General features: G+C 34.3%; 3 protein-coding genes across 5 annotated transcripts; 2 read left to right on the top strand and 1 right to left on the bottom strand.

The window, feature by feature from the left end:
• Positions 1 to 9168: 9168 nt before the first annotated feature.
• LOC146994197 (uncharacterized) lies at positions 9169 to 16771 on the bottom strand. The gene is made up of 3 exons (XM_085826466.1): positions 16691 to 16771; positions 9580 to 9871; positions 9169 to 9458 (listed from the first exon to the last, which is right to left on the bottom strand). Exons 1-3 carry the CDS (start codon positions 16769 to 16771, stop codon positions 9169 to 9171), a joined length of 663 nt encoding a protein of 220 aa, XP_085682592.1.
• A 12208-nt stretch (positions 16772 to 28979) lies between these two features.
• LOC118193650 (oncostatin-M-specific receptor subunit beta-like) lies at positions 28980 to 102078 on the top strand. 3 transcript variants are annotated; one of them, XM_085826464.1, is made up of 8 exons: positions 28980 to 29076; positions 71661 to 71785; positions 77310 to 77564; positions 82114 to 82280; positions 87768 to 87924; positions 92613 to 92725; positions 92829 to 93048; positions 101623 to 102078. In XM_085826464.1, exons 2-8 carry the CDS (start codon positions 71695 to 71697, stop codon positions 101823 to 101825), a joined length of 1206 nt encoding a protein of 401 aa, XP_085682590.1. In that variant the 5' UTR covers positions 28980 to 29076; positions 71661 to 71694; the 3' UTR covers positions 101826 to 102078. The 3 variants fall into 3 exon arrangements, with proteins under 3 accessions (XP_085682590.1, XP_035220658.2, XP_085682591.1); XM_035364767.2 differs by lacking the exon at positions 28980 to 29076 and adding an exon at positions 70836 to 70959; XM_085826465.1 differs by lacking the exons at positions 28980 to 29076; positions 71661 to 71785 and adding an exon at positions 77092 to 77202.
• A 13643-nt stretch (positions 102079 to 115721) lies between these two features.
• On the top strand, positions 115722 to 137890 carry LOC118193652 (uncharacterized). The gene is made up of 8 exons (XM_035364770.2): positions 115722 to 115860; positions 116528 to 116686; positions 125769 to 126041; positions 127903 to 128051; positions 132088 to 132244; positions 133713 to 133840; positions 133932 to 134154; positions 136983 to 137890. The coding sequence occupies exons 2-8, from the start codon at positions 116593 to 116595 to the stop codon at positions 137387 to 137389; spliced, it is 1431 nt and encodes a 476-aa protein (XP_035220661.2). The 5' UTR covers positions 115722 to 115860; positions 116528 to 116592; the 3' UTR covers positions 137390 to 137890.
• Positions 137891 to 144179: the final 6289 nt, after the last annotated feature.

The raw sequence follows: 144179 nt of genomic DNA, 5'->3' as shown, positions 1-144179 counted from the left end.
AATTTTTTAAAATGGGGAAAACAACTGAAATACCTCAAAAATATAAAAATTCCAAGATGGTTAGGTGTGATGAAGGAATCCAATTTAAGTATCCATACTTTTGTCGATGCCAGCAAGACAGCTTATGCGGCATGCATTTTCTTAAGAAGTGAATCCAGTATGGCTTCAGTGACTGTTCAATTACTTCAAGCCAAATCACGAATAACTCCAACGAAGACTATTACTATACCACGACTTGAACTACCATAGGTGCTAGGCTGTTTAGTTCTGTGAAGCAAGCTCTAAAACTTCCCAACATCAAGACATACTTTTGGACAGATTCTTCCACAGTTCTTGTGTGGATAACTCGTCGAGAACAGTGGTCGGTATTCGTTACAAACAGAATAAGTGAAATTAGAAAATTGACAATTTCGGAAGATTGGTTCCATATTTCAACTGACCAGAATCCAGCAGACATTTTGTCAAGAGGTTGTGGACCTAGGCAACTTCAGAAACGCAAGTGGTGGCAAGGGCCAGCCTGTTTGAAGAATCCGAAGGAGCAGTGGCCAAAGTCAGCTGTAAATATTAACGAAAAAGAAGTAGAGATAGAGAAACGAAAGTCAGTCATCTCTGCTAGTAACACAGAACTAGAGTCAATTCCATTACAGTTAGCCAGAAGATTCTCTAGATTTTCAAAGATGATTAGGGTTATGGCTTGGATACTGCGTTTTCAACCAAAGGCCAAGGACTTAAGAAAATGTAAGGAACTTCAAAATGAAGAATTGTTAAATGCACAAAGGACTGTTTTCCGTGTAATACAAAAGGAATGTTACTCCAATGAAGAAACACGAAAAAATTTGAAATGTCTTCTAATATTTGAAGATGAAGAAGGAATTTTACGATTGAAGTCCAGATTGATAAATGAGGAAGAATCGAAAGATTTTATTTCTCCAATAATTCTACCATCGAAACACCTGGCAGTGAGAAGATTTATAGCCCATGAACATATTGCTAACAAGCCTGCTGGGACATTAACTCTACTTACTGTTTTACGGGAAAGATTTTGGATAGTGAAAGGGAAAAGAACTGTCCGGAGTGTTATCAAAGAATGCTTAACATGTAAAAGGCAAAAGGTAAAACATCTTGAGGTACCTTTTCCGCCTCTTCCAAAAGACCGAACAGAAGTAGCAGCAGTTTTTCAAGTATCAGGTGTAGATATAGCTGGACCTCTGTTGACTTAATCTAAACAAAAGGTGTGGATAGTACTTTTTACTTGCGCCGTATTTAGAGCTGTCCAACTTGAGCTGATACCTTCACTGAGTACCAATGACTTCATAAAAGCTATGCGTAGTTTTATAGCCAGAAGAGGACGAATTTCTGTGATGTATTCAGACAATGGTACTAATTTTACAGGACTAAATAATGCTCTGAAACAATTAGATTGGACTACAATTGAAAGTGAATTTAGAGTCAACGAAATTCGTTGGAAGTTTAACCCACCCTCCTCTCCATGGTGGGGAGGCTTCTGGGAACGCTTGACTGGGATTTTGAAAGATCTTTTGAGAAAAAATCTTGGACGCTCCTGTTTGTCTTACGAGAAATTGCAGACTCTCGTCTGTGAAAGCGAATCTATCATGAACAGTAGACCGTTAACTTACATATCCGAGGAACAAGATCTGAAGACCTTGACCCCTCAATGTTTCTTCAGGACATTCCATTAAATGATGTTCCTGATTTGGATCAAATTGAAAAGACTAATATTGTTTTGAGATGGAGACATATTCAAAAGGTTCGTGAAAATCTAAAACGAAGGTTTAAAAGGGAGTATCTGGGTTTCCTTCGTTCTTCAGTTAACAAAAGAGAAGATAAAATAAATGTAGGTGACATAGTGTTAATTGGTACAGATGATAAAAAAAAGGCTCCATTGGCTGCTAGGGAGAGTACTGGAACTCTTTCCAGGAAAAGATGGAATCATCAGACTTGTGAAACTGCGAACTGAAAAGGGAAACATATTAAGACCAATCCAACGACTGTATCCTTTGGAATTGACCCCAAATTACGAGCAAGTCGTATCGGAAACTCAGAAGGTTCCGGAAGTGGTAGCTGAAAATCCTGAGCTTAATACTGACTCTAATGAAACTGTTCGCGTGTCTCGCTCAGGACGAAAAATAAAACCAGTTAAAAGACTGGATTTATAAACTTCTAAGCAAACTTTTGAACTTTCTGTGTTTGAACTCTAAAATATTGATTTCTATTTGCATTCTAATATTTTGAAATATTTCTATTATTATTATGTACGTTATTGTTATTTCAAAATTGTATGTATGTATTATCATTATATTACTGTTTTGAGTTTGTATCCCCAAACTCAAGGTGGGGAGAATGTCGCGCCACTATCGAACTCCATGAGAGGTAAGTTTCTCTGTTACGGAATGGCAACGAGAGAGATTGTTGTTCTAAAGATGGATGATCGAACTGCGTTGTAACGATCATTTTTGAGGATGTTGCGTACTGTAAAATGAACTTATTACACTGTGCTAAATAGTATTAAAATGCTATATATTAAAATATCTTTCATCTGATCTAAATTTTAACAAACCGCTCATTATTTTCTCTTAAACTCACAATGTTCACGACACCCGAATCATTACAAGCAGATGCAGGGAAAGAGTTTACCAATAAACAAGTTCAAAATTTTTTGAAAAAGAGAAACGTTCGCTTTTTCACGACGCATAATACAACCAAAGCTTCTGTCGTAGAACGATTTAATCGAACTCTAAAAACAAAAATGTGGAAATACTTTACCGAAATGAATACACGAAAGTACATTGATGTGATTGATAAACTGATATCCAGTTATAACCATACATGGCATCGCAGTATTAAGACAGAACCTGTATCCGTTACATTACAAAATCAAGAAAAAATTTGGAAAACGCTGTATGGTCAGCAACCAGTACAAAACCCTATTTCTTCAGATTTAGAGATTGGAGATACGGTACGCATCATCCGAGAAAAAATGCTCTTTGAGAAAGGATACGAACAAAACTGGACACGAGAAATTTTTACAATCTATAAAATTATTTGACGGATCCCTGTTGTCTATAAACTGAAAGATCTAGCAGGAGAAGTTATACAAGAAACTTTTTACAAACGAGAACTTCAAAAGGTTTCGGACTCTAGTTATTATCTCGTAGAAAAAGTTTTAAAAAAGAGGAAACGTCGCGGGAAACCAGAATATTTTGTGAAATTTCAGGGGTATCCCGAAAGCTTCAATGCTTGGGTGGTTGATGTGAGAAGGGTATAAAAGGCCCGTACATTCTGCTTATCTGTCATTTGAACGAAACATGTCTTTCTTTATCACACTGATCAGTGACAGCTCCATGCGTTTTTTTTTTCAGACAACAAAATATCACAATTTACCACTCAGCTTCCTACTCCGATGGAGTTAAATAGTCAGTGGGAGTTATCTCTTGTGGACTTTATTTACCCTCATACATGGTATAACGTCCGAAAAGACAATAATTTATTTGTATTTGATTTGGGTGATGGAAAACTGGAAGGTCGAAAAGTGCCTCCAGGATGTTATGAAACGATACCAAATTTATTAAAAGGCATGAAAATACCTTCCCATAAAAATAAGATTGAATTCAGTTATCATCATGTCACGAAAAAAGTGACCATTAAGATAGAAGAAAACTGCAGTCATTCTTCACGAAGGATTAGCTGAGCTTCTAGGGTTCGAGCTGGGTGTTTACAAAGGATTGGAACAAAGTCCTTTTGTGGCCGATCCCAAAGTATCTTTTCCTGTCATGTATGTGTATTGCGATCTCGTAGAGCCTCAAATTGTGGGAGATGTACAAGCTCCGTTGTTAAAAATTGCCACTGTAGAAGGAAATGACGGAGACATCATAAATGTTCATTACCCCTAGCACTTTTACATGCCAGTTATCCGTCAAAATTTTCAGACTATACATATTGATATAAGACTTCACTCTGGAGATTTAGTACTATTCGAAAGAGGCAAAGTATTTCTTGTGTTGCATTTTCGTCTGAGACAAATTCTTTAAAAGAAGCCTTCATCTTCAAATTGATTTCATTCTGATTGTGTAGGCAAGATTAGAAGCATGAAATATGCGGGTGCCTTATACGTGTTGCACGAAAAGGTTTGAAGATTATTATTTAGCTCAAACTGGAAATGGATTACCTTACTATCCAGGAACCATTTTACAGAAAGGTTATGGTATTGGTGGATTTTTTGCAAAGCTGTTTCGCAGTGCTATGCCTTTTTTGATGAGTGGAGCCAAAACAGTTGGAAAAGAAGCTTTTCGGACTGGAACACAAATTGCAAACGATGTATTGTCGGGAGAAAATTTTAAAGTCTCCCTCAAAACCAGATCTAAAGAAGCTGGCAAAAAATTAGCGAGGAAAGCAGTTCAGAAAGCAGACGAGATGATTGGTCACGGAAGGTTTAAAAGGAAGCGCAAAACCCCCAAACACTTCATTTCGTCTAAAGCCAGGAAGGTGCAACGATGTGATATTTTTGACTCGTAATGGCTTTTCTGTTAAAAGATTCTCCAGAATGTGCAAAATCCGAATTGGATTTATTTTCGTTACCACCCACACAAACAGTTATCGAAAAAGGTCAGTGGGTTGAATTTCATCCATTAGCCAATGTATCGGAAGGAAGTCCTGTCGAGTTCAATGTTTCTGGACGTGGAGACGACTGCCTAGACTTATCACAGACACAACTCTACGTCAAAGTGAAAATTTTAAAAAATGATGGCAAGCCAATCACTGCTAAAAGTAAAGTGCGACCTGTCAATCTCTTTTTACATTCTATGTTTTCTCAAGTGGATATTAGCTTAAATGAAAGACTCGTTTTCACCAGTAATAACACGTATCCTTACAGAGCAATGATAGAAAAATTACTGAATCGTGGTTTTGATACGAAAACGTCTCAACTGTCATCAGAATTGTTTTTCAAAAATACAGCAGGGCGTATGAATGTTTTTGATACTCAAGACACTCAGCCGAATGAAGGATTCAACCAATGAGCAGAATTGTTTAAACTGAGTGCCTCGGTCGATATGATTGGCCGATTGCACTTGGATATGTTTCATCAGGAAAGACTTTTGCTGAATATGGTGGATATGAAAATTATACTCATACGCAGCAAACCAGAATTTTGTTTATTGGGTGAAGGTGAATTTAAAGTTTTACTCGAACAAGCTTCATTGTTTGTAAGAAAAGTGAGAGTCAGTCCGGGTGTTGTGCTAGGAAATGCGAAAAGCCTAGAAAAATCGACAGCCAAATATCCCATTAAAAGAGTGCTCTGCAAAGCATATTCCATCCCAAAGGGAAATATGAGTTTTATTCAAGACAATATTTTCATAGGTCAAATGCCTAATCGTATTGTGGTGGCATGCGTCGATAATGATGCCTTTAACGGAAACTATAAAAAGTCTCCTTTTGAATTCAAAGCATTATAATATGAACTTTATCGGCGTTTATGTAGACGGTCAACCGGTACCTCATAATCCTCTTCAGCCTAATTTTGACAAAAATCATTTCATACGAGCTTATCATAATTTATTTATGAATGCAGACGACAGAGGACTTTACCTTTCAAGATCAGAATTTTCAAAAGGATATTCCTTATTTCGCTTCGACGTGTCACCTGACCTTTGTGATGGCTCTCATTTAAATCTAGTTCGACACAGCAACTTAAGATTAGAAATAAAATTTGGGACTCCCTTACAACAAACTGTTTCATTATTAGTGTACGCTGAATTTGAAAATTTGATAGAAATCAATAAAGCTCGAAATATTCTATACGACTTTGGAAACTGATGAATTCATCACAGATTCATCAAATCTTATCTCGAGATCCTATTTCATTGAGATATTATTCGGGTGTTTTTCCTTGTGACAAAATACCTGTGATTCAAAGTTTTCCCTGTGCACTGGTGCTCAATACTTATAAACATGATGAAAAAGGAACTCATTGGTTAGCTGTCTACATTGCAGACAAACAGACTTTTTTGACTCTTATGAATTTTTTGGAATTTTGGAATTTATGGAAAATTTTTCAATTTAGGAATTTTTTGACTCTTATGGACTCCCGCCTGAAGTATATGGAAAAGATATCACATCCTTTGTCAAGAAATATCGTCATGTTTGCTGGAACAAGATATCGCTTCAGAGTTTAACTTCTAATGTATGTGGACATTATTGTATTTATTTTATTATTAAACGATATCAAGGACTTTGTATGGAACTCATTGTATCACCCTTAGTTGGAAAGAATCACGACTTCAATTTGTCAAAAAAAAAAAAAAAAAAAAAAAAAAAGATATAGTGTAAGCATGATTTTTTAGATAAGGGTTGGAGAAATAAGGGCATTTTTGGGGTATAAAAGGTCTCTCCATACATAGTGAGAGCACAGTTTGTAAAAAAAATCACGAACACGAACATGGAACGAAAAACGATTGTTGCTGTATTTTCAGTCGTGTGGATATTTTCAAGTATGGGTATCTTACTTTGGACTCATCTGCAATGGACATCTAAACAAGATTTCAACTGTCTTCAAAATAAAACTACACTTGAAATGTATAAAATATATCAAAAGATTGATTCAATAGGATTTATCAAATGCCACGAATTTTTATTTAAATCACGCACATTGCGGAGAAACGATTTGTGAGTGCGTTCAAAACTCTTTACATGTTTTCAAAAATCACTGTTTTGAATTTACAAAAAATATTGTAGATTCAAGGAGCGAATGTCTTCTGTTTGCCAATATCCTAAAAGGCTGCTTAGAGATTTTCTGTAAAGTATAAAAGTCAATGTTTTTAAAGTTCCTCTCATTTCCAAAAATGGAACTACCCAAGTTCGTACATCCTTCTACTTGTCTTCTGAGCGCACCGACCGGTTCGGGTAAAACGGTTTTTGTGAAGAAATTGATACATCATAAAATGTTCCATCCCATGCCGACCAATATTATTTATTGCTACGGAAGTTATCAACCTCTTTTTAATTCCACGAAAAACGTAAATTTTGAAGAAGGATTACCATCTAATCTTCAGACTCTCCAAAATGCTTTAATTATCATAGAAGATTTAATGTCTGAATTAGCTAGTGATACTCGCTTAAGCAAACTTTTTACAAAAGGAAGTCATCACCGAAACCTTTCCGTCGTTTTATAACGCAAAATCTTTTTCACCAAGGTAAGGAGATGAGAAATATTCATTTAAATTCCCATTACCTTGTCCTATACAAAAATCCTAGAGATAAAAGTCAAGTTATGCATTTAGCTAGACAAATGTTCCCCGGAAAAGTAACGGCCTTTCAAGAAATTTTTCAGGATGCTACTTCAACTCCATTCAGCTACTTGCTGATTGATTTACGACCTGAAACAAGTGAAACGCTCCACCTTCGTACAGGCATCTTTCCTGGGAATAAATACTATGTCTACAAGCCCCGTTAGTTCATTTCAGTTTGAGACGTCGAATGGCTAACATGTCTTCTCCCATCGTGATCGATTTCGAAGGTTTTCAGTGGATGCCTCATTGTTACATTGTTAAAGAATTAGCTTTTTACTCCGTACATGAAGGATATCACAGTTGTTGGTCATTTTTACCCCCTCAACCTTGGAAAACATTTTCACGATCTCAGCAAAAGTGTTTTGTTTGGGTCACAAGAAATCGTCATCACATGATTTGGAATGAGGGCGTTTTACCTTATACTCCGTATTAGCAGTATTTGTCATCTAGTCACTCTGTCATATACGTGAAAGGATTAGAAAAGAAATTATTTTTAGAAAATTTATTATGTAGAGACATCATAAATCTAGACTGTCCTAAGATAGAGAATTTAAAAAAGAAACGTTCTTTAACATGTTCGATTCATGCAAAAGGATTTAATTGCTGTTCTTTAACCAAAGCGGCTGCATTTGCTACCTATATAAAAGAAAGTGTGCAAGAAAAAGAGCTCATTTGTCATCAGCATGTCTCATCTGAAGGATGTGGATTATCTAAAACTGTTAGGAAAAAGTCGAATAAAAGCAGCTGTACTGAAAAAGTGTCCGAATCATTTCATTAAATCAGTCTGTGAGTGTGTTTTAAATCTTCGAAAAAGAAACGTACCCATCACGAAACGCGTCAAAAATCGACTCGCCCCTTTTAAAAGAACGTTGAGTAAATTAGCGGACAAAAAAGTACCTCTTTTTAAGAAAAGACGTCTTTTGGTTCAAAAAGGTGACGATTTTCTATCTTTCCTGATTCCTGCAGCAGTCAGTATCTTATCCTCTCTTCTCCATGGAACACAGTAAGAAATTCGCTCTGGTACCCCTGGATCGTATGCACCAGTTTGAAGATGAACATTTGAGTGATTTAGATATCCAAATTCAAAACATCTTGAAAAAGAAAATGGACGATGAAGAAAAATCCAAATTGTACTTCCAGGTTCTGCAAAAGTATGTTAGGTTTCCTCATGTGAATGCGTCTGAAAAACAACCGCCTGAACAATTTTCTGAGACAGATGTAGAAAAGGAAATTATGCAAACTGTTCCTGTGAAACAGAAAAGAACGGCACTGAAAATAATAGATTTTCTAAAAGAACATCAGATTTCCTGGACGCAGAATAAAGGACTGATTCTGGACGGACATGTGTTTTCTGGGTCCAACATTGTTCAACTGATAAACTTTCTGTTGAGAAATAGAACTGAAAGACCTACTGCCTTTGAACAGTTTAAAAATGTACTCAATGTGAATAATTTTCCTCAAGACTTTGTGAAAAACAAACATTTAATGAATGTAGAAACTATGTATGCTAGACCTAAAAGAAAATCCTCATCTAAACTATGGCTGAAATTGTAATGAAATGTTCATAATAAAAGTTAATTTCTGATTATTTGTGTTATGTTTTTCTTAGATAAAGTTAATATATAAAATCATTTCTCCTGATTAAACTAATATATACATAATCATAACCATTATTTTCTAAAAAATATTTAAAAAAAACTTACCTTTTATGAAATTCTTTTCAAAAAAAGAACACTATAATTTTCAAACTTCTGTTTATTTTTTTCTAAATAAGTTTTTACACGCAAATGCATGATATTGTGCATATGATCCTTTTACATACAAACTTTTTTGTACATACCATACATTTTTACAAAAGTCGTTTTCAAAAGCCAAATGGTAAGGTGGTAAAGTCTGATTGAATCACTCTTTTGTCCAACACAACTTTGTACATTTTTGTTTCGGGTTTATTCACAACTTTTCTTCTTTTTGGTTCTCGGGTGATTTTGGAGGGGTTGTGCAGAGCTATGACATCCTTTTGGTCCAGACTACATACCAGACTTTTGATGGCTTCAAAATTTAAGAGCGGGGAATTTCGGAAGTTCAAAGAAAATCCTCTGACTTTGCAACAAGTTTTCCCAGTAGCCGTCTGGTACGCATAGTTTTTCGGACCTCCTGAAAAAAAAAAAAAATAATAATAATAATAAAACATGGTGAGAAAAAGACATAACAGAAAAATATGCATTAAACATTTTTTTTGGTACATATTAAATAAGGAACTTTTTAAAGTCCTTACCTGACACGAAGGTTTTGATGATATCTCCATCCAATTCGTCTGTAAATTCCCCTAAGAAGTTACCCAAGGGAGGATCATTGCGACCGTTGGTAGCGTAGATGATGGAGTCTGTGTCATGATACAGGACGTCTCGACCCAGCTTCTCCATTTCACTGTACAGCTTGAGGCGAGCCCAAGCTGTCGTAAACGTCGCTAGAAAAATGTTGGTTGAGGCATCCTGCGGCACAAACTCCTTGGCAGACTCCCATTGTATTGCAGCCACCTCAGGCGTGGGCAGAAAGACATCTTTGATCTGAAAAGAATAGAAGACCCTACTAAAAATGCACCATAGAAACCAGTAAAACTTTTTATGGTTGACTTTTACTGGTTTCTGTTGGTCTCTGTGGGTTTTTTTTACTGGTTTCAAAATGACCCATAGAAACCAGTAAAACTTTCTACTGGTACCTATAGAATTTTTGATGGTCTCTATTGACTTTTACTGGTTTCTATTGATCTCTGTGGGTTTTTCTTACTGGTATCAATTGACACCCATACAACCAACATTCAATGGCAGAACTTTGTACTGGTTTGTATAGGTTTATATTGACTTTTACTGGTTTTCTTACTGGTATCAATATAATAATAAATCTTTTGTTGGTTTATATGGGTTTGTGCTATTTTTTTATCTGACGTTAATATACTTCTTGTAAACAATAAAATTAACAGAATGAAAATATGATCTCTTTAAGATCACCAGAGTAACCTGGAAACGCAGGTGGTCGTTTTAGAGAGGGTTTTTACTAAATATGCTTATTTATTTGATTTAAATTTTTTTTCGGAAACAATAACAGTAATCATATACACCACACACAACGAGGTCTCTCCAAGGCGACCAGCCGCAAATAAGAATTCATCTTTGTAAGTGGTCGCCTTAGAGAGGTGATGCTCAATACCAATAGATACTCACGTTCTCAGATATACGTTTATCTTTTAGAGGTGGTCGTCTTAGGGAGATTGCATCTACGGAATGAATCTCTCTAAGGCGACCAGACACACTTGCAGAATTTTCTTTGTGAATGGTCGCTTTACAGAAGGAATATTTAATACCAAAGTATACTTATGTTTTCAGAAATACTGGTTTCTTTCAGAGGCGGTCGTCTTAGGGAGGTGGTTTTTGCTACGAGTTGGTTCTCTGAATACACACACATAAGCACTTACATTTCTGATATTACAAATAAACACCGATATCAACCAACATCTCTTTAACGCGAACAAGTTCATTCACAATCGCAAATTTTTTCTCCCTGTTAACCCTGACGTGAAAAAAAAAAAATTCCCCCTCCCTCCCCCACTCTCAGAAGTTTCCCAAACAAGCAATATGGCGCCGCTCTAGTTATTGTTGTGTGATGGTGGTGTTATTTTCTTCGTAGTTGAAGTAATGCAGTATATTATTTACTAGGATTTACTGTATTACAAATTTTACTATGTTTTACTGTTTAGAAATTAGTAATAAATAATAAAATACCAGCACTGACTATGAATATACCACTAAAGCCATGCACGTGTAATCGTGTCTAATGTTTGAGAGAACGTTGCTGATAACTGACTAGTTGTGAAATGGAGTTTCTGAGCGTGAAATTGATTTTCCATCTTTACTTTTGTCCTGAAAAACAATGTGCTTAAAGACTGAAAAGTGATAATTTCAGGCTTGATAATTTTTTTCAGTGTGCAGATGCAGAAATGTAGTTTTTGCATTCTACTGAAACTGTATTTTGGAAAATTTATTTTTTTGATTACAGTTTAGAAATACTTTTTTAAAGCTTGTTCATGTAGATGCTTTATCATTTGAATATTATGTACTAATAAATTTGAGCATACCTTACTTAAAAATGATCTTGCATGATTCAATTTTGAATATTTCGACTAATGTGATGTGGCCGAGCAAAAAGAATGTTTTTTTTTTTTTATGTTTTAAAAAATGTACTAATTATATTTCGCGAGCAAAAAAGGTAAGTTTTATTAATGAAATAAACTTTGAAGTATTTAATGTGTTTATTACTTATTGAATGGGGTAGACAAGACATACAAGCTTAAGGAATCTTTATTCCACTACTAAAATTATGTGAAAATTTAGATGATCATAGTAGCTTACATTGTTTTTCCTTTTTGGTCTATTTTTCTGAACTAGTATGATACTAGAACCACATTTTTACATTAAATATTTTGTGCTATTTTGTTAAAACACATATAATCATTTTTATGCATACTTTAATTTTCATTATTATTAGTTTGATGAAGAAAATTTCAAATGTGTTTTTCATAAATTGCTTTTGAAATAGAAATAGATTTGTGAATAAGATTTATGTAATATTAAATGTACTAGCCTTGGGAGTATAAAAAGTGAATTATTTATTTGAAAAAATTACATTAAGTTGAAACCTCATGTAGTGGTTATTTTCTTAAATGACCACCTCTGATAATGACACATTTGTCAGGACAATAATTAAATAACAGGACTTAAAAATCATTCATAGTTTTGTCAGGCTACAGGAAACTGGCATTATCTCGAATTGTGGAGTTATTGTTTTAGGAACGTTTTGCTGTATAATCAATTGACTTCGGTGTAGTAATTTTTACGTGGGTATGAATTTTGCAGAAGTAATTGAAAGTTTTTACGAGACATTTAAAACCAAAGCTCTTCGGATCATGAGTCATAAGGGCACTGTTATAGCATTGCTTTCAAATATAGTTAGAGTAATATTTAAACATTATTTTCGGAAGCACTTCCACAGGGAATCCGGTTGTTCTCTGCGGATGAAAACCCATATAAATAAATCTTCTGTACAGCCTTATACAAATGCAGTTAAAATTACTGTCATTACAATTAAGCGAATATAGCCACATTTGTTTACAAAAAGTTATTATTGCTAAATACTGCACTATATCAATTTCATTTAGCATTGTAATTTCAGAAAATGCTCGGCATGAGGTATTTTTATATTATATAATCTACTGTCAAAAACAATAGCTACCTTTTCAGTACTTTAAATTTTACTATTGAGAATTTTTATGGTTCAAAATAATATTTCTATGCATTATTTCAAGTATTCTTTCTACAATAGAAATCTAAATAACTTGCACGTAAAACACTGACTCAAATTTATTCCAATGATGCATCGCTTTAATTAAATTTATGTTCCTTTGAGATGATATATGAAAAACCTTGTGTAATAATAAATTATTAATAAATATAGGTAAATGGTATTTTTATGTATTTCGGGTAAAGTGCAGAATCGCCCACTTATTTATTTGGCACTTTGTACAAAAGTAAAAGGAATTGGATTTTTGTCAATTTGCTTTTGACTTTTTAAGCGAAAATAGGTTGATGTGTACATGAATAAAGTCAAAGGAGTGCACAATGGCATTTTTGTGCAATTCTGAGATGTTTTTTAAGTGAAAATAGGTCGATGTGTACATGGATACCGAGTATGTGCAATTCTTAAAAACACGCCAAGCAGTGGGCGATTCTACACTTTCCCCATTTTTCTATAGGAATTTAGTTGCATTAAATTAGTTATTTAGTATAATTACGTGTATATGAGTATATTCATACTTATTCACATAGATGGAATTTTTACAGTACAAAAGTTGATCTTTTTTACATCAAGAACTACATATACTATAAATACCCATTATGTTATAGATTTTATTTATATAAAATCTGTGGAAGATTATATAGCACTAAAAGTGAGATACGGAATAAAACATTATACACTATGAGATATTTTCTTAATTCCCGAACTGTGTGTTGAGAATTGGTATTTGTTGAAACTTGTAAATTTTTTTAAATTCATTTTGTTACAATATAATTTATTGTATTTTGGGTACTATTAAGTTCATTATATGTTATCTTCATGTTTCATTTATCTTTTGAGAGATACAGGTAACATTCAAAGTATTGTAATAAGGGATCGACACAGTGTTTGTATATTATTATTTTTTCACTACATTATATTCTTGGATTCATCCTTTCTTTCACGCAAAACATCTATGTGTATGCATGTCATAATAAGCTGCAGGGTGTTACTATCATTGGTAAGCGAGCTTTAAGGGGATAGCAAGTATGCTAAATTTGAACTCTATGTTAAGTTTCTAATTTGCAAGTCCCGTATTCTTTTTGCTTGCTTGTTAATAATGTTTCTCTTCCTGAAAATTTGGGTTTCTTCTAGTTTTGTTTTTTAATTTGGTTTAGTGCATTGTAGGTAACTTAAAATTTAAGCAGATGCTAGAAAGTACCATCCTTTGGCAATACATTTCTCATTAGGTATCAAATTGTTAAACAAGCTGATGTGATTAAATACAAATGTTTAATTTCCCAATTAAAGAACTGAAATACAAATATATGCAGTGAGGTATAGTACTATATGTATATATTTATAATGAAATCAATAATATATATAGAGTCAAAGTAATGATTCGCAACCATCAAATGAAATGATATTATATATATATATATATGTAATAGATTCTGTAGTCGAATACAAGCAGCTGAATCCGTAATGAACAGCAAGAATTTTGATGGCTTAGAGATGTTGAAACTCCAATCCACAATGAATAAGAAATTTGGCAGTCGAGGTAGATTTAATTCAACTTTTCTTTCAGCAAATATGTTGCAGCCACAAACAAGTTGGCACATTATTTATGCCTATTCCAAAAATTAACATTTTTGATAAATGTGTACAGTCAAAAGTCATTAATCCGGACTCGTCAGGACTTCGGCGATTCCGGATTATCGATTTTTCCAGATTATAGATCGTCAGTTTAAATCTCGTAAGATGGCATGCACAAATTCTAAAATTAAAAATATGAAACCGTATTTTAGGAAATAAAGAACAATTATGATCTAAAGGGTATCAAAATTTACAAAAAAAAAGAAGCTTAATATTTATTTGTTTACTTTATTAAACATTTCTTTCAATGTAAGTTGTTTCGTTTTATGTGATAATACTTTCTCTTTAATTCTATAAACAGACATAACTTCTTGTTCAGTTAAAAAGCTCCGCTGTTCAAGTCCCGTAATTGCTGTGCCGAGAATACCGACTAACTTGTCAATCGAAATTTTTTCGTTTTCACTAACCTCTCTGTCACCTTCTTCATGTCTTTATCCATTTTTTGCAGCAATTCCACTTTTTGTTTGACGGACATCGAGACATACTTTCGTTTTGTAGATCCTTTGGGAGCTCCAGAATCGGAAATTGACATAATCGAAAGTTCAAGTTTACTTTTATAAAATTGCTCTTACAGTCTGCAAAAAATAATAAGCTGCATCCAATTCGAAGATTAAGGAATAATGCAAGCATCAACATTTACTGAAATAGATAATTGTATAATTTTAGTTTATACCGTCCGTTATACATTAAACGCGCACGCGAAAACGTATTCAGCACTTGCGCACACACATATGCGCGTGCGCGTAAAGGTCTTACGCGCACACGTAAACGCCTATGCACATGTGTCAATGCGGCGCATGCGCAGAAAATTTTTAGCTTTGAGGTCCGGATTATGGGTGTCCGAATTAACGACTTTTGACTGTAGTAAGAAACAAGGAGCAAACAGACTGCAATCCAGCTAATACAAAGCGTAAAAAGCAAATGTGTTATGTTAAGGGTGAAATCTTAATTCAGACCGAGTTAATTTTGGTTCTCGATGCATTTTTACTCGTCTTTGATAGTTAATACTGCTGTAAAATTATTGGCTTTTTGGCTTTAATTATTGGCTTTAAAAAAATTGGCTGTTTGAGTTTTAGTTTCTTTTACAACATCAAATTATGTAAGAGTCATATGACATGAATTAATCTCGAAATGATGCAGTGCAGAAAGAAACTATTTTTAGAATAGAGAAGGAAAATTAATTTTACGCTGCTAATTTAATCTTTTGCATATTCCTTATTTTTCTTACATATATACATGTACATATATCATTCGATGGTTGTGAATCATGACTTTGGTTATTATCTTTCTATTCATTTTATTTTCAAAACTATATGAAGGTAGTTTAAAATTTTGTAAAGAGAATTTATACAAATATTTTGTAATATGTTTATAGATATTGACGTGCATTAAGAAGGACGGGCTCGTAGGCTTCTAGATATTTTAAAATTTTTATTTATTCGCATTGAGTTTTATTTAAAATTACTTTACATGCTTTCTCCGCAATTTAGTTCTGTACATTTCATCAGTGCTAATTATGTACTTCTGCTGGTTTATGTTTTTATGGAAATTTGATTTACAGTTCTATTTTTGTGTATTGTTTTTTATAGGGATTCTGTATATGGATACCCGTTCTATGCACGATTCTATGTATGGATACTCCACTATGGTATAATGCTATTGGTTCTGTTTATGGGTTTTGTGCAGCGATTTTTCCAAGAGGTACCTTTATTGGTCTGTGGATTTTTGTGTAGTGGTTTTTACAGGATTTGGCATATGGGTGCCTGTATAGGTGTACATGCTTTTGTTTACTGGTTTTTACAAAGCATTACCCTACGGAATATCCATTTTTTTTTAAGGAAATTTGGCCAATGGATATGCATATAAAGTTTTGATTTTTGGCTATGGGTTTTTACTGGGATTTTGTTTATAGTGCCTACAGTTCTACAGAGATTTGGCCTACTCGTAACCGTACAGTCGTACGGGTTTCTGTTTACAGGTTTTTTACGGGTATTTCGCCTACAGGTACCTATACAGCCGTGCAGGTTTCTTTCTATGGGTTTTTACGGGTATACGGCCTATGGGTACCTGTACAAACGTACGGGTTTCTTTTTATGGGTTTTTACGGGAATTTGGCCTACGGGTACCCGTACAAACGTACGGGTTTCTTTCTATGGGTTTTTACGGGGATTTGGCCTACGGGTACCCGTATAGTTGTACGGGTTTCTGTCTGTGGGTTTTTACGGGGATTTGGCCTACGGGTACCCACAGAGCTGTACGGGTACCCGTAGGCCAATTCCCCGTAAAAAATTTTATGGGTTTCTACGGGGCATTTTTAGCAGGGGAGTCATGAGTTGACAGCTCAAAATGCATGAATAATAGGTCGAAGTTTATAGATGAATAAAATTGATCAGAAAACTTACTTTTTTGGTAGGATCAGCCATCATCTTATTAAAGTACGGCACCGTATGTACATAAGTAAGCTGTCCTTTGTTTATGTTCATACCCCATCTGAAAAAAAAATCCAACATAAATCATAACGAATTAAAAAAAATAAAAATGTTTACAAAAAATTCAAGTACAAAAGAAATCATCTTACCTGCCCCAGAAACTGTTTAGGGCCAACTTGGTAACACCCAGGGTTCTTGGAAATCTTTCCTGCGTCCAAATTGACGCCCTCCCTTTCTTCATACTGGTGAATATACTTCAGTCTTGCTTCTTCCGTCACACACTCTAAAGGCCATCCGCTACTTTCCTGTTTGATCTTCAGAAAGAGATCAATGTAGGAACGGAACAGGGAAGTAGACGATTCTTTGAAATGATGCACTTCGTAAATCTAGGAAATAAAGAATAAATTTCATTTATGACAAAAGATTTTAAATAAATTTGGGTTAAGACAAACAATTTAAATAATCTTTGAATACTTACATGTGTGACACGGTAACCTTTCTTTATCGCCAGTTTGACTTCTTCCGATACCAACGTTCCGAGAAGAGCTCTTTTGTCGTCTGTGTGGGTACAGGAAGACTGACACTGTAGAAGGGCGCAAATCCGACACAGGGGGATCATCAGTTTCTTTCGGCACCGGTATGGAAGAACTGGAAGATATAGGTTCTGAGGAGGAATGACACGGCATTGAATGATGCCAAAGTAGTGTTTTAGATCCCCGAAGCTTTCTGTGATGATTTCCGGATATCCCACGGGGTAGACGCAATATTTGTTCACCTGTGAAATAAAACAAAAAGTCAGAAAAACACATCACAAAAAACATACATAAAAATCAGAAAAACACATCATCCATGAAAAGGTTTTAAAATAATAAAAAAGTACGAACCCATAGATAGAGAGATGTGAAATCCACATATTTAGCGTCTCCCTCGTGTAACAATTTGAGGGCATTGGTCCGTCCTCTGAAAAATTACTCGCGAGGATTGAGCCGGTCCTTCAAATGGTGTTGATCCAGGAAAGCTTGGAGGTTTGGATTTTCTTTCTTCTGTCGTTGAAACTCATGCTCCCACATTTCTATGACATGGAAACCCTGGGCTCGAAGTTTTCGTGTGGCCTCTTTTGTCTTTTCTCTTAACGTTGCCATGGAAACTCCTTTTAAGGAGTGTATGACATCCCCGTCATAGCACGAGCTACATCCATGGAAGAAACAACCCTAAAATAATACAAATACCTTAATAGTGTTCAATGTGTAAATTAAACATTAAAAGTGTAAAATCATTCAAAAGAATCACATAGAAAAAGAATGGTTATATTTTCTTACCTGAAACTGATAGACGGTTTGAATTGCTTGGCAGAAACCGTCTACCGAGATTCCCGCGATTCTGTGCTTTCCGGAACCGTTCAACGCATGTTGAATGGCAATGCCTTCCGAAGCAGCAACAAAGTCCAACCACCGGATCGAATCAGGGCTGTAATTCGGGGAGTTCACATATCCGTGTGTGGGTACTATGGCAATCGGTTGGGCTGAATGTGGATACTCCGATACGTTGCCATACACGCTGACGCAATGGTCACGTATCTAAAAAAAAGAGAACAGCTTCATGAGCATGATTATTCCATAAGAACATAGCTGTAAACATGATCATTATTGTATAAAAGAAATTAGAAAGTAACTTACTGGAATGGATCCACACCCGCCACATCCAAAAACTGGGCTCGAAATTCCAGACAACAGCGACGAAGAATGTCCACGTCCGATCTATTAAAAGGAAAAGTGTTAAAATACGAAATATATAAAAAATACGAATAAAACAAAATATTAAATAAATAAGAATAAAGGAGGGAAAAAATATACCTGCAATAGCCCAGCATCTCTGCTTGAAAATTGAACACATCCCCCTTATGTTCTTCGTGCCAGGATAGAAATGCTTTTCGGGCTGAAGTGCTCATAGTATCCGGGCTGTAATAGTGGGTCTCCGGTAGCGTTCCGTCATAACTCTGGTTTTCTCGCGAGTTGAAAAGATGCGGGAAGTATCCTTTCTTCAACTTGGTGAGACTGAAGCATCCCGGCAGTTTGGCCAACGCCATTGGCAAAAAATGTAACGAGTCTATGACCCGAATGTTCAGACTAGCATGTCTTAAACACATAATCATAGACCCGTTAGGGATCACTTCTGGCGCTGTACCTTGCTCCAGGAGACTGGCTATCACGAACTGCCCATCAAACCTGTAAGTAAATAAAAAAAATATGAATAATATTGAAAAAATAGTCATGAAAACTAAATCATGCAAACTATGGTGTTTTTAACTTACCCTTTCATGTTATGAGCCACGGCAGTGAAGCCCTTGTGCTGTGCTGTAAACAGCCAGGCACAGAAATCTTGACATGCCGTGTATCCCGGAAACACATTTTCTGTGCCGTCGGCATACTGAGCCACCGCGAAATTTACGAGGTGTTCCCCCGAAGATTGGTCCGTTTCAAAGTCAAAGAAGATCAGCTTATCCTCGGACTTCTTCGGAGCAACACGACGCAAATAGCAACGGTGCTCAGCAGTTTTGAAAAAATTATATGATAAATAACTTTGTTCATTAAGATATATTTTCAAAACACTTACTCTATCGCAAAGTGAAAACTCTTGATTCCCAGTGACGGCTTTATGTGCTTCGAAGCAGGCGTCGAAGCGTGGCCTTCGAGAAACAAGGCCCTACAGCTCAGTGACGTTGAGCGTGTGACGTCATTCCAGAGAGTGCATCCCTTCTTTGGGTGAAGAGTGCACCCCTTCGTGGGGTGAGGACAACGCTGGGTCAAAGGTTGTCAGTCGCCATTGCTTCGAAAGAAGAGGTTGAACTGAAATTCTTGACCTAAAATCTTGAGATATTAACTGCATTCCGGATTTTTTCTGCAACTGGATATATTAAATTTGAGGTTTTTGGCAATTTGTGAGTGGTTCCAGAAACAACATAATGCCTTACATGTGCTCAGTGCCGCGATGTAACGGCAATTACAAATCTGGACCTAAAGTGCACATTTTCGCTTTTCCTAATGATGCCGATCTGAAAGAAAAGTGGATCCGTGCGATAAAGCGAAAGGACTTCATTCCAACTAAAAATAGCAGGGTGAGCTTTTATTCTTATGATTTCATTGATATTCAAAGAAAAATTAAGTAAATTAAATATTTAATATGTTTAATATGTTTTTAAACCCAAAATCATTTCAAATGAAAAACTAGTGTTAAATATAATAGTAAACAATAGCTAGTGTAAAATATAAAAGTATACAATAAATCATTGCCAATGTAAATAAGCAGTATAATAAGCTTTTGTTTCTTGCAATTTGTCTTAAAGTGAATTCTATAATTTTTTTAATAAATGCATGTTGCTTCATAAATTGCATGTGAATATTTTAATGGGTAATTAAGTTCATAATACTATAGTATTATTTAATGTATAATAAATTTTACTTCATATACTGCAGATTAAATAATCAGTAGAAAATTCAGTGCTTAATATAAAGCAATAATCGGGAAAATATACAAAATCTGGAACTTAAAATAGCATTTGTAATATCTATTTTATCTCGACTTTCATTTTAAAACCACTTGTCATTGTAAGTTTTAGAGATATGAAAGTAATAATGCTTTTCATTTAAAAATTCAAATTCGTGTGCTTATAAATATTTTAAGGGAACACATTACCCTTTCAACTCTTTTTTTTTGTCACATGTTCAAGTTTATTACGAAAATTGTAATTAACATTATATCTAAAAAAGATTATAAAAAAACTTGGAAAAAAATATCGTTAAACCAGTTGTTTATAAAACATAGAACTATTTTTAAAAAAATTTCATTTTTATAAATTTGTTATTACGTTTTTTATATTAATATTTTTGCTTTAAATAGCGTTTTTTTGTGTATTCCTTGAAAATGTAAACAAAACTGTGCTTGGAATACTCTATGCTTCTGTTACAAGATTTAATGAAACATTTTGTTGTCATGATTAGAAGAAAATAGAAAAAAAGGAAATCTTATTAATTTAAATAATTTTTCAAAAATAACTATTGAAGGTGCAGTTTTGAGATTTTCCATATGTATTTTAAAAAGTTACAGTTTAGCCTATAAAAAAATTCGATAGTTTGACGATATTGTTTAGTACTGTGTCCCCTTAAAGAGCTGTTTGAATGAAATGATATTAGAATTCACTGTATAATGACGTGTTTAAAAAGAATTCTTCTTAAATGTGTTTCACTTGTTTCATTTTCGGGATATGTAGGTATGCGAGCTCCATTTTCAGCCAGCTGACATCATACGTGAGGCAAGGGCTTTCGATGAAAAAACTGGGAAAGATATATCAGTATGCTTGAAGGTTCCGAGATTAGTAAAAGGTGCAGTGCCATCGATTATGATTAATTGCCCATCATATTTCACTACTTCGAAAGCAATCCGTAAAGATCCTGTGACAAAAAAGATAGAGCTAGAAAATAAAAATCTTGCTGCCGCTATTCAAAGAAGCATGAAGGAAAAGCAAAAATATGATGAAGACAGAGAACTACTAAGTTTGAACGATTTATGCAATAAGAAAAATATGCTACAGCTTTCGGATTTCTGGAAATTTTTGAATATTGAAGATTATGTCTTGATTTTTAATATTCAAGATGAACCTGTACCTCAAATACGATATTCCATAAAGATCAATCATGAAATGTTGGTACAAGCATTTTCTAATAATGCTTCTTTGAAAAGTATTGGTAAATTAAAATTTCCCATGAAAATTACTAACATAAATATGCTAAATGAAGTCTTAAGTGAAATTAAACATGCTAGCTGTAATGAAGATGAAGTCATAAGATTAAAACTCCTTGCTGCATTAAATACACTCTCTGATATTAACTGCATTGATAATGAAAAAGAAAATGTTATTAAATTTATAATTGAACAAATCTCAATTCTTCTCCAAACTTCGAAAAGGTATAATCCAGATATACTAATTTTTGCCTCTATATGTTTCTATATATCACCTCAGTTGTACAAATTTTTGAGACAAAGTGGATACATTTTACTTCCACATCCAAATACCATTCGTAATATTAATTTAAAGCACAATGTTGATCCTAAACAAGAACAAATGGATTGTAATTTCTTATTGTACACAAAACAGAAATTTCGATTTTTAAATGAAAGTGATAAAAAGGTAGTTTTACTAATAGATGAAATTCATGTAAAATCTTATTTTGATTATAAAGGGGGTAATTTAACGGGAATGGCTTATAACAATTCAGGAGCTGCTTCAAGTGTGCATGCATTCATGATTTCAAGTATATTATCATCATATAAAGATATTGTTCACATGCTTCCAGTGCATACATTAACTGCAAGTGCTCTGCATTCATTTATAGAACAGGTTATCATAGGACTCGAGAGGATAGGTTTTTTTGTCATAGGAATCTTTACAGATAATAATGCAATAAACAGCAAAGCTGTATCTTTATTTTCTAGCTCTAAAAAAATACAAATAGTTTATCCTCATCCTGTTGATAAAAAAAGACCATTATTTTTTCTGATAGATTCAGTGCATATCATTAAATGTGTCCGAAACAATTGGATTGCACAAAAAAATGCTGAAAAGTGTATGTACTGTCCGAAATTTAAGCATGACGATAAATCATCTAAAATCTTGTCAGCTTCGTTTTATGCTCTAAAGGATCTGCATTCTCTTGAAATGCACAGTCTTCTCAAGTATGGCCATAATTTATCTCTAAAAGCATTAACGCCAACTACTTTTGAAAAGCAAAATGTAAAGCTTGTTCTTCAGGTTTTCAGTAACTTTGTTGTCAAAGCGTTATTAGAAACCCATAATAAAGAAAAAATAAAACACGCAGAAGATACAGCGGAGTATATCGAGATATTTTCCACATGGTTTAGCATCATGAACGTCAAATGTCCATACAAAGGCCAGCGCTTGAACGACAAATTTAAAACACCCCTCACGAACAGTGAGAGTGATGACAAATACATATTCTTAAATAAATTTTTGAATTGGCTAGATGATTGGAAGCTAATGAAGAATGACACAGGGACATTAACCAAGGAAACTCATCAAGCAGTAGCTTTGACAACGTATGCAATGATCGAAATCACTTCATATTGCATTTCCGAACTCGGACTGAAATATATTCTTCCTGGGAAGTTCCAAACAGACAATCTTGAAGCTAGATTTAGTCAGTATAGACAATATGCTGGTGGACAATATCACGTATCTACTCGCCAAATATTTGAGATTGAAAATAAAATTCGACTTATGTCTTTGATGAAAATAAAGTTAAAAAGTAAAAAACTTGGAATTGTAGAAATTGATGATTTAAGTCTTGCAGAAAATTTTATAGAACACGAAAAAAATGATAACGAAATGTCTTTAAATATATTTATATCTAAGATTAAGACACAATAACACGCCGAATAAATACTGATTCAGAAGTCAAACAACAAAAATCAGCGTTAATTCACAAAATTTTCACAGGACTAGTTTCGATGGTTTTACCGAACCATCATCTTCAGCTGCAAAACCGCAAATGAACAAGATAGGAAATAATGTTTAGATAAGATAAGAAAGCCTGGACAAGAATAAGCAAGTGGCGCCATCTGTTGGCGAAACCAGAACTAAAACATAATTTCTCTAAAAGCCGAAGGCAAATTTGGATTGGAATTAGGATCGTTAACTAGAACAGAAAGATTTTTATGAATGTGAAATGCCTCTAGAAAATCCAGTTCTCCAATGGAAGATGTTTTTTGAATAATTTTGGCAGCAGAAAAATTGAAAGTGTGATTTTCGGACCAACAATGTTGAGCAACAGAAGACTTCTGTGTTTCCTTTTTAACATATGCCTCATGTTCTTTGACGCGAAATTTTAAGGCTCTCTTAGTTTGGCAAATGTAAATTAAACCGCACTGGCAAGGAATCCTATAAATACCCCAGGAATTCATATCCGTAATGGGGTCCTTGAGTATAGATGTTGGAATTTTATTGATGGGAGAGTAAACAACCGGAAAGTTAAATTTCTGCAAAATATGTGCAACTTTATAGCTAATTGATGGAAAGAAGGGAATGACAACAGAATTTTTATAATCTCCTAAAATAAGAGTGTGGCTTTTAGTGTGTTGATTTGAGAATTTTTTAACTGCTTGATTAATAATGTTAGGTGGAAAGCCCCTGTCAATAGCTATTGCTTTTAAATAATTTAGTTCTTCATCAAGGGCTAGTTTGGAGGAGCAAACTTGAAGAGCACGGAAAACATAGGAATAAAATGAAGCTAACTTTTGTTTAGTCGGATGACATGATTTAAAGTGTGGTGGAAGGCAAACCGATGAAGGTTTACGGTAAACTGTAGTACTGAAGTTGGATGTGTTACGTGTGACCAGAATGTCGAGAAACGGGAGAGAATTGCAAGTCTCAAGTTCAAAAGTGAACTGAATAGCAGGATCAATAGAATTCATTGTTGAAAGAACTCTATTTAAATCATCTTTATTACCTTCAAACAGGGTAAAAGTATCGTCTACGTAGCGGAACCATGCCGGGATGTTTAAAGTTTCAAACAATTTTGATTCATAATAATGCATGTAGATATCAGCCAGGATGGAACTGAGGGGGCTTCCCATGCCTAATCCCTCAGATTGCTTGTAATATTTATTTTGGAAAACAAAATGTGTTTGTTTCAAACAGAGTTGAGTGAGAGAAATTAGCTCATCAATTTCGATGCAAGAGAAATGAAATTCGCGAAGTCTGGTTTCTAGACATCTTAATGCACCCTCCACTGGGACATTGGTGAATAATGATTTTACATCAAATGAAACCATGAGTAAATTACGAGGAGAAATGTTTTTAACCTTTTTTACAAACTCTATTGAATTTTTTATGGTGTAAATGTTATTGTCTAATAGAGTGGAAAATCTAGAAACTAAATATTTAGCTAATGGATACGAGGCAGTACCTAAATTTGATACAATAGGGCGGAAAGGAATACCATTTTTATGAATTTTGGGAAGAGCATATAATCTGGCACAATTCGCAACAGATGGGATAAGCGAATGTTTTAAGTTGCTTGAAATGATTTGCGAAGATTTGATCGCAGTTTTTATTTTGGATAAGTCCGAAGGTGAAGGATCTTTAGGGATCGGATTATATGGTCCTTCGTTTAAGAGTTTAGTGACACCATCGATGTAAGTGTTCTTATCCATGACGACTATCTGGCCACCTTTGTCGGCCTTTGAAATGACAATATCCGGGTTAGAATGAATCTCGCGCATTGTAGCTCTTTCTCTCGCAGTTAGATTTGGTTTTAAAGGTTTATTATTGAATTTCACATTATGAGCGGTAAGATGCCTAATCATTTCTTTCTGTGAATCTGAAACTTTACTGAACTTGAAAGCTTTTTCGATAGGAGCCAAAATCTTTGGAATCGAGGGTTTACAGGTTTGTGAGAAGTTAAAATTATAGTAGTAGAGAAGTAAAGTTTCAGATTCACAGAAAGAAATGATTACGCATCTTATCGCTCATAATGTGAAATTCAATAATAAACCTTTGAAACCAAATCTAACTGCGAGAGAAAGAGCTACAATGCGCGAGATTCATTCTAACCCGGATATTGTCATTTCAAAGGCCGACAAAGGTGGCCAGATAGTCGTCGTGGATAAGAACACTTACATCGATGGTGTCACTAAACTCTTAAACGAAGGACCATATAATCCGATCCCTAAAGATCCTTCACCTTCGGACTTATCCAAAATAAAAACTGCGATCAAATCTTCGCAAATCATTTCAAGCAACTTAAAACATTCGCTTATCCCATCTGTTGCGAATTGTGCCAGATTATATGCTGTTCCCAAAATTCATAAAAATGGTATTCCTTTCCGCCCTATTGTATCAAATTTAGGTACTGCCTCGTATCCATTAGCTAAATATTTAGTTTCTAGATTTTCCACTCTATTAGACAATAACATTTACACCATAAAAAATTCAATAGAGTTTGTAAAAAAGGTTAAAAACATTTCTCCTCGTAATTTACTCATGGTTTCATTTGATGTAAAATCATTATTCACCAATGTCCCAATGGAGGGTGCATTAAGATGTCTAGAAACCAGACTTCGCGAATTTCATTTCTCTTGCATCGAAATTGATGAGCTAATTTCTCTCACTCAACTCTGTTTGAAACAAACACATTTTGTTTTCCAAAATAAATATTACAAGCAATCTGAGGGATTAGCCATGGGAAGCCCCCTCAGTCCCATCCTGGCTGATATCTACATGCATTATTATGAATCAAAATTGTTTGAAACTTTAAACTTCCCGGCATGGTTCCGCTACGTAGACGATACTTTTACCCTGTTTGAAGGTAATAAAGATGATTTAAATAGAGTTCTTTCAACAATGAATTCTATTGATCCTGCTATTCAGTTCACTTTTGAACTTGAGACTTGCAATTCTCTCCCTCTTTCTCGACATTCTGGTCACACGTAACACATCCAACTTCAGTACTACAGTTTACCGTAAACCTTCATCGGTTTGCCTTCCACCACACTTTAAATCATGTCATCCGACTAAACAAAAGTTAGCTTCATTTTATTCCTATGTTTTCCGTGCTCTTCAAGTTTGCTCCTCCAAACTAGCCCTTGATGAAGAACTAAATTATTTAAAAGCAATAGCTATTGACAGGGGCTTTCCACCCAACATTATTAATCAAGCAGTTAAAAAATTCTCAACTCAACACACTAAAAGCCACACTCTTATTTTAGGAGATTATAAAAATTCTGTTGTCATTCCCTTCTTTCCATCAATTAGCTATAAAGTTGCACATATTTTGCAGAAATTTAACTTTCGGGTTGTTTACTCTCCCATCAATAAAATTCCAACATCTATACTCAAGGACCCCATTCCGGATATGAATTCCTAGGGTATTTATAGGATTCCTTGCCAGTGCGGTTTAATTTACATTTGCCAAACTAAGAGAGCCTTAAAATTTCGCGTCAAAGAACATGAGGCATATGTTAAAAAGGAAACACAGAAGTCTTCTGTTGCTCAACATTGTTGGTCCGAAAATCACACTTTCAATTTTTCTGCTGCCAAAATTATTCAAAAAACATCTTCCATTGGAGAACTGGATTTTCTAGAGGCATTTAACATTCATAAAAATCTTTCTGTTCTAGTTAACGATCCTAATTCCAATCCAAATTTGCCTTCGGCTTTTAGAGAAATTATGTTTTAGTTCTGGTTTCGCCAACAGATGGCGCCACTTGCTTATTCTTGTCCAGGCTTTCTTATCTTATCTAAACATTATTTCCTATCTTGTTCATTTGCGGTTTTGCAGCTGAAGATGATGGTTCGGTAAAACCATCGAAACTAGTCCTGTGAAAATTTTGGGAATTAACGCTGATTTTTGTTGTTTGACTTCTGAATCAATATTTATATCTGATGAAGACATAGCAGCAGCTGAAAGTTATTTGCCTGTGTCCGTATATTTAGGAGGATACTGTGTTAGGAGTGTTCTTAAAAAATTACAATGCTCATTTTGTGAAGACTACCTTTCTTTAAAAAAAGAATTAGCATTTGATGAAAGTTTCAGTTTTTGCAAAATGTTAGACCGTTGTAAACTCTTTTATCCGTCAAAGTATGTAGTAAATGTTGTTTTCTATAATTATATCATAATTCAAAAACTGTGTTCAGATTTCGAAAATGAATTTTGGAAAGTTCAAGATCAACGGAAAGCAGCATTTAATGTAACATCAGAATATCTAATGAAGGAACAGTTTTTAGAAAAACAAGATTGTTGTGAAAATGGGCATATGTTTGAAAAAGCTCTAAAAATGATAATTTGGTCATCAACAAATGCAATGCTCAATAACTATTGTAAGAAAAGAAATGATTTATTGCAACAACAGTCCGTTAAAAAAAAGATGACAAAAATTCAAGATAACGAGCCACTAACAAAAAAAAGAAAACTTCACACTTTAGCGCAATGATAAATTTTGGAAGAGCTATAAAATATATGGTGTTTCAAATAGATGCAACAGAATAAATAATTAAAAAGATAATATATACTGGGGGGGGATGAAGTGCTTGTGCAAGGGACGTCCGGTATCCTATACTGTCATTGCACTTTCCCTGATATGATATAGGCTCTACCACGTGTACTTCGGTAACGAGATGTGGGAACCTCGGCTAACTACCTTGCAAATTCAAAATGTAATTTATAATTCTGTAGTGTGTCCGTTTTAAAAAAGTTATATCAAAACTCGCACATAGTTACAGGCACAACTTTCAATCTAGAGAGCTCGAAAATTAATTATTATTTTCATAAATTTTAATGTGGATATATCAAGATTTTGCTAAAGAGTAATTCAGATAATAGTAAGAATTCATATCTTAATCAAAATATTATTTAATAAAAACAGCCGACAAAACTAAAGTAATTTTCTGTGAAAGTTTAAAATAGATTTTTGGTTTTGATTCTATAAGAATTCTATTTGATTCTATTCTATAAGAATATTGCTCACTGTAAGTTCAATAATTATTTTTATGAACAGGATTTTTTCAGTAACACCATTTTAAAATAATGCTGGCATTAAAAATTATCATAAAAAATTACATTTTAAATTATTTATACCAATAAATAAATGATGAACTATGCCTTTTTTAATATTTAGTTTATTGTAAAAGACCTTTTTTACACTAGATTTTGTTTTAAAAAAATAAATGTAATAACCGAAAATGCTCGTTCTTTTATCTTATCGCCATACTGAACAAAATTATGTACTACTTAGAAAAGGCTGTAAAGAAAAATCGGGTTCTTGTAAAATGCTCTTTTTATTCATAGTTTTCATTTTTATCTATAAATGAAAAATAATGTGCAGTATTTTCATTTCGAAAGCATAACATTTTTGCGTTATAGCGTTTAAGTGTTGAAAAGTTTATCCAAACTATAGAAAGTAAAATGGGATTGAAATAAATAATTATTTATCACCCAGGTAAAAATTTTTATCAAGCGTTAAGAAAAATAAGCTCAGATACCTGAAGTCTTAAAGCATGATATTTAATAAATGCTAAGATAGTATAACTTATTTAATAATTTCCTGTTTACTTTACATCGGAATAACATAAAATTAGCTTTTACTAATAAATAAGCGCGCTGTGGAATCGCTCGCTTTCAGTGGAGAAGAAAGGTTTCTTCGCACTCCATACGGTGACGTCACGAGAGAGCTGGACGGCCTTGTTTCTCGAAGGCCACGATTTGAGGCAGTTCAGAGACAGAAGAGCTTCATGAAAAAGACGCCAACGCCACTGGATCAAAATGGATACGACCAGCTCGACCGGGCGGGTAAGTAACTTTTTCACAAAATTAATAACATTGCAAATGCTCTTGATGTTCCTATTTTCCACCTTCCCTCGACCAGAGAAGAATTCTTAAATATATTGGAGAGCGAGCGCTTAGCCAAGATGGCTGCCGCTCAATCCACAGAAGATCCTCGCAAGCAAGAGGCATCTATTCCCACGCACGAGGTGCGGAGGAAACCGGTCCAGTCTACGTCATCGTGGAAGCGAAAGACGCAGACAATAGACTCTGACTGGTTTGTCACCCCTGCGGCTCGAAAGCAAGGGAAGGCGCCTATTGTGGATCTTACTAAAGACGATTTGGCAAACAACAGTAAAGATGTTGTAATATCTTGTTATTTAATAAATAAGTATAATTATTTTTGAAGTGGCAACGCCATATTTGTATCAAACCGTTACTCAGCAACGAGAGATATTGTGATATTGTTAAATAAAGATTAGGATTCTGAAGATTTTACAGCTAGGAGTAGGATGAAAATTTTGCCACTTAAGAATTGTATAAAATTTGTCTATCACCGAGAACTAGAAATAAAATTTATGTTCTACTAAGAAGACTGTCTGTTTTGTAAATTACTGCAAAATACATTACAATCATAATAAATTGGAGGTTCCACCGAGATACTGGAAATTAGGAGTGCAATTATCAATTTTGATGGTGCTGGTCTCCTAATCCCAGAAATTTGCTGAATTTTTTTGAACAAGTTTGCTAATACCAATTGCCGAGTTTGTTTATTTCAAGGATAAATGGGTGTAAGAAGTCTGCCGTTTTAAAGCAAGATTTGAAGCGGATCATTCAAAGATTATCTTCTGTGCTTCTGTAACTTGCGTCTGAGCAAAAACTGTCAAAAATAGGATACTGCTGATCTCTGAAGATAAGATTAACTTTTGGTTTTCTTAAAAAGGCTTTTATTGAATTTTAATACTTTGTTTCAGAATTATAGTTTATCGTGTAAGATTTTGTTTAAAATAACTAACGCTAAAAATATTCAGCTTAAATTTATAATTGGTATTTGTGGTAAAGAAGTATTTTGAAACTATTATTTATGCTTTACTTTTATTTGTATTGAATTTTATGTTGATAATTGATATGTGGAAGCCATCCCGGCGTTTATAAAAAAAAAATAATAATAATAAAAAAAAAAAAAAAAGAACTGCTAGCTGAATTTTGAATTTGTTGCCAAGCAGGCGCGTGGAAAATAAGTAGCAACGTCAAATTGACGTAGTGTGATTTGATTATACTGCAGAATTGGCAAAAGTTTTTTTCTTAGTTCTCGCCATCCAGGCGTGTGATAGATAGTAACGTCATCCGTCATCCCGACGTATTACAGATTGTATATTCTAAAAGTTGTATTGCCAAACTGGCAAAAATTGTTTTTGTTATAGCCAACCAGGCGTGGAGATAGATAGTAAAATCGTCAAACTGACGTTGGTAAAATTCCATTGTATTGCCTAACTGGCAAAGGTGTTTATATAGTTAGAGCTAACGAGGCTTGTGAATAGTGAGTTAAAACGTCAACCCGACGTAGTATTAAATTATTTTATGCCAACCTGGCAAAGTTGTGTAAATAATTCTCTCCAATTGGTTAGTGTGAATTTCGTATTCGAGAAATTAAATCTCGCCAGAAATTATATATTTTTAACACAAGTACGAGCTTTTAGATTGAATTTCAAAACGAAGCCTATTAAAAGTAATTTGTGTCAACATGTCATTCTTAGCTAGGAGTAAAAAACAGGATTTAAAAGTACTAGCAGAAGAGTTAGGTTTAACCGTGAAACCTGAATTTAAGATTGCTCAGTTGCATAAACTGATTACTGAAAGTCCCGATTATGATGAGGAGTTTACTCGAGAACTACTGGCTGCAATTAGAGAAGAAAGGGAACGAAAAGAAGAATACGAAAGAGAAGAAAGAGAAAGAGAAAAGGAACTCGAAAGAGAAAGAAGAGAAGAAAGAGAAAAGGAACGCGAAAGGGAAGAAAGAGAAAAAGAACACGAAAGAGAAAGAAGAGAAGAACGCGAAAGCGAAGAAAGAGAAAAGGAACGCGAAAGCGAAGAAAGAGAAAGGGAACGCGAAAGAGAAGAAAGAGAAAAGGAACGCGAAAGAGAAGAAAGAGAAAGGGAACGCGAAAGAGAAGAAAGAAAAGAAGAGCTTGAAAGAGAAGAGCGAATTAGAGCCTTTGAGCTACAGAAACTTCAGCTGGAAGCAATGGCTGCCACAGCACAGCCGGCAGAAACTACGCAGTTACCTGAGCAGCCTTTAAAAATCAGAATTCACGATGTCATGCCACGTTTCAACCCTAAAGAAGATGAAATAAGTTTATTCCTGGTGTTATTTGAGCGTCAAGCTAAAATAATGAATATACCTGCTGAAAATCAAGTGACTCAACTTATTTCATTACTGCCTCCTGACATTGTTCAGCTTATTGCTAGAGAACCAGAAGAGGACGCGAAAAAGTATGAATATGTAAAAACTTTACTGTTACAACGATTTAAATTGACTGCGAAAAATTTCGACAACTATTTAATAAACACCAAAAATCTACTGAAAGTACTTGGTATGATTTCTACTATGAATTAAAAAATTATTTAGAAGGATGGCTTAACGGATTGAACATTAAAACTTTTGAACAGCTAAAAGATCTCATGCAGGTTGATCAAATAAAAAAGCATACTTCTCCTGATTTCAAAGAACATTTTATGGATCAATGGACAACCATCATTTCACCTACTGAAATGGTTAAGAAAATTGAAGATTTTGAAGATGTGAGAAAAACAATAAAACCGAAATTTTCTACCAATCAGACTGAGAAATTTAACAAAGGATCATTTAAACCGCGTTATGATAATTTTGTGAAAAAAAAATAGAGCATCCGCCTCATTTTAAGCATTCTGATAAATGGGACGATTCAAAATACCAGAAAGATCACCGACAAAGAAGTCAATTTCAAAACAAGAACCAAGAAAATTTATATGACAAAAGGTATCGACCACGTTGTTTCGAGTGTGGATCATACGAACATTTTAAGCCTCAGTGTCCTCGCTTAAAACCAAATGAAAAGGTAAATTGCGTATCTTCGAATGATGATTTGTTAGAGACATATACAATTAACGGTTTAGTTAATGGGCATGAAATGCCTATTCTTCGAGACACAGGAGCCACTGTTGATGTTATTTCTCGGAAATACATTGATAACGCAAAAATGACTGGAGAACATGTCTGGGTACAATATCTTTTAAATGACCATTTAGTGTGTCTACCGTTAGCGGAAGTGGAAATTAATTGCGAACTTGGTCATATAAAGACAAAGGCAGCTGTTGTTACAAATGATCCAGGCAGATATGTATTGGGTAACAAAACTGCCCAATTGTCCAAAAGTAAATCATTCTTAAATTTAGAAAAAATAAATGCAGTTTTGACACGATCTCAAGTAAAAAGATCTCATGAAGATGATCGAAGCAGAGAAATTGAAATGGGGAAACTAGAAGAACTGAAGTTTATTGAAACTAACGAAGATATTTTACCTCAAGCTGATGAGGAAGACAAGGAACTTAAGAAGGTGATTAATGTTAATTCAAAGGAATTAATTGAATCTCAGCATCAACGCAGAGATCTAGCGTCATTGCTTAACGAAGCTAAAAATGAAAATTCCAGCAAGACAAATGATTTCAAAGTAAAAGAAAATGGATTGTTGGTGAAAAGGAAAATAAATTGGACAGAAGAATGCACAAAAGCATTTGAGGAGCTAAAGGATGAGATCATTTGAGTTTATTTTGCAAACTGATGCGTCAAACTCTGGTATGGGTGTCATTTTATCTCAAAAAGATGAACGAGACAATGAACATCCAGTATTATACCTCAGTAAGAAGTTTACAGAAACTGAAAAAAAGTACTGTACCACAGAAAAGGAATGCGCCGCCATAATATTTGCTGTAAAGAAACTTCAATGTTATTTAGACGGGCATACTAAATTCCTCATCATGACCGATCATAATCCCTTAGTTTGGCTCAAAAATAATGTGAGTCTAAATCCACGACTTATGAGATGGGCACTAGTACTACAACCCTACAATTACACGATCATTCATCGAAGTGGTAAAAACCATAAAAATGTAGACGCATTAAGTCGTACTCCCTGGCCTGATTAAATAATTTGTTTCTCTATGTAGATAAAAAAATATTTTGTTCCTTCCTCTCTTCCTCAGTGTATCTTATTATGTTATATCTTGTATTTAAATTCTGTATTGTGCTAATATTGTTGTTTTGAGAAGGAAAAAAAACCGTAAACTTTAATTTATAAAAATATAAATTAAAGTTTATCTGGAGGGGGGAGAGGTTGTAATATCTTGTTATTTAATAAATAAGTATAATTATTTTTGAAGTGGCAACGCCATATTTGTATCAAACCGTTACTCAGCAACGAGAGATATTGTGATATTGTTAAATAAAGATTAGGATTCTGAAGATTTTACAGCTAGGAGTAGGATGAAAATTTTGCCACTTAAGAATTGTATAAAATTTGTCTATCACCGAGAACTAGAAATAAAATTTATGTTCTACTAAGAAGATTGTCTGTTTTGTAAATTACTGCAAAATACATTACAATGTAAATGCTACTATTCAAAATTCAAAATTATCAGGCAATTCAAAAGATGCTACTCCTAAAAAGGAGAGGATTGTGAATAAATATGAGCGAATTAGAAATTCAATTATCAATGATGATAAAAATGAAGTTGAAAAGAGTAATGAGAGCGTCACTGAGGGAGTTAATTCCGAGCAGGCACGGAACGTATCCCCCCCCACCGCATCCTGAGATTCCGGCAATTCATCTCAAAAGCAGCAAGAACTGGAAGACACAAGTGTCTTTCATGAGAGAAATTGCCCCTAATTTACGGAGCATCCTGCCTGGACCCTATCTCAAAATTTTTGTACAAACAGAGCTGGAGTTCAGGGAGGTCACCCGCTGGATGAAGCAAGCCGGCATCCAGTTCAAAACTTTCGATCTCAAGCAGGACCGGCCAGTCAAAATTGTTATCAGAGGCCTCCCTGTTGAAACAGACGTCGGGGACATCAAAGAGGAAGTTGAGGCCATGGGATTTAAAGTGCATCGCATCGTTCGGCTTACTCAGCCTGGCTCCAGACATCCAATGCCACTTGTTTATTTACAAGTCATCCCACACCTCTTTCTCGATCATCTGTTTGCCGTCACTGACATGTGAGGCACAGAGATCAGCATTGAGCGTTACCGCTGCGGCAAGGGCCCTACTCAGTGCTTTCGGTGCCAGGGCTTTATCCATTCTTCGGAACTCTGCACACTTCCAACCCGTTGTGTCAGGTGCTTTGGACCCCTTTGGGCACGAGAGTGTACCAAAGGATTAGATGTACCTGCCACTTGCTGCAACTGCGGTGGAGATCATCCTGCATCATACAAATCTTGTCCCCGCTACCCAGGTAACAAACGGGCTCGTGGCAAAAATTCCACACCTAAGACTAGGGCAGCTGCACAGACAGCCCCCCCCGCAGGGTTCTTCTAAGCCCACAGCAACCGCTGAGACAAGACGTCACATGCCTGCTCCCCCAAGCAACGTCAGTTCACCATCTTATGCACAGATGGTGAAGAACACCACCGAGCACGGATTCAAATCCACGAATCCAAGACTGCCGGCTGCAGAATGTTCAGCAGTGTCAGCCACAACAGAGTGTAGCAATGATTCCGACGATGTCTTTTCATCTACACTAAAATGCTTAATTGAAATATCCCGCGACCCAGCGGTAGACAAGCATATTCTGCTCCTTGCCTTCAAAAAAGCAATGCCTAAACTCAGGCAAGCAGATGCTTTAATGAGGGCATTTTATATTTATGAAAGCTATGTTGAGCTTTCAACTTAATTCGGCATTTTTAGACCCATGTCTTCTGTTTTTCAGTGATGAACCTCTATTAACGGCCTAAAATTCAATTTTATTAATAACAGTTCAAACACCACCAGAGAACTGACCATTTGCACGTGGAATGCCAATGGATTGACATCTAAAATTCACGAAGTTCGTGATTTTGTAGTAGAGCACGATATTGACGTGTTTTTAGTCCAAGAGACTCACCTTACCCCAGGGAATACTCCCAAAATTGGGAATTATGACATTTACTGTACTGACAGGGTGTCACAGGGCAGAAATCCCAGTGGTGGCACTTGTATCTATGTGAAGCGTTCGTTAAAGGACCACATGATACCGTCCCCAGATTAAAATTTTTTTGGAAGCGAAAATTATCAAAATTTTCCTTCAAAATTCCTCCCCGCTGACAATAGTCTCAGCTTATTTGCCTCCACAGTCAGCAGCACGTGGAAGGCCAGCTTTTCCTGTGAGTGATTTTGATAAACTTTTGAATGTTTCAAATCACCTAATTATTGCTGGTGATCTAAATTCACTCCATACCGCATGGTTTTGTTCAAATATTAACAGGTATGATATTAGCCTAAATTCATGGTGCCAGAGTAACCATGCTCAGATCATAGCTCCTACCCTCCCGACTTTTTACCTTGTAAGAGGGTCCCCTGCAGTTTTTGATCTGGCTGCCTTTTATAATATATTTTTTCGGCATGAGATAAAAGTGATTCAGGAATTGGACTCTGATCACTACCCCGTTTTGATAACCCTAGATAATCAAAATCGATACTCAAAATTAGAGGAGCAAGTCTCAACAAATTGGGACGACTTTAGATTTATTTTGGAAAAAACTTCACTCCCTCCCATCAAAATTTCCAGCAATTCGGACTTTGACAGGCATATCAAAAGTTTGGAGTCTTTACTGAAAGAAGCGAGAGCTGCGGCTTCAAAACCACGTAAACACCCAGGTTCTAGGCTCCCACCTGAGACTAAATTCAAAATTAAGCAGCGGAACTACTTGTGAAGAATTTGGCAAAGGACACGAGATCCCAATATCCGTGCCCAGTTTCGCAAGCTACAGAATGAGATAAGGACCGAAACCCGCTTAATAAAACAAGCGGAGTGGAAAACATACATTGAGTCCGTAACGACTGAAGACAAATCGATTTGGCCCGCAGCCGCCCGATTACACAAACATAAAGAACTTATTCCGCCCCTTCAAACGGCCGATGGCGCACAGATGGCCTACACTGACTCAGAAAAGGCTGATGTCATAGCTGACAGCCTTGAAACTCAATTCACACCAAATCACGACTCCTACTGTAACCGCCCGGTTACACAGGGGCGCATACAAGCACGGGTTAAAGATTTTTTAACACAATCTATCACAACTGAACTCAGACCAACGGACCCTACTGAAGTTATGGTTTTCATAGATAAATTGAAACCTAACAAGGCACCCGGCATAGATTCTATTTCGAATCGCATGATCAAAAACTTCCCCCCCCCCAATGTTTATCGTTTGGATCACGGTACTTATAAATTTAATGCTCAGGAGAAGCTATTTTCCCGACTGTTGGAAAATTGCAGCAGTCGTCCCCATTCCAAAACCGGGACAAAATTTAAACTTACCCGTCAATTACAGACCCATAAGTCTGTTATCCTCTCTCTCAAAGATCTATGAATTTGTCTTACTTAATCGCCTGAATGAATTCTGTCGGGATCAAAATTTATTAATCCCGGAACAATTCGGCTTCAGACCTAAACACTCCACGGTACACCAATTACTCCGTGTTGTGGAATTCATTCATGAAGGCTTTCGTAAGCGAGAGAAAACTGGTATTGTCTATTTGGACGTGGCCAAAGCCTTTGACAGGACTTGGCATGACGGGATTATTTACAAGTTCATGCGGCTTGGTTTATCGGCTCATCTCATTAAAATTATTAACTCGTACTTGACCGGACGCAGTTTCCGCGTGCGAGTTAACCACGAATTCTCCTCTCCCCGCCCAATCTATGCTGGGGTGGCTCAAGGAAGTCTCCTCGCCCCCGCAATCTTTAACCTTTATGTAAATGATATTTTTTTGATATCACGCTACACATGCGGAAAAACCACGAAAGCGCCCATGCAGCCAGCCCGTTCGTTGGATTCGAACCTCGGACCGAACTACCAGTGTTAAGCGACTTTACCGCTCGGCCACTGGTGGGCTCAAGGTGTAAGGGAAACCTGTTTACATTTTTACTTGTCAAGACCGATAACATTTCCTGTTCATTCTTCGACATTCATTTTATTACTATTCATTATTATCATATAAAATTATTATATTAGAGATGATTATCTGATCTTAATGCTATAAGAATCCAGCTAAATTATAAGTTACACTAAAATTTTATCTGTACACTGCACATTTTTTTTTTTTTTTTTTTTTTTTTTTTTTTTTTTAAGGGGGTAGTGCATACTTCCTTCTTTCTATAATATATTTATTGCTACGCATGCATAGTATATAGTATAGCTTATATGCATGCATAGTAGAGTCCATACTTTAAAAAGCAAAGAGACTTATAAAATGTATCATTTAGTTATCAGTTATTTCATAGCATTCTAGTATTCGAAACACCATTAATTTAACTAATGGCATTCGAAATGAACATTATTTTAACTCCACATAAAGTAAAATTCTATGCATTAAAGTATCCTTCAAAATATTTTCAGTTGGAGGACGAATTCAAAGTTTGTTTTCCGTTCAAATATAAATTATCGTAATAGGACAAATCAAGAAGGTTAGAATACATTGATATGCGCTTAGTATGCCGAATGTGCTGAACTCTTCTTTTTTTTTGTGTGCTTTCTAAGCTAAATGTGCTTTACTGTTGAAATCCTCTCTCTGAGCTGTGTCTAAATGCGCTTCGCTGTTTTTAAGAAATCCTTTTATTGTATTACATAATAATGTTACTACGATATTGCTAAAATAATGGCAATAAATTGAAAAAAAAAAAATCTGAAATGTTTCAGATTTTAAATTACGTCTAAAGGGGCGTTTTTTAACATTTTGTGTGTTACCTTTCTTTATTAAATATCATGTTCCTCGCACTTAAACCATAAGATCCAGTGCAACAGCAATATCGCAAAATAGTTTTAAAACGAGCATATCTTTAGAATTTCCGATACAGAGACTCACGCGCTGGAGATAAAAATGTTTTTTCTGCACAACGTTGCCATTGCTCGCTTTGAAATCCTTGAGTTTGTTAATCAAAAATTCGTCAAAGTTTTAAAAAATAGGAAATCGATCATAAAACAAATTTCAAATTTCAAATTTGGTTTTCCACGTGCTCATATTCGTTGAAGGATTACGTTATTCAAAATTCGATGACTCTATGTACCGTTTTATCACAATACGAGAAATATAGATACATTTATGCAGATTTTTCATTATTTAATTTCTTCAAATATAATGCAGGACTCTAACATTCTGTGGCAACAGTTTGAAAAGTGAACCGACATTTATGAGTCCGACGCAAAATGCCAAAACGAAACTAATAGTCCTTCGGGATTCAAATCCCTTTGGACTAAAAAAAAAAACAGTAGCATTAAAGTAAAACATTTTTGTTTTCCCTTCTGTCTCATTAAAAAATAAATAAATAAATAAATAAATCTCTACCTTTAACTCTGGTGAATCTTGAATACTTTGATTCTGAAGCTTAAATGATATAATAAATGCCTTTTAAACTCAGGTTTCCAAACCGTTTTTTTATCGAGTCAGTGATGCAAAAAAATCATTATAAATGTTTCACTAGGTGTTAACACTTTATTCCCTATAAAGGACAGACGAATACAATTTGCCTGTGCAGATAGAAAACTCAGGAAAGTGCACATACATTTTTCAGTCAGCGGTGTATTATCCAAATTTAAAAGTAAATAACGGCATTTGCTAAATCCTACGCTATTTAACTCGCAACATTTGAATGTTATTTCTAAAAAGTAAGGCAAATTAAATACATTACATATTAGATATTTACAAAGACTTATGCATGATGGAGCATGATCATGATGGAGATACTCCTTTGCACATGTTTGGGATGGGATACAATCAGATCCGTCTTCCTGTGTTACTTTTTACTGACCACATTACATATTAGATATTTACAAAGACTTATGCATGATGGAGCATGATCATGATGGAGCATGATGGAGATACTCCTTTGCACATGTTTGGGATGGGATACAATCAGATCCGTCTTCCTGTGTTACTTTTTACTGACCACATTACATATTAGATATTTACAAAGACTTATGCATGATGGAGCATGATCATGATGGAGCATGATGGAGATACTCCTTTGCACATGTTTGGGATGGGATACAATCAGATCCGTCTTCCTGTGTTACTTTTTACTGACCACATTACATATTAGATATTTACAAAGACTTATGCATGATGGAGCATGATCATGATGGAGCATGATGGAGATACTCCTTTGCACATGTTTGGGATGGGATACAATCAGATCCGTCTTCCTGTGTTACTTTTTACTGACCACATTACATATTAGATATTTACAAAGACTTATGCATGATGGAGCATGATCATGATGGAGCATGATGGAGATACTCCTTTGCACATGTTTGGGATGGGATACAATCAGATCCGTCTTCCTGTGTTACTTTTTACTGACCACGCCTTTTACATTAGATGTTACTAAAAGCTAGCGTTGGAGGAGCTTCAGTCATATATGTTATTAAATGAGCATATTTTCAAGTATTTCTTATAATACTGTGCTTAAAATTTCACAAAATCTGTGTTTTTAAGAGCAGTATTCCGCAAAACGGAGTTAATAACAGCAGACTTTAGTTCCACCCATAGACCTTATAAGAGATAGACTATCCCAGTGAGCGGGGCGCACGTCACTGACATGTCGGCAAGAAAGAGTAGGGACGATCTGGTTTATTTTAACACTGAAACCTATGGCGTTTTTATCACATAACTCTTTTTAATTATTAAATGTGATGCGTTGTATAGTGATGAGATTATGAAAGCCACAGTTTTTTTCCAAATAGGATTTAATATATCTCATTAAAGCATTTTTTACTGCATTTCGCGCATTTTTTTCACGCGTAATTCTTGTACAAACATCTTTACTCTGGTAAATCGGTAAAAACTCTAAGCACAAAATTTATGAACTTAATTTTGCGAAAAAAATAAAGTAAAATTAAAATTGATAGTACGTGATACTTTGAAACAAATAAGGTAAAATTAAACAAGATATGATAAGTTTTTAAAAAATTTAATGAACATTTTCAGGCAGTGATTTTCCAAACTAAAATAACATTATGTAACGATCATATTTATTTGATTATAATTAAATTATTAACATTAAAATGGATTACTTATTTTAATAATTCACAAATTTCGGAGCCTAAAATTTTCTGAGCGCAATGAAGGGAAAGAAAAAAGATAAAATAAAATCTAGAAGCACTCAGATTTTATATTGCGCCCAAAAGGAACTTTTTTTTAAAGTTTTGTGTGTTACCTATATTTATTGAATATCATGTTCTTCCGCCGTAAACCACATACATTTGAAAACAGCATATCTTTAGAATTTCCGCACTGGAGATAAAACTGTTATTTTCGGTACAGTGCACGCTCTGAACTCGTTGAGTTTGTTATTCAAAAATTCGTTAACGTTTTACAAAATATGAAATAAATTAAAAAAAAAATTCGAAATTCGGCCGTCCAGATGCCCATGTTCGGGTGGAGTATTACATTATTCAAAATTTGATGGCTCTAGAAACTGTCGATTTTGTCACAGTGCGAGAAACATATATGTATTCATGCAGATTCTTCATTATTTAATTTCTTTGCATATAATACAGGACGATAATATTTGGTAACAACAATTTGAAAGGAGACACGGACATTTATAGTAAAACAGCGCAAAATGCCGCCTCGAAATTAACAGCCTTTCTAGGCTACCGCCGCTTTGGGCTAATAAATTAAATTAACAGTGAAAAAAATCTTATGCAGAACTAAAAATAAATTTAAAAAAATAATCACTATAATATACAAGCAAAATTAATTGTTACGGCTAAATAAAATTTTAATATTAGAATTAAATGTATAAAAATTTTTAAGGAGTCAAATGTGTCTATTACTATGATGAATTATGAAATATAATTGAAATAAAATTCCTTTATAGAAATTCTCCTATAATACTCATCTACAATTTTAAAAAACAGTACAATTTAGAATTTTAAACAAAACTTTCAAAAATTCGTTTTAAAATATTTTAGTATATCTTACTTATTTGCACCAATAAAAAGCATAAAAACTGTAAGAGAAAATTGCCTGTTCGAAATTTTCTATTAGTTCAGATTTAAAATATTATTTTCTAAAAGAAGTAGTTATAAATTTCCTTATAGCATAGGAAAAGCTAAAAAAATGTCCAGCTCTGAAAGCATGCAATAGCTTTATAATTATTTGGAACGTTAATTATGCTTGATAAAGATGCTAAATTTTTAAAACTCAATCTCAATTTCAAAAATAAAAATATGTAGAAATACTAATTTGTGAAATAAAGCGCTACAACCAGCTTTTTCTTGAGAATTATACACGCTGCAATAGGCAACCAATGTTAAATTTCAGCAAGTCGTCGCTACTCCTCCGGATGTGATCAATGTGACAGGCGACAACGCCTCAGACGAGGGAGAAAACCCGTTTGGGTTGGTCTATTTCTTATAAGTGCCATGATTGTGCTTCATCTACTCATGAACCTTTTACAAGCGTCTAGCCCCTCAGACGCTAGTTTCCTCCTGGTTCCTCCCTGAACATCTGCGCAGGTTACTGCGCATGTCGTCATTTTCCTGAAGGCGCCTTGTATTTACTATTATTTACTCTGCTCTTTAACTGCTGTGGTAGCGTGTGATCGCTGATACAGTTCTCTTTTTTTTTATTTTGCTTTGATTATTATATCTTCTGCACAAAATCAAGAAAAACTGCCCATTTCAGGGCCAAATACTTCTGTTTCCTCAGAAGGTGTTTTTGATTCTAAATTGAATCAAAATCAGGAAGGAATAACCGTGTGCGATAATTCCAATTGTGGTATGCCTGATAATTCTGATTGTGTTGCGAGTGATATTGTTCATTGTGCAAATGATTTTAGTATAGCTGAGAGTAATTTTGTTTGCTGTGATTTCTTAAAACTTTCAACTATAGATACAATTTGAAACGCCGTGCATATAAATTTCATTACAATAATACTACATTAATTGAGTCTCTGAAAACTAAGTTCTAATAGTATGGTTGATTGTGCAAATAATTTTAGTGTGGCTGAGAATAATTTTGTATGCTCTGATTGCTTAAAAACGTACCAAAATAAATGCAGTTTGAAACGCCATACCAACACATTACACTCTAATAATACTACATTATTTATTCTTTAAAAAGTGGTCGATCACCAAGCTACAAATGTGAGGACTGCTATCTGAAATTTAGTGACCTAAAAAATTGGAAATATCATCAAAATAAAATTCATACTTCTAACAGGTAATTATGTGTGTCCTGTATGTTATGCTAATTTTGAAAAGCGAGAAATAATATTTCATTTCAATAATGTTCATGATATTGATTTGAATCATACTGAGCTGGAATTTAATTCATTTGATGATTTTTTGGCATAGAAGGCAGAAATTGAAAATAATACGAAATCAAAATTTCTTATGGAGTAAGCATATTTAATATACATGGTGTAATGCCACTGTTCAGGAAATTTTATATCAGAAAGTAAAGGTTTGCGTCACTTAAAAATCCTTGATAGCAATAAAATAAATGCATATTCCCCAGCTGAATTAAAAGTAACAGAACATACAGATGGCAAATGTGTAGTGTCATATCAGAAAAATAGGGCCCACCAGCGGCCGAGCGGTAAAGTCGCTGAACACTGGTAGTTCGGTCCGAGGTTCGAATCCCGCAAACGGACTGGCTGCATGGGCGTTTTCGTGATTTTCCCCATGTGTAACGTGTATACAAACTAGTTTCCCTTAGAAAGTGCGGTAAAATCCTAGTATACGGTGCAGCCTTGGCGCGACTTTGAAAATTATCGCCAACACCAAAAATGATCCAAAGAACGTCTATATATATATACTATATACATAGTATATACTATGTTTAACTGTATATTTTCTTTGAATGACCCGTTAAGTACTCATCGTATATGTCCCGTTTTTACTGCTCATCATAAAGTCACCAAAAGTAGTCAAATCCCGTGTGCACCGGATACTAAGATTAAACCGAAAGTGCTCCACGAAGGCATCCCTCCCCTTAGACAGATAGCCCTCAAGGCTTTGCCATAATCTCACACACACACACATATCAGAAAATACATATTGGGCATTGGAATGATTTAGGTCACTTATTTTTAACAACAGATGAAATAAAAAATATTGCATCAAACATAGCAGCAAAAATTTCTCTGGATAATATTTTAGATGAAATTAGAAATTCTCTATGAGATGCTGGGCTTGAGAAGGTTCATTTACTTACAAAACAAGATTTACATAACATCAAAAAAATCTTTCAATTTGTCTTCTAATTCTGTTAAACATGAAAATGATTAGGTTTGTGTAGATACGTGGGTACCTGAAATGCAAAATTCTGAACATCCATGCATTTCATTTTATAAAACCCAGGGATCAACATAGCATGAGTGAATATTGTACACAATATTCATTTCTAAAAGGAAATGATTTTGTTTTGATAATGATGACAGAAGCACAAAGAGAGATACTGAAAAAATTTAGTTCTGGCTTGTATATGTATTGATGGTACACATGGGGTGAATGCATACAGATTTGAACTCGTAACTTTACTTACAATAGATGATTTGTGCCAAGGATTCCCGTGTGCATTTTTAATTTCTAATCCATGTGATCAGCCAGTGCTATCATTTTTTTTTTCACGTATTAAAGAAAATGTTGGGAAAATAGAACCACAAATATTTATGTCTGAAATGGTTTTACTAAACGTCTTTTTTGTGCATGGCATATTGATAGAGCCTGGACAAACAATTTTAAAAAAAGAAAATCAATGGTGTTGAAAAACAGGCAAAAACATATAAAATTATTAGATCTCTCTTAGAAGAACAAGACATTCATACTTTTCATCCACTGACAGAAGCAGCAATAAAATTACTTAAAGAAGATCCTGACACTATTGAATTTGTAAATTACTTTGAAACATATTATTTACAAAATACATCTAGCTGGGCATACTGTTATAGACTTCACAGTGGTGTTAACACAAACATGCACGTCGAATGAATTCACCAAACATTAAAATATATTTATCTTCATGGAAAAAATGTTAAGAGATTGGATAACACCATACATGGTATTATGAGATTTGTAAGAGATAAAATGATTAACTGCTTAATTACAGCAAATAAAGTTAAATTAACAAGTAAGATTTGGGTTTTAAGAATCAGACATAAAATAAATGAAACACTATGTTTATAAGTAATAGTGAATGAGAATGGGTGGTCTCTTTCATCAACACATACAGAAATATACACTATACATAAAAGTAACAAAACTTGTACATGTCACATACAGTGCACTGTGTGTAATCTATGCATTCAATGATATATATGCAGCTGTATTGATTCATCAGTTTGTAAAGACATTAGGTATTTTTTTTTAAAGCAGGCAAGATGAAAAATATGCAACGCCTTCACCGGGAATCAAACCGCTAACCTCTGGATACATATCACACCATGCAGGCATGCCAAGAAGGTGGGAGAAATACTTTACCTAATCGCCAAATCCTGGGTGGGGAGAACAATCATCTAACACCCTTTTAGTTCGGGCACCACTGTACAGACATTAGAATTTTACATTGGAACCAAGAGGGATTGAAAAATTAGCAATGCCTTCACCGGGAATCGAACCACGGACCTCTGGAATATGCGCCCAGTGTGCAGACCACCACACCAAGAAGGCGGGAGAAATACCTTATAAGTTAGGTGGAGTATGTGCAAACACACTAGAAATACTGCTACTTATTAAATACATTACTTACATCAGCACACTAGAAATACTGCTACTTATACTACAACTACAATACATAATGAATTATCCACTTATTATAGATGATGAAAATGAATTTTGAATTAAGTAGCCGAAAAAAAAAATCACAGACCCTCTCACTGTGTATGGTGTCTCTCTTCATGAGTCATAAATTCAAAGATCGTTTCGTTTCAGGAGTCAAGGTTGGGAGAGCATTAGAATTTCAAAGCAAAACTTCAAGAACGTAGAAATAACATTTATTAACGATAAACTTATATTACTTATATTACTTCCGCCTATAGCGGCCATGAAACATAATCAAGCATCAAATAAATATGACATGCGTCATTCTTTATGTTCAAGCGTCAAGTGGAATATTTTTCATCGGCGCGCATCAAGAGCGCCACCTATCTACCAAAAAGACGGAACATACTCCGCCCCGATGAACATTGGTTCATTACAACGTTATTATAAAAATCTTCAATTTTAGATTCAAAAAAGTTTTCCAAAGTTCAACAGTATATCATATAAAATAAAAATGTATAATGACAAATTTAAATTGAATAACAACATTAAATTTAGCACAAATTTTACAAATAAAACATACTTACAATCTCTAGAAGGAAAACAAAATAATGAAACAGCTAAATTACCATAATCCACAATTGTGGTCCATTCTCTGAATCTGAAACATAATTGAATTAGTAATAATAATAAAGACACAAATTATGAATATACAATTAATGTTTTTTTTTAGAGTCTTATTCACTCAATGGTAAGCGGGAAAGTTTATGTATAGGACGCTTCATTTCGCCCAATAAAGTTTTTAGTTTCACAACACGAACTTTTCCATCAGCACCAGGATATAGTTCAATTACTCGTCCAAGTCGCCACTTTAATGGAGGCAAATTTTCGTCCTTTATCAAGACTAAGTCATTGAGGGCTAAATTTGGTTTATCCCTCAACCATTTGGTACGCCCTTGTAATTGTGAAAGATAATCTCTAGACCAACGTTTCCAAAAGCTCTGGAAAATTTGCTGTGTCAATTTCCATCTTTCAGCAGGTGTTAGCTTATTATTTGTAAGATCAGGTTCAGGAATTGCGGTTAATGTAGTCCCAATTAGGAAATGTCCAGGTGTTAAAGGATTAAAATCTTCAGGATCAGATGAGATGGAAACTATTGGCCTTGAATTCAAACACGCCTCGATCTGTGTAATTAAGGTGTGAAATTCTTCGTATGTCAGAACCTGGGTCCCAATAGTCCGCTTTAAGTGAATCTTCATTTGTTTCACTCCAGCCTCACAAAGGCCTCCAAAGTGAGGGGCAGCAGGAGGATTGAAGATCCATTGAATATTTTCACCGCTCAGGTAGTTTTGAAATGCTTCGTCAGAGAAAAGTGTAGCTTTGTATCTTCTTAATTCTCGATCAGCCCCAACAAAGTTGGTTCCTCTATCGGAAAAGATTTTCTTGGGTTTTCCTCTGCGTGACACAAATCTTTTCAGAGATGCTAGGAATGCTTCAGTTGTTAGATCACTGACTACTTCTAGGTGAATGGCCTTTGTGGTGAAGCATATGTAAAGGCAAACGTAACATTTATATCTCGTTCCTCCTCTTCCTTTCCTAGCTTTAATTAAAAAGGGGCCTGCAAAATCTAGTCCTGTATTCGAGAACGTTCTATCCGGCAATACGCGAGAAGCAGGTAGGTCATTATCTGACTGGATGTGCTTGTTCGATTTTTAAAACATTTTATACATTTCCAAATTATTTTCCTTACAATTTCTCGGCCATTAACGATCCAATATTTCTGTCGCGGAGCAGATAATGTTAATGTGGCTCCTCCGTGAAGGTTCACTTCGTGAAAGTGTTTGACTATCAATTCAGTAACTTGGTGACTTTTGGGAAGAATGATTGGATACTTTGTGTTTTCTGAAAGATTCGAGTTACAGAGTCTACCACCGACTCTAAGGATTTCTTCTCTATCAAGAAAAGGATTTAATTTCAGGATTTTACTGCTGAGATTCAATTTCTTCCCTGCTTTCAAAAGTCTAATTTCTTCTCTAAATTCGGAATTTTGCATGATTTTAAAAATCAGATTGCTTGCCTTATCCAATTCTTGAACTGTTAAAAAACCCTTGAGTTTTAAAGATGTAGGTTTAATATTGTGGCAGAATCTTAAACACCATGCAGTTACGCGTTTCAATTTTTTCCAGGATGAAAACCTGGATATCAATTCAAATTCAACCTCTTGGCTAATAACAGAATATACAGTAGTTTGACGCTGTTCTACCTGTACCTCTTCTACCATAGGCTCAATCAAAGGATCAAAAGATGATGAAGGTACATTTTTCTCTTTTAACCACACTGGTCCATTGAACCAAAGTTTATTTTCCACTAGATCAGAAGCTCTTAATCCACGTGAAACTATGTCAGCCGGATTGTCATTTCCCTTACAGTATTTCCATTGCGAAGGTGATACAACATCTTGTATTTCACGTACACGATTAGCAACAAAGGGTTTCCATTTATCAGCGGTACTCCTGATCCAGTGAAGAACGATTTTAGAGTCACTAAAACAAAATACATTATCTTCTTGGATATTAAATAATTTCCTTAAATATTTAACTATTCTTGCGGCAATAATGGCTCCCGTAAGTTCTAAACGAGGCAAGGTTAATTTTTTAAGTGGGGATACACGGCTGTTTGAAAGAACAAAAGACGTACAGCAAGAATCAGGATCACGAAAATATGCAACAGCTCCATATCCCTTGAGGCTGGCGTCACAAAAGACAAAAAGCTCTATTTTATCGAAATTTACACATTCATAATTTAATATGTATTTTCTAGGAATACACAAGTTGAGAATAACTTCAATTTCAAAGTACCAAGTTTTAAATTTTTCACTCAAATAACTGGGCAAAATTGTGTCCCAATCAATACCCAATTCCCATAACTCTTGTAATAAGAATTTTATTCTGATAACAAAGGGTGCAATGAATCCAACTCGGTCATAAATTTTTGCCACAATTTGTAATACCTTTCGCTTCGTAACGTGTTTTCAGTCAACTGGTTGTAAAAGTTCTTGTACATCTAATTTCAATGTGTCCTCCTCCAAATCCCAAATTATTCCCAGCACCTTTAACGTTTTCTTATCCAAATTATCTTCCTTATTAATTAAACCAATATCTTGCCAATGATTTTTTAAAGATACGGAATTTGATTCAAATTTTCTTAAGTTCATACCAGCGTCTTGAAGAATTTTAACTGCATCAGTTGATAATGAGAAAACTTCTTCAACGGAGTCTGCTCCATGGATAAGGTCATCAACATATAAGGACTTATTTAACATGTCAACAGCTTTGCTATATTTCTTTTCATAACCTTTAATATGATGTTTGATAGTGGCGGACAAAATAAAGGGACTTGTTGTCATTCCAAACGGCACTGGGCACATTCGGAAAACCTTAAAGCCTAAACTATTGTCACCATTGTCGTAAGAATGATCAAACCACAAGAACCTTAAAAAATTTCTATCTTCACTATCAATTTGAATTTGGTCTTCTCTATGTCTGCACAAAATGCAACTTTATGTACGCGAAATTTTAAAATTATATCCAACAAGTTAGGATTTAAATTAGGGCCTGATATCAAACATTCATTTAACGATTTAGCTCCTTCAGACTTAGAAGAGGCATCATAAACTATTCTTATTCTTGTTGTTACTTTTTCTTCACGTATAACGGGCCTATGAGGCATATAATAACAGTTAGGTTCATTTTCAACAAACTTACATTGTTCAACAATCCCCCTTTCAACTTGTTCTCTAATTATATTATCATATTCATTATATAGGAAATCATTTCCCTTTAATTTATGCTTTAGTCCTAGAAATCGTTGTTTAGCAACGAAAAAATTATCAGCGAGTTGTGATTTATTGTCCTTCCAAAAGAGTTTTGTTTCGTACCTGCTGTTATTAAATTTTAAACTGTCGTTAAAATGCTTAATAGTATCCAAATCAGTTTCCGAAAATGTTTTGTTTTCATTTTCAATTCCTATCGAATCCAATTTCCAAAATGACTGCAAATCAAATGTGTTTCCTTCAACGGCAGATAAAAACAACGCATTAATTCGAGTATTATTATTTTTTACTTTACCCATCACTGTGTATCCAAATATGGTCGGTACTATAAACAAACCATCATTTATCATTGAATTACTTCCTGTTTGTATATACCAGAAATGCTCCGCGCCAAGCAGAATATTTATGTTCTCATTAACGGGACTTGTATCCGAAAGTTCCAAACCTTTTTTAATCATAAATTCTTTAATGTTTTGACATGTTGATGGCGCCTGGAATTCTATTGATGATATTAATTCTATCCCTATAGCTTCTACAACAAGGCAGCGATCATCGTTTTTATTTTTTATTTTTAGACTATATACATCAAATTCTTGCGAGTTACCGCGCTGATTTCCAAACGAATAAATTGTTAGAAATTCTTTTCTAATGACTTGCAATTCCAAATCGCGCGCTAACTTGTGTGTGATGAAGTTTCGTTCACTACCTGAATCAATTAATAATCTTACGATTCTCGATTTATTTTTGCTTTGAGCAATAACAGAACATGTCTGTAAAAGCACACTATTTTCAGGTTTTAGAGTGTTACAGTGGGAAGTAGATACTAAAGTTTTATTTTGCGTATCTGCGGAGTTAACATCTTCCATTTCTTTCGATTTCAAACAGCAGAAAAGTTTATTATGATTTTTGTCGTTACAATTTTCGCATGGTTGTATTTTTGAATGACAAAACGACCGCAAATGTGATCTCAGAAAGCATCTGTAACAGCGACCTTCATGTTTCAATTTCTTTCGTTTTTGTTCGTCGGAAAATTTCAAACATCCGGCAGATGTATGTTCGTTTGATTTGCAGAATATGCAAAACATTTTTACCGATGTGTTAAAAGCAGAAGCTTGTGATTTGACTTTATAATTTTTGAACCCTTGTTTAGGATTAACCCCTGTGTATTTATTACCTTTTGTGCTATTAATCAAAATACTTGCTTCTCGGCATTCAGTTTCTATTTTAATGAACTCTATTAATTCACTTACTTCTATATTTTGGTTAGATGTTCTTTTTCTATGGAATTCAAGAGCTAAATCTTCAGGTAACAATTTAAGAATTATTGGGTTCAATAACTGTCCGTATGAACCGCTAGTAACATCTAAACTACTTAAATTTCTAACACAGATTTGTAACTGATCATAGAGCTTTCTTAACCCAAAAACATTTGAAGAACTTTTAACTGGTTCTAACTGCAACAACATCTGCATGAATTTTGATATAATAACATCTTTACGACCAAACCTCTCTTCTAAACTTTTAATACATAGATCATAATTTTCTTCAGATAAAGCATAACCAGAAACACAATTATATGCTGAACCAGATAATAAACTTTTCAAATATGTAAACTTATCTATTTTAGATAAACTTGGATTAGAATGAATAGCATTATCATACGAATTAAAGAATTCGAGCCATTTACTGGGATTACCAGCAAATTTTTCAATATTTAATTTAGGTAACTTTACTGAAGCACTACTTGTAACAACATTATTACCATTCAGAGTACTACTAATACCATTACTAGTTGCAATTATACTTCTTTCAACAACTTCATTACTGTTAATTTTCTTTACTTTACTAACAATCTTAGCTTTAAACGTTATAATTTTTTCATCATACTCTTCACATACAAGTAGTTCGTTATCATATTCTTTTTCATCAATTATGAGAGCATCGATTTTTGAGTCAAGAGTTTTAAGTTTCTCATGGTATTCAATTAACAATTCATATGATGAATTTAGATCTTCTACATGTTCTTTACTTAATGCTTCCGATAATAATTTCTCAAGTTTATTTAGAAGTGTAGTAACTTTACTACGTACAATAGCACGTTTCTTTTTCTTTTTTGCTAAATCATCCATTATGTTTCGTTTTCAAAGATCGATACCAAGAACAAATAAATCAAATTTCTTACCTTTCAAAAGGTAATTCCCCTTGTCGCGGGTCTCAGACACCAGAAAATATGTTGGTGTCTCTCTTCATGAGTCATAAATTCAAAGATCGTTTCGTTTCAGGAGTCAAGGTTGGGAGAGCATTAGAATTTCAAAGCAAAACTTCAAGAACATAGAAATAACATTTATTAACGATAAACTTATATTACTTCCGCCTATAGCGGCCATGAAACATAATCAAGCATCAAATAAATATGACATACGTCATTCTTTATGTTCAAGCGTCAAGTGGAATATTTTTCATCGGCGCGCATCAAGAGCGCCACCTATCTACCAAAAAGACGGAACACACTGGAACACACAGAGTCGTAGCTAGGGTTTTCAGCGCCTAGGGACAACTGAAGATTTCGCGCCCCCTACTGCTCGCCAAGGATGGAAAAGATTTAATTTTAAAATGTCGTAACATCAGTTTGGCGGCCCTTGGATTCTGCGCCCGAGAACAGATGCCCCCCTTGCTCCCCTCTAGCTATGCTCCTGGGAACACAGAAAGAATGAACTAAAATAAACATGTTTAGAATTAGTAGATTCATTAAAATCTGACAAACAATGTGATGTGTTAAACAAGATTCTAAAGTCAGCACCACTACAACTAGAAGCGGCTGATATGTTAAATGCACAAGAAATGCATTTCCCAAGTGCTAATAAAGATATTCCACCTAATAAAAATATAATACTCAAAAGATTCTCAAATACAAAACGAAAAGGGAACTGACAAAAACTTCACAGATAATAATACAATTCTAAAAATTATTTTGGATCACAAAAATTTTACACATAATAGCACAGAAGAAACTTAACATATCTAGTGAAAAATATATATTTTAACAATAGTCATTAGTACCTATTCACAATTCCTTTTGTCCATTTTTATCATCTAAAACATCTTCTTTCAACTGCCTGTAAGTATTTTATATGTGTCAGATGATATTTTTTTTCTTAATTATATAATATATCTCTCATTGTCAGAACTTCTCTTTAATAATAAGATAATTCCCACTCTGATCCTTAAAATGATCAGAAACAGATGTAGAAGTTCAGAACAGGGTTTTAAACCTTTATCTCAGGTCCTCGTGATAGGCTGGTGTATTCTGTGATTAATGAGTAAGTCTATTTTCCTCCTTGCATTACTGTCTTCCTTCCCCCCCCCAAGTCCAACAGTACCAAATATTGTCCATACAATCAATCATTCATTGACTTTTATACTGTTCAGTCAATAGATTATTACCAAATGTTGATAAATATATTTTGGTGAAACTGAGTCAATCCCAAATTTGAACAGTAAGCAATATTTTCTATTATTTAATATTTGTCAAGTTTTTTATTTTCTGATTATTCAACCCCATGTACATTCACATGTTGTGCACTGGCCATTTTATTATGTGTAGAATTGTTTAAAACTAACTGAACATTGTAACAATCTCATCACAGTTTTGTGAATTGCCACATGCTGCTACATTTTTATTTTGGGGTTTTAATTATTAATAACATTAAATGGTAGAAACCTTAATTTTTTTTAATGCTAACTAGCTTTACATACCTGGTAAAGGTACCTGGTATTCCTGTACCTTGAATAAGGCTTACTTGTACATTATGTAAACTTGTATTTTATGCCAATCAGTCCCCCTCCCCACACATGTTGATGTCAGCATTTATCCGTATTCCTTACATTTTACAGCAATAATTCATAAGTTTGTCTTATAGGTATCTGAGATATGAAGGAATATGTAAAGAACACGTTCCCCCCTTCGGGGCCGAATTTTGAAAACATTTGAAATTGGTTTTTAGGTATTTATATTCCATACATTTTAACTCTTTCGCATCGAAGTCGCCCCAAGCGCCCGAGCATTCAGACATCGGCTGGAAGCCCGAATAATTTCCTACCCAGTGCTTTCCCCCATCACGTTACTGCATTACTCATTGCTTTCAGGTGTTGTTAAATCACATGTCAATCATTCTTTTGAAGCTACTAAAAGTAGCTTCCTTGTTTTCTTTGTTCCTTCCTTTCCTTTGTTTACTGTCAGTGTTTAGCTTTTGATGCCCGAAGTTGCAATCCCGTCCCAAGGGGGAACTTCACGCAGTGTCAAAGCGTCGAAGAAAGAAGTTCTCGCTTAACTTAAGTAAGGCTATTGTTAGCACTGTAGTATTCAACTTGTCATGGGGGAAGGAAAAGCATTCCAGGAGAAATTCTTAGATACGGGCGTTTTCGATGTTTGGGGAATTGAGATTTTGCCCTCTCTCGATGCGAAAGAGTTAAAGCAAGAATTTTATGTACATCTGTTTCTTCCTTATATGAAAAAACATAAAAACACGTTTTGCCCGCAGAATCTTAAAAATCGCTTCTTAAATAACATCTTCGGTACAAAAGGAATAAGCTCCTAAGTTTTGATATCTCTAATAGCTTTGGGCGATGATCTGTAGGTGAATAAATCAGGAATTCTTCCTTTATGTATAGATTTATAATAAAACATCTAAACAAATAAATATGTATACCAATTAACCCGCGGGAAGGCGCGTGGGGTGTATCATACCCCAACCCTACATAAAAGTGGAATATTCCTAACTTGTGAAACTGAAATTCTGTGCTGCTTTCAGTAGCTGAGTTTCTAGTTGTAGTTGACTTTCAGAACCGCTTTTTCTTTGCCTGTGTGTTTCAGAAAAAGATTTATCGGTATTTTGTTGGAACTGGGGTATGTCACAACCCACGCGCCTGTCCGTGTAAGTGTTTTTCTGACTGAATATTTAGTTCAGAAATTTATTTCTAGAGTGTAACAGTAAATATTTCTACTCGCAAGTGATTTTAAAGTACTTGACATTAAATTCTTAAAAATTTCTAACTGCATTATGGTAAAAAGAATGAGTCCCTATGAACTGGAGATGCAACGCATGCGAGATTTATTAGAAATATTTGAAAGCGATGAAGATTGCATTTCGGAAACTGAAGATGAAACTAAGAATATTTTCTACAATGTTTTGGTTTCGAAAAAGATAAAACATTAATTCCTGATGTTCCTAAAAAAGGAAAAACTGTTCTTATGCTTTATATAACTATCATTATAACATTATAACATTATATAACGATCATACTATAGATAATACTATTGGAGAAAATAAAACGTTAGGAATTATATGTTTTAATAATATGACTAAAGGAGCAGTGGATATAGGGGATGAAATGTCAGCCAATTATTCAATTGCCAGAATAACGAGAAAGTGGCCAATGGTAATTTTCTTTTCTGCACTGAATGTTGCTGTAATAAATGCTTCAATTATATTACATTCAACTGCTAATCCACCGACAAGAAACAGAAGTCTGTTTTTGAAGGACTTAGCATTACAATTAATGAAAAAAAAGTATTGAACAAAGATCAGAGATTAATACTTTTCCAAGAAATTGACGTACTGCATGCAAAACAAAAGCAGAAGTTTCGATAAAGAATTAAAACGAATACATGAAATTAGAAACATTTAAGTATGAAAGATGTGTTAAATTTTTTGCCCTCGCGCCAAGGACAGAAGAACGTGAATGCAATGTTTAAAATGTGAAAACATTCTGTGCCAAGAACACATGAATGAATTTCGTTCAAAGTGTGAAGAACTAAAAAAAGCATGGTGTATTAGAGATGCAATGAAACTTAGAGGCATGATGTTTATTATTTTCATTTATCTTAATTTTAACTCTAAGATTATTTCGGAAATTAATTTTTTTGAAACCCAATTATTATTCACTTATTTATAATACACGAGAACAAAAAAAAAAAAAAAAAAAAAAAAAAAAAAAAATAGTTTTAAAACTAAATAATACTATTTTTATTGTATTTTAAATATTGGGGTATGTGATACCCCACGCGGCCGTTCTAGTAATGTTTCTTGGTGCGCCTTCCGCCGGGTTAAAAGGAAAACTATTTCAGATAAACTAATAAAAGAGATTAATTTACACTCAGTAATGCGCACCAAGTTTTCAACGTTTTAAACGCGTGTCGTTTTAAAAAAAATGGCTTTGACCACTCCAAGCTTTTTGGAGTAAACACGCTGCGCGTGAATCTTCACAAATGATCAGGGACGAATCAGGAGGAAACTAGCATCTGAGGGGCTAGACGCTTGTGCCTCGTGCCAGTAGCGTGGTTGCAGTGGTCCGAGATGGAAGCTCTTATTCCTTTTCCTGTCGCCTGCGAGGTTGGGTCAGTGATAAAGTTCTTGAATGCAAGTACTGCGCCAATTGAAATTAATTGTCAGGTCTATGGGACAAACATCATGAGTAAAGCAGATGATGCATCGTTGGTGTTGGCAGTTTTCAGAAGGTCGTCAAAGTGCTCATAATGAAGAGTGCAGTGGCAGACAATCCCTCATCAATGATGATCTTGTTGAGCTTGTGCTGCAGCTTGTGATGGAGAACCGTCGCTTCACGATTACGAAGCTGAGCAGCCATTTTCTGCAGATATCACAATCCTTGTTGCAAGAGATTGTCACTAAGCACCTGCTGTTAAAAAAATTGTGTGTCAGGTGGGTGCCGAAAAACCCGACACCTGAACACAAAATTGAACGCTTAGGAGCAGCACTGACATTTCTGTAACGGTATCACGATGACAACGACACGTTCCTCGATGGGATCGTCACGGGCAATCAGACTTGGATTCTGCACTTCACCGCAGAAAACAAGCAGCAGTCAATGCATTGGCAGCATAGTGGATCTCCAGTTGGGACGAAATTCAAACAGACGCTATTGGTACGCAAAGTGATGTGCACAGTGTTCTGGGACAAGAAGGGCATTCTGCTCATTGAGTTCCTTCCACGTGGTGAACCAGTAAACGCTTACCGTTACTGTGAAACACTGTGGAAATTGTGATGCGCCATTTGAAACAAGAGGCATGGAATGCTTACTGCAGGTTTTGTGCTCCTGCATGACAATGCTCGTCCACATACGGCTCAACGCACAGCAGCGGTTTTGACGGAATATCTGAATAAAGTGTTACCTTTACAGAAAAAGTAACACTTTATTCAGATATATATATATTGAAATAAACTACAAACAATAAATAACAGTGACTAAATATTATATAAACAAAACAGCCGCTGATTCATAATTAGCCATTTAAAGATTTTTTAATTCCATGTGCCTGGGCAAATATTTCCTCCATAATATCTTTAAATTTTGCTTTTCTATGTTCATCAATAGTAATGACTTCAAATTAGCTTGCTTCATTGCACTCCTTAATCTACTTTTTCAATTTTTTATTTTGAAAAAGTTATTTCACATTCATCGTTATAGATAGGGCGAGTACAAACGTATAAGCAAAAAAGACATTGGCATACACAATACTACATAAATTATATTTCAAGAGTAATTTATATGCACACAAGAAATTGCATTTAGCTTTGGATGAGTGGATGAATGCTCATGAATAGATAGAGCTTTTTCTCTTTCTGACTCAATATTAGATTCAGAATAATGATTTTCAGTTGAATTTCTTATTATTTCACATTTAATTACTAGGTCCTGATATTCATCCTTAAGAATTTTAACCAGCTGTTACACCTGCATAATGACCTAATAATATAGAAAAATAGTCGAAAGTGTTCGGCGACAATGTCTTCGAAATGTTTTGGGGATCGAGAAGTGATATGTCTTCATACAACTTCCTATGCCCTTTAAACCTACTATTCATCGATTAAATGACGTTATCCAATATAAAAATAAAGACAATAACTTGTTTGATAGAGCAATTTAAATTATAGTCGGCCGATTCTTCATCGTCTAATTGTTTCACTTTTGGTATCTTCTAACAGGTAGCTCTTCTTTTATATCACAACCCATCCTTTCTAGTTTATTATTGTAATCCGTTGCAAACAATTTTGATGCATTAAATGTTAAATTGAAGTTTCTAGAGATGGCTTTTAAAGAGCTTGCAGCCTCCCTAACTATATTATATGCTAGCATGTAATCTAATCCTTTAGTCTGCAAATATTTCATTACTGGCTCAGTATACTGAAATATTTTCAAATATACACGAGCAGACAAAATTATTCTAAAAGTTGATATTTTATCCAGAATAGATTTTGCCATTTGTCGTATCTGTGCATTTTGTATACCATTGGAAGAGATACTTTTCAGAGAAAGTATTAATTCTACATACCCTCCCTCGCAGGGCTATCTCGCCGAGTCATCTGTGTCAATTCGATTGTTCGAATTTCTTGATCAGCCCATAACCGCACCAGCCTTATCCACCACTGAATCTTACAGATATCTAAAGTGTGAAGAAATATGTGAAAAGATGTTTTGCCCCTGTGGCGACTTGCCTATTACAATGCTGCCAGTCTGGTAACCTGTAACAATGAAAGACAAAATAATATTTATTCTATTCTATTGTTATGATTATTACGATCTGTCTCAATTATTCTGCTACCTTAATAAAAATTGTATTACCACAGCCCCCTACCCCCTTGGGGGCCGAATTCTCAAGGGTAAGGGTCCTTGGGGGGGTCGAACTTCTGAAACTGGTTTTTAAGTATTCATGTTCCATACATTTTAAAGCAAGACTCTCGTGTACATCTGTTTCTTCCTTATATGAAAAAACGTAAAAACATTTTTTGCCCTCCCCCCCCATTGGGTGCCGAATTTTTAAAAATCTCTTCTTAAATGACGCCTTCAGTAGACAAGAAATGAGCTCCTAGCTTTTGATATCTGCATCTGTAATAGCTTTGGGCGATGATGTATAGATGAATGAATGAATAAATATCAGTAATTCTTTTATACGCAAATCAAAATAATATATTATTTGATAGAAAATGAGAAACAACCAAAAATCAATATCAACATGTAAATATGTATCCGACTTAAAAAGAAAAATACTGTAGAAAAACTAATAAAAGAAATTAATTTGCACTGAGTAATGCGCAGCACTTTCGTAACTTGACGGCACGGCGTCGGTGCCAGCTAATTCCTTTCTGCATGCCGAGCTCCCTGACATAAACACGCTGCGCGTGAACCTGCGCAAAAGATCAGGGAGGAATCAGGAGGAAACTAGCATCTGAGGGGCTAGACGCTTGTGAACCTTTTTAGATAGACCAACTTATAGCAGACTATGAAGAGAGTAGTATAAGTATTGCTAATTGAGATTCTGGATTCTGATATTCTGATCAGTGGCGTAGCGACGGGGTGGGCAAGGGGTGCATGATGCCCCGGGCAAGATTTTCCGGAAAATTTCAGTTTTTATTTTGATCGATTTTTGGAAAATGTATTTACCATTAAGGTACTATTCGGTTTGGAGGTCCGTAAAAAATCGCCAATCTATTGTTGATGCCAATGCTGCCAAAAAGAATTGCGGCAACCCTAATAATTGCGGCAAGAAAGGAAGTATAATAGTAAATAACTATTTAAGACTGATGTTTTAATTTAGATGAAAGGGTTAATTTCATATAATACATTTTTACTATTATAATTTACATGAAAAAGGCTAAACCTGACTGAATGGAAGCGTAAGAGTAAAAAACTATTTCAAATCATTATAATTTATATAAAATTTGCTAAACTGAATGGATGCCTGCATCGCTATTTCGCTAAAGCATAATTTCATCTCATTGGTTGTTCAAACGTAATTTTCTATAATGAATGATGCCTTTTCTTTGAAAATATTCTCGGTAAAGTGCAGAATCTCTCACTTATGTGTTTGCCGCTTTTTACAAGGGTAAAAACATTTGGATTTTTGTCAATTTTCTTTTACTTTTTAAGTGCAAATAGGTCGATGTGTACATAGAAAAAGTCAAGGGTGTGCGCAGTGCCATTTTTGTGCAATTCTAGGATTTTTTTGTTGAGTGAAAATAGGTCGATGTGCACATGGATACCGAGTATGTGCAGTTCTTGAAAACGCGACAAGCAGTGGATGATTCTGCACTTTACCCAAAATTCTATTGCCGACTTTTCGTCATGGGCAATTCCCAAATTGTTAAATCCATAGGATATCAAAAAATGATTTAAAAATTAAATTAGTATTTCAATGGCGTCTTAAGAAATATAGAATTATATAAACTTACGCAATCTGAAATCAGCGCGTACGCTAGATTTGGCGCTTTTGCGCGGACATTTTTTTACGGCCCTCGAAACCGAATAGTACCAGAATGAATAATTTTTGTAATATAATTAATTATTTATTTTCTTGATTTGTCTGATAAAATGTGTAATAAATGTTTATGCCTGCAGTACGTCAATCAAATATCTCCGTATACAAAACGTTCTTTCTGACCACTTTATTCTTCTAAAATAGAGACTTTATTTATTTATTTATTTATTTATTTATTTTTTAAAAAACGAAATGCATGTATAGCTCCCGCTTTTTATTTTAAAACGATAACAAACAGTACAGTCTCATATTATAATTCTTCGACCTTGAACTATTATTTATTCGGCCCAAGACCCAAGGCGTTGGCTTCCGGAGTACCTTTGCGAATTAATGCAATTACCTCCACAACTTCGTTAAGAAAACTGAATTAATTAAGAAAAAGAACGGCCAAAGAGAAGTGAACGAAACTATTAAGTGTTTAGTGAAAAAGAAGTGAATAAGAAGTCCACCCAAGGGACGAAAATTTCTTTCAGCTTTCAACTTGTTTTACAAGATTGAAAGAGAGAAAAGTGATAATTAAGGCGAATTCCTGAACGCGCAGCGTTAATGGAATCGAAAAGGTTGAAAGATAATCGGCCGGGAAACATATTGTTCCATGGCCTAAGAAAGGTAAGTCAGGTAATACGGAAAACCGCAGAGATTGCTAATGCCTTGGGAATGAGCGGGGCGGGGGAAGGTAGCCTTGCGACTAAAAACTGGTATCAAGAGGAGAAAAAGCGCGCGGTGAAACTGGGGGGGGGGAGTTAGTCCATTCTGTTGAGGCGAAAAGTTCTCCAACCACCCGCGGAGAACCGTGAAGTTAGTTAACTGCAGGATTGCCTGGAGAAATTTTTCTAAAAGCGTTGGGAACCGTGAAGAAAGTTAACAGTGAAAAAGACGGAGAAACTTTTGCGAAAGGAGTTAAAGGGCTGAGCATTGATCTAAAGTGGCTTAAGTAGAGGTAAAAATAGTAGAGTTTAATGGGGAGAAAATAGTTTAAGGTGCAGTATTAAGTTAAAATTTTATCTTTATGAATTAAGTTAAATAAGGATTATTAAGTTAAGCTTTTATAAATTAAATAAGGAAGTTAAAATTAAAAAATTTTTAAATAGAAAATACTTTAATGTGCAGTGTTAAGTTAAAAATTTTTATGAGTTAAGCTAGAAATGGATAATAATTTAAGCTTTAATAAATTAATTAAGGAAGCTAAAATTAAGAATTAAGCTATATTCCTATTATGATTTTAATTCCTAAGTGTCTGGACCGTGACATATGAAAAGGTGAGGTCTTGGCAAATGGAGGAGCATAATATGGTTAGCAGCACAGATAAATATGCCGGTTGAACGAGGCCGGATTAGGTCCGGCGGGTAAATTGGAAATAGTTATGGATCGCCGGGTTAGGCCCGTGAAGTGCTAGTTGTAATTTAATTTAGAAAGAATTCCTAGTCAAGCAAACACCTCCGCTTGGGCTTCCTAGGAAAGATGTTAAATGTTCTATCTAGAACGCTCCTAGGTCGCTTAGCAGAGCTAAGCTCTGCTGGATCATATGCAGGAAGTGAGTGCAAGACTGAGTTTTCAATCTGTGATAACCTATTAATAAACTTAGCCTAATTTTGCCGAAAAAAGGCATCGAGGTGTAAAATTTCGAGAACGTTATATAGCACTTCATTACGGACGAAATAATGAGCATTAGTTAGAATACGAGAGTGACTCTCTGGAATACTTCAATCTTCTTCAGGTGGCTGTTAGCTGCTGTACACCAGACGACGGCTGCGTACGTCAGGATGGGGAGAATGGTACTTTTGTAGAGGAGGATCTTATTGCTGAGAGAGAGGTTGCTGGTTCTATTGATGAGAGACATAAGTTGGGTCCGGGTATTTCTGGCTTTAGATATTGCATAGTTGATGTGTGTATTCCAGAGCAGCTTCGCATCTAGATATACTCCCAGGTATTTATAGGAATCCACCCAGGGTACATTTTCTTCAAACAGCCTGAGTGGTGGGAATTGACTATGAACATTCGTCTTTCTGGAAAAGAAAACTGTGGCGGCACTTTTGGCGACATTAATTTTGATTTTCCAGGTAATGAGCCAGGACTCCAAGTCTGTCAAATACAGCTGAAGGTGATTGAGAGTGTGATGCAGTGTTGAGTGCTGCGAAATGATGGCTGTGTCGTCTGCATAAAGTGCTAGATCAACACTGGGTGACTGTGGTAAGTCATTTACATACAAGTTGAAGAGAAAAGGACTAATTAGTCCTACCTGCGGGACGCCGGCCAGGATAGGACGAGGAGATGAGACAGAATACTTTACTTTGACACAAAAGGTACGATTAGTGAGGTAAGAGTGCATTAAGTGCACAAAATTAGCCGAAATTTCAAGTCGCATGAGCTTGAAAAAAATTCCGTTATGCCAACACCTGTTGAAAGCTTTGCTACGTCTAAATAAACGATAGCTGTGGGCTTTCAACTGCGAGATCTTGTGTGAATGATTTCTACTACCCTCAGTAGCTGGGTCTGAGTTGAGTGTTTAGCACGAAAACCGAATTGTTGAGGAATAATAATATTTCCGCTTCGGCAGAAATCATTCAGGAATCTAAGCAGTATAGTCGTAAATCTTACTAAGTCAAGACTTATTTATTCGGAGGCAGAAACTATAGCTATAGAAATCTTTGATATGCATTTTACTTTTTAACATCAACTTGACGATTCCATTTTTCAGTGAACAGTGTAATGCGCATGAAATTGTTATGTTATAACCACGTTCCGCCAAAGTTCCGTGCCCGTTTTTCTCACAGCCGCACCGTCGACGGATACTCCACCACAGCAAATCACGTGGTGTGGTGTTGGTGTTAGTGTGTTTATGAAAATGAAAGAGAACGAAGAATGTATCGGAATCTTTTATAAGACCAGAAATTGTTATTGTTGACTTTCAGTTTAAAAATACAAGTGATTCAATTCTGCTCGAACGAAGACAGCCACGCTAGGCTTATTTAGTACTCTCATTTACTTTTATTTCTATCCTAACTACTGTTCTTCAAGGCGTAGCGCGGTTTAAATATTATTTTCCAATTAATCTCAATCTGCCTGCTAAAAGTGTCCGCCATGTGTGTTTAGTAAGCGTGACAATAACCATAGCATTATACCCCTTCACTAACTTTTCTTCATTATTATGCACTTAGGCATATTTAATTGACTTCTTCTGTATAATCTTACTTTTATATTATGTTATACTCAGCAACTGTTTATTAGTATTTGTGCTTGTTTGCAAGTTATCTTTGTAATAGTATAATTAATTAGAATTCTGTTAAAGTAGTTGTATTATTGTTTAACAAGTAATTATCATAATGTGAATTTAGTACTTAGCTAACATTCAGCTTCTGAACTGCATTAGACTTTCTTATTTTCCAAGAAATTGGAAACACTCTATTGTCATTTTGCTCTTAAAATGTCATTTTGCTCTTAAGCCTGGAAAAAATCTTCATGATGTTACAAGTTATCGCCCTATTAGTTTGCTGCCTGCTATTTGTAAAGTTTTTTAACGCATCATCGCAGCAAGCCTCAGCACTAATACAGATAAATTAAAAGATTCTAACGACCAACAATTCGCATTTAAAAGAGCTCACTCTACTACACATCAGATTTTAAATTTAATTGAGTTCATCGCCTTAGAATTTCAGAAGAAGAATGGAATCGCGGCATGCTACCTCGATTTCGAAAAAGCATTCGATCGAGTGTGACATGCTGGTCACATTTACTGATAGCATTTTTAACATTGTCAGGAATAATATCAGTCATAGTTAAAAGAAATTTGGGATTCTATTTGCCATAAACTTCACACTTACCTGTGAATATCTGCATTAGCTCTTTGGCAATGGCACACGTAGTCTCAAATTTCGAAGTAATTGTATTCCTTACTTCAGCATCATTAAATAGTTCCAAAAATTCAGTCCGGGCATTGATTATCGTAGCAAGGTCTTTTTTCATTTTCTCCACAAAGTGGATGGCGATAACCACATCCTTTCTGTCGTAAGTATCCTTAGCCACCATATTTTGCCAGTTGTCCTTTATCCTCCGTGAGTGTAATTATCAAATTTTGAGCAGGCGTAACCATGTAATCATTATCAGTAGCAACACTGGGTGGGGAAATTTCATTTCCCTCCATAATCATAACAGGTCGCGTAATCACATGTAGAAATAATCACAGCAAAGTAGAAGCACAAATTCTGGCACTAAGAGCATAGGCTTGCAAATGAAAACACAGTGTAATCCAGTGTGAGAAATCGAGATTCAATATGGCACCGAAAATCTGATTGCTATCAAAGGATTATGGACTCTTATGAATTAATTAAAAATGAATTACTACTTTTGTACGTTCGACCAATCAGATTGCGACTCTCAGTCACATGTACTTTAGCTACTCTCACGTATCCATGCTCATTCTCAGTCAGCGAAGTTCCTCGGTATGATAAACTGCTCCAGCACCTACGCATAATTTTACGACCATTTCTGATATCTTTTACTGTGAATTAATTCAACTATTAAGAATACCTTCTTCGTATGACTTGCCACCTCTTCAATTTCGCCTGCGGGCGCGGTGCTACGGCACCCTAACTGAATTTAATTAAAAGTGAGTAAAATTATTAAGAATTTAGTTGAAAGTAACTGAATTTAATTAAAAGTAAGCGGCCTCCGGCCTTACTTGAACTATAGGCTAAAACTTATATGTAGTTGTAACCTAGATTATGAAAAGGATGATCTGGATCTTGCGAAATTGATAAGTAACATAGCTGCTTGGAAGCCTGTTTGTAATTTTTCTGCAGAGTTTTTTGCTGATCTGATTTTGCCAATATAGGAGATGATGGAAGTTAAGAACGAATTAATCTTTTCATCTTAAATCCATTTCATTGTGTCGCTGAGGTCTTTAGGGGGTGGAGTAATCTTACCTTTTAGTTTCTCGCTGTAGGTAGCTTGGCTGGGATTTTTCTGAGCTGGGATTTCGGTACTTTTGGAGCTAGGGAAGTTTTCTTCAGAGAATTCGGGAGGATTAGACTGGGAAGGGCTACTTTTCTTTTCGAATCTTTTCTTATACTCGCTGTAGCCTCTTTAGCTGCTGACGTGGCAGAGTCCGCAGAAAATACATTTAGACTTGTCTTCTGGCTTCATGTTGCATTGGTTGCTTCGATGTTGTTGCCCGCACTTTACACATCTGACGGAATTACGGCAACAATATTGCGAATAATCGAATTGCTGGCAGCGATAGCATTGGACTGGCCTTTTCTTGGGATTGAATTTCTCTATGGTGATGTTAAAACTAAACATATTATTAAACTGTTGAATCTTTATTGCCTTCAGGGGCTCTTTTTAGTTCCAGTAGGAAGATGGGGAGTTTAATTTTCTATCCTTCATGGGTTTTGGAGAACTGCCTAATTTTTCTATTGGATATTTCCTGAATTTAATGTCTTGAAGTATGGCATCTTCTTTGATAGTAGTGGAAAAGTTCTTCATGATCACTCTAATTGGCTTCTCGAATTAAAACTGGTACGAATGGTAGGAGATCTTTTTTTCAAGTAGGAGTTCGTTCATCACACTGTAATCCTTCAAGTTCTTCCTATACACGAAAATGGATTTTCCTTTCATTTGTGATTTATGGCATTCTGTACAATTTAGAATGAACATTTCGTCCAGAGTCATCCAATCAACATCGTCTTGTGAGAATACAATGGTTGTCCCAAATACAATGGGCGGGTTGTCAGCGGTGGCTTTTCCTTCGGAATTTTCCTCGGCGATTTTACTAAGTACTTGAAAACGGTTTCCTTGTGATATCTCCATCTGCCTAGATTGTGCAATTCGGAGTTGCTTTTTTAAAGTTTAAACAGAATGCTGTGTGCATGGTATTCTTTGAAATTTATTGTTGTTATTTTAATTTATTAAAGCGAGGTGTGCGTAGTTCGTAGATTCTTTCGCTGCCTAAATTACGCAATTCGTAGATTTTTTTTAAGTTACAACATATCACTGTGTACATGGGTTCTTGTAAAATATTTTTGGTTAGAAACTTTACGTTTTTGCTATCTAATGCTTTGTTTTTCTTTCGTATTTTTAGCTTAAACTGCGTGTTCGAAACGTGGTTTTTTGAGACATTTTAGGCTTAAAGCAATGTAGACAAAAAATTTAGATAGTAATATGGCCTCGTGGTGTTTTGGCGAGAAATTTGGCGACTTGAGGGCTCATATAAGAGTAGTTCCCATTCAACTACTGAGGTTACCATAAATGATACAACAACATGGCGATAAATGAAACAGCAACTATTTTTTATGGGGATTAATGAGCATTTTTAAGAATTTAATTTTCCATTTATGAAACTAGTTAGAAATATCATGAACTGCATGTTGAAGCTTATCCTGCGCATAATGTGGATTGATAGAGAGCAGTATCAACTGCATCTATGTCGATGAGGAATGGCATTATAAATATTATAATGATACGGCGCAATACTTCGGCCTTGTGTAACAGCTGCCAAAGATATTCTAGTAGAAGAGAATTAATCTTGCATTCTGACTTAAAAAGCCCTATTTTGCAGATAGGTGTTAATGGTGCTGGGGATGGTGGAAATCCATAACTGAAGAGCTTGAATAGGAGACCGACGTGTCAAACTTTGTCGAACGCTTTTTCAATATCAAGAAATAAGACAACGACTGTTTCTTTCTTACTGAAGCTTCCGGACTTTGTTTTATTTTGGTATAGCCAAATGGACTTTGGGCACAAGTTTTTCTCTAATTCAAATAGTGTATGTTATGTGTTAAGAGTGAATCGCTTCGACATACCTAGATGAAATCCTGCGCTCAGCTTCCTTAACTCTGATTGGCCTACGTAATCTCCCGCCCACTTCTGCTATTCCTAAAAAATATAGTTTATTAATGCCATGAATTCCTTATTTTGTTCGTGTATTTCGAATACTTTACCTCGTTCAGATGTGATTTACCTAATTATTCTTAGGACTTTAATGAATTCTTAATTAATTTTGCATTTTTTGTGATCTAATGCTTAAGCAAATACGCACCAATCAAATTACGACTAATCGACGTGATCTACGATATTCTCTCGTATCTAGCTGCTTAGTCATCTAAGAATGATTCAAAATGAACTTACACAAAATGAATTCAAACTTCTTTGATAAGGCTCTTAGCTACGAGCACCTACAACATTTTAAGGTCTTCGGCTACCTTCCTCTTAGAGAAGACTGCAAACTTCGACCATATGCGGCCCACCTCACCGCTTACTTCATTGTGTATTTTGTGTTTTCGTACTTTTTATGTGTACTCATCTGATATTCAGTAAATAAATTTTTGTCACTGTTATGCTTCATGTATTCACCACCAACACATCACGAACATGATCTGTCAGATTCTCACCTAGTCTGAGCCTCTCCTGGTTTTTGTGCTTATCTATAGCTTAGCTTTCGTCTTGTGACGCCGGTCAACCCCCTCCTTCACTTCCGACTTCCTGTTATCTGTTATTCAGCCCGCACATTTTCACGTTATGTGCCCCTGTGTCTTATTTGTCATGGAGCCGGCAACATCGCGTCCAAAACAGCATCAGTCTGACATAAAAGATATATATTGATCTAAGAACTTCCAGTCAGAAACTCAAGCAACTACTCCCAGCACCTACTCAATACTTTATTTACTGCATAAGTTAATTCAAGTTTCTTACTGCATAAAAGCTGAAATTGATTCTAGATCAACTTACTGCCTTCCCTTATGATTTGCCACTTAGACCAGTTTTTCGCCCCCCCCCGGCGCGGTGCTCATGCACCCCTGACTTAATATAAAGATTTGCGAGCGGCCACTGGCCTACTTAGAATTATTAGTCAAAACTCTTATAAAGTTGGTGCTATTAGTAAAAGCGATGATTCTGATTCTGAAGTTTCTGCCAACCATTTCAACTGTTCTAGAGATTTGATGTATTGCACAATATCCTTCTTTGAAGCCAAACTCTTTTCTTGAGTAAATTTGATTAATGTGACATGAATGATTTTTTTCGTAAAGCTTGGAAATGGTCGGTAGTGGACTGATAGGAGCATTGTACATAGTATTTTTTCTACTTTTCTTAAAATATATTTCCCACTACAGCTTATACCTCATCTGGAGAATACCATTTACAGACTTCTTCAGACGTCATGCCCAGCTCAGAATTCACTCAGGAATCCGAAAAGAACAGGGATAGGAATTCCCCGCTGCATGCCAGAATAACCATAGTATCAAAGTATCTTAAAATTTTTAGCTTATTTTTCTTTGTTATCCTTTTTCATCAGTTCACTTTCATCATCATTTCTGCGCTCGTGATCCATGTTAGTTTTTTCCCCTAAGGAATAATTACTTCTCCAGTTTGTACGGACACGCCACTCTCGTTATGGATGTTAACGTTTCCAAACTGTCCTCCTGGACAGCGATTCTCGCGCGTTCAGATGCTATTGGTGATGAAATCTTTAATCTAGAAAATTGTGGAGTTCCTATCCAAGGTCCTACCTTAAAAAGATACAACCAACTCAAGAAAGCATACTCGCTCCGTTTCAAAATTCTAAAGTAGCTGCCGCAAATGTTAACGCACCAACCGCTACGACGAAATGCAACTGCCAAAATAAATACTACGAGTAATGACGAACAGTTCCAGCACTTCTGAACGCAATATGAAGCTCACAGGGTAGGCAGATGATAAAGGATTTTAAAAGGAACTGCGCATTGCTAATAAGCGAAAATCTTCAATCACCGCATATGAGGAAACCCTTGAAAATGACAAATTTAATGACTTAAACCAGAAGATAATATGGAACAGGGAGCACAGAGTCAAAACATAAAAATAACGGCTTAATTAGCATAAATAAACTCTACAACGAGATTGGAGTTTTCAAATTCCCCGCTTAAAGTATGCATATTTTGAAAACAGCATATTAATTAGGAATCCCATAGCCGTCAAACCTTTATTTAATGAGTGATATTTCTAATTTTAATCTTATTTGATTTTTCACTAACTTCGGTTTCATGCTCTTAAATTTCACTTATAATCTTCCCAATCAGTATTTATAATTTAATCCAATATTTCAGTGCAGTATTTATAATCATTTCAATCAATTTCCTCAAACTCTCATCAAGAGTATACCATCCAACAGTTCTATATTCATATTTGTGTCTTCCTCATACTTCGGATAACTATCATCATTCATAATTATAATAATTCGTTTTTTTCCGTTTCCTGTATGCAATAAATTATTGCTTACTTTCTGCATTCTTGATTGTCCTTGCTTTAGGCCACTCATGTTAGGGATTAAATTGAAATCAATACCAAATTTTATGTTTACTTACTTCTAAAAAAAATTTTTATTTTAAACCAGTGTTAATTCGACAGCTGCTATTTTCATACTCACTGATAATTACAATTTAATATCATTGCACACACGGTGTGCAATCCGTCTCAAATGGGTTAAGAAGCATTTACTATCAAAAGACGTGAACTAGTGATGCCACCTGAAAACTGTTGGGAATTATAAAAATTTGAATATATGTTAAATCTAGCATACAAGGACACCTAGAAAAAATAATTTTTATTGGTAAAAATATATTTCGGGTGCCCCTTGGCGATAATTTGCTATTTTTGGAAGTACATGGACACCAAATTTGTGCAATTCTTTGATCTGTTATTTTGGCGGCGATTTTTGCCCCCAAAATCACCGCTACGCAAATCCAAAATAACAAATCAAAGAATTGCACAAATTCGGTATCCATGTACACATCGACCTACTGGAACTACTCTTATATGCGCAGTTTCTAACCAAAAATATTTGACAAGAATCCATGTACACAGCGATGTTACAAAAAATCTACGATTTGCACAATATAGGCAGCGGAGGAATCTACGAACTATGCACACATCGCTTTAATAAATTAGCATAACAACAATAAATTTCAAACAATACCATGTACACAGCATTCTGTTTAAACTTTAAAAAAATCTACGAATTGCACAATCTAGGCATTGCGCACTAATCAACAAAATAAACTAAAATAAATTACAAATAATTCAAAAAACAATAATAACAACAGAAATTCATAGTAAAAAAACAATGAACATAACATTCTACAAAATAAAAACAATAAAATAAAATACACTTACAATGATGGACGTTTCTTCGGGCAGCAGAACGTAGCTTTAACATGGTATTTATATGACATCCAGACTCGCTATCTACAAAATCCATATTATGGTTCAAAAATAAATGTTCAAAACCTTCTTTTCCTAAATCCTTGTAAGGCTTCCAGCCATCTGAAAAAACAGTTGTACAAGGCTCAATCCACTCTTTAATACACTGCATCACGGTTTCCTTACTTCTATCATGCACAGCCACTGAAAATAATCTTCCAGACCCTCTTGCAACATAGGCCGTTTGAAATCACGCACGACATGAACCATCGAGCAATTAAACCACTCCAGCAAAAGAGTTTTCGACGTCAAAAGGGTCGCCATACAATACGCAGTCGTTCTGAAAACCAGCGCAGAAGACATATCGCCACATTTGCTGATCTTAGGGCCTATTTTCACTTAAAAAAACATCAGAGAATTGCACAAACCAGGCATTGCGTACTCCCTTGACTTTGTCCATGTACAGATCAATTCATATTCACTTAAAAAGTCAAAGGAGCAGGCAACAAAAGATATATAATCTCAATAAATTACATTTTAAATCAAACAATGAAATAACATGAAAAAGGAAATTCATCTTAGCACTACACAAAGGAAATATCCATTTACCTTATTTACATATTTACGTGTCTTCCGTCAAACAAAATTCCTTAACAGCATCCAAAAACTTCTTAAATTATCTGAACTAGAATCTGTATACTAGCGTCGGCCACATAAATTCACAAAAATATCCTCCGTAGTGCTGGTTATCGTCGTCTGATGTTCGACCATACGCATTTCCTTCCTACAAATAGGACAGTTAATAATGGCTACTAAGTAAACCTTCATTTGCACATCAGTCAATTAATGCTTTTTTCCCTTTCGTTCCGAATCCTACAGAAATTTTAAATTAATCTTACCACATTCAGCTATTTTACCGTGTAAACCACAAAATAACAATATACTTCTTACCCGAAATCCGACACATACTTTTCAAATTTTTTCCCACAATTCCAATTGATGGCAATCACGCAACCAATTACGTCATGCTATAGGGTTTCCATAACATTCAACTACTCAGGTTACCATAAATGAAACAATAATTTGGCGATAAATGAAACAGCAACTTGGCGATAACTGAAACAACAACTTAGCGATACTCCAAGGAGCATCCTTAAATCTTCTCTACCCCTTTTATTTACATTGCCACAAAGGTTTTCTTGGCTAGTGTAATCGAGTATCTAATGCATCAAAAACCCTAAGAATATTTAAAATTGCAATGCAATATATTTAATTACGCCATATCGATATCAAAATAGAAAGATAAATAGATTGGATTGGATTGGATTATTTAATTATGGCAAAGCACACGAGGGCTATCTGCCTAAAGGGAGGGATGCCTTCGTGGAGGACTTTCTAAGAAAGATAAATAGAGAGTTCTCGTTATTGAGCAGCATTTCTTTATAACCGTAACTGTAAGTAAAAATGTTTCATTGTGCTAATGATCAACAGGGAAGTTCTTAAAATTCGGTCGCTATTTTAAGTACCTACATTTGTAACGTTCAGTCCCTTATCAAAACGTTATACATAAGGTAAAGTGTTTACAAATTGTATTTAAATTTAAATACTAAAGGTATGTTTAATTTTGCAGTTTAGCACTATACTCGTATTTAGAAGTTTGTGAGTTAAAAAAATGTAATTATCATATGTTTCGTGTTCAGTAGTTGCCACTGTGACATTGAAAGATTAAACTAGCTTACTAGTTTTAATTCAATTGCCCTTTAATTACACAATTTAATAAATAATAGTCAAGCATTTTTCTTTGTTTTAAATATTCCAATCGTTAGAAGCATATAATTATTTAGTAATTTACGATCTAAGCATTATTTAACTAGATTAAAACTAAAATGTATCTCGTAATTAAATTTGTTTAATTTCGGTGAGTTTTTGAGAGTGAGTTTTGTTCTTCGAAGTTGTAAATTCATTTTTTTAAAAAGAAGTATTTAGTAACGTTTTCGAACCTAATCATATGATAAATGTAATTATCGTATGTAACGTTTTTTAAAGTCGCCATTTCATCTTGTACATTAATCATGCTCTTTAAAATATGCATTTCATAAAACTAAAACATCGGACTGAACTTTTCCATTGAACAATATTAAATTACTTATTTTTTAACTTTTTTCTCATTCAAGGGATTTTTACATTATGTATGCATAATTGAAAATTTAAGTAATTTGTTTTACTTTCTTTTTTCTTGATTTAAAACATGTTTCAACTTCTTTTCTGATAGAAGACTAGTGAAAGGGCCAAACTATTCTATTAAAATGTTTAGAAGATCATGCTTCCTGACTTTAATTCCACAGATGTTGCTCATTGCTCTAGTGGCATGTCAATCTATTCCAGAATTTTCTCAAAGTAAGTGCAGTTTTTCATACTTCAGATGAAATTTATTGAATTATTGTCACTCTTGACACCCTAGTAGTACACTTGTTAAAGCCATAAAACACTAACAGTAAATCTCGGATTACAGTAGTATTGGTTTCATTGATTTATTGAAAGCAATAGGGGATAGCATTGATTTCATGTTTTTTGTCATGGAAGAAACTTAGTTGCATTTTAAGTATATTGTAAATGGATATTGCTTTTCGGGCAGAAACTCTGCTTTGCCATGATATTTTAAGAAACAGAAAAAAATTTATATTGTCACACTGAAATCTAATAGAATCCATACTGGTGTTTTAAGTAGAACCTTGGACATAAGGAATGTTGCAAATTTAATTTTTGGTATTGAAAGCCATATTGATATTTTAAAACAAAACACGTCTTCATTAAAACTGAAGATTTCCATACAAGATGTTATTTTGAAACCAAAGATATTCATATAAGATGTTTGTCTTAATACCCGAACTATCTTGCATGAAATATGAATCTGTGAAGTTAAAATTAATTTATATTTCATTACGCCATTCTTAATTCTGTATGCTTATTTCGGTATAGCAAATAACGACACTAGAACTATGAAAATATGCATTTCATAAAAATGAAATATGAAAATATGAAAATATGAAAAGCAAGCAGTAGAATTTTGCCGCGCTGGTTTGCAATACTAATAAGAGTTTACCTTAAATTATCGAAACTCTGGTTAAAGTTTATTAATTTTATAGGGGTCCTAAAATATGGAAGGTATTTAATAAAAATTATTTAATTTTCTTTGTATGTATTAAACTAGTTCTTTTTAACATTCATTAATCTATACTTAATTATTGTGTATTTAATTCTATAGATATTTAAGTATTGATTTCATGAACGGTGTTAGATCTTACCGGTTTGCTATTTTCGCGAAACGGCTGCCTGTACTGCGTTTCGCCACTTTCGCCATGTATAGCGTGAAACAAGACCCAATTTCCTTTAAAACGTTTACCGCATAACCATCTTTTCTAAGGCAGATTACCTTGTGTGATGTCTTTCGACAATCAATTTACAAGTTTACCCCAATAATAAAATCATAATAGACAAATCTTTAATGTGTTATTTTGCGTACACAACATTTAAGACAAAATCTAAAATAAAGCAAGTCGAGTTAAGGCAATACTTCTTTTATCTTAAGCAACTAAAATTTAAAATAAAGTTTTAGTTGCTTAAGATAAAACAAGTTTTGGGATTACTTTTATATTTTAGGTAAATAAAGCAAAGAAGTTTATTACTGTGTTAACGCTTATGGTTTCAAACGTCTAGACATCAAACGCAACTGTTTTGTTTCCAATTTTATCTTATTCTTTACAGCCCATTAGTTGCCGAACGGTCAAGTTGTTGAACACTAGTAGTTTGGTTTGGCATTCAAATCCCGGAGAACGGGGCTGGCTGCATAGGTGTTTTCGTGTTTTTCTCCCTGTGTAACGTGTATGCAAGCAAGTTTCCCTCAAAACGTCCTCCACGAAGCTACCCCTTCCCTTAGACAGACAGATATCGTGGGCTTTTCCGTAATCAAATAAACCAATCCAAACTTATTTTTTTACATTTATGGTAAATAGTGTTTAAATGAATCTTAAAAATTTAAGATTAAGTTACTCAGCCTGGGGCTTTATCCGTTCTGACACGTTTAACATCATTAAAATGCATTAAAATGGAAACGCTGGAATTAACTCCCTAAATAATTTGTTATTTCATAGTTTTTTAGATCAAAGTTTTCATAGAATTTAATCAAATAGCCTTTATTAGCTTTGCTGTAATTAAATGACGCCAGTCTTTCTCAAAATGGTGAAATACTATTAATTTTTATAAATGTTGAAGTAGCACAGAAATCGCGCCAACTGGCTACCCCATTTTCGAGGTCTGTGAAACTCCCATATGAACTTAAACAAATAAAATTCTCTTGCCAAATTTCCCACTGAAAACTATGGGTTTTCAATTAAGGGGTTTCGTAAAAGGAGAAGTGTTAGGGAAGTGTTGTAAGATCATAATTTAAAATAAACGAAATTCTGCAGTGGCAAGAAAATACATTTAAATGAAACTTCGCAATAAAATAAGATGCCTTAATTGGATTAATATTTTTAATCTTTTATTTTCAGGTTGAAATTAATTCATTTGGTTTTCGTTTTCTTCATTATGGACATGATATATTTTAATTGTAATTATTCAGTTTTACAGTTTGGCTGAGATTTACTGAAATATAGTTAAGAAGCAATTTCAAGGCACAGGCTTCAAATTTAAGTTCTAATGTTTAAAGTTTGCAAAAGTAATTATCAAATATCTCACAAATTACTGAAGAGCTTGCTGATGGCAGACAAAACAATGGGACATAGTTGTTTAACTCAGAGTCACATACATGTGGCCTTCATAATTTCCTCATGTGCAAAGAGCCGATTCTCTTTGAAAAACGGCCAACCAACAGCTGAGCAGTGAAGTCGCTGAACACTGGTAATTCGTTTCAGGGTTCGAATCTCGGCGAACCGGGTTGACTGCATGGGCGTTTTCGTGATTTTCCTTATGTAACGTGCATAGCAGTCGATTTACGTTAGAAAGGCCTCCACGAAGGCATCCCTCCACTTGGGCAGATAGCTCTCGTGTTCTTTGCCTTAATTATATAAACCGAAACCCGTTGGAAAACGCACTGCGTAAACATCGCTACCCTTAAACAAACAGAGCTCGGAAGATTTCCTTTAATAAAAAGCGGTTTTCATAATTATTCAACTTCATTATATGTGTTATGTGTTAATCTAAATTATTAAGATTTTAAAATCTGGCTGTCTGGACTGCTCTAGTTTTGATGGCAATCTGGAGTGCTTTAGTTTTGAAAGTCTTGCTTCAAAATTTTCTTCAAAACTTTCTCTACCTCTAAAATGCAAATTAGGGTATTTTTCCGTTTTGCCGGCGCAAACGATAAAGTCGCCAATAATGGTACAACTGATGCCAAACGGAATATCTTCGCTGGTAACCTTTTACGCCTCATTTTCAAAACAAGTCGCAGCCATTTCTTATCAGATTGTTTCTTTCAATACTGACATACAATAGCATAGAAAGGCAAAAATCAAGGGTTAAATTCATCAATTCTAATGAGAATGCACTAGCTAAGTAAAGCACTGCGTTTTTACATAATTTCTGAGTAAGCTATTCGTACGAATTGAAATAATTCTTGCATTTGAACTTGTATTCTATAAGATTTAAGATTTAACTTGAAATTAATGTAGATAATTACTGAGAGAATTAGATTTTTGTAGCGTAGTTTACGAGAGATAAGATCACTTGGGTCACGTGTTAGGAGCCGGCGAATCAGGATGTTGAACCATGAAAGCGTAGTAAATTCTTAAATTAATGTCTTTACAAATTGTTTTTATTTATTGGCTTTTTAGAAAATTTTAAACCATATCAAAATGTTTATGCCTTCAAAATAAAAATTTCTCAGACCTAACATTTGTTAACACTTTTTATGTGTATACTGTATGCTGTAGCCAACAAAGTCTGCTTGGCGAGATTTGCGCCGGCGAAACGGAAAAATACCCAAATGGGAAGTAAATTTCAGTCGGTTTTATCTTAAAACTTAAATTTTACTGGAGTCGATATACTTATGCCAACGTATAAAATGTAATAGTAAGCAAACTTGAAGGTTGATTTAAAAATGTGACTAATTTTTGTAAGTCATTGAGCATTCACTTGGCCAAGATCTTCAACATACGAAACCAGCGAATGAGTTTCGCGAAATTCGCCCTATGTCAACTCCTAAAATTCTTCGGTGTTGGCTGATAAATCTACAAAAACTGCTTTCCGTGATCTGAAATTTCGTAATATTCTAAAACATATATTATTAGGAAGAAAAACCTACTCATAGAAATTAATATTTCAAATAACATGTTTATTTACAATGATATAGATATGAATCAAGTGATTACGGGACATGGGAGGTTCCCATATTACTTGAATAGGTTTAATATGCTACAAGACGATGAATTATGTTTGAATTGTGGTATTCCAGGAAATGCCAGACACTTCGTGGTGGACTGTCCGCTAATAGATACTATTAGAAAAAGTTTTAATAATGTATCATTTGATTTTAAGAATTTGAATTTTAAACATTTTAAGCATTTTTCAAGAATTCTAATGCGCTTTGTTAATAATAATAGGCAAGTTGTTGGCATTTTGGTTTGAGGGATTTACTTTGGTGAGCATTGTGGTGCCCTGCCAATTCCAATGTGTTGTTTGTTTGGTAGTATTTTGTGTTTGTGTTGTCCTTATATATGTACTTTTCCTTATTTTTGTTTTCTTATACTAACATATATTTTTCTTGGTTAGTTATTTTTGGTTTTATGGGTGTCCCTTTAAGATTATAAGATCACTTCGTGATCAGGTAGGTGGGGAACACTCCAGCAATCTCAAAACATATATTATATAAAAATTTTAATTTTTAAACATTAATCTTAAAAATGGTTAAACTTTGTACAGCTTAGCATTTTTACCAAATGATCGATTTAAAATACACATTGGAAAAAAAATGGTGAATATGCCTTCAGCTTAATTGAGTACGAACACAAGATTTGAATTGCTAGACTGTTAAAAATAATAAGAATAAACAGGAAAACTTGATATGGTACCATTTCCGAGCTATGGGTCACATATTTAATATACCCGAGGGCTTAATGGATTCACTGAGGAATTATCACATTTTTCAGCATAATCTGCTTATATTTTTGAACCAGAAAGTCAGTTGCTTATAAGCCTGAATATTTTTTCCAAAATTGTTTTGAAACATAATTTAGTCTTTTCTTCGTTTTAATATAACATGCGCTTAACAATTCTGTATAGGAAAATATATGCGTCAACTTGATACTTCCAGCGAGAAAACTTCCGTCATCAGCTCATTTCGACTGTTATTAAATGTATTTTCGAACGTAATATTTTCTACTTTAGTTACCTAAAGAAATAAAAGTAACATAATTCAAATCTTTTATTCGCCATAGTTAGGGTGTGTGTGTGTGTGTGTGTATGTGATCATGGCAAAGCCTCAAGGGCTATCTGCCTAAGGGGAGGGATGCCTTCGTGGAGGACTTTCTAAGGGAAACTGGCTCGTATACACGTTACACATGGGGAAAACCACGAAAACGCCCATGCAGCCAGCCCGTTCGCGGGATTCGAACCTCGGACCGAACTACCAGTGTTCAGCGACTTTACCGCTCGGCCGCTGGTGGGCTTCGCCATATTTAGGGAAAAAGAACATTATAAGATGCAAGGGCAAAGCCTTTAATTCAATTCTCAAAAGTGTCATTGGCGTATATATCCTTTTAAAGATAATTGTTTGGCGTAAGTTGATTGAAAAGATGCTGTAATTTTTCTCTGCAAAAGTAATTAGATATTTTTAATTGTTCGTTATAGTTTGTTAAAAATAACTTCATTTCAGTTACTTTATTTACTTTCAGTTACTTTTTAAAAGCTTTTAATTTGCAAATAGGTTCGCCGATGAGAATACAGTGCTCCATATCTAATGAAATGCAGTTCACCAATTCCACTTATAACTTATCTTCTGAAGAGTTACTTATAAAATTTGACGGAAGCTTTCTAGGTAACGTCACAATTACAGGTAATGGAGATGAAGAATTATTTAATCAAAATGCTGCTGTTGGTGACGAAAGTGACGACGAATTTTACAGTGTAGCAAAATTCAAAACTGAACGACTGAGTCGTTTTAACCGTGATGTTGCTGATCGTAAGTAAACTTTTGGTTTTCTGATAATCTTTCATAAATAAAATGCCAGTTTTACAAAATATGTATTTGATTTTCTCCGCTTTATAACTGAAAACAGCCACCAGCGGTACAGCAGATAAGACCACTGGACAGTAGTACGACAGGATTAAAATCCTGGCAAATGGACTCGTTGTAGAGGATTCCCAATAAGTACTGTTAATACGAGCCAGTTTTCCTTAGGAAGTTCTCCACCAAAGTATCACTTATGTTAAGCAGACAGCTGTCGTGCGCTTTGCCGCAATAAAAAAAAATATTGTAGTCTGTAACTGAATATTTCTATAAAAGCATTTAATTCTTTGTTTGTTAAATTGCTGATTGGGTATGATTTCAGTTAATAAATGTTTTTGAAACTGATAATATCGCTTTACGAAGAAAATACTTTTATTGAAATCTGAAAAACGCTGAAAGGAATGCTTACATATGTCTCTTCAAATTAGGATTAATTTATAACATTTAAAGTGAAAATGTTGTGACATGTATTTAATCGCGTGGAATTTATAACCGGAAAAGTATTATTCAAAAAATATTCAGCTCTGGTTATGAATTCAGTATTGAAAATATAAATGGATATTGTTTTTAATACTTTGCGCAAAAATTTCAATAGTTAGGCAGTGTAGTTAGTAGTATGTTTTACTAAAGACTTATTTGTGCAGTTGTTTCATTATTGGTACTTGAAATTGATGGTTAATTATCTATAATTCCCTTTGCGTTAACGAGTCATAACTGTTCAAATTATGGTATTATCGCAAGCACCTTGGTAAAAGTCACCAAACGTGGCAACCATGCCCATAACTATTCTCCAGGTAAACCATATCGGAAACTGTACTTTTGAATAAGCAACATCGCTATTTTCGTGCATGCTATGTTGGTTGTATTAGAAGCTCTAAAGGCAAACTACATTATTTTTGGTATTCAGCTGACTTTGAAATATGCGCTTCTGGGATTTGCTTGCAAACGAAGAAAGTTCTGGGAAATTTCTGCAAGAATTTAAGGTTTTGGTACAAAAGCGGGAATGTTGAGATTCGCATTTGATGAAGATGTGTTTTGGAAAACAACCTTTTTGGAAATCTAGCGTGAAAACGTGTAACGAACCTCGATTAAAGAATTAAAGAGTGTTAAATTTTGCTTGGAAGATTTATAAATGACGTGTAAGGCTGATAGATTGGAATAATTACATGAGGTATATACCATTTTTAAATAGTTTTATAAATTCGGGTTAAATATCGAACTAAATTTAAAATATGTACCTAATAATATGTATGACACGAAATAAACAACTTTCTACGATTTGAAATTGCCATTCTTCAAAATAATCGCCAAACTGGGCCAAGGTGATTTTGATAATTACCAAAGTACTTAAAAAACCCATATGTATTCTTGTTGAATCATACGTATTAAAGTTGAGAGATCCGAGGAAATTTAGAGGCTTTGATGTTTGTCGAAAATGATCATGACTTCAATTTCTATAAAATGCATCGAAATGTTCCGAATTTCTCAAATGATAAAATAAATGTTGCGATTTTAAGTCATGTTTTTAGTTTGATGAGTGTGTTTGGTACAATGCTGGGGACTATTGTTTCCCTTTAAAAGGAATATTAATTCTAATGCATAAATTACTTTTGTAATGTTAATGGCAATATAAGGCTGAATTTTGGCTCCTTTTATCGCGATGCTGTTAACTTTATTATCTTTGACAATATCCGGACAAACGTACATTTATCACTAAAACTGAGTTTCAGTACGTAATCCAAAAATAAGTGTAAAATAACATTGACAATTCCTCAATAATATTTAATAATTTAAATTTTCTGCGCTATTTATATGCACCATTTGTATCACCACGAAGTTGAAGTATTTCCAACTAATTATCCAATCACAAAGCCTTTTACAACAAACAAATGCATACAAATGAAAATTAAATTAATTTTAATCACTTTACATTTCAAATGGTTTCAGTATTTGTCTACATAGGCCTATTGAAACTTCCATATGTCCAAAATTGCTTATATTAACGAAATAAGAATGAGGGGAAAGTTCTAAATTGTGCATTTAAGAATTCGTATTAAAAATTACAAAATGGTCACTATGTCTTTAGATGAGCGGCACAAGAAGCGCAAAATAGGTACACCTAATTCACCAAACTTTTAACAACAACAAAAATAACTCTGCTCTACTTGCTTACATTTAAATGATTAATAGTAAAATAAAATTATTTTGGAAGTACTGAAATATTTTTCTAAGCGACACGTATATTAAAATTTAGTAAACTCAACAATCTTAAATTTTATCAGAAAAATGAAGTTAGAACTTAGTTTTTAATACTTTTAAGTTCTTTATCTATGATTTTAGTATGCTAAGGTATAAAATAGTTTTTAAATTGAACTGGTTTACTTTCTTTTGTAACAGAAAATATGACAGGTTGATAAAATAAGCAACTGCGAAACGTTGCTAACGAAGAAATTTTATGAGCTATCATATGCTTCAATTACAGCTTAAAAGTATAATTTTCATGTTGCCATAGATTCCTTTATTTTTCAAGATTAATTAACAATTCGTCATTTTGCTGCTGGCTTGGAAAATATTAACTTCGTTTCTCATGTTCTCGAAATTTTTCGTGAAGCGCCATACATTGAATAGCAGTTCTGGCAACTTTCATTTTTACCCATCTTGAAAACACAAAATTTATCTTACTATAAGTAGTTATAACCCACAAATAATAACACTTATTGGGAATATTGAATATAAAGCAAATATCCGTATCGGCAAAATCTGTTCCAGCTCATTTTTAAGAAAACATTTCTTCGACAAAATTTGCCATAATGATTTTTCATCTAGGATATTCATAGTGTTAACGCTGACAGAATATTTCTGCTTTTAGCATGTTTCTTCAATAAAGGAATTTTAATGCCTTTAAGAAGCCTTTGAATGGAATTTCATCATTTGGATGTTTCCAGATAGGTACCAGCTGATTGTACGTAGATGTACAGCAGTATTGCAGAAGCAACATGCTAGTACCATTGGCTACATTCTGAGAAGATGGTCCAGGAACAAAACATGGTATAGCACAGATGGACTTTCAGACGTTACGTAGTAACATTTTGAGAGACGTATAAGAATCCGATATTCCTTTGGGCAATGTTACGCCCTGAGATGCGATAAGGATATATTACGCCTTCCATTCTGAAGATTGCTTTTAACAGTGAATTATTGCTTTCGTTTAAGAATTATACAACACGATATATACTAAAGATGCAGAAAGGAGCTGTGTAGCATTTATGAAGAACCCAATAACGCTAATGATTGCTGTTGGATTTTGGTAGTGACTTGGCTATTGGATGATTTTTTTTTTTCTGCCGTTATGAAGTCCCGCAAAGTGCGCCAGTATAAAAAATTTGGCAATCTCGTTTAAACCTGTTCACCCATAATATCTATTACCCAAATATTAAAGGTATTGCGAAGTGTTAATTTGCTGCTGCTCGAGCAATTGCCATAGCTTCAGGATATCCGAAACGAAAATATTCAGCAGGATAGTGCCTGAAGCTGCTGAACAGTCAGTCCTGGGTAACAGTCGATAGTTCGATCCGGAGTTCGAATCCCAGAGAACGTGCTGGCTGCATAAACGTTTTCTTGTTTTTCTCCATGTGTGTCGTGTATATTAGCCAGTTTCCCTTAAACGCCCTTCATGAAGGTATCGCTTTTCCCAGGAAGATAGCCCTTGAGAGCTTTGCCATAATAAAATAAATAAAACCTTGAATTACCTGACACGAGGCTTTCTAGCCATTCGAGAACGAGACATTTTTTATATGCCTCCCAACTATGAAATGAAGATGAACTCTGAACTTAAATTAAAGCCACATGATTCCCAATATTCCACGACATTCTTAATACACTTACCAAACCGGAGCCACATGGAGTTCAGGGTAATACACCATCCAAAATTAAAGTCCCATATTTTTTAATGATCACCTTGTTATTTTAGTCCTTTAGAAACTTGTATTTTTTTTTTTTTTTTTTTTTTTTAATTCGTAAAGTAAATATTACTATTGGTGAATGTTATTTTCGACAATTCTTTGTAGTGTGACGTTTCCTGTAGGGCAGTGTTTTAAGTTTATGCTGCATTTTCTGAAACTCGTGGTACACTGTACTGTGTCTTGATGTTTGCAACGATTTATAAATCACCTGCATGAAAGTCCTCATATATTAAGTTTTTCGGAATAATGCTCGTTTTCCAAAATTCATTTGTTATATTACATTTATTAATCCGTAACTAAAATTTCTCAAATGTTTCTTAAATTTAAATTTCAGGTTAAATTAATTTTCCATACTTTTTGGTATCTTAACAGGTTTTTTTCCTGCGCATTAAAATGACTTTTCCTTTTAATGTGGTTTAATGTAAAAGGCTTGTGAGAATGGGTCTAGCTGAAGTACAATATTTTTATAGGATCTCTGATGTTATTGTAAACAAACGGAAGTATTCTTTTACAATTTTAAACGATTTTTAATTTTACAGTAAACCCAAGTTTTGGATTAGCCACACGTTTCACCGATGTAACGCCGACTTCGGTGAAATTTCATTGGAAGCTTCCTGCTAACACTACGTACTTCTGTAAGCCTACACGTGGAATGACGTACATTATACGGTATCGTCCTGTTGATGAATCTGACCCAGAATATATGGTAATTCATCTTATTTCGAAATTTTTGCATAATTTAATTTAAAAATTAGGAAATAAAATGTCTTATCCAAATATTTTGATTGTTATCAAATAGAAAATTGTGTTAAAGAAAAGAACAAAATAGTTAATTCAAAGTTAATTGAGGGCCCACCAGCGGCCGAGCGGTAAAGTCGCTGAACACTGGTAGTTCGGTCCGAGGTTCGAATCCCGCGAACGGGCTGACTGCATGGGCGTTTCGTGGTTTTCCCCATGTGTAACGTGTATACGAGCCAGTTTCCCTTAGAAAGTCCTCCACGAAGGCATCCCTCCCCTTAGGCAGATAGCCCTTGAGGCTTTGCCATAATCACACACACACACAAAGTTAATTGAATAAGTATTGATGCATTATATTTTACTAAGTACTAAATTTTTTTTACAAATGTAATGGATCGTATTTAAAGCTATTAAATGATGATCAGTCGACAGGATAAAACATTTAAACAACCGTCTAATCCCGAATACTCCATTTCTGCTAATGACACGCGGTGAATTCTTGATAGTTTATTTTAGCAAGAAGTATTAAACTGAACTTCGAATACGTAAAAAGGGAGACATTTGAAACGAAAAGGATAAAATCATGAATTTGCTGTAAAATTGTATCTGATTCCTCATATTTGAAATACACGAAGTTTTTTAGATATTACTTTACATTTTATGACATCACTTCAGCGCGTTATAAATTAAACATGTTAGATTCATTAAAGAATTTTAATGGTTTTTACTTTTGTGATTTAAGCTAGACATGTAATAACGTCAGCTATTAAGAGACGTCTCTTAGAAATTTAAAAACCTTTCTACATTAGTTAGTTCGTTTAGAATTCTGACAGGTAAGCTGCATGGTACTTTCACCATGTGATTTGTAAATATATACCGGTTCCATTAGAACGATCTTTTGACATCTTTCTGACGCATCACTCATGTGCTTTGCTGACATGCGAGGTTCGAATCCCGCGAACGGGCTGGCTGCATGGGCGTTTTCGTGGTTTCGCCATGTGTAACGTGTATACGCGCCAGTTTTCCTTAGGAAGACCTCCACGAAAGGCATCCCTCTCCTTAGGCAGATAGCCCTCGAGGCTTTGCCGTAATTAAATAACCTAACCTTTGCTAACATGAGCATGTTAAATGGTATAGTAAGAGCTAATTCTCATCTCCATGTTATATTCATTTTAGAATTCATCTCTGAAGGCGCTTGAAGGGTAAATAGTTAAAAAGCTAAAATTACGCTAATTTCAAATAAAATATTTAGAGTTTAATTAAGAGGAAGCCATACAAGACGGGAAATACATACTAACTGGATGCTTCATAGAATTTCATGTTTTCTTCCTTCGATATGGAATTATTGTTTAGAATGAAACCTTTTTTTATTCTTGATAACTTTTTCAATAGTACTATAACAGAATGAGAATGAAATATACTACGTATTCTTTCTGACAAGACTGACAATTAAGACATGGATGCAGCTAACATTTTGGAATTGAAGACATGTACATTCAAGCGTCTCATATTTCGTCAGCATACTAGTTCTCTACCTTGCAGGTAGTCGTCTTCTGCTCATTGACCTGTGGACCGGGACGGATCAGATGATACATTTATAATCGTATAAATACAGACTTGCAAAAATACCGAATTGTAGAGGACGAATTTCTGTAGCACATCTATCAACAAGAAATATAATTGACAGAACGCTGTATTTAGGAAATTGCACAAAATTTATATTTATGCAAGAATACTATGCTGAAAACGCGTATTTTACAAGCTTCTTTCTCTGATCTAAAAGGTAACATCTTTTACGCATTTACCCATTTAAGTGAATACATTTCGGAACTTTCTCATAACTCATTAAACCAAAGCTGACGTAAAAACTAAGTAGTACTATTGCCTTCGTCGGTCCATATGCTGGAGAATATACTTTCTTGTACATTCGTATATTAAGTATTAACTTCCTGGAAGTCGTCTTTTAAAATACAACGCAGGTGCACCAATAAATTTTCGGTGCTCTTCTGTTATAGGAACAGGATTCAGAAACGTATATATGTACGCACGTGTAATCGTAACGTACTAAGTTTGTACGTGCGCATATATATGTGTATATACAGGGTGAATCTGAAAAAGGAGGCAAAACTTTACGGAGTGACAGAAGACTGCTGTACAAGCAATATTCGTCACATAAAGTCTGGAAGGAACGCTAAACGCGAGCTGCTAGGTGGCATTGGAGATATAAAAATGGTCAATCCTCACACCCAATGCCATTTTCTACCGTACATTGCCGATAGCCGGTTATAGGAACCACAAAATTTCCAGGGCGATGGACTGGTCGAGGTGGTCCCATAGCTTGGACACGAAGATCTCTCGTAGTTAGCCTTTTCCCTGTGGGACCGTATGAAAAGCCTCATCTACGAATGCCCCATCGAAACGAATATGGATCTAGTCGTCAGGCTAGCCGTTGTTGCCGACGATACTCGGGAAATGTCTGCTGTCTTCGCAAATGTGCGTCAGAATCTATTGCGCAAGTGCGAAGCCTGCATTACATCTGGCGGAAGATCTTTTGAGCAATTTCTTGGAACATATACATCAATTACATTCCTGTTGATAAAATGTTTCTAAAGTATCTTCTCTCATTTTCAGTGAAAAACTACCTATTAACTTCTCACCCTTTGAGTTCCGACCATACATTCTATGACGAATATTACCCGTATAGTTATGTACTATCACTCCGTAAAGTTTTAGCCCCTTATTCAGATTCATTCTGTATGCACACATAATATACACACACATATTAGTGTGTGTACGTACGTACTCATATACATGCATGCATGCATGAATACATACATCCATACACACATGCATGTGTACATACATTTCTGAATTCTGAACGGCTGAACGGTAAAGTCGCAGAACATTAGTAGTTCGGTCCGAGGTTCGAATCCCGCGAACGGGCTGGCTGCATGCGCGTTTCTGCGCTTTTCCCTGTGTGTATACGAGCCAGTTTCCCTTAGAACGTCCTCCATGAATGCATCCCTACCCTTAGGCAGATAGCCTCGAGGCTTTGCCGTAATAAACCAAGCCATTTCTAATTCCGGTCCCGATAACAAAAGAGTGCCAAACTTTCTTTAATGAGCGATTTATTTAGACCTTTTCGGAAAACTCCGTCGAAGCAAAGGTTTAACCGGTATGGAGGTTGCAATGAAATTGACACAGAGTATGAAGCTTTATTTATTTTACCAGGAAGAAAAAAATGCAAAACCCAGACCATCCGTAAAATTTATTGCCGTTCAAATGATCACTACAAAAGAAAGTTACTTTTAGTACATAGTAAAAAAACCTTCCAAGTTCATCTGTGCGAAATCCACGAAGGTCAAATTCCTATTTTGGTCTGAAGCGTAATTTAAGCAGTACCAGAAATTTCTGGACAGACCTACTATAGAACAAATATAATGAAACATACGGCTTCAAAATCTAAAATGTTAGTCAACAATTAAACTCATTAAATCTCAATTGTTAGCCTACAACTAACCGCTGACCCTGCAGACCAGTCCATCTGGAACATCGTGCAGGTCGGGTAGTCAGTTCATCATTAAAATTCAAACCTCATTAACAGAAGAGTGCCGATTTTTGTAATCAAACATCCACAATCGTTCTGCTAGTAAACTTTACATTGAGTTAATTAAAATAAAATATGGAACATGCGGTCAAATAAAGAGGATTACTGCTACTATTTGTAATGTAATGTGAAGATTGTATTAACTAACTATACACAAGTTCAGTCAAAGGAAAGAGTTCACATTTGAAGAAATGTTTTTTAATTCGACGTGATTCAGTTTAACTTCAAAATTTGTAGAATCATCGTCACCTATTTTTAACCTAACTGGAAAATTACTCCACTTAAATTAACACGTTACTATATCTAATATCAATGACCTTCAAATGCTTAAATTTTGATGTAATACATGGTATTCCTGGTGTCGCTTCAGTTTATGCTACCAGGGGCAGCGTTGAGAACCATTTCATCGCCATAAGATCTTTATCATCCTAACATTTTACGTAGAACAAAATATCCAGGTCTCGATGCTGTTATTCAACGTTGCCTGAAATATTTATTTCAAATTTCAAATCAATTTTATACACTGATTAAGTAACTGAATGACTAAAAAGAAATAATTAATAATCATTTACATTTGTTTCTCTTAATTGTGTTAATTGTTAAATAGTTTAACACTAGTTTTGTTTATATGAAAGTACAATCATAAACCTCTCTGATTCTTAACGCTTCTTTCAAGGTATAGAATTAATCTGCTTGTATCAAAACTTCTCATCACTAGGAATAAAGAAACTCCAAGCGTTTAAATTAGCAACAAGTTTATTCGATTTATTTTGGTTGGTTCAATTCAAATTTAGCAAATGTTTTTTGCAGAAATCACCACAATTATCTTTTTACCATCTTAAACTGCCATTATTAAACTTTCGTTATTGCAGTGTTCATTTCTTAATAGAAAACTGAGTAACTTGTTTTAGCTTCTCCGCATTTTCCACTGTTATTTTTCTATAAAGCATTATACAAAAAAGAGCTTAAACTACGCCGCAGCCCCTCGGGACCAATTAAATTTAAGATTCTAATTTCCCAATGAATGCCTCTTTCCCTGGGAGATAAACCCTTGGGCGGAAGTTGAGTTTGTTATCGAAAGAAAAGCCTCTACCACATCTCAAAGATTTATTCCTTAATAAGTAAAATGAATTTATAATAGCGGTAAAGTATTCTTTCCAACGCTACTGTCTTCTCTTGAAAAAGCACCTGCAGACTATTTAGAACGATGTTAGTCAAGTACTGGAGACAGAAATTCTCACTTGTTACTAGTGTTAGCTAATCCTTAGATTCTACAGAAAACTTTTATCCCTGTCACATTCAACGTGAAAGAATAATAACGGCAATCCTTCCGTTGTCAGAAAGTGTTACTACTCCTTGTTTTCATAGCTACACTTTCTCAATTAAAATTTTCATCATACTTTTACTGTTTAAGCATTAGTGACGTTTTAACATTTTTTTAAATTGGTGTGGTGAAAAAAAGGTCTTTGTTTCTAGAATTTCTTGAAGTAATATATTATTCTATATAACCAGGGCTTAAATTCAGCCGGATCCCGGCTGATCTTTATTTATTTATTTTTGTTTTTTAAGTTTTCGAGTGGAACTGTAATTCCAGCCAGAGCCCAAAATAATATGTTGTTCGGTATTTTATTATTCAACTATTTACCATTAATTTAAATATTTAATAAATTCTTAATTATCGCTTTATATTTTATTGAATTTTACTTATTAATTACTTTACTATTTTATTTTTGCCTCTCTTTGTGGTTTTCAACAGAGTTCGGCAATAATTTTAGAAATTAAGTCCTGTAGCATAAATATAATTTAAGCTTATTTAATTAAATTTCTAACTGAGATCCTCTATTTCAGAGAGAACATGGATTTTTTCCGGAAGAATCTCTAGATTTCCCAAACTTGATACCTAATACGAGATATCGGTTTCACATTCTTTGCAGAGAAAGCGATGACAAAGATTACTTTAATTGGAAGCATCCTAAAACTTCTTATGTGAGAACACTTCCTGATGGTAAGAATTACATAGGATGTTCGAAAAAGGCGGCAATTATTTGTGATTAAATTTTTAAACAAGATAGAATAGAAAATTTGAAGAAATATTTCAGAATTGAAAATTTTTTGTTAATAATTTTATGTTACCTGCCAAGCAAACATCCTAGCTGTTGAAATTGTTTTAATTTAGATTGTTTTATTTTAAATACAATACATTACATACCTTTAGCCTAAAAATTTGAAGTCTTCTCTTCGCGCAATAAATAAGATGGCTAGTCACTAGGAACTAAATATGGATTGGTCTTCTCAAGAAGGGCTCTCGCTCTGTTTTTCCAACCTGAGGACAACAGGCCTGCTGCAGTGCTCAACCGTTCTTGAGAGTTCTATAGAGAAGAAAATCTAACAGCTGGGGCATTATTTTCAAGGGCCGGGAAAGCTAAACAGGTTGCAATATTTAAACCTAGATAGCTAAATTGAATGAGCATACAAGGCCTTTGAAAAATATCCTGTGTTGGTTGAGGAACTATCCTATGTTGCTGTAAGTGAATACTATATCATAAACATAAAAGTAATACAGCATAAATTATGTGCATCAACTTCACAGAAACGCATGCTTTGCCAGATATTGCAGGAGTCTTTCGACAGAATGTATGCAAATATCAAAACTATAATTCACCAAAATATTGCATATTTACAACATGGCGTTTACAACATTGAAGCGATTTTTAGCACATAACTTCGTTTAATGAACAAACTAAAAATCTTATAATTTTAATATTTGCATCATCGTATAGTGGGAAAAGAATCTTTTAGATGGAGATTATAAGAATTAGATTTATTTTCGGAATTTTGGTCGAAACAATTCTAAGCAATTTTGTAATTTGATGTGAAAAAAAACTATTGAAAGCAAGTGACTATTCATTGTTGAAAAATGTATTTTCAATCGAATAATTTCATTGACAACATGTTATAGATACTAAAAACGTGAAAAAGGTTTTCGTAAAACAAGTTTTATTTAAAAATCGTTAATTAAAAGAATAAAAATAACTTGCGGTTTAATGGGAGCAAGAGTACTAGTTGCAAAATTATCTACAGTTTTTTATACTAGTTGCAAAATTATCTACAGTTTTTTATACTAGTTGCAAAATCATCTGCAGCTTTACATCACGTACAGTGGGCGATTAAATAGCGAAATGTAATAATCGAATTATTGCATTCGCAAAAGGCAACCCTTTTACAAATTTATCAAAGATTGCTTTTATTATCAAAGATGCTTTATTGAACAATTTGATGATGCGTTGTATTTCCTAGAAAATATTTGAAATATCAGAGTGATACTCTGATATTTCTAATGGATATTGTTATACTACTATATGGCCTTTGTATTTTTAATTTACAGAGGCGCCTCGAATTCCCGTGTGCGGATCATTCGTGAGTGGCAGTGGGCAGGCATGCACACTCAACGCTATGCCCAAGATTATATAAAAATATATATATATATACACAAAAATTTGAACGCGGAGAAAAATTTTTCTTAATGGAGAAATCTGAGACTTAGTTAATTGTAAATAAGATTTATTTTATTTTTAAGTGGTTAATTTAATTTTATAATTGTGACTAAGTTAGGGTTAATAACTGAAGATATTGCAATAAGGTGTTTTTTGTTTTTTAAAAAGAGTTTGGGAAAAAATTTAAAATGTGAAATTCTTCGGAAATGTCGATCGCGAAAAATCGAGGAATAGTTCGTTAGTTGCTCCACTGAGCCGGACTTTCAAAGCTTGAGTGATGCGAAAATCGTTACAAATGTACAACAACAGAAGAGGCAGAGACAGAAAATGCAAGCGAAAAAAGATCTTAGCAATTCATTACATCAGTTCCGAGACAGTGACTTCTATTGAAACACTATTGGACTTCGTCGACGAAACGGGATTCGAATAAAATAATATTTCGAAAAATACGTTGCGAAATACGACAAATATTTAAACGTTCTCAAAAACAAAGCAGTTACCGATTTTTCAAGAAATAAATTCATACAATATACTTGAAAATTGATAACTTGGATTATCCAAGTTTTTCAGTTATCCGTTACGTGCTTTCCCGGCATTAGCCCGGATAAATGAGAGTACACTGTATTTGTCAGATTTCAACACATTATGTAATCTACCGTTCCATTTAAATTCTTAATTTATAATTCAATGACTATATTACACCCTTGAAGCTGGTAGTATAATAATAATGGTTTAGTCCAAGGGTTCTGAACCGGTAGTACGCGTACCACTCGTGGTTCTTTCCGCACCACCTATTTCTTGCGTACCACGCGTGGTACGCAAGAAATAGGTGGTGAGGAAAGAAGCAAAGTATTTTTAACTTTTAAATTCAAAAATTAAAACCCCAACATCCTGATTGAGTTTTTTCTCTACCACTCGTAAATGTATGCGATCTGAGCTTTGTTCAAGAGTGGTGGTGGTAGTAGTACTTTGTAGTGGTGAAACTAAAGGTTTTTCAGTTTTTGTTTTAGATGGTAGGCGTTAGTCAAAAAGTTGAGAAACGTTGGTCTTTCTTAAACTTGCGACCCACAAGGGGGTTGCGGGACATGCAACAGGGGGTCGCCAAATATTTTAGCAGTTTTGATATTTCTTGTAATAATTTTACAATTAACAAATATTTTTACACAATGTATCTGAAAATAGATAAAGATCAGACAACGAAAAAAACGAAAACGTTTCGACGCATTCATTTTATAATATAACCTTTCATTTCCCTTGCTTTGCACATAAACTGCATTAGTATATTACAGTACAAGTGAAAAAATTGACATTTTCACTCACGCATGTGTCCGAGTTGCGCAATACTTATAGGGTCCCACAAAATTTTTGTAAATATTATGGGGTCCAGGGTGTCGCGAAAACATCTCGATGGTAAAAAGGAGGGGTCGCGACTGAAAAAAGTTTAAGAAACCCTGGTCTAGTCTAACGATGGCGAAACGTTTTTTGAAAAATTGGTCAAATTTTGTTTAGTATTTTTTAAATACTAGCCCGTGGGTGACTAGCCAGTGACGCCGAAAAGTTCAAAAGGGTACTAATAATTTGGAAACAACGAAAATTTGTTAACAGAAAAATTTTGGCAGTTGACCCTTTCTTTTTTTTTTTTTTTTTTTTTTTTTTTTTCTCTCACTTTTAAAATCATCTTAAAATAGTTAATTTTTTTTTTGTGTGTCTGCAACTTTTCCAAGTGAACAGCAAAAAAATAAAAGTTAATGTCAAAACATTTATGTTAATGCGGTGATACTTTGAACTCCGCACCAAGAGGCACCATGCCCAGTATTGCCTCTGCACTGAGCATTTGAATGTACAAAGAATAATGAAACGCACATGTACATTATGAAATATTCTTCATTAATAAACATAACTATTAAAGTTGATAAAAGTATATTCAATGAGAAATCTGTTGCTTATTTTAAGACAATTTCTTAATAAAACTTAACTCAGTGGCTTAACAGCCCTAATGGGCCAAGGCCTGCAGTGCCCGAAATCTGCTTTCTTGACCTTGGGCATAAGCATATGCCCTGAAAAAGTGGTCAGCTTGTCGCAGGATCCCCCAGTGTTTAGTCCCCAAGCGAACTTGGTATAGTTCGACCGTCTGAAGCGCAACCCTGGTTGGCATTCTGCTAAAACACAGACTCGTCCAAAAGAGTCGGTATATCTTGCTGCGACATGAAAGGTCTTCTCTTCTCCGGAAAGAGGGAAAGAAAGTCTCCATCCTTTCACCCTATTTTGAGAATAATTCTGTCCGAATGGCGCATGGTCGCGGATCAGGCGGTCGAACTATACTCATTTTATCGATTTAAGTGATGGAAATCAAGGGATGAAAAGCTGAGTCGACTTTGCCCTCGAACCTGTGGTGCCACCGGGCCTCAATTTTTTAATATGTTCATATTCCGTATTGATTAGTTTAACTCATTTCGTGATCAATTCATTTCTAGATTTATTTCTGCATTTATATTTGCAAAATTCATCTAGGGAAAACGATGTTTTTCACACGAAGGTGTGGACACAAACACATTAAAAAAGCACTAGCAAGTTCCTTGATTGAAATAAAATTGTTACGTAAAAATCTCACAGATCATCGTTTTCCTTGAAATTTATGCTTTTCTAGCATTTCATTCGTGCGAACGTTAGATGCGCCGCATCAGACTCAGGCACCTGCGCATTTAAAATTCTAGGCACGTGACCTGTAAAGAATCATCGCAGGAGACAAGAGATGCGTCCGCTGAGGGTTGAGTGATACACGGCAAATAATCAGTTAAACAACGGCCATTGTTAAACAACGGCCAACTGGAAATACTTTTTTTATTCGTAAATTCGACGTTAGATATATATTCTTTAATTTTTTTAATATTTTCAGTTGTCTGCTTTTCACGATAAAAATGTTTATAAAAATCAACGCGTGGGCCATTTAAAAAGCCTTCGTGGGTCAGTGGGTCATAATTCGACGCCATAATTCGACGCCAATTTTGAGTACTGAAATGACTCCTGTTTTCAGGCAACAGGTTTCTGCAAAGCTTTTGGGTGAATATTATTGGGAAAGAAATGATTGCACACATTAGTAATTTTATTAGATGATTTTAGTTTAATATTGAAGAGCTAAGCACAGCTATTTTAATTTAGAAAGCACATTTTAATTTGTCTGTTTCTAATCAATTTTTAGTTCCTTACTGGAGACCAGAAATTGCCAGTTCTTCATTTATCAGTAAAAGTGAATTCTTCGTAGTTATGGAAAAACACTTGTTACGTAAGAGAAACATAACTTTGTACTGGAAAGTAAGTATTCTTAAAGCAAAATTACTTTACTTTTAAAATTTAGTTTTTGTTGCATATTTGTGATTATGACGACTTACTATAAAAACTTCTTTGTTTATTGCAGAAGATTCCTAAGGAACATGAAAATGGTAGAATGTTTCAATACTGGATTCACGTTTCAAATCCGTACCAATCACTGGTAAAGGAAATTTCTACTTTCAGAGAAACCACGCATACTTTTACAAACATGGAGCCAAATATTCCTTACGTATTTAAAATATTTGCTGGCAACATTGTCGGAAATTCATCAAACTCCTCACAGATAACTGTCGATCCGGATACATGTAAGCTTTCATTTTTTTAACTTACATTAATTTATAAAATATTAAGTTAATCCTTATAAAATTTATCATTGCTTTCTTAATATATATCTATTCCGTAGAATCAGCAACAAAATCATGCGATTTCAATTATAGTTGTTCGTGACTTTTATATTTAGTAAATAGTTTCCATTCTTTAATCTAATTTAAAGTTAATAAATCCTTAAACGTTTCGTAAAAATATCGAGCATCGTCAATATTCAACGTCAATTTTGAGGTGTGGTTTATCGCAAATCTACGAAATTTAGTTTCCGCGAAGCGGTTCTCGATAACGCTTGTTCTCATTGATTAATTTTGGTGACAAGGCCGCCCAGACGGTATAGTGGTTAGGGGAGTAAACCGCTGAGTTGGCTTCCGATCCAGGTATAGATATGTCCATTGCAGAATTGGTTACCAACTCAGCGGGAGTCAACCACTAGCTGCCAGGCTGAGCAGACGACATTTATAAAATGCAAAAAAGAAATATGCATGTGCATGCAAGGCACTTGAAGAAGAATACAACAATGTACAAATAAATATGCATGTGCATACAAGGAACTTGAAGAAGAGTACAATCCAAATATATGTATATACATATAGATACTAACTCAGATACAGATATATATACACACACATACATATATATTCCGAAACAAATTAAAGTATACATACTCTCACTCATATTCATACATACATCTATATATATGCGTTATCGTGATAGTTTAAGTTTACATGAAGCATGCCATTGAGGTACGCGTGATCTTTAGTATAAATTAGGTGCCATTAATAAAATATATAAACATGTACAGATATAGTACAGCATTCAGATACAGTACAAACTTTGTGACTGGCTGCGATACAAACTGACTGCGATACCGAAGGGCCCGGGTTCGAATCCTGGAGAAGGCATGGATGTAAAATTGTCTGTCCCTTCATAGGAGGTAATGGTGGCTTGTTATATATAATTATCCGGCCACAAAGACAGTCTAGTGGTTAGGGCAGCCTACTGAGGTACCAAAGGGTCCGGGTCCAAATAAGGCAAGATTGTAACTGTCTGTCTCTTCATAGAAGGCAATGGTGGCTGCCTATAGGCAGCCACCATTGCCTTCTATTAGCTTATTGTGGCACCTATTAGCTTATTGTGGCACTTATTAGGCACCTTTTGGACCATTGTGGAGGCACCTAATAAGTGCCTCCACAATAAAATGGCCACCACTTCTAGCCTTAGTAGTGGCCAATGCCGTTATAGGCAAATGCACGCCATTGGAAAAAAAATCCTGATGACAAGCTCATGCAAACGATCTGTTACTGGAGCTTGTTCCTTTTCAAGGGCTGTGTAAGCTTAAAAACAGTTACACAAGATGTCTGTTTCGCTCCATAGCTTCACAAGGATATAAGTAAGGATGAACGCTTTGAATCGTGAAACTGGTTTTGGGGGTCATTTGCATTTTTATTACGTCGCACTGACATAAAGTTTGAATAACACTGGTCTATATCAAACTGCAACAGTGCTTTTGAATAATAAATAGTCCGAATGTTTCTCAGTGTCTACACTTTAAACGATTCTAACAAAGTACAGGTGGGGTATTACTGATACTTTAATCAGGATTCCAAACTTGGTGAACAGGCTGGCTTCGTAGGCGTTATCAGAGTTTTCTACTACATGGTAAGTTAATGAGTTAATTTGCCTGAGGAAGGCATCTGTCTCCTCAGGAAAATATCCCGCGTATACTATGTTAGAATCATTCGGACTATTTATTATTATTATTCAAAAACAAACTGTTGCAGTTTGATATAGACCAGTGGTATTCAAAATTTATTGCAGTGCGACCCCATAAAAATGCAAATGACCCCAAAAAACAATTTCACGATCAGAGCGTCCATCCTTACTTCTATAGCATCAAATCAGATATTTTAGGATTTTTATCTACCTTTCAACTTCACTATAAATTTCCGCGACTCCAAATACCACTGATATAGACGATAAAGATGTCTTAAAGTAGGCAATAATTTAAAGACCATTTTTCTTTTTTTTTCCTATTGAAATAGGTCCTTAACCTGTGTTTTATAGATTGAATAATTTAATGCAGTTTTCGACAAAATACGATAAACTTTGATGTCTGAAGTATATTAAATCTTAAATGCTTTATACTTAGATGCTTCAAAGCTTTAGTTTATGAATCATGCAAATATATGTTAATGGTTATTTATTTAAGCATTAAATTGACCAATTTCTTAACAAACGTGATATTTTTCTGGACAATAAATTAATATCCTGTAAATACAAATTCCTTATCTTGATAATTACTTAATGCATAAGAAACTGATAAGATAAACTGAGACCCCACTGGCGGCCGAGCGGTAAAGTCGCTGAACACTGGTAGTTCGGTCGGAGATTCGAATTCCACCAACAGGCTAGCCACATGGTCATTTTCTTGGTTTTTCATATGTGTAAGATGTATACGAGCCCGGTCCATTAGAAAATCTTCCACGAAGGCATCCCTCCACTTAGGCAGATCGCCATTGAGCCTTTGTCGTAATCACGAAGCCAAAGTATAAGAGAAATTGTGGTCGAAAGCGTGTTCACGAAACGTCAAGAAAGATTCTGAGAATAAAGATTAGCAGAAAAGTATATGAACAAATACAGCAAAAAAAAAAAAAAAAAAAAAAAATTATGAGGTTGGAAACGTTGAGTATCATATGATGCAACAAGGATAGCTGTTTGTCCCTGCAGGAGAACTATGTATTCCCACGAATATAGTACAGGAAGATCCATACGCACATTCTCGTTTCAACTAGTTATATTAAAGACATGCTGCCAGAAGTGGATCAGAATTTTCGAAATAGTCTTTACTTAGGGCATCACGGTGAGATATTTGAGATTTTCAGACTATCGCTGTATTCCATTAAGGCATGCATTAACAGTCAAGCCATTTACGCACAGATAAATAATAAAGTGAGAGAAGTAGTGTGTTTGTACAAAAATTTAATTGACTTGACGACAGAAACTGATATGTCGCGCATTAACACAGATAAGGCGTTTTGGATTCACTATTCTCTATTTGGCACAGTTTTATTAACAAGTAACAGTGTTTTATTGAAGTAGAACAAAAAAAAAAAAAAAGTCTCCACAGACAAAATTGAAATGTTGAAAAAGAACTTGCATAAACTCTTAAACATAATTATCTTCAGACTTATCTATTAGGCGATAATTACAGAAGTACGTAGCGTATTCGGAAACTAAGTATCGTTTCATTCTAGCGCCGTCGCAACGCTGTGGTAGGCGTCTCGCGCATGCGCACTAGTCTTTCTTGTTCACTGACTTTCAATTGTCGCCATTTTGGTTGCTCTATGTTGTGTTTTCAGTTTGCTGTGCACATTCAAAATGTATAAGACAATTACTTCTCCCGCTGACTATGAGATTCGTGCCGTGATTAAATTTTTGAACGCGAGGAATGTTAAACCGGCCGAAATTTATCGTCAAGTGACAGAAGTTTACGGTGAATACGCGATAAGCGATGGAATGGTGAGAAAGTGGGTAAGAATGTTTAATGCAAGTAGAACAAATGTCCACGCCGAGGCTCGGAGTGGTCGACCTTCTGTTGTCACCGAGGATTTGGTAAGGAAAGTTGATGAAGCAATTCATGAGAACAGACGCTTCACAATGACAACTCTTTCAGAGGCATTTCCACAAATTTCACGTACTGTTTTGTTCGAAATTGTGTCTGGCCGCTTGAATTATCGCAAACTGTGTTCCCGATGGGTTCCAAAAATGCTCACTGATGTTCACAAAACAAAGCGACTTGGTAGTGCCCTGACATTTCTCACGCGGTACAGTGATGAGGGAGAAAACTTTTTAAACCAAATTGCGACAGGTGATGAAACTTGGGTGTGTTATTTCACACCAGAATCAAAACAACAATCGATGGAGTGGAGACACACTCATTCTCGCAAAAAACAAAAGTTCAAAGTGACAATGTCATCACAAAAAATCATATGCACTGTGTTCTGGGATAGGAAAGGCGTTTTGCTTACTGAATTTCTTCCCAGAGGTGAAACCATTAATGCGGCATGATATTGTGAGACTTTAACATAACTAAGGCGTGCCATTCAAAACAAATGAAGAGGAATGCTCAGTAAAGGAATTGTGTTGCTCCATGACAATGCTCGGCCCCATACTGCCGGTGTCACTCAATCGTTAATTCGACAGTTTCACTGGGAGCAGTTCGATCATCCGCCGTAAAGCCCGGACTTGGCGCCGTCCGACTATCACTTGTTCCTGCACATAAAGTGCGAGCTTGGTAGCAAGCGCTTTGAATCTAACGATGACACGAAAAATGCTGTGGAGTCGGGGTTATCGAAACTGGCGGGAAATTTCTTTGACGATGGTATACAAAAACTGGTCACCCGCTATGAAAAGTGTTTGATCATTGGCGGAAACTATGTTGAAAAATAGTTTAAGACATGTATTTTCATGTAAAAATAAAATTGGATTCGAAAAAATTGTTTTACTATTTTTTTTTTTTTTTTTTTCGAAACGGTATTTAGTTTCCGAATACGCCTTGTATATCCCAAGGCGAAAGGTAAGATATCTGGAAAAAAAACTGACTGATACTCCGGTACGAGACAGGTAGGTTCAAGGCACAGAGCGAATCCTCTCTCGCCAATATACGGCTTGGCGCAGTTTTACTTTCCGCTACCCAGTTTCATTACGTACAAGAGGCAAGAATTTGTTCTAACAGAAACTGACACAGTCAAAGTCACCTTTCTAATAGCTTAACTACTGCCTCCATCTCTCTCCTTGAAAAATATGCTGGATGCCAATGTGTTAACATCCATACCAGAAGAGCTTGCTTGGCATATTTCCAGCTTATTTTAGGACACGCACAAGATGTGTCATAATGAAAAGTCACTTTTTAAGATTTTACCCTCATCGGATTTACCAACACTAGCAACTTTACCCGATTGCACGTATAATGACAATAGGAGTTATCCTCGGGAAATCAACACAAATGGTCAGCATTATTAGAATGGCCATGGCCAAAATGACCAGAAGTTGTGAAGTTCCCATTTTTGCTCATTTTGAAGCTCATTCCAGCTGAGTTGTATGTGAACTGTACAACACGCAAGAGCTAGATGACACACAACCCTCATACCATCGTCCAGACTCGATATGAAATACATTTCCACTTGAAAATATATGATGAGTCATTGTCCTGATACTGTTCGTATCGATTGCCACGCTGCGCCGACTGTTCATCGACGCAGCATGAGTCATTGTCCTGATACTGTTCGTATCGATTGCCACGCTGCGCCGACTGTTCATCGATGCAGCATGGCAACCGATACGTCTGTCTTAAAATACGTTTCAAGTCGCTGTTGAAACATGTTTCTCATGAAAAATGTATATACTCTCCGACGTGCAAAATCCACATGTATCGACAGACATGTTGATAGCATATATATTTAGCACGAGCTATTGAGGCATTTACACTTAAACACGTGAGGTAGTAGACTGATTAGACGTGAAAGGCCTGTCAAACGCCCCGTCTTACCTCCCCGTGTGAATCTGTTACACTATTTTGCATAGAGACTGTTAGAAGTGGATGTTTATGCATATCCATTTACTTCATCAAATGAAATTTGTCAGTTGATTAAGAACTCATCCGCAACACTTCTGCCGTTTTGGAACATATATTTTAATCTCTACAGCAATGATATAATGCTTGTGGATGGCATTCCGAACTTTTATTTTAATGCCTACATGCACTCTGACTTTATTGTCTTCACATGTCCTATACTAAAGATTTTATAATTTGAACTCAAAGCTAGGTCGCTTACTAACCTGTATCAGTTAACTAACATTTACTAAGAACCCAGGTCGTCGTATTTTAATCCCGAAAACCTGCTATTTTGTTGATGAGAATTGCTGGTTTATTTGTTACCTGAATTTTGTATCTCTGTCACTCAGGACAGGCAACCAACCGCCTCATCCTTTTTGTAACCGATTTTAATCATCCAATAACTCAAATTATTTGATTTTTCACTATTCTCGCATCATTCTTACATTTATAGGACCTTTTTTGCCTTCTTAAAGTGGTACAATGCAAAGCCGGTGTTTGATAGCTTCATTTGGGGATGCTTTGTGTAATTAAAAATTTGCAGTTATCGAGGATAAAGTATTCGGTAGAAGGATAGTTTCGTTCCCCATGGTAAATTGTAGTACATTAACTGTAAAGATATTTGAGAATCGAGGACTTTTCATATGAAAAATATTATTAAATAGTAGAAATGCACAGTCTCTCGTAAAGCCCATATATTAAAATGTATAGTGTTTTTAAATAATTCTTGAACTTCCATGCATTTCAAATAAATAAACAAAAATAACACATGTTTAAATGTAATTTAACTCTGAATTAAATTATTTAATTAAGCGTTCAATATTATATTATAAGTTAAAGAAATATTTGTCCATTCTTTGAACAGGTTTGAGATGGAAAAATATCTAGTTGCGGATACAAGGTAATAAAAAAATCGGGTTGCAAATACAAGGTAACCAAGAGAATTCTGATCTTTCGTTATCGTAAGGAGCAGACTTACAGTGGCCGGTACTTTGCGTTAAGTCGCAATGTAATCTTCACCTGCAACCAACACTCTTTTCTCTTTCTGCAGCTCCTTCCTCTAGCGATAAAGGTCTTCGGCGCAAAGTCCATAAATGCGTTCCGCTGAACTGCTTCATTGTCAGAAGGATTTCTCATAGACTTTGCTGTTCAGTAATGAAATAGGTGGGAATGTCGACTTATTTTCATATTGTGCTCACTGGACCTAGAGCTCAGACATTCCCACCTATTTCATTACTGAACAGCAAAGTCTATGAGAAATCCTTCTGACAATGAAGCAGTTCAGCGGAACGCATTTATGGGCTTTGCGCCGAAGACCTTTATCGCTAGAGGAAGGAGCTGCAGAAAGAGAAAAGAGTGTTGGTTGCAGGTGAAGATTACATTGCGACTTAACACAAAGTACCGGCCACTGTAAGTCTGCTCCTTACGATAACGAAAGATCAGAATTCTCTTGGTTACCTTGTATTTGCAACCCGATTTTTTTATTACCTTGTATCCGCAACTATATCAGCCAGCCAAGTAGTTAAATGGTATCCTGCTCGTCCTTGCCATATATGGTCATTGCACTGTGCCTCCAATGACTGACAATGTTGCGATCAACAAACTTTGACTCTTTCTATTGCAACTTCTGCGAATACAGATTCTCAATGTGATAGTGGACCTTTTGGTAGTATTCGAGAAGCATCACTTTATTAGTCCACCAGAAACAGAGCATGATCAGCAGGGTCATATGGTAATAACGTCTGGTACACGTGGGAGGGTCATTAGACCCATTTTTGTCACTTGTAAGCACTCGACCATAAATATGTGTTTTGCTGTCCATATAGCAACGACAGACATGTTGTAACTCATTGTTCCTTGAACAATCTGCAACGGTATCCTCTTGTTCAATCTTTACATATTCGCTATATGGTTCAGATGAGTATTTCCTAGGACACCTGGAAGCGCTCGACTCATGTGGTTGCCTTCAGGACAATCATAGACGCCTGCTGGGGGTGGGTATGTTTTAAAATCTTCCGCTCTGAACCTCTGGAGCCAAAGCCTCGTGTTTCATTCGCTTATCGCTTATGCTCCCAAACCCCTAACATATTCTAGGCCATGATACGACTACTGAAAATTCGTACAAGAAATAACCTCGAAAGCGCTGCATTGATACTAACATTTCCCTTTGACGCTATAAGAACTGATTCGTGTGCGTAACGTGCCTCTCTTAATGCATATCAGTGGTTACATTAATCTTCGATCGCTCGTTTAGAGCATATCTCACTTCGTTTCGAATCTGTAAGCGATTCTTCAAATGAGACATAAAAAATGCAGGAACGTTTTTGGGTGATAGCTGAAAATGGTGCAAATACCGAACTGCATATTTCTTTCAAGAGCTAAATGAAATGTGTTAGAAAGCAAAACATCATAGAGAACATGTATTCAAGTGTATAAAACATAAGTCGAAAGAAGTCGAAAGTTCATTATTGTAAGTCAGTAACCGAATGCACATGATAGCTGAATATTCTTAGTCCAACTGGTTAGCTGCGTGAAAATTTCCGTAAATGTGTCCTCTTCAAATGTGATCCTTCCTCACGCGAAGGCGCAATTACCTTGGGTAACTTCTAGATCTTTTGGAAACCTTCAGTTACTCATCTCCTCAAACCTTCCTTCATAAACTCTAGTAAAGGTTGCAATTTTTGTGGGGGGGGGATCAGTTATTAGGGAAGGGCAGTAATAGTTGACTCATGGTACATCGTTGGTGTCGCATAAACTTTTGCCTTCACCCTTAGGCATACAGCCTTAGTTCATTAGCTGCATAATCTATTCATGGTACAATATATTTATTTCATCTTATACCACAATGCTAAATGTCTGTTTTATATTTCAGCATTAAGTTATAACAAATTTGTTATAAACATGTCACTTATGCCAACTTTTTCTATTCTATTTATAGCATTACTCGAAACAAGGATACCAAGTGTCTACACCCATGATTATAGATACGAGATTGCTTGGAGTGGTTCTGGCGATGAAAAAGACCATTATACTCTATTTTGGTGTAAAATATCGCATCCCCCCCCGTCCTGTAAGATGTCAAGATTCTCTGGAATGGTTACATTTGAAGTCACATGGATATGTTTTGTATCTACCTTTTAAAAGCATTCATTATCAGTTTGCACTATCTGTTAATTTTGAAAATCGGACATCAGGAATGCTTTGGGCTCCGTGTCATGTTTCCACAAATAACAAAGTTGCGTATTTTGTTTTGTCAGAGATTTGCTATAAGTTCATAACTTCTGTGCCAACAGGATCCGATGTCGGTATGTTGTACTTGTGAGCGAATTTGCAGTTGGAAGTTTCAATTGGTTTGAATCCATAATTCAACTCAATAAATACTTTTACATTTTGAGTTTCCTTTCATTAATGGTTCCTTCAAATATTGTGGAAATCTGTCAACATTAAGTTCTGAATTCTTCCAAAAATATATGCGAATTTGCGCATGTAGAAATATATAAATATAAAACTCAGTTTCTAATATTCTATGGATAAACAGCTAAAAATTATTTTAAAATGCTTGGCCATTGCTCCGACCTTCAAAACTTCCGAAATGTCGGTTTGAAAATTTGTTGAATTGCCAAGCTAATGCATTCAGATAAAAGAAATAAAAAATAATTGAAGAAAAAATGTGAAAGATGTATATTCTGGACGTTAATGCACAGTAGAGTAAACTGCTGAAAATGTAATTTTCAGAAGACCAGAATATAAGAAATTCTGAAACTTAAAGAACTTTGTAGAAAGATCTCTCATTGTATACTCATTTTTGGTGGAATACAAATCCTATACACTTTATTTCAGCTGTTCTCAACCTTTGACTAACGCGTACCATCTAAATAAAAACTGAAAAACTTAAGTACCACTACTACATTTTACAATGATTATTTTTCAATTTCTCAATAGAAATATTAAAAAATATATTTTGCCATTTGCACAACCTATTGGCTATTTGTATTAAATATACAAACATAAAAATATTTTAGATTAAAAATAGTTAAATTATTATCAAAATTTAAGTTATAATACTTGAATTCTAAAATTTAGTGCGAAATTTGAGCCTGTTTAAGAGAGACAAATTTCTTTGTGTCTGGTCTTATTTCACTTCGTTTTAATCGCAGATTAGGATCCACTTTTAATTTTGTTCTGTATTTAATTTTTATATATAACACGGAAGAAAATTCTCGTTTACACAAGTAGGTTGTGCAAAAAGGCAATAAAAATTTAATAGCTTTATTTAAAATGTCTTTAAAGCTATTTTCTATTCAGGCAAAAGTTAACAAATGTAATATTTTTGAAATCTTCAGTTCGAGTTCGATTATAAGAAATTTCTAACAATTTTTTTTCTTCACGATATTTTTGAATTTGAGTACCATCTACTTTTCTCTTGCGTACCACCGGTTAAGAACGCCTGCTTCATTTGGTAATACTTTGACTTCGCTTTCGATATACAGCATAGATGAAGTACAGTAAAAAAATAGAGCAGTGATCTGTTATACACCTGCTAATATCAAAGAACTGAATGAAATTTCATGTCCATATATGAAATTCCACTAGCGGCCGAATGGCATAAAGTTCAGCAAGTCAGTTCGACATGGCAAATCAAGTTTAGTAGAGGACTAGGTCATGTTGTTCAAAAGTCAAACCTATTTCTAAGCTTGAGACAGCATTATAGCTTATCCATCACACGTGAGAAAGTTTTGGTGCATCGCCTGGGTTCAAGATCCCACCCTTTATCGAATAGCAAGGAGTTTTCGAATGGTACAAGTAAAATAACTGAAGCGAAATATTAAAAGTAATTTAAGTATTAAAAATAATATATACATATTTACATAGCTATTTTTTAATCATTCAGTAAGCTAAGTATTATAGAAACAGGCGACAGGAATAAATGGGTCGTGGAAAAATCTCATAAAATCATGAAAATGCCATTTCGAATAGCTAAGAAGGGCTCTCGAGCTGAGAATGACATACAGATGGAAAACCCTAAGTGCAAATCCTAAGGTGCGCTGTGGTAATTTACAGTAACTTGCATTACACAATATATAATACAAATACACTTATTTAAGGTGCGCTGTGGTAATTTACAGTAACTTACATTACACAATATACAATACAAATACACTTACAAAAACAGTTAAGAAGCTCTATAGCTAACTTTGATTTACAGTGGTTACAAGAGAGGTCCCAATTCGCAAACTTTCTCTTTATAGTCCAGCGCGCTGACCGTTCAGCTATCCGTGACACAGCTTAGCTACTGACACTTGTGCACAGAAGTTGGAGAAACAGACTTTTTTTTTTTGAAGTAGACATACGAGTAAAGGACTTTGACGTCACCATGCTGGTTGACCTTGGTAGGGAAGAGTAGACCATGTAGTTTAATAATCTTGGTTTAACTCATGCCTGGCTGTATTGCAATTCGCCGTTTCCCCGTAGCTAAAGAGAGTTTTTTTTAAATATTTTTTTTTCTTTTTTAACTTTTAAACTTTTTAAAACTTTAACTTTAAAATGCTTCAATATTTTAACTGTCTAAATTAATATTTAACACACTGCAAATTACGTTTACTTTACTTTTCGTGTTATACTAAGCCAGAATTTTACGCCCTTTTTATTGTACCTCTGTTTCAAGAGCCTGCGATGTCTGTTGCAGCAAACAGTAGCGCTTTGGCAATAAAATGGTACAGAAAGTCTCTGCTAATCTGGATAGTTAGTTAGAAAGTCTATGCTAATCTGGATAGTTAGTTGTAGGGGCCTCTACCTACTTACTCAGGGTAAACAATAGGTGGCCCTTGCAGTTATACCTAACTTAACCTGTGTTTAATAACCCCGTCATATAAGTTGATGGTTTGATTTTTTTTTTTCGAGTTTATCACCTGACGGAACACTGAGAACGGGCATCTATGAATATATCGAAGATTCCTTTGATTTCTTAATCTACCGTTATTTCCCTTGAATTTTCATACTCTTTTAAAACAACCGATATCAGATTTTAATTTCATATACTTTTCCATTAACGTCTGTTAATCTCAGATACTTGGCTGTACATAATATCCAGACTTCATATTATGTGTTTTATACTATTAAGCAAAGCCTATTTAGAATACAATACCTCCCGAATTTTTAGATTTTGGCAATTAACTTCCTTTTAAGTTAATGCTTTTTGTACCGTGCAAAAATAGAAATATAAAAAAGGTAATAGCATTTCTATGTGGATATTTTCATTATTCGTGTGTTTTCTTAGTTTTCTCCTAACAGTGCAATATTATTTGACTTATTAAGTTTTTAATTTATATGCTAGATATGTGTAGGAACATGAAGCTACTTTTCTAGTGGGAACCAAAAATATTTTAAGAAGTATTTTTCCTGAAGTAAATTCAAGCAGCAGGGGCATCTGATGCTTATAATCAAAATACTTACTATTAATATCACTCTGCAGAAAAAGGGATTTCTCTACAGAAATTTGTTTTATTTTTGATTAAACCATTTCGAAATCAAAAGTCTTAAAAATGATGAAAATCATATTTCTGAATCTTTTCCGTAATGGTATGGAAAAGTTTGATAAGAATTCGGCTGTGCAACGCAGTACTAAATTCGGTTTAATTTCACCCAAAGAAAAACATTGGCAATGTTATAGTTTGTTATTCTAATAGCTTCTCCTGCATAAAAGAAAACCCACCAACGACCGAGTGCTAAAGTCTTTGAATACTTGTAGCTCGTTCTGGGGGCTGGAATCTTGTCGAACGAGTTTAGCTGCATGGATATTTTCGTGGTTTTCCTCATTTGTAGAGTGTATTCGAGTTAGTTTCCTTTATGACGTCCGTTACGAAAGCATCCCTCCTTTCAGCCAGGTAGCGTTTGAGTGTTTCGTGATAATCAAATAAATAGAGTCAACTTGCATAGAAGAATAAAAGCTCAAAGAAACAAAACCACATTAACCGAGCAGCGCGGTTGGACTTTGTGATCAAAGGCTTATGGGCCGCAGGACGACCATGAAAACCAAGCAGATGTGCTTCCTTACTGATGGTATTCATTGAAACAATACTCCCGGATGCCTGTTGAAACTCCTCGTGGATGAGGGCCATCGGTTGGGAGCGGTTCTTCCGAATTTCTTTGGACAGCACTCGTCGGTCTCTATCTCCCAGTTTCGTTGGTCTGCCGACTGGGGGCACATTCCGACAATCACCGCTCACCTTCCACGTCTTAATCACATAGGCCACTGTCGATTTTGGGTACTTCAGATCGCTAGATATGTCCCTTAAGGATCGGCCACATTTGTGATACCCGGTAATAATACCTTTCTCGAAATCAGAGAGCTCCAAACTGTGAGGCATCTTGCATGCAACTAAAGCCGATGCTGTTTCCTACCAAAGCTGTTTCAAAAGAAGCGTCGTCACTCCCCTATTACTAGCTGCCGCCAGATAGGTTGACTGCAGCGCTAATTCAGTGCCGCGGTTGCGCTGTGAGTTGAAACCCTTCCCACGTCTTTTCCTCCCCCCCGTACTCGTAAACAGAACTGCAATTGCAACTTGATCGTTTCAGCACCGCTATTACAAGGAAACTTCTGGTTTTGTTTAAAAATTTAGTTTTTTTTAAAGTAAAACATTTAAATTGCAAATTACGTCGTTTTGGTTGAAAAGAATCCAGTAATATAAAAAATTTATAAAAATAATATAATTTAAAAAGAAGGTAAAATAAGAATAAAATAAATTTCTAAATATTCAAATATTCTTACTTATCAGATAATTTTTTATAATAATGATGCAACAACTACATATGTATATAATTTATTTTACAGCAAAAAATTTATAGAACCAATGTTTTTATATATGAGTAGTTTTATTAAATAATTTCAAGAAACAGGCAATGAGTAGAAAATGCTAAAAATTTTATTATTACTAGTAATAATACAAATAAAACTAACAAAATGTACTTAAAATTCTTTTACACCAAACTGCAGTCTTTTTTTAAATAAAATATTAATGTATACATACAGTCAGAAAAACTGTTGGTTTTAATACAAATAAATATTATTTTTGGTTTTATTACTAGATGATAATAACCTGGCTTGAAAACCAACTTACTTAACTCTTTATATCACTACGCCAAATTGTAGCCATAAGACCTTTAATTTTTTAAAAAACAAATGAGGAATTAGTATAAAATAATTATGAAGCATTACTACACTTTTCAGCAACTTCTTGATTAGATGTTCCAGACAGTGGCGTAACTAGAACTCTTGAGCTCCTATGCAAAAACATTTCCTGGGCCCCCTCTCCCAATAAATTTAATGTGCTTAAAAATAAAATAATATCAAGGATTCCAGAAGCCAATGTTTTCATGATGATTTTTATCACACCTGGATTAATTGTTAAAAAATAAAAGCACCTTCTTAGGGAACCAGTTAAAAGGTACATGAAGAAAGAATAAAAAGGAAAATATTTTCCCTTGACCAGCTGTTGAAATGCAAATTTGCTTTGGTCTCGGTATTTGACGCCAGATGATTTTAATTATTTAAGACTTTAATTTAGCAAACTTATAAATAATTAGTTATATTATAAACTGACAAACAAAATAATTGATAAATGTACAGAAAAGATATTACATTAATATATAGTACTCTGTGATTCACTCAGCTTACGAACATGATTTATGAAATAATATACAAGTAATAAATAAGAATTTTTATAACATAAATGATACATTTGTTAAATATAAAACATATTTATCATAAACTTCATAAATAAACTATTTGAATATATAATTTTTGTAGAAAATATGTGGTAAAGTTTTTTTCTGTAATTAAGACACAATAACACGCCGAATAAATACTAATTCAGAAGTCAAACAACAAAAATCAGCGTTATACCTACAAAATTTTCACAGGACTAGTTTCGATGGTTTTACCGAACCATCATCTTCAGCTGCAAAACCGCAAAATGATTCAATATTTTTCTGTCCTTTTAAAAAACTTTTGGTACACTCAACTACTTGAATACATTATTTTTATAAAAAAATATGAATGCTAAAGTTTTTTTCTGTTTCCTTTTAATTTTCCTCATCCTGTACTGCTCTTCATCTCTAATTCCTCCCTGTCTCAATAAGTGTAATTATAACGCTGGTGGCCAAAATTCATCATAAAGACAAAAATCCTTCTTTATTAAAATTTGTGTCTAACCTTCATTTCTGAAAAATTATTTATCAATACCTGAACATCCATTTCAGCTTCAACGCTCAATAGTGATAGATTTATTAACACCCAATCTTGTGTCATAGTGTTTCTTAAATATATTTTGAAAATGACCTTAGTGAATCTTTACTTCATGGTAACTCGGCGATTTTTTGGCGACCATCCCTGCGAGTTTGTTTTTCGACGCCATTTTGTTTTAACGAAGTAAAGGCATTTTTAAAAAAAGTTTTAACTTGGTATCCATGTACACAATGACCTATTTTCACTTCAAAAAAATCAGAGAATTGCACAAACTTGGCATTGCACATTCCCTTCACTTTAACCATGTACACATCAACCTGTTTTCACTTAAACACATAAATGCTTGTTTAGGAAACAAGTATAAAGTTTCTTCATAATTAGTTAAAATAAAGTTGTATGAAACAAGTTTTGGTACTCCGTAGAGAAATGCATAAAACTTCATTTAATGAAAATAGGTTTGTTGTATCCGCGGGGGATCAAAAAGCAAAAATCAGTTAGGAAAAGCGGATATATTTTAGGAGCATTAATATTTACGATCATTGCTGTTTTATTTGCATCTTGGAAAGCTATTTATGTCTCAGAAATTAATGATCTCAGATTTCCTGTCTTTACATTGCTTATAAATTAAGAAGTATCAATTTTTTATCGTAATCAATAATTATTAATATTCCTTTATATAAACAAAGTTGAGAAGTGGAAAGATAAGCTGCTTCACTTTTATATCTCTGTTAAAAATTCAAAGTTTTATAAATGTATATGTAACAAATATTTTCAATAATGCATTAAAACACTTAAAAAATAAATAAAATAATTGCCACCATAAAATACTGAAACAAGCATGAATACCAAAGTGATAATTAGATGTCATGCCATAATTGGTTCAAATGATTTGTATTGACACACATTTCACTTTGGAAATAAGAAAGTCCATTTTTGAAAAGATGTTTGGAAACTCATAAGAAATTATCTTCTGCAAATTTACCTTAAAATGGACATAATTCAATGCTGTACACATTAGTGCAATTTAGAATATCCAAAGTGAAAGTGGAAAAAGCAATATTTTCATTTCCATTTACAAAATAACCAATGCTGTTGACAATAATTAATTTATTTTTTATTTTTATCAATACATTAAATTATGTTGTTTGCAATATAGAGCATAAAAATGACAGCTTTACAATAGTAATATGCAATATGAATAATAAAATAGTATAATGGTTTAAGCAGTAGGTTAAATGAAAAGAAATATCCATGAGGAATATGCACACAATGTTTACAACAGAAAGAATATATATTTCACACATTATTGTAGCATACTAACCATGAATAGAAAATAATATGAAAAAAAAAACCCTCAGCAATTCACACAAAGTAGCACATACACCCTTTGCTTTTAATTTAGTTAATTACATTTCTATTAATGTTACCCCTTTTGTAGTTTTTTCAGATCTGTGTTCTATTTACTAATTTTTCTATTTTTTTCCCGAAGATGAATTTTTAAAAAAAAAAAAGCAGAGGCAAAAGATACAATCTTCTTTTTAACATCATGTGAATGAAGTTCACAGCACAAAAACTGAAACACTGGTAACTGTGATAACACATTTTTCAGATTTTGCAAAATGTTACATATTGGCAAGTGGTGGGAGAAAAAATTATTTGCTTTCTGAAGAAGTTCAGCAATGCATTTTGTCATGCTTTCTGACGGATGTGTCAATCCTCCTTCTGTTATATCCTGATTTTTATATTCTTTAAGGTATAAAAATAGAGTATGCTGCAGCATTGGGTTTGTTCTATCTGTCAGTGAAATACTGCATATATCACACTCATTAAGATTCAAGGAATATAATACCTTTCTGGATAAATATCCACTCAGATAAGCAACAACATTTTGTGACAAATTATCAAGTCTTTCAAAACATGCATCGTGGCAAGGGGAATCAAAATCAATGACAAGAGAGTCATCAAAATCATCATTACTTGTAATTTGTCCTTCTTTCACCTCCTCCTTCTGTACTTCATTTTCCTCAATTGTAGTTGATGGTACTGCAGACAAAATGAAAAACATAAATTTATTCCCATCTGGCTCACAATTTGAAAACTTATTTGTGTTACGGAAAGAATTTACCCATGCAATCTTGAAAAGTGAAGAAAATTCATATGCAGATGGATTTATGCGATTGCCCCCACTCCCTCGGATACGATTGAAAAAATTTTCAAGACAATCCTGATTGCACCTCTTTGTCATAAAATATTCCCGTTCATGTAACATTTCTTCAGAAAGTTTTAGTATTGCTCAGAGAGTTTGCAACCAGCCTATTCTGCTACGTGGTCCTGAAGCATGCTTTCTTGGACCATCTTGGTTTTGTGCAAGCGGTTGCAAAAAAAACCATGATTCAGCATATGCTATCATCTCTTTCCAAAAATTAATATGTGCAGAACCTTCTTTCACTGCACAATGGAGCTGTTTTCCTCTTAAAGGATTCTTTCGAGTTCCATTCATGGAGTCAAACAAATTGTCAATCTTTAGAATGAACTCTACTGTTGGAGCAGCACTTGCTTCTATCAGTCCAGACAAAATACACAGGTTCATTCCTGCTGCTACTGTGTGGCTGAACACTTGTGCAGCAAGAGCAACTTTCATGGAGTTTAATCCCATTGTATTTAAGTGTGCATCAGTCATTTTCGGTGCACAGCGGATAAGCAGTGTTTTATCTACTTCATGGAAGTCTCGAATGTATTTGAAAGATACGAATCCTTTACTTGTCTGCAGGCCATACTTCATAAGATTCCTCCTGAAATTTTTCAAAAGATGTGGTGGATCAAACAAACAATAAATAGTCTGTCCATTAAAATCAAAGAATGGTTTAAGAGAATCCACTCCTAAAATTCTAAAGAACCTACTATTATTTCCCCCCTGGTCACAAACCAGAGCTTTAACTACGGGTTAGCATCCGATAATTTTGTTAAAGCTTCTGTGAGTATTTCTCTCAGTCTTTCTGCATTTATTGCATGGTTGGAGAAGTAAAATCCAAGTGGAAGTTTCTTCTTGCTGTTTAAACTTCTCAGCATTAATACTAGTACATAATTTGCAATTGAATCAATGGGAAAACCACCTAAGTCCTCAAATCCAACTATGCGATCCTTTTGTTTATCATGCACTAGACAGGGTTTCAATGACATCTCATCAAAGATCAATGCAAACATTCTTTCGTGATTTTCCTTATTTTGTAAAACTTGTTTTAGTGCTGATATGATATCTGCACTGATTCCTGTACATGACAATTTTGATGAGACAAAACGTTGAAGAGTTCGTTCAGCTGGAAGTTCAAGGAACTCTTTCAAAACACGATAAGCTGCCCGACTTTTGCTGTAGATGCGGTAAGCATCGATTTTATCTGAATGCGTAAAACGTCTTCTTTTTGTTTTCTGGGTATTCAATGTTACCTGGCGTTGAATAAAAGAAGATAATTTTTTACTAACTCCTTGACTGGGAAGGGTTTTTTCAAGAGAATGAGCTGTAGAAAATTTCTTCTTAGATGTGGTGTGGTGTGGTGTATTTAATTATGGCAAAGCACACTAGGGCTATCTGCCTAAGAGGAGGGATGCCTTTCGTGGAGGACTTTCTAAGGGAAACTGGATCGTATACACGTTACACATGGGGAAAACCACGAAAACACCCATGCAGCCAGCCCGTTCGCGGGATTCGAACCTCGGACCGAACTACCAGTGTTCAGCGACTTTACCGCTCGGCCGCTGGTGGGCCTCTTCTTAGATGACACAAATTTTAATTTCAGCCGTCTTGCCATGTCACGATATTTTTTAACTTTTTTTGCCAATTGTGATTTTTTGGGTGTGTATTTTTTCCCAGAATAATGTGACTTCGGTGTGCTACAGGTCACTGGTGTTGAAAATGACTGCTGTGGAGTGAGAGACATTAAAGAAGCGTTACAAGTTGAAAGTTCAGTGGAGCAGACATTTTGATAAAGATTATTGGGTCCTTGAACATTGGATATTAATTCCTGTTGAAAATCTGACTGATGATGTTCAGAACTTGACACTGTGATATGATTTATCTCGGGCATTTTATCTCGTACTGAACCATTTGTCACAGAATTTGGCACTGTCATGTGACTTACCTCAGGCACTTTATCTGGAACCAAACCCTTTGTCACCTGGAGTTTTGTAGAACATGGTACTGCATTGTGTACTAAACGATGTTTAGTAGTGATATTAACAAAGCACCAGTCTTCAAAATGTACCATACATAGATAAGCTCTTTTGTGTAGGTCAGAGGCAGGAACACCCACAAGCTTTTCATTCTGCGAAGCCTTGACCCAAGCTTGGCATCTAAAATAAAAAAAGATGGAAAATAAATAACTATACATATAAACTGCATTAGTTTAATGTATTATATAAATTGCATTAATTTAGTGTTCTGGAGATAACCCTAATACTGCCCCCTCTCCATGAAGCAATTTTACTTTTTTAAGCATCTATGAAACACCAGCATACTTTTAAATAACAGATAATGAAATATTGATTAATGTGAATTATACCTCTCCCCTACATTTAAATTGAAGATTGTATTTCCTGAAAAGATGAAAGCAAAACTAGTGTCTTCATTGAACAATTTATTATAGGTTTGCCCCCAACCCTCTCCATGAAAATGTCATACGGACTAATACGATTTTTTTTCTCATATCAAATAACAAAAATGAATAGAAAAAATAAATTTGACAATATTTTTTTCAATCTAAGGGGACCAAAACAGCAAATTTCATGGCCCACGGGAATCATCACATTCACACAGTAAGAGTCATTTACTTTTTATCTCTTCACTTGGATAAAACAACTTCATTATTCTATTGATACCCATTCTCCAATTACGTAATCGTTTACCTGTAATTTGGACATCCATATTTTGTTTACTATTGAAAACAGTTCATTTTGCCTACACCTTTAATTGGTAAACTATTCCTAAAAATAGATTTACAAACTAAAAGCATGTTCTTTTATCAATCATTTCACCTTAACAATCAAAGTTCATTGTTTTTTTTTTTTAATTTTTTTATCATAATTCACGCCAGTAGCTTAGTCTAGCATGCAGTTAATATAAAAGTACTGTAATTTGTTTTGTTTCAAACATTTCTCTCTTAACACTTTGTGATTATCCTCATTAACAACTTTTAAGTTGCTTCAAAAATAACACCATTACTTTTAACAGGGTTAGGTGGCTATAATGTGCCAAACCTAAAGGAACTCTAATATAAATAACTCTGGATGTACAATATTGCGGGAAGAAAAGGTCTAAGCTTCACTTATTTTGTTTCTGAAGCGACAAATAAACGCCAAACAAATAAATGGCGATTCTGCACTTTAGCCGAATTTTTAAATATCAATTTTTGTTTCCGAGTTTGAGGTACTTTATAAACTATAAACTTTTCAGCAAAAGTTCAGAATGAGATACAAATAAATTACATTTAACGAAATAATTTTTTATGAAAAAAGTGGAAAGAAATCATAAAATAATTTAGTACTACCCTTTGTTCTTCCTTGGGAAATCTGTAGAAATGTATTCCATAACTTTTTGATTCAATCTTTCTATTACAGCCTTTAAATCTGCAGTAGCGATAAGCCATTATGTCAGAAAAAATGAAAATAATAATGAAATTGGGTCTGAAAAGATCCCTTTGATAGAAACTGCAAAGAAAAATGTACGTGAGTCAAATCAATGCAGGAGCTCTTGAAACCAGCATGGGCATTACGTTCAAAAACAACTATAAATGGGGAGCATGCGCAGTTCAATTAATTGTGTTTCCACAGCGCAACCACCAGGAGCGCTGCGATCGCGACAAAGCGCAGGTTCGTCCATTGAGCTGACGACCCTTTATTATATATACAGCTTTGTTTCCTACACGATATATACCGGCGGGTCCGTGACGTACCTTAGGACCGCAGATATCGTCATTTGCATAGGTCTCCAAATACTTATTGGTAGTCAGTGTACCTAATAGCCCAAGCTTATGCCTTAAATTTTGGTATGATATTAATTACTAGAGTCACGTGTTGATAATACAGACAGATGAATTATTGTTACATAAAAGCGATTAGTCATCATTTGTGAACTCAAATCGTCAAAGTACACAAATCGACAAGGTGCAATGAAAGATGCTCTCATCTTTCATTGCACCTTGAAGATTTGTAAAACATCAAATGCAATTCATGACTTCCTTGTACGGCCTATTAAATTTCACATATTTTTTGCTGCATTTCATTTAAACATATTTCCTTAGAGATATATTTCTCATTCAATCAGTTTAGTTCTTACTTCGTGGCAAGGCAAAAATACATAAAAAATCAAAACAGCTTCATGAAAAATTGTAAAATACAGAAAAACCTAAAACAAGATATAGAATTAAAAACAGTAAGAAACAACTTTTTGGAATTAAAATTAGAGTTTCTACATCAAAACGAGCAATTCGGTGAATGGGCTCGAAGACCAAACATTCGGTGCTCAAAATATTTTGGTTCCACTGGGCAAAAAGACACTGCTGAAATTGGTGCAACAACTACGTTAATTCTCTATTCATCTAAGAGTTTCAAATTTAAACGAATGGCGACCTCCTTAGGTTTAGTACGACTTAAACCCTAAAACTGTTCCACAATTCCACAGATTTTGCATTCAGAACATAAGATAAACATAATTCAAGCTAAAGAATCCCTTCCCCTCCCCCTGCACATTGAGTATTTCTCGCCCACCTATCACCTTCCTCCTCTCTGGCCCAACACTGCTCTCACTCCTGCCGTTTCAAGATCTTCTGGAACGGCCAATAGATGGCGCCAGTTATACTGTTCTTCTTAAGCTCTCTATCCAGCTATGCACTCAGCTACGGCTATCCTCCGAAAGTATTACCGTACGTCTGCCTCGGTTCTCAATGTAGTAACTTTGTCAACAAACATCGACTTACCTGTTCACATTAACCTGGACTTGCACCTTATTTTTCTAGAACTATGCTCGTCAATTTTCGAAAAATAGAAAATTGCTGGTCTTCTGGAATAGGTTTTTAACCAGGTGACCATTTCACTGAACCTTCGGTTCACCAAGAAATTCAAGCAAAAAATGCACAATTTACTAACGCATAAAAAAAATACTGAGCTCACCAGGACAGGTAGCAGGGTGAGAATAATATATACGTTGATGCAGCCAATTGCAGCGCAATGCTATAACACTTCCATATACAAAATTTCGACGTTCTACTGCTGCTCATTTTTGAGTTATGTGAAATACGCACGTATGTACAGAAGTCACGAAGAAATCTTTTCTGAATCAATTTTAAATCCATCTTATAAAGCGTAAAAAAACAGTGCATTATTCTGTATACGTACAAAAAAAAAGTCATTCAAATGGGCTCTAGATCGGTCAAAATGGCTATTTTCGTTAAAATACGCCACCTGAAAATTTTCGCGATTACAGTACTTCCTTTACTTTGGATAAGGAAAGTAGTGTCTTGAATTTTAAGATTCAACAATTTTAATCATGAAATACATCGTATAAGGAATTATACTTTACTTCGTATAAGGAAGTAAGAAAAGAACGAAATACATGATTAAAATTGTTGAATCTTAAGATTCAAGAGACTAGTTTTCTAAATATAATATGACAAAAATATTTGAGACACAACTGAAATTTTTTACTTTTTTTAGAAATATTGGATTTTTTACCGAAAACTAAATGAAGTATCTTATCATTCAATGCTAGGAAATTAAAATATCTGTAGTAGCGTCGAGCAACAATTTTTTATAACCGTAACTGTAAGTAAAATAATAAAGTTTCATTAAAGGAATTTTCAGCAGGGAAACTTTTAAAATCCTGTGCTGTTTATACACTTACATTTCTAACATTAAATTGTTTCTCAAATGCTGTTATCTAAGGTAAGCTACGTCTGAGTTATATCTAAGTTTAATGTTTTAATTACGTTAATACTCGTTTTTTGAATTTCGTATATAAAATATTATTATTATACACCCAGTATTGAATAATTGATACCGTAACATTAAGTAATAATTTTTGTAGTTTACAGATTTGTAAATTTAGATTAATCAGAGCTGGATTATGTAAAGTTTATTCATTAATATAATTTTTAATATAAAATGTTTATTTCTTTAAGTATTCCAATTGTTAAAAGAATACTTTTATATATTAATGAAATTTAATAAATGCGAAGTTTATTTACCTATTTATAATAATCAACACACCAAGTGCTTCAAATTTTTGTTAGATAATTTCTTGCTCTTTGTGGTAAGGCACTTTACATTCTATTTTAAAAGGCATGTGATATTTTCTGAAATTGATTAATCATCCTATAATTCTGATTGTCATCTGAAACTTTTTTCCCTCAAAAAAGGAGTTAACTCCTCAAAGTTAGGATACATCGTGTACATACGCCATATTTCCATAAAACTGTTTTAGTGAATTAAAACCTTGCAATGAAATTCCATGTAAAGATATTAATGCATAAATTTAATTTTTATGTGTAATTAGTATTATGCTATATTATTTATGTTTAGCATGAAAAATGTTGTTCCCCTTTTTTTCCAGATTTAAAACGCTTTCGGCGTTTTCACTATTACTGGAAGTGTAAAGCGGCCAAAGTTTTCCTTAAAATGCTTAGATATTTAATATACTCGCTATATTTATTTCCACAAATATTTCTGATCACTGTAACGACATGTCAATCTATTCCAAATCTATCTAGAAGTAAGTGTAAGTTTATTTCTATCTGAGATCAATTTTGTGAAATGTATCTAATCTTGGCTCACTAGTGTTCTAGTGGCTATACCCATAACACTTTGACAAATTAAGTCTAAATTTCCACTTCAGGTGTTGGAGTCTGATGATAGGATTAAATTCGTATTTTCATATTTATGTGAGAACCGGACAGCGGCCGAGCGAGAAAGTCGCTGAACACTAGTAGTTCGGCTTGACGATCGAATACCGCGAACGGGCTGGCTGCATGTGTAACCTATATACAAATCACTTCCCCTTGGAAAGTCCTCCACGAAGGCATCCATTCCCTTAGACAGATACCCCTCGAGTACTTTGCCATAGTCAAATAAACCAAACCAAATCGTATATGTGAGAAAATACGGGCTAGTAGTTTTGGGCAAGTATTAGAAGCGGATAGTCCTTCCTTTGCAAAATTTCTAATGCTTGTCCCTAGTATCAGAAAAAGGACAGATAAAACTATTTTTCATTTAATTTTTCCCACTAATACATTGCTGTTTTGTGAACTATACTTGTTTGCATCTGGATAATTAATTTCTCTAAGTATGTGTAATAGTACTTTACATATCCTTATTCTTAAACAATAAATAAAGCCGTGAAAGCCATTAAAATGAGCCCCAGACGTTTCACGCAGTGACGGGAAGGTTCGAATCCTACGAACGGATTAGCTCGTGTTCGTGGTTTCTCCCCTGTGTAACATGTGTACGAGAGAGTTTCCGTTAGAAAGTCCTCCACAAAGACATCCCTTCCTCTAGACAAATAGCCATAATAACATATACACACAGTGCTCAGAAGTCGTTTCAGATTGTCCGAAACTTTTAATGTTTAAATATATTGTTTCTAAAGTCCAAAATTTGGAAAATGTTGCATAACAAAAATATCCTTATTTTTATTTCGCATGCATACTTTAAAACAGCTTTCCTCAATAAATCTAGAATTTAACATAACATTCATTAGCGTATTAAAGTCACAATATGGCGGTATCGTATTAACATAGCATGGTTTGATCCTAGTATCCGGTGCACACGAGATTTGGCTACTTTTGGCGACTTTATGATGAGCAGTAAAAACGGGACATATACGATGAATAGTAAACGGGTCATTCAAAAAATATATATAGTTAAATATAGTATATATTATGTATATACTCACATAGTATATAGTATATAGTTTAAAGACGTTCTATGGATCATTTTTGATGTTGGCGATAATTTTCAAAATCGCGCCAAGGCTGCACCGTATACTAGGATTTTACCCATAGCATTTATTTCCATGCTTTTATTTGTATAATTGGAAAAGTAATAAAATTAGATGTTATTTCACGGAATTAAAGGTTATAATACTAAGTATTAATTTTACGATTGCTAAAGCTGCTAGTTCGTCCCGACGTGACACCTCGCCAAATGGCTGTTTGAGTTGGGTTTCCTTGTTTTCTGCGTGTGTAGTGAAGCGATATTTAGCAAGATACTTAACATGGAGACATAGCGTCTAAGGCAAGAAATCATGCGGGCCTTTTCCAGAATGAATTTAATATTTAGTTAATGGAAGTGAAATCGGGTCTCATATGTAGAGAGTACTTAAGAAACTAAACACTCTCTACAAACAAATATTTTCGTAGAGAGTAATTTGGTATTGGAATTTTCTTGAAACAAGAAAATATAAGAAACTGTTTTTCCCGAAACAAAGTATAAGAAATTAGCTGCGTCCTCGCTAGACCTTCGAGGTGACAGCTGAACGTACTAGAAAGAAAAAAAATATAGAAAGAAAAAAAAAAAAAAAGTGGGACAAGGCGATAATTCCATATATTTTGACTTGAGCTAAATGAAGCCGCAGCTTATTACTTGAGGTACGGAAAGGGAAAAAGGGGCATTGCTACATGTGAACCTGTGTTTTTCATGACCAATGGCTTATCTAACTCAACAGCCAACATAATCTCAAAATACAGTGTTACTTGTTTATATTTGCCAGTAATAAAGATGAAATCAATTTTACAGATTAACTTCTTAGCCTTATAATAGGGGAAGCGGAAAGTAATGTCGCTTTCTTACATTAAATTCAAACGAATACATTTTTAACAAGTTTTTATTTTTAATCAATAATATAATCACCCTCGTTATCAACAACCTTTTGCCATTTAATGTGCAGATTTTCAATCCCGAACCGATAAAAATCAATTGGTTTTTGAGTAAAATATCTCGCGAGAACATTTTAGACATCATCCAAATTTTCAAATATTTTGCCACTAGGAAAATGTTGTAGGGATCCGAATAAATGGAAATCCAATGCTGCGATATCTGCCGAGTATGGTGGGTGAGTATGGCAGTGCCTCCCACCCCAATTAATTAATTTTTTCCAGTGTTCGTCTTACACAGTGCGGTCTTGCATTGTCATGTTGCAGAATGAAGCCTTTTGTGTTCACAATTGATATTTTTCGATTAAAAATTGGTTCACTCCATCCAATTGTTCATAATAAAGGTCTGCATTAACAGACCAGGTTTCAGCTATTCAAAATGAACAATTCCGTGCATACTCCATCAGACACTCAGAAGCACCTTTTCGGGATGTAAACCCTTTGTAACCCTTATTAAAACTGCCTTTTAAGTTTTGGATTATCATATAGGACTTCTTCTTTTTTTTTTTTTTTTTTTTTTTTCTTTTTTGATCAAAAAACGGTTCTGTATGGTGCCGTTGAAGCAATACGTTGCATGTGATGAATAGGTTGGCTTTGTGCTTTTCGGACAGATTATGGGGGACTCAAACACCTGCTTTGCTTATTTTTCCATTCTGCTTTAAATGTTCTTGGGTGGTCGACCAAGGTTGCTTAAGAGTGTTTGACATGGATTTGCTTCCACTTCTGCCCTTATGCGCAGAAACGACATTACCGGCCCCCCTATTATTTAAACTATATGTATCGGGATTGCTATTATCGCATCATTTGAAGTACTCTAGATGGGATATGCTGCAATAAAGCATGTTTGAAATTTCTACTTATTTTAGGTACTTAAAGTGAAAAAGGGCATTACTACATGTGAAACTGTGGTTTTAATTGCCCATGGCTTATCTAAGTCAACGGCCAACATAATTGCAAAATACTGTGTTACTTGCTTATATTTTCCAGTAATTAAGACGAAATCAATTTTAAAGTTATATTTCTTAGCCTTATAATTAAGCATGTATATCGGGATTATTATTATCGCATCATTTGAAGTACTCTAGATGGAATATGCTGCAATGAAACATGTTTGAAATTTCTGCAACCTTGATGTGTTCTGGATCACTATTTCCCCATAATTTAGTCGGATAACTCTCATTAACTTTGTTATAATAGAATAATCTGTACTTACGTATTATCTCGTCGACCGTGAAAGTTGCCTACCTTCGAAGCATGAATCCCGCCAAAATGCGCCAGTCGTTATTGTGGAATACTGAAGAACTCGTGCCTCTTCATTTAATAAACAATCTTTATAGCAAATCGCTTCATTTTTGCGTTTCATTAAAAAGGCTTTTAATCACCGCTTAAATTTTAATAATCACTGCTTGCTATCTTACAGAAGGCGAGCCCTAATACATTCTTACAAATTTAAACATTATTTCTTACAAAATTCAAGGAAAAAATACTGCAATAATAGTTAATTTATATAATTGTTCATAGAAACGAAAAGTGTCTAATTGAGAATAAATCGAGGTACATGAAACGAAAGGACACATGTTTTGAATGTGTTTGTTCCTCTCATTCATAGCTGGCGCCAAAGCACTTTCCTTGGCTACAGTTTCACTCTCATTCACAATTCGAGCCAAATCGTCCTCCCTGGCTATTTTTACAGTCAGTGGGATTGATTATATGTTATTACCGAATATTCCCTATCTTATGAATAATAGTTAAATGCAATTTTGACAAATATTGCGCCAGCGACGAAACTGCACTAAATCGCTTCAAAAGCCGCCCATTCGGGAAATGGATGAACATATTGTGCAAAATTAGATGAATAAATAGTCTTTCCCAATTTTCTGTTGGAAGTGCGCGATGCCAATTACAATGAATGATATTTTTTAAATAAGTTGTAGTAGATAGTATTATATAATCACATAAATGAAATAAAATTTAATAAAATAAAATTAAGAATAAACGGTACTCTTGTAAATATAAATACAAAATTCAGCGATAAAATAAATTTCATTCAATTATTCATACCTTTGCATGATTTCCAATTAAAAGTTAAATTATTCCGGCCTTATATTATTTTCTATGTATAAGAGAGCTTCTACAATTGTTATTCTTGGTAGTCTTTTTATTTTTGTAAATATGTACTGTAATGAAATCAAGAACGATTTGAAGATGCAGATTTCGAGTTTAAATACTCGATCGTTTCAAATTTGCAAACAACATTTATTAAGTTCTCTTACACTAATTACCAAAAAACTTACTAATGCTTGATGCGACTACTAGACAATGGTACTTAATTCGGGGTTAAACTCTTAGAAAAGGGCGCGAAGGATTTTCGCAATTACCTCGTATACCGAAAAATGCTTTTTATTAGGTAGTTTCAGCTAATTTATCCATACCTTTAAATAGAGAACCATCGAATGTTTGCTTAAGCAATAACGGTTTTCCTAAATCAGTCGTTTTAGCACATTATGTGCTAAAATAAACTGTCAAAATTTTCAAAATCTGATAGTTTGAACTGCGTTAGTTATGAAAACGTACTTTAAAATTTTTATAAAATGTTTCTGACCGCTAAATTTAAATAAAAAATATTTATTAAGTTGCCAGTTTTGTTTTAAAAGCTAAATTTTAAAGGCATAAAATCCTAGCACCAAACAAAATTGAAATGCATGCATTGAATTCTTTTTCTAGTCTTTGTGAAAATCTAAAATTCACTACAAATAGTGTAATAATGAATTGAGCAAATAGTGTACTGTATAATTTTCCAACATGCTTCGCCTGCCAGAATAGCCTTCGTGGCTTTACCGTATTTGATATATCAAACAAACCAACAAGTTACGTTAGTTTCACCATTCTTTCCACGACAGTTAACATATAAAAATGGTGCCCTGAAAAATATCTACAGAAGACAGGCTTTCAGTAGTGGCACTACTTATCACCGTGTGACAAAGCTCATGATATAGTATCTGCTCAGTTCACTTTACCTTGAAACTATGTAACCATTTCATTAATCTTTCTTCCCACACATAAGTGGGGGGTCTTTCTCCCCATACTTAAGTGGGAAAATATACCATTTATCTAGTAATCCTCCCTTCGACATTTTCATTTAATTTCTTGTGAAAACTCTGACTTTTTAGAAAGAATCACTATGGATTATAGGCCTACCAGCGGCCGAGCGACAAAGTTGCTGAACTAATAGTTTGGTCAGGAACAGGTTGGCTGTATGAGCATTTTCGTGGTTTTCCCATGTGTAACGTGTACACGAGACAGTTTACCTTAGAAAGTCCTCGATGAAGACATCCCTCCCCGTAGGCAAATAGCCCTCGAGGCTTTGCCGTGATCACATAAACAAACAAAACAAACACTATGCATTATAGATTACTCGATTCGGCGACTGCCAAATGAGAAAAAATCAAAAGTAGATTTTACCAAACAAAGGTATCGCCCACATCGAAAAAGGTTTGGAAAACCGTCAAGTGACGTTACCCCACAGCATACCTTTAAGGATGTCCATACTAACTTAGTACATTATTATGGCAGTAGCACTCTGGAGGGAACCGAAACACTAGCCCTGTCCGTTCCAGAATCCCAACGGCAGATCGTCTTACATTGGTTTATAGTTTCACCAAGGGTGGACTGGCGAAGACTTGGAATCTGTAAGGAGAGATGTAAAAAACTCTGTACTCCGGTCAGGCGGTTGGCATGCCAGAGGCTGGTGGAAACGTTGATGAGGAAAGATGTCCTAACTCTACACTCAGTCTGATGTGGTTAACACACGGGTTATGGGTCTTAGCCCGCGTAATACTAATGGGAGCATCTTGACGACTAGTCAGATCTCCAGGTTTTCAATTGCATTGTTCCCTCTAATAATAGTCTTTGAGTGTAGGAAGTGGTGATCCCTGTTACCCTTGTGGTGATTCTGTGGATATGAGAGAATTTCTTATTCTGCCGTCCCGGGTTTGGGACGCTGGGGCGATAGCATAATTAGCATACAACTTATCTCTCGAAAGTGACCGTTGACTGGATGACCCACCCGCTGTCTGTTATGGAGGCTTCTCAGTTGGGTCCAGCCCGTGTATAACGGAACACGTGCTTAAAACAATTACCTCAGAGCATAGGGATTATACGACGACATACAAGATATTAGAATGAAAAAAAGGTCCTCAGAATGAATGCTAAATTTCTCCCGTTTCTTTACGGATAGCTGTTCGATTTATTTGCTTTTGATATTGCGTGCTCTTGCTGGTAGAATTCAGCCAACTGCAACTAGGAATAAATGATTGTATAATTGTCAGTTAGACTAATTAGATGCATTCTAATTTGAGAATTTCTGCTTTCCTGTTAAGGTTTTGTGTATTTTCTATTTAATAAGATAGCCATTCTTTTGCTGTAGCATTATATAACGTTATTAATTCTAACTCTGCGTAGATTCAACACCAACATTCACATTTGACTGCAAGTACTCCCCGGTTAAATACAAACTAACAAAATTACTAAATTTTAATGTTTAAAATTTTATCTACTAACATTGAGCCCAAACCACACATTAGGAAATGGTAGACCTATCGTTTTACTTCGGTATTAATGCAAATACTGAAATAGTGGATCATTAGATTACAAAAATAAGCTGGCAAATTTGATTCTGCAACGTGTAAGAACAACTAAAGCCTCCATATGGATAACATCTGAAAGAGCATAATTACATGTATTAAGAAATTTACTTCTGTGTATGCTTTAATATTAGTAATAAATAATTCGAAATTGTAGTACCAAATATAGTATTTACTTGGTTTTCGTCATTCCAGATCTTTCAACATAAGCTGCTTCTATTTTTAGCTCAAAAGGTACGTTAGTCGAGATTAGGATATTAGTTCCGAAAAGGCATTTTGCGTTGACAAACAGCGTACCACTTTACAAATTTTTACCGCCAGGTAATATTGCCCGCTATTTCTTCATATGGAATTTTGAATTTCATATGAATTTTGAATATGGAATTTTGAATTTCACTGCCCGCTATTTCTTCATTCTTTCTTTATATGGAATTTTGAATTTGTTTTATTATCTCATCATATTTTGTAAAACTTAACGAATTTTTGATTGACAAACTCAACGATTTCAAAGCGAGCAAGTGGATCCTTAAATGATAACACTTAAAATACTTAATGCTTTAAACGAAATTATAGTACTTAGTACTATAATTAACTGTAATATAATTTAATACTTAAGTACTATTATTTAAAATATATTATAAGCATAAGTGCTTAAAATGATAGTGCCCCATAGCATCGTAGAGAAAAAATCAACATTGTACCAAAAAAAAAAAAAAAAAAAAAAAAAAAAAATATCTCCAGCTCGAGAGATTGTTTATCGGAAATTCTAAAGCTATGCTGTTTTTAAATATTTTTCGATTTTTCAGTTGAATCAAATTTTATGAGGCGCAAGTGCCAAGCACGTAGTATTTAATAAGTAAAGTAAACGCACAAAACATTAATAATGAAAAGACAAAAAAAAGTTTTGTAAAGCCATTTCGGTAAGAAAATTGAACATCGATATGATAAACTGAGAAAAAGACTAAAAAAAATAGAAAAATGTATGTCAATACTTCACGCTGCATCTGAAATTCTAAACACTACTGTGCTGCTTTTAAAAGTTTTGTAATTTTGCTGTTGAATTGTATATGACGTCAGTGCGAAAAAAATTATGCTTAATAATTAAGCTAAAAAGACAAAGAAAAAAAAGGGATCATTAGGAGTGAGTGTAACAGCAGACTGATAAGCTGCGAGCTAAGGCGAGAGCGTAAAAACCCTTAACATACCCTCTCCGGAGACCGTTAAAATCTGAAAGCTTTGAATTTTGCGATTTTGCGTTGAATCACTATAAATATCCGTTTTGCTTTTCAAACTGTTGCCACCAAATCTTAGAGTCCTACATTATATTTGAAGAAATTAAATAATGAAAAATCTGCTTAAATGTATGCATATTTCTCGCACTGTGATAAAACAACGGTACTTAGAGCTATCGAATTTTGAATGACGTAATCCTCCTACGAATATGGACATGTGGAAGACCAAATTTGAAATTTGGAATTTGTTTTATTATCGATTTCATATTTTGTAAAACGAATTTTTGATTAACAAACTCAACGATTTAAAAACGAGCAATGGCAACACTCTACAAAGGAAAAAACCATTATCTCCAACTCGCGGAACTGTGTATCGGAAATTCTAAAGATAGGCTCATTTTAAAATTATTTTGCGACATTGCTATTGAACTGAATTTTATGGTTCAAGTGCAAAGAACATCATATTTAATAAATAAAGGTAACATACAATAACAAAGCATACGTGTTTCGACAATAATTTCTTTCTAAACACAGATATATCTTAATTGTTTCAAAATGCAAGGAACAAAACAGAATGATGCATTTCTATGTTTTTATTGGCAATAATTGGAAAATTGTTATAGAAATAAGAGGAAGAACTTTAATTTAACAGTACCCAAAACGCAAAGTTGGCGCATAGATGTTTCCATGGAAATATTTTGGGCGTATATGGCCCTTATAGAGGAGATTATTTTATAATTTTTTATTGCAAATGTTAACCCTTTGGGTATACATTTTACGAGTGAGATTCGTCATCTGCTTACTTGGGCGAAGTTATCGTGAACGAGTCTGACTCTAAAATGCTGTTTCAAAAATATATTTATATCACCAATATAAGTATATTCTAAATAAAATGTTTTACTTTCACATATCAATCCATATAGCGGCAAATTAAATTCGTCCCATGGGCACACAAATCTTTAAATAATTTATTAGTATTGAAAGGGTTAACTCAGTATTTTCAGTTCTTTATTGCATATTGTTAAAAAAAGAAAAACCTTTTATTTCAGATACGATGAAAGATTTTAGTTTGGAGGTTGGTTCACCAAAGAGCATTCGATGCTTCATATCTGGCCAAGAGCAATACAAAAATTCAACTTACAACGTGTCTTCTGAAGATTTATTTATAAAATTTCGTGGAAACTTTCTAGGTAACGTCACAATTACAGGTAAGAAAACTGCAATGTTATCCAATCAAAATGCCGCTATTAATGACGAAGGATTGTCCAAGTCAAAATCCAGAGCTGAGCGAGTGAGACGCTTAAGCCGTGATACCGTTAAGCGTAAGTGAACTCTTGACTTTCTATATTATTAGATAATTAAAAAATAAATTATTAATTTTAATAATTATGTATTCAATTAATTTTAATGCTTAATTAATGCTTAATAACTGAATTTGCCTATGAGCGGCCCAAACACTTACGTCCGCTTAACTGGTTGTCAGACGCGAGTTCAAATCCACCCAAGGGTAAATGACTGCGTGAGGGTTTTTGTGGTTTACTCAATGTGTAACGTAAATAAGGAGTCGTTTTCCCTCTCCTTAAGCAGATAACTTTCCTCTGCTTTGTCATAATCCAAATAACTTTGCTCTGAATTAGGTGAATTAAGGTGGTGTCGAGTCTTCGACCCGTAGGGCTTTAGTACACAATTATTATCCCTACCACAGTTCAGCTTTCCTTTTGTGAAGGTTCACATTTCAAACGAGTTGCTTAAAATGGCAGTGCACCATAGTATCGCAGGGGAACATTGGAACAGAGTTGTGTCTGCTTTACCAATAATGATCACCGTGTGAGTTGGCTTCGACGTGACCATCGAGTGGTTTACTCTGCCCAAAGTTCGCCAACAACTCTGCCCAACGTCTTGGGATATTGAAAGAGCTAACAAATGCTCATCTTTAGCGTTGACTATGGAAATATTAAAAGCATGTTGTGTCTAATGTCACTAACAAATCTGTAAGACGCTTCAAGTTAGAATAACCCTTAGCCATATGCAACTCAAATGAGCGAAAAAAAAAAAAAAACTCTCAAGAGGCTCAACTGCCTCCTATGTTCGCTCGACTAAACGATCTCTTTCCTATCGAGAATAAGATATTGATTGAATATCTCACACAATTATGAAATATTAGATATGATGCATAATTCCCCCAAGACATTTTTCGAGTGTTCACCGTATAGATGCCATGTGAGGTTCAGCAACTTATCGTCTAAAAAATATTAAAGACCCACTTCTTAATGATAACTTTGAATTTTTGGCGACTGTATAGAAAAATTAAAGCTTTTTTCTGCATGCATTTGGCTATATCTGGGTGAAATATGGTTTTGTTTTTGGACCATTTCATCATAGCGAGGCATGTTTTGTCAGCGCGGTATATTTAAGTGTAATTTTGTGAAACTTTTCTTATTACGTCAGCATGCTTCAGTAGACTTATAGACCACTCAAGTGCTTAGAATGCCTTTTGGTTAAATTTATTGGAATAACCTTCTCGTCTCCTAAAACTAATTTCTTGTGAACTTATAATGAAAAAGCTTCCATTTAAGTCTTTTTCATTTAACCATTAACTCTTTCATTAATGGGTCATATATACGAATTCATAGTCCGCTGAGAGATATATAATTCTCATTAAAAGCCCATTGGGATATTTTTATCTCATTGCCCGCCATAAACTGCCCTAAGAGAACAAACCTGGAATCATCGAACCTCTTTATATAAATTTGAAATACATTGTAAAACCCCTACAAAAAATCGTCGTCTGCAAAACAAGAATAAGCTATGAAAAGGTTAATAATCCAAAACCTTTTTAACTGCAAGACTGTTGCACAGCAAAGACATTCTAAATTATAAATTCTCTACGAAGGCAACTCTTACCTTAGGAAGATAGCTTTCGAATGCTTCATCATAAGCAAATAAACCAAATCTAAATTGCATAGCTTATCCTTTTATAAGGCTCTGATTCCCGATTACTCCGATTCTTTTTAGACATAACCTTTACTTTTGTATTAAAACTGAGATTTACCTTCAACAGTTCATCTGTATTTATGAGATAAATTAAAATAAGGTTTTGCTAAAGAGGAGTGAAATTTTGTAGGATGTCTTTTGTCATTGTAAAGGCTATTTCAAGTTGTGTGAAATTTTGATTTATTTCAGGAAAAATAAGTACTTATTTCACCGAAGTTAAACCGACTTCTGTGATACTTCACTGGAATCCTCCTACTGAAGTTATATATCTTTGTAAACCTGATCTCTCGATCAAGTACGACATCCGGTATCATCCTGTTTACGAAACAAAATTTAAGGTATTTAGTTTTAATCTTAAAATTATTATGTATTTAATTTATAATTTGGGAAATGAAAGTGGCTTAGCCATTTTCAATAATTTTTCAAATTCTTATACTATGGAACAAAATATTTTGAAATAAATTAGTGTTAAAGGAACAGAAGGATCTTATTTCATATTCATATTTTATTGTATATCATTATCATCATCATATTGCTGCATTATAACCAATTCTACGAGATATTTGTTTTAACTTATTTTAGTATTTATTGAACCATATGTTGAAGTTGTTAGTAAATGATAGTGAAATCGACACAATACGATATTGAGAAAAAATAGTTAGTCTAAATTATTGCTTTTCTAGTGTCATGGAAGGAAGCCTTGATAGTGTTTTTGGCGAAGCGTGTTTTTATATGAACTTTCTTCGAAATTAAGAACTGAAAATGTTCAATTTTAAATCTATATTCAGCATTTATTAAATCTATATTGAGCATTTATTAAATCTATATTCAGCATTTATTAAATCTATATTGAGCATTTATTAAATCTATATTCAGCATTTATTAAATCTATATTCAGCATTTATTAAATCTATATTGAGCATTTATTAAATCTATATTCAGCATTTATTAAATCTATATTCAGCATTTATAAAATTGATTAAATTATAAAATCCAGCACTGCTGCTTTTCTTTGAGCTGATTTATAAAACTTAATAAGGTTTATGTATGCGATATTTATACTTCTAATTACACAATGCTTGTGATGAATTAACCTGGCCCGGAATATGTATTACAGTAATAACTTCAAAAATATAAATTAATGAATTAATCATAAATATATGAGGGCAGGACACTTCAAAAAACTATTGTACTTTTTACGGGAGGCGATTTATATCAGGTAGAGACAAGCTTGCTACTACATTCTTTATTCAGGTGCTTTTTTGTGCTGTCTTGTTATACGAGATTAATGACGAATTTGAAGTTATTACGGTATTCATGCAAAATGCCACTTTGAAAGAAGCAATGGATGGAAGGCTATGTCTGTGCTCTTTCAGAAGAAATTTATTCTTATCTAGTAATAACTTCTGTGAAAGCCATGGTGTTTTCATATCTAAAGCTACGATAGGAAATATTGTCAACAAGAGAGCCAAAAAAAATTTGGCTTCATGTGGAAACATTGGTCTAAATAACATATCCTAGGAAAACACTGAATGTCTCGAATATTGTTAAAGTAAGATCTCTAATGTTAAAATAATTCGATAAGTTAAAGAACAGTTGGAAAATTATTAAAATGCTCAGTGTCAACTGAAAACAAATTTATTCATGATGATTTGAATCTTGATAAGATGAAAAAACTAAATGTACACACAAAAAAAGGGGGGACGGTTCTATATCTCCTGTTCTACTGGGCCGATTGACGAAACTCGATTTGCGGTTTTCGCGTCCCGAAAGCGCGATTTAGGATATGTATTAGATTTATAAATAGCATGGTTATAATATAGGTAGTTTGATAGAAAATCGGACTTTCTCTGAAATAACATTTTTTCTGAAATAACATTCATTTTTTTCATATTTCGATTCTACGACTCAAATAATGCCTAGATACTAAATTTTGTAATTTTTGGCGAGAGAAATATGCAAAAATTTAAAAATTCATGTTGGCCCATTGTTTTCAGTTTACGCGAAGAATAACTCACTTGGCGAAATTTTTAATTTACAGTAACCTACTTACTTTCCTTTTCTTTCCATTGACGCGACCCACCAGCGGCCGAGCGGTAAAGACGCTGAACACTGGTAGTTCGGTCCGAGTTTCGAATCCCGCGAACGGGCTGGCTGCATGGGCGTTTTCGTGGTTTTCCCCATGTGTAACGTGTATACGAGCCAGTTTCCCTTAGAAAGTCCTCCACGAAAGGCATCCCTCCTCTTAGGCAGATAGCCCTAGTGTGCTTTGCCATAATTAAATACACCTTTCCATTGACGCAAGAGGGCGAAAAGGTCCATTGTTCATTCTTTCAAATAATTTTAATAAAATGCGTAAACCACATTTTCATTATTATCGCTTATTATAAATACGCCAAATTTCAAAACGTGCCAAATGGAAATACATCGACTTTAATATGGTGTTAAAACTTTTATAGGTTATAATACAAAATCTTTTTCGAAAAATGTTTAAAAAATATTTAAAATACAAGTTTAAAAAATAAATCATAAAATTGTTTTTCAACACGAATCATGTTTGGATTAAGCGTAAATTTCGAATTCTGGAAGAAGGAATCAAATAAATAATATAAGAATATAAGAAGGAATAAGTTATAAAAAAGAGATATTAATAAATATATAGCAAATTCAATTAACATTGAGGAGCTAAAATTTTGAGAGCTAACTTTTTAAAAAGTACTCGTGCGATTTTTACAAAACTTGGCACTTTGGCATAATTTGAGCCGTAGAACCGAAATATGAAAAAACACTGGCATGGCATTTCAGAAAAAGTCAGATTTTTTGTCAAAATACTTATAGTAGAACAATGCTATATACAAATCTAATACGTATCCCAAGTCGCGCTTTCAAGACATGAGAAAAGAAAGTTTAATTTAGTCAATCCACCCAGTAGAACGGGAGATGTAAATCTGTCCCCATTTTTCTTTTTTAGTCCAAAGGGGCGGCTTTGTCCCTGAGGGACGGGACTATTGTTTTCGTTTTGCGATTTTGCGTCGAATCGCTCTGAATATCCGTATTCCGTAATAAGAACAAGAAACGGGTATTCACTTATATTCCTATTAAATTCTCCTGATATGTGACCAATGGATTTTTGAGCTTTTGGGCGTTTAAAACGCGAATTGTACAAACATTGACCCACAACACTTCTTGGATATTGGAAATCTGTTCAAGAGGAATGGGATAAAATACCTCTTCTGATGCTATAAAAAGCTTTATTGTCTTGGAAATTACAGTGTAGAAAGATAGTGAAGAATAAAGATTATCAAATAGAATATTTAAAATACAGAAATGTTAGGTAAAATATTTCTGTAAATACAATAAAAATAAATCGTCTAAAATATGTGTAACCACTATACTTATAAGTAGGAACGATTTATACTCGTTACGGAAAACAAAGTACGAGATATTTGATTTATTTACATAAAATTGCCTGGAATATTTAATTTCGGAATTTGGGATGTTTAACATTCTTTCTGGTTCGCTTTCAGTGTTGAGTTAAAAATAAATTAGAATAATTAGAGGTCGAACTGTTTCCTCAAATGCCGTTCAGCAATATGTGGAACATTCCTTAAATTATAAATTGTTTTAAATTTTCTGCCAGCAAAAATTTTATAAAATCATTTTATAAACTATATAAAAGTACATTAATAGTCTCGTCAAGTTTTATTACTTTAGCATCAATCTAATAAACATACAAAAAGTTCATTAAACTAAGTACATATTTCATTTTTAGTTTCTATAAAAGTCTGTACCTTTCACATAGATTGTAAATTGCCAGTGTTATGTGCTGCTGTTGCCAGTCTTATGTGTTACTATTTACCATTTAAATGTTATCAAATGAACGAAACACAGAATCATTTTAGTTTTGTATGCATTCATATTTCTGCAAATTTTCTTAATGTTAGTTGCTAAGTAATTAAATTAATAGTTATTAGCATTAATACTAATTATAAAATATTTGATTTATGCTTTTAAAATGGTCTCATGGGTCTCAATCAAGACACAATTAACTCACTAACTTACGCACATCTAAGTAATAGAATAACTTAAGTGCTTAAATTAGCAGTATACCTTAGCAGAAAGCTATTTCTTACTCGTTTATTTGTGGCTCATTTGAAAATATATAATCTAATAAACCCTCTTCAGAAATAACTACCATTGCACTTTATTTTACTCATCTATACCCATAATGGTATGTTTAAACTGTCATTACAAGGCTTTCATTGTTGCCATTTTTTTGTGCTAATTAATCTGCTGAATTAATACTTGTTTCGAACATCTACGATTTCTTTTTAAATTTTACAACCAATTATGCTGTAATATGACCTTTTTCAGGTGGTAAGGCCACGTTCCCCAACTGACTTTGTTCAATTAACAAGCTTGATACCTAATACAAGATACCAGTTCGAATTCCGCTGCAAGCCATGTAGTGAAAAAAATGATTCCGTCTGGATGTTCTCTAAGACTTTTTTTATGACTACACCTCCTGATGGTAAGAATTATATACAATTTTCGAAAAAGATTGCTGTCATATTTAAATATATATATTAAATAAGATAGAACGTTTTGTGAAAAACTTCAGAATTAGGGTTGGGAAATTGGAAACGAATTGGAATTAAATCTCGAATGGATTGGAAATCTCGAATGTTTTGCAATTAGTTCCCTAAAGCTAAGTGAGAAAATTTAATTTTACGTTCCCCAGCTCTTCCCGACTACAATGATGAATTTACTTTGTAGAATTAAATTACTTTGAGAACTTTAAATCAGAAATAATTGTCTAGTATCTGTTTGGTGTAATGGACCTAAATTTTTTCACATGTTATGTATATTAACTTCTCCAAATTTTTCACCCTGTTTAAAAATTTTTCTAATCGTATTTAAACTAATTTAGATTAGTCGATTATGGCAAAACACAATAGGGCTATATGCATAACGGAAGAGATGCCTTCGTGGAGGAATTCCTGGAGAACACTGGCTCGTATCCACTTTGCACATAAGGAGAAACCGTACATAAGAAACACCCATGCAGTCATCCCGGTCGCCTGGAATCGAACCCAGGTCGGAACTACTGCTGTTAACGCTCAACCGGCTGTGAGTCGATATTTAGACTAAATATACGTTTCTTCTTGAATCCTTTATTTTCATTTCTGAATCCTTTATTCAATCCTATATTCATCAGCCGAAAACATCTGTGTTTGAAAGGATTGAAGAATTTACTTCTAACTTACCACAACATAAATCCAATCTTCTAAATCCTTTATTTCATTGACTATTCTGCTAGAGGATTGTAATTTTTAGTAAATAGTGGAAATATAGTATATTTGTCACTATGAAACTATATTAAATTTGTTTTCAGATTTCAACGCAATCTAGTTTTCTATTAAAATTCTTTATTTTTTTAATGATTGTTAAATAGTTGAAGGCATTTCTAATGTAGTCAAAACACGAATTACATCAAAGAATATATTGAAGTACATCTGAAAGTTAAATCTTTACACGTACAAAATTTTGTCTATTGATTACCAATATATACAACTTTTTTAGGACTCTTAAATAACCCCCATTTTCTGAAAAGAGATTTTCTGGGAAGCTTTCAGATGTATTTTGAAACAAATGATTATACTGAAGAAATTTTTCTTAATTTTTATGGGCAGCAGCCGAGCGGTAAAACCGCTGAATAGTGGTAGTTCGGTCCGATGCTCAAATCTCGCGAAAGGGTTGGCTGAATGAGCATTTTCTTGATTTCCCCCATGTTGTAAAGATAATACCCTCATGTGTAAAGATTATACTACCCAGTTTTCCTTAGAAAGTCCTCCACGAAGACATCCCTACCCTTAGGCAGATAGCCATCAGGTGCTTTGCCATAATCAAATAAACCAAAGCAAGCTTAATTTTTATGTTTAATATATAAAATATCATTAATGTGAAATTGTAATCAAAATTTCTAACCAAATGTTTAGTTCCTTACTGGAGACCAGAAATCACAAATTCTTCGTTTAGCAGTGAAATTGAAGATTTTGAAGATGCTGAACAAAGTATAGACCAACTGCATTCTGTTCATAACAGAACAATAACTCTGTATTGGAAAGTAAGTGTTCTTAGTACCTTTTGCTTTAATTCCACAAATGCATGACTTTTGTGGTATTCTATTTTTTGTAAAACACTTTTAATTATTCCAGAACATACCTGTTGAGCATGAAAATGGCGAAAAGTTTCAGTACTGGATTCGTGTGTCAGCTCCATTTCGATCTTATATAAAAAAGGAGGTTTCTGCTGCTAGAGAAACATCGTATAGTTTTACAGGCATGCTACCAAGTGTTTCTTACAGATTTGAAATATTTGCTGGCAACATTATCGGTAATTCATCTAACTCCTCCGTGATAGTTGTTGGAGAAGAAAGATGTAAGTTTTCATTTTGAACTTAAATCTGTTAGTAAAATATTCATTATTTTGTTCAAGAAGTTTTTTTTTTTTTTTTTTTTTTTTTTTTTTTTTTTTTTTTTTTTTTGTACTTGCGTATTAGTCTGAGCACCTCAAGACAGTTTGGTGAGTGTATAGGAAACATAAATGATTTTTAAAACTGAAAAAAAATTTTTATTACATATTTTACATTTTCGTTAATTATTGTTTCAAGAATAAAAGAATATACTTACAAGACCGTTTTTCCTTTAATCTGGTGGAAATTTCGTTTTTGTTGCTAAGTTTATGTTAGAACCACTAGTTTCCTCTAGTAATTGGCCCACCAGCGGCCGAGCGGTAACGTCGCTGAACACTGGTAGTTCAGTCCGAGGTTCGAATCCCGCGAACGGGCTGGCTGCATGGGCATTTTCGTGGTTTTCCCCATGTGTAACGTGTATACGAGCCAGTTTCTCTTAGAAAACCCTCCACGAAATCATCCCTCAAGGCAGATAGAATCATCCTTAAGGCAGATAGCTTTCGTTTCTATGTTTTAAATGCCAATTTTTGTATTTCTTAATTCATTTTCTTATAAATTGTGAACAAAAATGTATGTGTGCAAATACTTTTTGTACCCACTGTACGTTTCTTCTTGAATCCTTTAATTTCTGAATCCTTTATTCAATCCTATATTCATCAGCCGAAAACATCTGTGTTTGAAAAGAATCTAATAAAACCAAACCAGTGCTTTGCCAGTGCTTTGCTTTCGAGTGCTTTGCCAGAATCTAATAAAACCAAACCAAACATTTAGTAATTACTCTGCGAAGTACTGTATTCATGCTGATATTTTACCAAGTAATTCTAAGCGTTCTCCCAACGCCATATTTTAAAATTGAATTTAAAATGAAAAATATTACGATTTATCCACAAAAACCCCAGAATTTGGAAAACTAAAAAAAGTTGTTAAAATAGTAATGTTGCTTATTAAACATTAAAAAAATTGCTCCGAGTCGTTGCCAAAGTTTGGCGAGTTCTGAAAATTTGGCGGCATCTGAGGTGGTGGTAGTGTGCGAAAACCTTTAAGCGAAAAGGCTTGAGCCTGGATGAAAAATATAAATTGTTAAAACCCTTTTCATGTTTCTTAGTGAGCCAGAGAAAAATTGCATTTAAAGCGGAAGATCCCAAAACAGCATTGTGCAATTTACTTTAATGCCTTGTTATTGATGGAGAATAAACAAAAAATGAAAATTTGTCAATGACGGAAAAAAATGCATAATCTAAAAAAGTTGAAACTGCTGTACTAGAATGGTTTCAAACTATGAAAGTAAAAAAATGTTTCTACTTCTAGAGGTCTTTTCACTATAAAAGTTATGGAAATGGCTAAAATGCTGGAAGAGAATTTTCTATCAACTGACCGATGAATAACATCAACTAACAGATGGTTTCGAAAAGAAATTCAGAATTGTTATAGGAAACTGCATACTCAAAGGGGAGAGAGACATCCTCAAGCTACTGAAAACTGGATAAAAGACGTTTTATCTGGGCTACTAAGTAAATGCAAGTCTAAATTTATGATACAGAAAATCCTGCACACATTAATATTTATAAAGAGAACAAAAGAACAGCAAATGATTTAAGAATGTAAAGGAAACATTAATAAACTAATACACAGTAATATGCATCCAACAACTAAAATGACACCACTTATTAATTACAGAAGCCGAAAAATTCTATCTTTGAAAGGAAATATGAACTCATCTTTTCTAATTAGATAATTGTGCAGCACATACACCTGTTTTTAGGCGTCCCAGAGGTCAAGTCTCCGAACATTGGTAGTTCAGTCCGGTAACATTGGTAGTTCAGTCCGGTAGTATGTGTAACATGGGTACGAACCAACTTCCCTTAAGAAGTCCTTCCCGAAGACATTCCTTCTCTTAGGCAGATAGCCCTCGATTGCTCTGCCGTAACTAAATAAACTAAGCCATACACCTTTTATCCCTTTCTGAAAGGAATTATTTCCTTTTATAGCAAATATAACTTCTAATTTTCAGCCTTTAATTTCGAGGTCTAAAACAAACTTTTAAATATCGGTACAAAAAAGATATTCAGAAAATGATAAACAGAACCGAATTTTGTGAAACTGCAAGCACTTTCAAGGAGTAAAGCAAGTTGCTATCTCTACTAGAGTCCATGCATTATAGTCAGTGCAGAGAATCAATTGCTTAAACACAGTTAAAAACTATTTTCGGTGAAACTCTTGATGAACAAAATAAACACGAATAGACAAATAAAAATAAACACTCGACAAAATAAACACGAATAGAGCATTTAGTTGTAAAAGCTAAAATTTCGCCAAAACCCTATTTATAAAAAGTTTTCTATAAATTTAATTTCTAATTAGTTAATATGTTTAATTTTAGCATTAATTTCATTTATTATTTTAGGATTAAGTATTCATTTAAATTGTTAGCTATTTTAACAGATATATTTAAAACGAATATTACAGTTTGCAATGCACAAATCAAAAACCAAATATTTTTAAAATGGAAATGATTTTTCCAGGCGCCGGGCAGTGTGTAATCTATTGTATTGTTAAATACAGAAATCACACGAGGTTACCATAGAAAAATATTTGGTAGCCCTGGTGTGTTTTCATGATTGTTCCTTACACTGGGACTACGCAGACTCTATTTGTAAAGAGAAATGGTTGGTGAAAAGAACTAGTGTAAGATAAAATTGATCTGTATATCGGATAAGACTAAATATTCAGATACTTTTAAAATATAATAAATTTCATTTCAAAATTTCTAATATGTTTACTATTCTATTTTTAGCCCTGCTTAATGGACCAAAGAGAATCATCTTCCTTTCCCATACATATGATTACGAGATTATTTTGTTTCCTGGTCGACATAAAGTAAAATATTATACTGTATTTTGGTGTAAAAGTTCACAGCCACGTCCTGTGAGATGTGAAGATTCTCTACAATGGTCGAATATGCCATGGAAAGGACTATCTTATTATCTGCATCCATCTCACAGAAGCATCGATTACCAATTTGCCGTGTCTGCCAATTCTGAAACCCGGACATCAGGAATGATTTGGACCCACTGTCATATTTCTGACAATAAACGTTCGATTATAGATGATTTATGGGCTATTTGCTACAGTTTCATAGATTCTTTAAAAGTTGGCCCCGCTCGTATTTGGCGACGGACAGTTGGCATTTTATACTTATGAGGAAAATCTAAGTTGGAAGCTTCAGTTAATTTGAAGCCAGAATACAATGAATAGAAAATTCAAATTATGAGTCATAATATTTGAATGATGGATACAGTAATATTTTGACGACAATCAAAATTTTACATTCAACTTCCTTTAAAATATGTTATTGAAAATATTTGAGAAGAGCATACTCAAAAGTTCTGCTTGTTCAAGACGCATAAAAGTTTAATTCATTTTAAATAAAAACCCAATTTATAAGTCATGTAGACTTATTCTGGAACATTTCTGATGATAGGAAAGGACAAAACAAAAATTGAATTTTTGCCAAAAGTTTCGATGTTAATATCTCTTTAATGTTATAGTGCACTTATAGCTTTATATTTTTTATACTACAATGTAATCGAGTTGTTTGAATCATTATATTTATTTCTATATATAAATATATTTTACCAAATATATGCCTTCTATTACAATATATTGCTCTTGTATGCAATACTTAGAAAAAAAATTAACCAATTTTTATCACATACAAAAAGTGTTTAATTTTTTTCGATTTCTGTATTTTTAAATAAGCTGCAGAATATTTAAGTTTAAATATTAACATCAGCATTGGAAAGGCATCTGTTACGTGAAACCATATAGGGTATAATGTATCTTTTTCCCTCCTAATCGCCTTCGTGATGTAATTTGAAGCATAGTCGACGCGTATTCGAGAGGTCCAGGGTTCGAGCCTCGCCGAGGACGACATTGCACATTTTTTTCAACTCACGACTCTACAAAGTATTTAGTTGAAACTGAAGATAGTTTTGAAGTTAATGTTCATTTAGAGCAGTGGTTCCCAAACTGCTTATTTTCGCATACCTGTTGATAAAATTTCATAATTATAGAATACCTATAGCTTTTCTCCTTCAAATCGATGGTCTCCTAACCTCCCTCTAATATTACTGCAACATATGTTACTATTATTTTAATTTATTAACAAAATAAATTGCAGTGGTATATATAAGGTTATATAAGGTTAGGAAATATAAAGGTATATATAAGGTTAGGAAAATATAAGTAAATATTGATTATCACATTGTTTCAAATAAACGCAAAGATAATACAGAATTCTAAACCAAATGCAACATTAGTGTGCTAGAATTATTTTGAATACCAGTTTTTATAAAATGAGTAAAAAAGGAAGGTTGAAGAATTTATTTACTACTGACGATGACAAAGCTTGTATCAAAAACTGCAAGAATTTTTATATAGCATATTACAGTAAAATAAATGTTTAATATTATAAATTAAATTTTAATTGAATTAGTGTTATAAATTGAATTGGTAAGTAATTTCGTTATACTGAACTTAAAGCAAAAATTCAGACTTAGTCTGTAAAAAGAAACTAATAATCTTTACATACATAGAATGAGTAATGTAGTATGTTGAGTAGCTAAAAAGTAATTAAAAAGCAAACGTCATGAGAAATATCAGTTCAAGTCTCGTTATTAATGTGATTTTTGAGCTTACTTCACTATTTTTGGAATCAAATATAGTCTCAGATAAGGAGAGCGTCCAATTTGTTAAGGTAATTGTTTTCAGTATATGTGTAACATAGTCTCCAAATGCAGCGTTCTTAAATGGCAACAAACTTTTTAATGATTTCTGGCTTATTTCTTCAGGTTCTTTTCGGACGTTTTGTTGTTTTCCCTATGTGTAACGTGTACACGAGCCAGTTTTTCCTTAGAAAGTCCTCCACGAAGGCTTCCCTCCCCTGAGGTGCCTTTCCATAATCAAATAAACCAAACTAAACCTTTATGATATCTTTAAGGGAGTGAGTTCATTTTCTGAAAGGCAGCATGCGAGGAGAAATCATTCAAAGCTCAAGAAGTTGTTTTTTCTCGCATAATGATGATTTTGAGATTGCTTTAAAAATATTCATTAAAAGAATATAAAATCCGTTTCTTCTCCCTTCATTGAAAAAATGTTTGAGGAACTCTTTGAAATATTTAGGGCTGTTATGTTTTCTTTGATTTCATTTGTACGTTTGAGGTCATTCTCTCATAAGGAGTTGTAAAGTATACGAAATATTTCGGTCTGATATTTTTTTCTGAAAATGCATAACATTTTGATGATGGAATTAGTTTTGTCAGACAGTTTGAAACCCTCGTTGAAGTATTCTGTAATCCTGAATTAAATTTACGTATTTCTGACTTGGACATGAAATCACTTGAAGCCATTCATCATTATGAAATTTCAAGCTTAATTAAAATAGGTGATCTTTAAGAAGAAAAAAAAGGTGGACTACAAGCTTTAACACCAACCAACTAGGTAGAATAGCAGAAAGTTCATCATCCTTACTCTGACTCTCTGAGTACTCTTGAATCAATAAGTACAAATACCAGCCAGGTCTTTGAAATTTTAAAGGCGCAGTTTCGTTTGAGAAACGCAGGTTATTCTATTGTCTACTGCTGAGTGCCTGGACATGCTGGCATTAAAGGTAATGAACTCGTAGATATCGCAGTAAAATCTGCTGATATTATCTCTGAAAATGATGTCCCTTTTATAGACACGGAATTACATCAGAACAAAGATTTTGTCCAGGTGGTAAGAACACTGGGAATGCCAGACTCTGAACAAATTAAGGCAGGTAAAACCCAATTTGGAGTATTGAGAGTCGAGAGGGAACCGAAAAGAAGATGTACTACTGACTAGCCTACGAATTGGTCACTGCAGACTGACACATCAGTATCTTTTGAAAGGAGATAATGAGCCTATTTGTGGCACTTGCAACGTTCCCGTTTCAGTCAATCACATTTTAACCTGCTTTTAGTCAGAAACGTGAATATTATTTTAAATCTACGAATGTTAGCTTAACAGATCTCATTAGAAGAAACCCTCACATCAACCTCATAATACTTTTAAAAGACATCTCTTCTTACCGTATTATTTGAAGTTTATTTTTCCTTTTATCCTGCTCTACCTGTTGCTAGAGCATTTCTCACTCATTTCCTCATGCCTTCATCAGCATTACAGGTTCATTTCAACAATTCATCTGATACAGTGTGTTTTTGCATTTTGGATTTTATTCACCAGTCGTCTAGCGCATAATAACCTTAAAGATTTTGTGCCATTAAAAATCAACCAACCCTCCACGAAGCCACCAACTATATTTCTCTATACTAACGTAGTATCCTACTATATGTTTAGTTTATTTCATTTGATTGTGGCAAAGCACGCGAGGGTTATAATAAGCATTTCGAAGTGGATCGTCACATCGAAATACTTATCATTCGAAAGGCTTCATCTTACACGTACGAACACGGGCCAAGTTCGTACGTGTAGTATGAAAGCGCAAACGTTCAAGTTCGGAGTAACAAGGTAGATGCCGATGAGACTGAAGAGGCTAAGCGTGCAGCTTGGCCAAAGCGTACAGCGTGCAAGTCTCGTAATAGGCGGGGTTTAGTAATAGTTTAATATGTGTAGCTTGATTTTGAAGTCAAAGCGAAATTTTGAGAAATGGAAAAGTTTGCAGATTTTGTCTTTAGAAATAATAAGCTTCATTTTAAACTGAAATAATATTTTTTCAACTCTTAATATAATAATGTCAAAAAATGTTTTTTTTTATTATAACATGACATAACAGTTTAAACATTAAATTTCTAACTAATGTTTTGAGTAAGAGACTTGGTGGAAAAATATTCCTCGAAAGCTAAGCTTTCATGCTCTTCGCCATCTCCTGTTTCCCTAACATTGCATGAATTTTCTGACCAGTCTTCCTAATGATACATCACCTATGAACTGTCTCTGAAATGAACGATATCTCATCTGGATTTAAATCACATTTTACACATACAGCATTAGCTGCAAAGTCCGCTAAGGCAAATCATGATGTCAAAATGCTTCAGGAACGCATGCTCAGCATTGAAGATTGGTGTACCAAGTGGCGTATAGCCGTCAATGCCAGCAAATCACAACTATTACTTGTCCGCAGAAAGCTCTTGCAAACGCTTCTTAAAAGAAAACTTTTTCTCTTCAATGAAAAACTATCGCACGTACGTAAGGCAAAATATCTCGGCGTAGTATTAAATGAGAGGCTCAAACGGACAGACCCTAGGAAACTACTCAAATCTTGGATTAAAGAAAGAAAAGCCTCATTACCACTATAAGACCCATTATTGTATATGCATTTCCGGCCTGGGCGGCTGTTTCAAAGAAGGATCTTGTAAAATTTCAACTAATTCAAAATAAACTTTTTAGCATTATTAAAAACGCGCACGAAGTAAAGTAAGTGTAAGTAATGCCCCTCCCTCATCATGATCTCAAATTAGACACTATCCAGGAGTACTTAATGAATTTGAACAGAGACCTCTTCAGCAAAGCAACGACTTACGCGTATGTGAACAAACGTAATGTATTTAATTATCAAATATTAGCTAAGGATAGTGATATTCGACCAATAACAGCTTAGCTCACCTGTGAAGCTTTCCCACCTGATTTTTCACAGCGTTATATAATTTCAGTACTTATAATTATGTAAATATGTATTTTATTATTTGTAGTTCACTAATTTCATGATAAGTTTGCTTATGCTCACTTGCACTACTTTACTCTGTATTACATATCTACTTTGTCATGACTTCACATGCCTTGCTAAATTGGTTTTCCCATGGAATTCCAGGCGCACATAGCTACACGTAATGCGCCCTTGCAGTAATACAGTGAGCCTGACATACTGTACTCTTGTAGGGTATTCTCGGCTATACAATACCCAGTCAGTCAGTAAAATGAACGAACTATCGCTGCACGTACTATCTTCTGGAAATAACGTTATGATCTCTACTGTTGAGAACTTCAGTCTACAAAGTTACTTAGAGTAAAGCTATGCCCACATATCATCTACGTACCTTATCTACCGTGCCCAGGTCTCAACCAAGCAGCCAACTGCTACATGGACTATTTCGATTCCAGGAGTTAATCCCAAGTAAAAAGAGCTATTTCTTGAGCATTCAATTAATGTCTGGAATTAACAAAGGTTATTTCTTCATAGCTCTTAGTGTTAGCAATGATCACCCCTCTACATTGTACCATTTGTATATTCCCACGTGCTACACATTAATATTAGTATTAACCTTCTCTATCCTATAACCATGGACCTTATAAGAGATAGACTAACCCAGTGGGCGGGGCGCGCGTCACCGACATGTCAGCAAGAAAGAGTAGGGACGATCTGGTTTAATTAACACTGAAACCTATGGTGTTTGTATCGCATAACTAATTTTAATTATTAAATGTGATACGTTGTATAGTAATGAGATTATGAAAGCCACAGTTTTTTTCCAAATAGGATTTAATATATCTCATTAAAGCACATTTTACTGCATTTCGCGCAATTTTTCACTCGTAATTCTTGTACAAACATCTTTACTTTGGTAAAACAGTAAAAACTCTAAGCACAAAATTTATGAACTTAATTTTGCGTACAAATACTGTAAAATTAAATAAGATTGATGTGATGATTTGAAATAAATAAGGTAAAATTAAACAAGATCTGATCATTTGGTGTTGTTGTTTTTTTTTTTTTTCATTTATTTATTTATTTATTTAATGACTATTTTCAGGCAGTGATTTTCGAAACTATAACAACATTACAAAACAATCATTTATTTGATTATATCATCGTTAACTTATTAACATTAACATTAAAGTATAATACTTATTTTAGTAATTTATAAAATTCGGAGCATAAAATTTTCTCTGAGTGTTATGAGGAAAAAAAAAAAAGATAAAATAAAATCTAGAAGCACTCAGATTTTATATTACGCCCAAAAGGAACCTTTCTTTAACGTTTTGTGTCTTATCTATATTTATTGAATATCATGTTCTTCGCCCTCAAACCACATGCATTTGAAAACAGCATATCTTTAGAATTTCCGCACTGGAGATAAAACTGGTATTTTCTGTACAGGGCTCGCTCTGAACTCGTTGAGTTTGTTAATCAAAAATTCATTAAAGTTTTACAAAATATTGAATAGATTAAAACAAATTCGAAATTCGGCCTTCCAGATGTCCATGTTCGGGTGGCGGATTACATTATTCAAAATTTGATGGCTCTAGGTACTTTCCTTTTTGTCACAGTGTGAGAAATATACTACATGTATTCATACAGATTCCTCATTATTTAATTTCTTTACATATAATACAGGGCGATAATATTTGGTAACAACAATTTGCAACGAGACACGGACATTTATAGTGAAACAGCGCAAAATGCCGCTTCAAGCTAATAAATTAAATTAACGGTAAATAAAAAATATCTTATGCAGAAAAAAATAATCACTAGAAAATACAAGCAAAATTTATTATTACGTTTAAATACAATTTTAATATTAGAATTAAATGTGTAAAAATTATTAAGGAGGTAATTATTAAGTGATAAACAAACGTGTTTATCACTATGATGTATTATGAAATATAATTGAAATAAAATTCCTTTATAGAAATTGTGCTATAATAATAATTTATAATTTTAAAAAAGCAGCACAATTTAGAAGTTTAAACAAAACTTTCAAAAATTCGTTTTTAAATATTTTAGTATTTTTTACTTACCAATATAAAGCATAAAAATTGCTTGTTTGAAATTTTCTATTAGTTCAGATTTAAAGTATTTTCTAAAAGAAATAGTTACAAATTTCCTTACAGCATAGGAAAAGCTAAAAAAAATATCCAGCCCTGAAAGCATGCAATAGCTTTATAATTATTTGGAACGCTAATTATTCTTGATAAATATGATAAATTTTTAAAAAATCAATCTCAGTTTCAA

The sequence above is a fragment of the Stegodyphus dumicola genome, chromosome 11 (assembly GCF_044657685.1).
Source record: "Stegodyphus dumicola isolate Sdum_Otavi_A_Nest chromosome 11, ASM4465768v1".
Lineage (NCBI taxonomy): Eukaryota > Metazoa > Arthropoda > Arachnida > Araneae > Eresidae > Stegodyphus > Stegodyphus dumicola.
The sequence above is the reverse complement of the archived record's forward strand: the minus strand, read 5'-3'. Positions and strand labels throughout refer to the sequence as shown.

Excerpts from the sequence above, each read along its gene's own strand:
- LOC146994197 (XM_085826466.1), bottom strand. The coding sequence starts at position 16,771 with ATGAACATAAACAAAGGACAGCTTACTTATGTACATACGGTGCCGTAC. Across the intron at positions 9,872-16,690 it reads TGGCTGATCCTACCAAAAAA|ATCAAAGATGTCTTTCTGCC; the intron begins GTAAGTTTTCTG and ends TATTCTTTTCAG. Across the intron at positions 9,459-9,579 it reads CATCAAAACCTTCGTGTCAG|GAGGTCCGAAAAACTATGCG; the intron begins GTAAGGACTTTA and ends TTTTTTTTTCAG.
- LOC118193650 (XM_085826464.1), top strand. The coding sequence starts at position 71,695 with ATGTTTAGAAGATCATGCTTCCTGACTTTAATTCCACAGATGTTGCTC. Across the intron at positions 71,786-77,309 it reads TATTCCAGAATTTTCTCAAA|GTTCGCCGATGAGAATACAG; the intron begins GTAAGTGCAGTT and ends ATTTGCAAATAG. Across the intron at positions 77,565-82,113 it reads TAACCGTGATGTTGCTGATC|TAAACCCAAGTTTTGGATTA; the intron begins GTAAGTAAACTT and ends TTAATTTTACAG.
- LOC118193652 (XM_035364770.2), top strand. The coding sequence starts at position 116,593 with ATGCTTAGATATTTAATATACTCGCTATATTTATTTCCACAAATATTT. Across the intron at positions 132,245-133,712 it reads TATGACTACACCTCCTGATG|TTCCTTACTGGAGACCAGAA; the intron begins GTAAGAATTATA and ends CCAAATGTTTAG. Across the intron at positions 134,155-136,982 it reads AGTTGTTGGAGAAGAAAGAT|CCCTGCTTAATGGACCAAAG; the intron begins GTAAGTTTTCAT and ends TTCTATTTTTAG.